The sequence below is a fragment of the Mustela nigripes genome, chromosome 13 (assembly GCF_022355385.1).
Source record: "Mustela nigripes isolate SB6536 chromosome 13, MUSNIG.SB6536, whole genome shotgun sequence".
NCBI classification, from domain to species: domain Eukaryota; kingdom Metazoa; phylum Chordata; class Mammalia; order Carnivora; family Mustelidae; genus Mustela; species Mustela nigripes.
Window position 1 is genome coordinate 46,153,704 of NC_081569.1, and position 141,129 is coordinate 46,294,832.

Consider the following 141,129-nt stretch of genomic DNA (forward strand, 5'->3'; position numbering starts at 1 on the left):
CTGATCTCTGTGCAGCTGCCTGCAGCCCTCTTAACAATCATGAGACGTGTAGCACTTCACTCATTCATGCCTTCATTCATTCATTCTGTACTTGCAGCACTTCACTCTCACTCATTCATTCATTCATTCATTCTGTATTTCTGAAAGCTGATAATGGGCAGGGCGCTGCCTTCTCTGCTGTGTCATCCACAATGAGTTGAGTGAGAATAGCAGCTCTAAATGCTTTGCATAATCTGGGTCAATACTCAGATTTGACCCTATGAGTTAGGTCCAGTTATCAAGGATGGGAAGCTGAAATAATAAGTAAGCATAGGCAAAGGGACCAAGGCCACTCTGTAAGGGACAGAAGCAGAGTTAGAACCCAAGAAGTCTGACCCCAGAGCCTGCCATCCTGCTTTTGTCACCACATCCGCTGTGCTATTGGGTTGAGACACCTTAAGCCATGGGAAGAGGGACAGGGAATCCCGGGAGTCAGAAAAGCCTTGGCCGGATCCCTGGCTCCCTGCAACTGGCTGTGTGATCTTGGGTAAGTAAGCCTCCTTCTCTGGTACTAGGTCATCTCTCCAGGCACCTCCATCCCTGCCCCCTTCTGCTCTGCGCTGGTGAAATGCTGCTTGGAGAGTGGTGGATTTGGTGCAGCCCAAGGGGTGTGATCTTTAGCACAGGAAAGGGATGATTCTCTGGGTTCCCTTAACACAGCCGGCCTTCTTTCTCCAGGTCATGTCTCACCATGGGCTGCTGAATCCTACTGTGTGGCACAACTTAACTCCTCTCACTCCCACCTCAGGCAGGTAGGTCCGCTTTATAGATGAGGAAACTGAGCCTCCGGGGCTAGTTTTAACCACTCTGTTTACCCAAGTTTGTCCTGGTAAAGACTGACTCCATGCTCATTTCACTAATCCCAGCTACCATCATTTACTGAGCACTTACTAGGTACCAGACCCCGTGCTAAGCATTTTAATCTTGAAAACAGTCTCCCAATATTTTTATTACTGGTTACGTCTCAGGCTCCCCACCTGGAATCTACCATCTGGGCATGAGCATAGCACCTAGTTAGAGGGGTAATCCTAGGAGGTAGAGGAAGTTGCCCAAGGCCACACAGCTAAGAGGTCGCTGAACAGGATCTGAACCCTGGTCTGTTGGGCTTGACAGAGCAATGGTAAGGGACCACCACTCTGTGCTTGGTTGCCTGGAGGGGCCAAGAGTAAATCCAGCATTCAGTGCATGGGGGCTATGGGAATGGGTCCCCTAATTTTAGACAGGAGCTAATTATAGGTAGGAAAAAGAAATCATCCTTTCTGCGAGAAAGTAGTAAAAAGGCAAGCAAATAAATAAGCAAAAAATCCTGTAAGTGGGTGATTAGCAACTGGCTGAATCAGCGTCCTCAGCATTGCATGGAGCTAGGTGGTCCCCAGGCTAATTCTAGATGATGCGCAAACATATTTTATGTATTTACTTTATTATTTTAAAAAAGATTTTATTTATTTATTTGACAGACAGAGATCATAAGTAGGCAGAGAGGCAGGCAGAGGGAGGGGAAAGCAGGCTCCCTGCTGAACAGAGAGCCTGATGTGCGGCTCCATCCCAGGATCCTGAGATCATGACTTGAGCCAAAGGCAGAGGCTTCATCCACTGAGCCACCCAGGTGCCCCTATATATTTACTTTAAAGTGATAAATATAACTAGCACATTGGGACACCATGGATATTATTGCTTACGACAAGGCTAAGTAAGAGTGAATTGATTTTAAAAAATTAAGCAAATAAGAGTCAATAACATGTGTTCACCATAGAGATGTTCTTTCACACTCAGATCTGTAACAGCAAATGATGCTGGCTCCGTCTTCAAATATGCCCAGGATCCAACCCAAGCCAGCGTGGTCTCTCCAGGGACAACCCCCCACCAAGTCCCTGCTGCCGGGTCTGTCCCCTTCACGCCAGTCTTCACATGGCCACTAGAGGGAGCCAGCTAAAACAAGGCAGAGCATGTCCCTCCCTTTCTCAGAACATCCAGGGGTGCTCTAGGTGCTCAGGGGACCAGCCAAAGACCCCACAATGGCCTGTGTTACCCTTCGATCTCTCCCCCAGTATTTCTCACCTATTATCACCTCTCTGATGGTCCTGGAACACATCAGGCACATTCCCACCTCCGGAACCTTGTACTTGCTGCTTTCTGTGTCTTGAACATTCTTTTGCCGGTAGTGTCGTAGTGGTTCCCCCACCACTATCAGGACTTTGTTCAAATGTTACCTTCCCAGGAAAGCATTTCCTGACCACTTTCTCTGAACCATGCCTACCCTCTCCAGGCATTCCTCTCTCCTCTTCTCTGCCTTATTTTTAACCTCGATCCCTTTACCTTCCCAAACACCATATACCTGATTGTTTTGTTTATGGTCTGTCCTCCCACTAGACTCCTTGAGCTTAGGAATTTTGTGTTTTGTTTATTGCATGATCCCTAGCCCTTTAAGCAGTCGCCTCTTCCCACCGCCAAGAAGCAAGTGCTGCCTTGTATGATTTCTGCTGTTTCATGCCGTGTGTCTTCCCAGCTAACATGGAAACTTCCCAAGGGCAAAGGACCATGTTTCCTTTTCCAGGACCACGTGTTAAGAAGATGTAGCTCCAGCATCCCTGGGTTCAGCTCTGAACCCAACTCTGCCACTTATGGGCTGGGTGACCAGGGACAAATTACTCAAGCTCTCTGTTTCCTTCTCTACAAAACAGGTCTAGTAAGAATGGTAACTTCTTCACTGTCTTATCTGGGGGGGGGGGGCTGATGAGATAGTGCATATAAATGTTTGGCACAGGATGTTACGCACAAAGCTTGGCAAAGTGAGAGATTTGAATTCAGCCATCTCCCAGATTCTTACTGAGTGCCTGCTATGTGCCAGGTGTTGGGCTAGGGACTGGAGAGAAGGAATGGGGCTGTCTTGCATGAATGACCTTTGTTGATCGCCTAGGGTGGTCTCAAATGACCTTTGTTGATGGCACAGGGTCTGACTCCCCTCCCTCAGTGCTGCTGCGGGTGGCTTCATAGTTTCACCGTCTCTCTCCACATGGGGCTTACGTTCCAGAAACAGAGAAGAATGGACACAGAATTGTGTGGTTATGAATTGTGCTTCACTGTAAAGAGAAGCACAGGGTGCTTCCGGAAAACACTGGAATAATGGACTCTGACGGGTTAGGATTCGTTCTTTGTGATGTGCTTTCTGAGAAATATGGCTGCAGAGACCTGAGGAGTGGCAGCTGGGACCCCCCTCTCCTCCCCTCCTACAACCCCAGGTAACTAGAGCTTGTGTTTCAGAGGGCGGTCTAGGACCGTGCCCTTAGGCCCTAGTTCATAGGCCCTGCCCTACCGGGCTCTCACACACCCTCTAGTGGTTATAGTGCAGGCGGCCGCTAGAGGGGATGGGCCCTGGGATTCCAAGGACGGTGGAACTGTCACTGCCCTTCCCTTCCTGATACTCTCTCCACTAACAAGCATCTTCCTGTCATGACTATGGGTCCTCATGTCATTTAATTTTGGCAGCAGCCTCAAACATGATTCTTGTTTCCATTTTTATAGATGAGGACCCAGAGGCTCATAAAGCTGAGGGAGGTTTAGGAAGGTCAGGACTAAACTCGGGCCTCCCAGACTCTGGTTTCAGTGCTCCTCACGTGGCATCCAACAGGTGCCTAATGCCACCCCACCCCTAATGTCACAGCTCTGCCTGAGCAAGAGCAGAAGCCAAACTTTGAGTTATTGCCCAGAGAAGAAGGTAGGATGGTAACCCATCTCCAGTCTGCTGCCCCATGACCATTGCTTCCCACATACCTGCAACCCGCCCCCCAACTGGTTGAGTTCAAATCCCCCCTCTGCAACTATCTAAAAGCTTGTGCCAGTTAAAACCTCTGTGCCTTAGTGTCCTTATCTGTAAAGTAATGGTAACAACTATCTCTATCCCCAAAGTGTAAAGTGGCCTGTGTCACCCCATCATACTTTGATTCAGCAGATCCAGTGGACCACATTTGGAAAGTCACTGCCCTGGAAGGGTGTGTTCTGGCAACACAGACCCACATACCACTTTCTAGCGGTTGAGAGTGAGCATACATACTGGTTTAGGCACTCTCAACACTATCTTCATGTCAGTGGCAAATTGAATGGCAAGTTCCTGCACCTCAGTTTCCTCATCTGTAAAATGGAAATAGTAATAAAACCTAGGAGGATTGTTGCGGGAATTCAATGACTGAATCCTTAGCATGCCTGAAACCATTGCCTTGCTGGTAGTAAGGAGTCATTAAGCACGAACGATTGTTACTGCAATCCACAGCCAAACCAGCAACTACCCCAATAAAAGGAAATATTTTACATTGCATTGAGTTTCTTTTTGTATCCACCCCCCCACCTCCCACCAGGGGTGAGAAATGACTGAAAGGGACCACGCACGAGAGGAGCTTCTAGGTGCTGGTTACGAAAGTGCTGTATTCACTTGGGAAATTTCATCTTGCTGTTCACTTGGCTTTGTGCGCTTAAAGTGCAGTATCTCCCAGGATCTTCACGGTCCTGCGAAGATCGTCATCTCCATTTTTCAAACAAGAAGCTGACAGCGATTTTGATTTGGTCAAAGCAGCAGGGGATGGGGGTGAGGAAGCTCCTTTCCAGAGAACCACCAACTCTCCCCGAGAGCACGGCGCCAGCAGTACCTGGCTCTAGGTAAAAGCAAATGGTTCTGAGTCGTTCCTGAATGTACTGCCCTTCCCCCAGCGCTCACGCAGGCTCGCAGCCCTGAAGGGTACTTGCAGATGCACACTCAAAGGGCCAGCCCCACACGTGGGCACCCCTGGGGGAGACCTGCGCGCGGGGACCCCGCGGGGGAATGGCGCCCAGCCCCGGGCCAATGAGAGTAGCGGAATTTCTTTCATTCAGTGCGGGGCCCGGCTCCCGCCCGGAAAGGGGCGGGGCGAAGTGCCGGGGGCCGGGCCGCCGCGCGCCGGGGAGGGGGCGGTGCCCGCCCCAAGGCCGGACCAATCGGCGCCGCGACCGGGGGGGGAGGGGGGAACCAGGCCTTTTTTCCCTCCGCGCGGGACCAATCCCGACTTTACAAGCTTGAACTTTTGCCACCCTCGGACGAGCTAGCGCGCCCGAGGAGGTACCCCGCCGCGCCGGCTCCAGGGGCAGGAGCGGCCTTAACCCTTCCCGCGCCGGGAGGCTCGCTGCTACCGCCGCGCCCCCCCCCCCCCCCAGCCAGCCCGGGGCCAGGCGGGGCGGGACCCTGCCCCCAACCCACCCCATTTCTTTGGGGAAAGCACGACCCCTACCCACATTCCTCTCGGTGGTGTACGGAGTCAGTTGGGGAAAGGGGAGGAGGAAGCACCCGGCCTCGAGGGGGCCCGGGACGCCTGGCGGTCCGCCTAGCTCCGAGAGAGGGCCGTGGCGACCGTGAAGAGCCGGAGAGGGGACACTCCCCGCCTCTACCCCATTCCCTGTAACTCCCTACCTCGCGCAAGCCTGGAGCCCCCATGCGCCAAGCGTCCCACGCCCTCCGTTTGGCCCAGCAGAGCGACCCCTGACTGCGCAGGGGATGTGGAGACCTTGAGCCATCGCGGAAGATCCCGCTACCCCAACAAATCAGCCGCTCCCCAGCTCCCAAGGGACTGGAGCCGGGAAGGCACACACGCACACCCATATTTATTAGCCTTCCCTGGGATGGGGGTTTGGACCAACTCGAAAGTGCAATGTGTGTTTGCAAGTTTGTGCACAAGCCAGGGAGAGGCAAAGCGCTCCATTTGCATACAAGTCTCAGTGGGTCCACAGAGTCCTCGCGCGCTCACCCCTGGTTTGTGTAACTCGCGCGCGTGTGTGTGTGCGCGCGCGTGTGCTCGCTCGCATCCGTGCCCGCGGCGCAACGCGGGCCAGAAAGCGGGCGGTGGGCGCTGTCAGGCTCGGGGCGGGGGTGCCGGGGCGAGCGTGGGGCGGGAGCCCGGACTCGGCCCGCCCCGGGAGCCGGCCCCTCGGAGCCTCGGGCCCTGCAATGGGACGTGTTCTCCTTTAAGAGTTAAGAAACTTGAAACCTTGTTTGCGCAACAATCAGCGCCGCGGAGCCGCCAAAGTGTCTAGACTGGCATATGATGGGAGGCAGCCAATGACTCCGCGGCGCTCCTCCGGGGGCCCTCAGTGTGCGTTTGAGGAGAACAAAAAAGAGAGAGAGCCGAGCTGGGGAGCGAGCGAGGGAGCCGAGCCGAGAGAAAGAGCCGCCGGGCGCTGCCTCGCCAGACCTCGCAGGGACCGTGGGGCCACCGGGAGGCACTTTTTGTGGAGGGGGGAGGGGGACGACCTCTGCAGCCGCGGCGCCCCGGGCGTCCGAGCGCAGCGTGGGGCGGGCTGCGACCTCTGCCTCGGTGGATTGCATTTTTAATTAAGGATTCCCAACAGCTCTTGGGATTTTTACAGTTTCCACTCAAGTATTGACACCCGCGTTCTGGAGAAACTTGCTCCAAGTGCATCTAGCGCCTGGGACCTGAGACGGAGTTGGCTTCTCGTGCATGCAATTCCAGGATTTTGGTTTTGTTTGGGGTTCTTTTTCTTTCTTTCCTTTTTTTTTTTTTTTTTCCTTTTTGCAGGGAGTAAGAAGGAAGCTGAGGGTATCAACAAGCCTGCCTTTCGGATCCTGCAGGAAAAGCCCATGTAGTTAAGCGCTTGGGTTTTAAAGGCAGGGCTGCCCCCGACACGTCTGGGGGGTTCGGCGCGAGCGCTTTGTGCTCATGGACCAAACGCGCAACTTTTGAAGGCTCGCCGGCCCATGCGGGGTCTTTCTGGCGCGGCGCCGCCTGCAGTCCCCCTCCAGCGCCGGGGCTGGAGTTGCTGAGTAGCCGGGCCGCCGGGGTCCATGTAGCCGCTGGCCCCGCGCGGACTGCGGCTCGGCGCGCGCCTGCTCCCCGCCGTCCCGGCCCGGCGAGCTCCCTCATGTTGCAGCCCCGCGGCGCCCCTTCGACGACAGGCTGTGCGCAATCTGCACGGCGCCCGGCGGCGGAGCTTCATGTGGGGCTGCGGCCCGCGCAGTCGGCGCCTCGCTGAGGGAACGGACCCCCGGTAACCGGAGACCGCCTCCCTCCCACCCCTGGCGCCAAAGGATATCGTATGTTCAGGTCCAAACGCTCGGGGCTGGTGCGGCGACTTTGGCGAAGTCGTGTGGTCCCCGACCGGGAGGAAGGCGGCGGCGGCGGCGACGACGAGGATGGGAGCTGGGGCAGCCGAGCTGAGCCGGCCCCGCGGGCACGAGAAGGCGGAGGCTGCGGCCGCTCCGAAGTCCGCCCGGTAGCCCCGCGGCGGCCACGGGACGCGGTGGGACAGCGAGGCGCCCAGGGCGCGGGGAGGCGCCGGCGCGCAGGGGGCCCCCCGAGGCCCATGTCGGAGCCGGGGGCCGGCGCTGGGGACTCCCCGCTGGACGTGGCGGAGCCGGGAGGCCCGGGCTGGCTGCCCGAAAGTGACTGCGAGACGGTGACTTGCTGTCTCTTCTCGGAGCGGGACGCCGCGGGCGCCCCGCGGGACGCCGGCGACCCCCTGGCCGGGGCGGCCCTGGAGGCGGCGGGCGGCGGGCGGAGTCGCGAAGCCCGCTCGCGGCTGCTGCTCCTCGAGCAGGAACTCAAGACGGTCACGTACTCGCTGCTGAAGCGGCTCAAGGAGCGCTCGCTGGACACGCTGCTGGAGGCGGTGGAGTCCCGCGGCGGCGTGCCGGGCGGCTGCGTGCTGGTGCCGCGCGCCGACCTCCGCCTGGGCGGCCAGCCCGCGCCGCCGCAGCTGCTGCTCGGCCGCCTCTTCCGCTGGCCCGACCTGCAGCATGCCGTGGAGCTGAAGCCCCTGTGCGGCTGCCACAGCTTCGCTGCCGCCGCCGACGGTCCCACCGTGTGCTGCAACCCCTACCACTTCAGCCGGCTCTGCGGGCCAGGTGAGCGCGCGCGCGCCGGTGGGGGCTGGGGGGTTCCCCATCCCGCCCCTTTCCGAGACCTTTTCGGGCCAGAACACCGCGGGCCGGCGGGCGGGTGGAGCTGCGGCTGCATCCGCGGGTGCCCCTGGAGCGTGGGAGCCCCGGGTGGAGGCGCCGTGCCGGGCAGGACAGCCCGGGAAGTGGCACACGTGTCAAATGGCACCTTTTTAAGACTTGGGCAAACTCGAAAGGGTGGCATTGGAGTTTCTCTGCAGCTTCAGGGACCTAATGTAGGCTGCAGCTTCATAGACGGTGAAAGAGGAGGGCAGGCCTAGGAGAAACCAAACGCAAGTGTCGTCCAGTCCCCCCCCCCCTCATTTTACCCTCAGTCCGTGCCCAGGCCTGTAGCGTTTGTGTGCATATGCTTATCCCTATGCTGCACTTCCCTATATCCAGGTAGACACAAGTTGTGAAATTGGGCGTAGGAAATTCATGTCTAGAGTCAGAAGTGTTCATAAATTGTCACATTGGTTCCTTTGTGCAATTTGAAGCAAAGCTGTCTCCAGGTGGAGATCACCTTCTTGCCCTGGTTGCTGGCAGCATCCCTTGGGTGTCAAATATCAGCCGCTTCCCTCCCCCCCCCCCCCCGTGGTGGTCATCACTGTCAGTTCTGTGTACAGTCTTTCTAGAGTTGAGGGTCCTGGAGGCGACTGCAGGTGGAGGAAGCAAGGAAGCCAGATAATTTATTTACCTCTGAGACCTGCCTCCCTTCTTTGTTCTCTTCCTGGGATTCCCCCCCCCCCCCCCCCCCCCCCCCCCCCCCCCCCCGCACACACCCCACCCCCAGCCCTGCTTACTGAGCAGGCCCTGGATTCTGGAGCAGAGGTGAGGACTGCCAGACGGCCCCCGCCCCACTCTGACCTCTGCAGTGCATGGCTCACACATTTCAGCCCATAGCATCTTAGGGGCGTGAGCATTTGGTGGCACTGGGGATTCGGTGGGGGTGGGACTTCTAGAAGATTGAAGGCTGTTGGGCCTGGGTAGGCTCTGAGCTCCTCCAGCCTATGTCCCCTTTGGAGAGTCAGCATCCAGCCTGGGGGCACATAGTGGGTCAGATCATAGATCTCGAGACTCCCAATGTGGAAGGGGACGGTGGGCCCAGGATTTGTCCCAGATGTCTTGTTCACATGTGGGGGTGGTGGCTGGGGGGAAAGGCAGGTGTAGCTGTCTTGGTGGTTCCTGAAGAGAGAGCACTGATTGGGGGGTGGGGGGAGGTTGGGGAGAAGCACCATGGATCTGGCTGCCCTGATCCCTGCATGGTCACTCCAGGCCCGACTCAAGGGCTTTTGGCAGTACCTGTGGCCCATGGGAGGCTTTCTGTGCTCCTTGTTCCTCTTTGGGACAGCTTCTCCTGGAAGTGTCTTCCTCTTGTATGGTACCCCGTCTCCTCCCTCACTCTGGGGCAAGGGTCCCTGTTGGTGGTTGCTCTGTCGCCGGTCATTTTTGGTGCATGGGAGGTAATTGGTGGGGCCCACTTTGTGCTTTCAGCAGGCCCTGGCAGCTTACTTTCTCTCTTACCAGGTCAGTGTGCCCACAAATACATGTTGAGCACTTACTGTGTGCCAGGCATGGTGCTGGGTGCTGTATAGCAGAGAGAGTAGAAATATGAGTAGGGTGCCCTCGAAAAACAGTCTACCCGTGGGAGATGGGTCAGAGATGGGGGAAGAAGGGCCAGGTCTTTAGGTCTGAACTATCTGAGTGCTGTGGGATGTGGAGGATAACAGGATCCCCTCCTGGAGCTCCATAGTTCTGTCTGGAGACAGCCTTGGAGGGTGGGTCAGGGAGGTGGGCCGTGGAAGTGGGCAGAGAGGAGGAGAAGAGGGCCCGCTGAGAGTCAAGGTGCCTGGTCTGCTCAGGTGTGTGAGAGCCAGAAGGGATGCACACCCCTCTCTCCCCAGCTTAGATGCCAACTTAGATGGTGGTTTGAGTTTGGCCAACTTGGGGATGGGGTACAAGTTGAGGGGTTGAGCTGTAGTGGAGCAGTTCTTCCCCATAACCCTGGTCCCAGGGTCTTTAGTAATTTAATAATTTTGACCTTGGATGAGTAACCTGCCCTCACAGTCTCCCTACTAGTTCTTGGGAGGCTCTAGGAAGATTCTCCATATCTGATTCTAGCCTGAGCACTGGCACTTGACTCCCTCCCTCCTCCCCAAAGGAGGCACTGTTACAGCCTGGTGTCCGTACCCTGCCTCTTTGCCAGCCCTCTCCCCTCTCCCCATTGAGGCCACCCTGGGGGTAGGTGGGAGGACAGATGGCCTGGGAAGAGTTTTCAGGAGGTGCCAGGTTGACCCTCTTGCTTCCTCCCCTGCCCGATGGTGTGGGCCGCTGGGACTGAGAACTGGGGAGCCCTTTGCTGCCCACTCCACCCCTGCTGCCTGGCCGCCAGCCTGGCTCCTAGAACTGGGCGGGTACATAGCTGGAGCTCAGCCGTGCGCATCCTGATAAGGAGACTGCTCCTTCCAGGGCTTGAGGGGGAAGAGGGCTGGGGCAGTGGGGTGGGCAGGCAGACAGACAAGACAGATGGACAGACAGACACGCTTGGGGAGAGGAGGCACCTAGCTGGAGAATATAGCAGCATACTCAGCAGGCCAACTGAGGGGCACCCACCAGTTGCCCCAGTGCCCACCTGACCCCCACAGGGAGCCCAGGTGGCCAGGAGGCCCCTTTCTGGGCAGTGCTGACTCCTGCTGCTCACAGCAAACCCTGATCCTATCCATCAGCTTGCTCTGGGACCCTGGGGCCAGTTCCCCTCTTTGGACCTCTTTTCACACGGTGTAAAATGAGATGGTGGGCAGAATCCTGGGGTCTGATGGGCAGATTCCAGGCAACCCAGGCCTTCTCCCCTGCCCTCTCCCCCATGCTTGTCTCAGAAAGTGGGGGTCCTCCCTCCTTTCGTGGCTCTGTCCTGCACCTCCGTCCCTGTGGAAGTCAGGCCCCAGCTGCCCTTCCCTCTTGTGTGTCTTTCTGTCCCGGGAAAAGCCAGTTCGCTGAGCTTGGTGCCTATGTGGACGGAAATGTGGAGAAATACTTTAATCACAGTTCTAACCTGTGTTTATATAGCTCCTTTCTCCTGAAAGTATCCATTAACTTTGGAATAAATCTCCTGCTCTTTGCTCCACCACTTTTTTTTTCTGTAATTATATTCAGTAAATTACTATTATCCAAATTGCGCCAGGGAAAGAGAGCGAGAGCGAACTTCTGAGCGACTGGAGGAGGCCGCCTAGGAAAACACAGGGCTCCCAGGCCAGGACTATAGGAATTAGAATGGGCTAAAAAGTTTTCCTTTTATTTGGCCTGGCATTATCCCTTTGAAATGAGATCAATTTCAAGTTGGGCTTCCAAGCCCCTGCCCCGCCCCTCTGGCGGCCCCTCGGCCTGCCCGCCCTGCTCCTCAGAGCTCCTCCTTGGAGGTGAGGAAGGGGTGATAATGTGCTGTTTGCCTCTTGCTGGCGCCAGCCGGCCGTGCTGTTTATCTGGCTGCCGGGGGAATCTGGGCAATTAGGCTCCGCCGGCCTTAAAGCGCCAGGAGCTCCTTTTTTTGAGGCTCCCATCCCCGGCTTGAGCTTGAGCCTTCAGGTTCTGGGGGTGCAGGGGACTGGTGCTTGGGAGGCCCCCTCCCCACCCACAGCCACCCCTGGGAGGGGGGCAACTGGGAGGCCCCTGGCGTCATGTGGATCCTTTCCTAAGGGAGATGTTGGGCTGCAGAGCAGGGGTGGAAGGCTTTGTCCCAAACTGAAACCTTACCAGGCTCTGGGAGAGGCTGGGAGCTCTTCTGGCTTTAGAATTAGGGTGTAGATCCCAAGAAGGCTAAGTACCCCCTGGGGGCTAACCAGAGGCCCGTCTGGTCTGGGCTGAGCTGAGCACTAACCTTCTGGTACCCTCGGCCCCTGGCTGACTGCTCTTCAACTTCTGAAGGAAGTTGGAGGAGATTCCTGAAGTTGATGCCTGAGGCTGGAGTGTCTGATCTCTCTCTCTCTCTCTCTCATCCAGTTCTTTCAGAGGGTCCCCAAGGGTTCTAGGCGCTCTCCCCTTCGAGTTTAGAGCATCTAAGTTATTACTGAAAAATTAGTATGGCTTTTGGAAGCCCTAAGGTAGCTCCTAAAAGGGGACTGGATGGAGGGCCTGGAGGCAGCCCACACTTGGCCTTCTGACCTTTTGTCTCTCACCTGAGTTAATGACCTGGGGCTTTGATGACCTGGCGATCCCTTTGCCCAGATCGCCCAGATCCCCCAGATCAGCGGGAATGGGAGGCGTGGGAGTGAAGTGAAGATGCCAGTTAAAGGTCCCCCAGGACTGTACACAGCAACATTATTCCTAATAGTCAAAAAATGGAGAAAGTCCAAATGTCCATTAGCTGAGGAATGGCTAACCAGACATGGTATATCCATACAGCAGAGTATCATTCAGCCATAAAAATGTTCCATTGATGCTGTTGCGCGTGTGAGCCTGGAAAGCATTGTGCCGAGGGAAAGAAGCCAGACACAAAGGGCCGCATAGTATGTGAACCTATTCGTGGGAATTGTCCAGGATAAGCACATCCATAGGGACTGAAAGTAGATTTATGGTGGCCTAGGGTTTGGGGTTTGAGGGGATAGGGACTGACGGCTAACGGGACAGGGCTTCTTTGGGATGAGGAAAATGTCCAGTAATTACATGGTGGTGTTGGTCTCACAACTCTCAGTATACTGAAAACCCCTGAATTATACACTTTAAGAATTTTTTTTCAAAGTTTTATTTATTTATTTTTTATTTGACAGAGAGAGAGATCACAAGTAGGCAGAGAGGCAGGCAGAGAGAGAGAGGGGGAAGCAGGCTCCCCACTGAGCAGAGACCCCAATGCGGGGCTTGATCCCAGGACCCTGAGATCATGACCCGAGCCGAAGGCAGTGGTTTAACCCACTGAGCCACCCAGGCGCCCCCTGAATTATACACTTTAAAAGAGTGAACCTCAGTATGTGAATGAGAACTCAGTTGTTTGAGAAAAGGTAATTCAGAATCAGTCCCCACCTGGCCTCCTGCTTTGTTTCAGAGAAATAAAATAATGTCTCCTGCCTTTGGATGTAGCCTTGGACGGGTCCTGTACCTGGCTGGACCTCAGCTGGCCCAACCAGTTAAAAGGAGCAGTTGAGCTGGGTGAACACGTGACTGTTATAAATCCCTGGGTCTTGGGGTGGAGTTTGTAGGCCTTCCTACTTTTTGCCCAGGATGGAATTTAGCGCTCAGCTCTCAGCCTCTGAAGTTGTTGAGCAGCTCTGTGCAAACCATTTTGTTGGAGCAAACGGGGGCCTGGTCAAGTCCCTCCTAAAAGCTTTGCAGTTCTCACGAGCTGGTGTGAGGGACATTTCTAATTTACAGATTTGCTTTCTGCTTCACTCACATTAGGAGACACCCAGACCGGGAGGGGCCATGGGTGGCAGGAATCTCGGAAGCAACCTCCTCTATAGCCTTTCTTCCCCTCCACGTTTTGGGTCTCAGATAAACAGATCCTGGGAGAAATGGTGGGGTTGATGACAATGGCTTGACTCCAGCCACCACTGCCCATTGCTGCCAAGTTTCACTCTGGGGGGACAGATCCGGGAGGGCAGTTGTCCAGAGTGCCCCACCGTGTGTGGCCTGAGCCTCAGCCAATCAGATTTTTGCAAAAGGAACCCTAACACAAGAATTACAGGCCTTCCAGTAAGTGAGTGGGGGCGTGGACAGGGCCTGAGACCAGGGATCAGGAGACCTAGCTTCTGGCTGAGGCTTTGGCTCTACTGTCAGTTTGCTGTGTGGCCCTGGGCAGGAGCGGGGGTGGGAGGGGCTCACCTCCTCCTGTCAGGCCTCTGTGATCACTGTATGGGTAGGAGCGCCTGCCTCAATTCTCTTTCCCTGTGGAGCTTTAGGCCTCCTTGCATTTTGCCTCTTGTCCTGAAAGGCTGGTCCTCACTCAGGTCTTGTTTCTAGTCCCTGCACAGCTTGAGGACCCGTGGGTCAAGTAAGTGGCTGCTACTGAAGGCAAATTGTTGCCTTCCTAGAGCCTTGTTGGGGGCTCCTTTGGGTCACCCTTTTCAGCCTCTAGGTCCTCATTCTCCGCACCTGTGTCTGCAGAGGCCCCAACTTCTCCATTATCCTGATTACCATTGTCTTTGTCTGCACATCATGTTGACCAAGCACTTTGGGTGCACGTGATGGCCTGATGCCTGGGGTGAACGAGTATAATACGGGGGTGCCTCTTGTTCCCTGTGTCCTTGGGATGTAGAGTCGAGTCAGGGCCTAGGTCCAGATTCCAGTTTCATCATGATTGGCTGGAGGGGACCCTGGGCAAGTCCGTCTTCTCATCTGTAAAATGGGAATGACAACGGCCATCTTAATTTATTTTTGAGAAAAACGAGTAGGCACCCAGAGTGTGATTAACCACACTGTACCTAAGATCCAAAAGAATGATATTACTTACAATAAATGAAGTTGAAAATGCCCGGCATGGAGAAAGACACAGGGTGGGCATTCAGCAAATGTTTGCCTCGGTCCCAGTGGCGCTTCCATGATTCACTTTTCCTTCTCCTAAACTCTGGTCCACAAAAGAGTCCCTGTTTCTAGACCTCAGAGCCTTGACTTTGTTGAAGTAATTTCAGGATGGAAAAGCTGGGTGGGGAAGAAGGGAAGCTGCACTGGGTGTACGGAGCAAACCAAATGCTCCTACAACTAATTGTGCCTTATTATAATTGCGAAAAACACTTATTACCCCTTGTGTCATTACTGATACCTGCCTAATAATAGTTATTACTGCTTTACTACCACTGAGAGTTTGTTTTAGTTTGCGATTTGATGGTGTTTAGTTTCATTTAGGGAAAATGAAGGGTCATTTCATTCATGCAAATTGTTACTTAGTTTAGCAAATTGTTACTTCCCCTAAAGCAAGAGGCTAAGGAATTCTTCTGAAGACAAAATATATGTTTTTAAGGAGGAGTATTTTAGGCAAATGAAAGGAGACCAAAAGAAAAATACCGTAGACAATAAGGAATCACAGAGGGTCTGAGCTGGGAGGCCACGGAGAGCTTGGGGTCCACCCCTTCTCTTTACAAAGGGGGAGACTGAGGCCGAGAGCTAGCTGGAAGTGACTGGCTTAAGGTCTCCCATCTGGGGAGCTGGGTTTCCTTCCTGGCTTCTAGCCTGTCTTGCCCTTCTGTCTGCCCCAAAGAATGTCAGTTGTAATGCAGCTTATTTGGGAAGGAGCTTCTGTGTCTCTCATGCTCAGTTCTGATTAGAGTTGCCAAATTTAGCAATAAAAGGACAGAATGCCTAGCTGAATTTGAATTTCTGATAAAAAAAAAAAGAACCCACAACAAAACACAGCACATAATTTTTCAGCATATGTATGCCCCTAATAGTGCAAGGGACATACGTATACTAAAGATGATGCCGCATATATCCCGTGTTTTCTTAGGCAACCCCAGCTCTGACTTTCCCTGCACCCATGTGTCACGTGTTATCATGACAGCAGTGTTTGTACAGGTACTTTTCCAGAAGACCAAGAGCTGTTTTACATATATTATCTGTGTTTGCCCTCCTAGCGAACCTGGCAGGTCTTTATGATTATTAACCCTATTTTAGAGCTGAGGAGACAGGCTCCCAGAGGTGAAGGAACTTGCTTGAGGTCATACAGCCAAAGGGGCCAAAGGGAGCCAATGAGGGCTTGAATCCGGGTCTGTACCCCAAGCCTACAAGCCTCACCTGTTGAGTAAGAGACGTGCTGGGAGATGAGAGTTTCCTGGGGGCTGGGTTGAGTATTTGAGGACACCAATAATCAAAAGCAGGTCAAACCCCCACGTGTGACCTCCCCTGCCCCAGCCTTGACGTGTTGTGTCTCCTGTCTTCCAGAATCACCACCACCCCCCTATTCTCGGCTGTCTCCCCGCGACGAGTACAAGCCACTGGGTAAGTGTGTGCTCCTTCCCACCCAGCTCCCTTCCAGTCTGGGGGCGCCCAGCCTCAGTGCGTACGGGCTGGAGGGGAGGGCTGGGAAAGCAGGCCTGGCTGCCTTTGCGACGGGACGATGGGATGAAGTTTTTACAAACACACCTACAGTTGGGCCAGAGGAGACTCGGGGTCTATAGCGGACTATTTACATCTCGAAATTCCTCTGCTCATCATTAACCTCTCTGTGACCTTTAAACATGGGCCTGTGGGAGATGAATGGGTTTTGGCTTAAGTACCTCACTGGAGATGGGTTGGGTTTTCTTCCTTTTCCTCTCCCCCCTCCCCCAGCCCTTGGTTGCTCTCCTTTGAGCCTGTGGTAATTAGCACTAGGACAGATAGGAGAGCAGGAAGTCACCTGAAGGGGAGTGGTGTGCCCCCCCACCTCGCCCCCGGTTAAGCCAAGAAGTTCTCCTGGGCAGAAACAAGAGTTGGACCGTGGAGAAACCTGTGTGCAGTCCTGTCCGTGTGCTCAGTGGAGATGGTCATCCATCCTTTTAGGCGGGTCCCATTCGGGGGCAGAATGGGTTTTCTGGAAAACCTTGGGGCTAGATGGGCAGCTCAGATCCTGGAGTAGAGGCATGTGGTTTTGAAAGCAATGGCTTGTTTTCTGGCCCTGCTGTACCCTCCCCGGAGGATCCCAGGGGTGGGGCCCATGAATTTGGCTTTACCAGTATCAGGAGAGGGACTCTGTGACCCAGGCCGTTCCCATGGGATTCAGGCTCTTGAACTCAGCTAGCTCGGCAGGGATGCTCATACATTCCACCAAGTGACCACAAGAAGTGGGTTTGGTTTTGTTTTGGGTAAAGACCTCTTCCCAGTAGCCTGTGTCAGCATCGTCCGGGAGGTCACTTCGAAGTGTCCCAGACTCTCAGGCATCTGGGCCAGTTTGCTTTCCAGGCCCCCCTGGAAAGTCAGAGGTGCCCACCAGGTCCATTCAGGAGTTTGACCTCTTCTGTCGAGAGGGATAGAGGCTATCCCATGACGGTGTGTGAGTCAGTGGTTTAATGATGGCAGCTTCCTCATTGTTTCTCTCCACGTCTGGTCATCCCATGGAGGGAGGAGCTTTATTTAGTTCTCCAGGGACCTGAAGAGGTCATCTGGTGGGACCCTGTCACTTCGCAGATGAGGAATCTGGCTGAGGGATGGAGAGGGCCCCCCAGCTAATGAGCAGCAGGGCTGTGGCGGAAACCCACTAGCAGCCCCCTGTTTGGGTTTGGCCGTTCCCCATCCCTCCCTCACGGGCCTGTCTCAGCATTTCCCAAGTCAACATAATTGCACTAGTCGCTTAGAAGATCCCTAGTTCCATTAGAGGAAGGAAAAAAAAAAAAACCACCCAAATGTTCTCAGTAAATGTAGCCTCTCTGTTTGAAAGTCAAGGATCATTGCCCTGAGGAATTGCGGGTCAGCCTGTGATAAAGCAGCAGAAATCAGGACAGTGCCTGGCCCTGCCGAGCAGCCATTTGGAAATCAACAGGTGTCTCGGTTATTTTACAAATGAGACAACTGAGGCCTAGAAAGAGGAAGTGACACTCGCTGGTAGTCACACAGCTCAGGAGTCTGCAGACTGTGGCCCGCCATCTGTTTTTGTATGGCTCGTGAGCTAAGGATGGTTTGCACTTTTTTAGATGCTTAAAAAAAGTCAAAAGAATACTATTTCCTTGTGTGTGAAGATGATAGGAAATTCAAAGTCTAGCATCCGTACTAATAGGCCTGTGGGAACATGGCCGTGTTCCCCTGTTCCCACATCGTTTCTGGCTGCTTCTGACCACACGGTTGAGTCGCTGTAACAGAGATCCTATGGCTTGCAAGGCTGAAAGTTCTATTTACGATGGGGGTCCTTTGCAGAAAAAGTTGATGAGCCCTGATTTTTACGACTGGTGATGGAGGTGGGACTCAAACCTGTGCCCCCAGCTTCTAGGCAGGGTCTCTCCGTGCTGTGATCAAGGTTGGAAGTGTTCTTCAAGGTCATAAGAAGCAGTAGACTGGAGGCTTTGGAAGAATGCACACAATAGGGCCGTCCCACTTCTGGGACCCTCACTCACAAAACTGGCCATGTGGGCTTTCTAGCGGCTCCCTTGGAAGTAAGGTTCAGCCCTTCAGACAGGAAGAGGCAGCAGGACTCAGGGTGCTGGGGCGCCTGGGTGGCTCAGTGAATTAAGCCGCTGCCTTCAGCTCAGGTCATGATCCCAGGGTTCTGGGATCAAGCCCCGAATTGGGGTCTCTGCTCTGTGGGAAGCCTGCTTCCTCCTCTCTCTCTGGCTGCCTCTCGCCAACTTCTGATCTCTGTCTGTCAAATAAATAAATAAAATAAATCTTTAAAAAAAAAAAAAAGACTCAGGGTGCTGAACACTTTGGGACCGTTAGCTATGAAAAGCAAAACCCTCTTTAAGAACCTCCCACTTGGGCATTGTGGGTATTATTTTTATTTTAAAGAGGTTTTCCATCTGTCCTATTTCCCTCCTAACACGTTTTACTAGCAGATAACTTTCTCGTGCCCTGATAAACAGTCTGAGCTATTTTTTTGTATTATTTTCTTTCCCTTGCATTGTTGCTTTTTCATAAACAAAAAGTCAGTTCACTTCTAAGCCTCTGTGATCACGTGAGACAAAAAAAACAAAAAAAAAAAACCCAAAGAAACAAACAAACAAAAAACCCACCCCAAATAAAACCCAGAACACCCTCAGCATCTGGCAAGTGGGGATACAAACAAAAAAAAAACACCAAAAACAAAACAAAAACCCCAATTGGTTAATGTTTCATCTTCCCGTTCCTCAAACCTTGTGGTAAAAGGAGAAAAAAGAAAAAAGTCCTACAGGATTGAATGGAATTCTAGCTCGCCAGGGCCTTGGCTAACGGTTTCTGTGCCAGGAATCTCCAGCTTGGAGTGGTTCTCCTGAGCGAGGTGGGACCAGCTGAGCCAGACCTGGGTCGAGCTGGGTAAGAAGGTGACGAGCTGTCAGCCTTCCAGAACATGCCTTATGACTCCTTCACACGGGCAACACCTCATGGCTGGGAAAATGTTGCGAGTCTGCCTGCCCAAAAAGGCATGGGCTTGTCTGGGTAGCAGCTCAGTATTCCAGAGAAAATGTGCAAAAGATTTTCCTTTCCCCATCTCACTCACTGCACAGACAGGGGAAAACAAATAACACAAGCCATATGAAGTACTTGAAATTACTTTAAAAAAAAAAAAAAAAAAAGGCAAAAAACCAGTCCAGGCATTGCAAGTTGCTCTGTGAGCAGGTCTGGATGTTAAGAAGTGGAGGAGGGAAGAGGGAAAAAAAAGTTAATCTGGGAGCAAATGCTTGAGCCATTAATTAGAGGGGTACAAGTGGGGCAGAGTGAGGGTGGCTAGTAACTTGTTAAAACAGAGCTTCCCCAGCTCCAGCGAGGAAGGAAGGAAGGAAGGAAGGAAGCAAGAAGGAACAACTTTAAGAATTTTAATGGTGGTAATTAAGTGCAGCAACTATGAATTGTTTAGGGGCTTAATTTAACCTTACCCACAGAGGCTCCAAGTTGATACTTGCTTAGTCCCCTGAACTTGGGTTATTTCTGTGGTCAGAGTAGTTGAGACTTTTCAGGTGCCAAGGCTATAAGAGTCAGCATTTTCCAGAGGAGTTCCAGGGCTGGCTGGCCTGGTCTCGTGTGATCATGGGACGAGGTTACAGAGTGGCATCCGAAAGCTGGGAGGGACACAGTGCCCTTTGCAAGCACTTACTTGTGAACACGCATGCATGTGCGCTTGCCCACATACGCGCGCGCGCGGGCACAGAAGAAAAGAGAGGACTGCCCCCACAGCCAACTAAGTTGTCTTTCTCTTTCCTCCGTAGATCTATCTGATTCCACATTGTCTTACACTGAAACGGAGGCCACCAACTCCCTCATCACCGCCCCGGGTGAATTCTCAGGTTGGCATTTCTGTCCTTGCACGGTGCTGTTGTGTTGAACTTCACGGAAGGGGACAGGTTGGGGGGGGGTTTGATGGAGACCTTTATGATTTCTTCCCTCCTTTTCTTTTCCCCTGTTCTCCACCTCTTGGATAGGAAGGCTCAACGGTCTTCGTCCCCAGCATCCATGGGGTTAAGAACCATCTGTATGAATGAGATCTAAAGATGGTCACTTTGAAAGTGCCTTTTGGGCCACACGCTCACCAGTTGTCTCCACCTTGTCTCTCGTGGGACTGGTGAAAGCCTAGCACGGCTCTCCATCCCTCAGTTTAGCAGGGAGAAGCCTCTTTTCCCAGCTGCTGAGAGGCTACAAAATGCATGTATTTGTATACACTTATACAAATACATGTGGCTTTCTTCTCCTGTCCGCCCTCTGGGGAAGGACTGACGTGGAGGGTCAAGAGAAGGGGGAATGGAGTGTGGATGGAACTAGCTTCCGGGGAGGGTCTGGCAAGCGAGGAGTTGGCCAAAGGCTGGTGGTATCCATGTCTCTCTCTGAGCAGTGGATGCTGGGCTAGGAAGCAGAGATAACCCCAGTTTGGAGTTCCCCAGGCCCCTGCAATGAAGAGTTGGCCACAGGGATCCTCCCGTTCCTGGGAGTAGCTAAACCAGGCTTGCCTTAAGAAATGAGAGGCTGGCGGTGACCTGGAGACATCGCGGGGCCAGGAGGGATTCTGGTGCCGAGGTCTGTGGGACCCTTTGGGAGCATGGTGGATGGGTGTTCTGGAAAGACAGCTGGGGCTTGTGGCATTGGTGTGCACTGTGTGGCGTGATAGCCACTGGGTCCTAAGTGGACATGGCTGGCTGTCTGGGTGAGCACTTCTGTTTGTGTGCATCCAAGCTGTCCTTCCCCTGCCCCATGCCCATGGCAATAGCAGTGACCATAGCTATTGATGGAGTGTTTCCTTTTGGCCATGTTGTCTGCTCTGGCGTTGTACGTGCATCATCTCAGAATAGCAGTAAAGTACTCGCCCTGGGTCACATAGTAACAGAGCCATTTGCCACCATGCTACTGTGTTCCTGACTGCTGTCCCGTCCCCCTTTTCTGCAAGGGCTGAATGTACCTCCAAAGCCTGCATTCCCCATATGAAGTTCTGGCTGTCATTCTTGCCATCCCCTCCCCATGACTCTAAGAGGGACGCGATGCTGGCTGCCTGTGGCTGCCTGGCCATTACCCAGGTCCTAGCCCTTCCGCATTCATTCAGTATTCCATCACAACTGTGGGAGATCCCACGAGGGTGCCCATTTCTGTGATAGGAAAACAAGAAGCTAGAGCAGGAAGTGACTTGCCAGGGTCCCGTAGTGGGGCTCATGGCTCAGGTACTGGTGTCCCAGTCTTCAGGGTCCCCCTTACCTTCTGGTCTTTGGTGGCCCAGACTGGTTGGGAGTTTATTCTATGCCTGTGGGCCCCTACTTGGTGATAACGCCTGAAAGACCTTATCAGATGAGCACAAGAAGTTAATACTTTAATCCATTCTTTTTCTTCTGTGCGTACGTCGATGAAAGCCACATATAATTTTAAAGCAAGAGGCTTAACAGTGTTTCTGAATGCCTGATTCTGTGCCCCTGCCAGCCCTCAGAATGTATTTAATTTAGGTGAGTACATTGGCATGGGTTGTCTAATGGATGAGTAGTGTTTCGACATTCTCTGCTCCCCCTCCCTCTGTTAATGGTGGAAACTCCCATTTGCAGAAATGCTTCAGAGGGCCGTGGTTTGGGTCTGTTTACGGATATAGTCTCTTTGGATCTCTCTCTGTCCTCCCAGAGTGGCCTGGGTGTGTGGCTCAGGCAGGATCGGAGCAGACCCCAGAGTCCCTGCTAGAACCAGGAGAGAGCACCCTCTGGAGGGACATGTCCGGAGACCCTGGGGGCTGTTAGGTTTGGCCCCGGGCCCCAGAGTCTGGGATTACCACCCAGTCATCCCCGAGTGGTGTGTGGTACGGCCAGTGAGCAGACACCCCTGGTGCTCTTTCCTGTGGGTAAGGCCCGCATGAAAATCTGGCATCCAGTGGAATTCTGAGGAACTGGGGAGGCAGTTTGGGGTTTCCGAAGTGGGGGTGGAGGGATCGAGTGGGGTCTGCTGGGCTTTGGTCTGAGTTCGAGGTTGTCTCAGGAGGTGAGCATTCCCCATGTAGTCACCCAGGCACCTTCTGGGGACGTCATGCATCTCCTCCCACTCTGGGGGCTCTGGGGGCTCGCTGGCCAGCTTTTCCAGCTTCCTTGAGCTGTGGGATTCAGAGGACCGGTGGGTCGGCACTGCCCTCGCCTCCTGGGAGCTCCTAGGCTCGGGGCTGTCGTAGCTGTCATCCTGGAGGACAGGCTCCGGGAGGGAGGCCCTGCCGGGTGATGGGAAGCCCTGGAGAGGTGACAGGTCTCCTCCCTGGATGGAAGCAGGATTCATCCCTGAGGTAGAATGCGGGGCTTGCCCAAGGGCAGGACGGGAGGTGAGGTCAGAAAGCTGAAGGGCCAGGCCAGGATGTTTGATGTTCAAGGACAGATAACGCCCCTGCTGACAACAGTTGACACTTACTGACACTCCCTGCTTAGCTCTTTGCTAAGAGCTGGTCATTCTCCACTTCCTGGACTCCTTACCGCACCCCAGGGAGACAGGTGTGAGTCCCCCTGTCTTCCAGGGAAACTGAGGCTCTCTGCTGGGCCAGCTGCCCAAATTCCTGAATTGTAAGTGGCAGGCTCCAGCTGGGAGCCTGAGCGGTGTGACTGCCCAGCCCTCCTGCCTGAGGGTCCTGCCTGGCATTCCAGCTAGGGCTCCCAGCCCCCTGGGGAGACACACCCTGGTGGGGGATGGGGCAAGGGAGAAGGATCGAAAGAATCTGGGGACAGCCTGGCCCTGTTTAGGAACTGGGGATGGGGTGCAGGGATGGTGAGAGGCCTAGAGCTCAGCACCCATCCTTGCCACCACGCAGGAGGGTGCAGACTACCCCGAAGCCATGCCGGCCGGCTGCCCCGGCCCCTTCTGACTCCCTGAGTCCCCAAGAGCCCGGCCCCTCTCTGGAGCAGAGTGTCTGTAGCCCCGAGACGGAGCCTACTCCTGTTTGCCTTGCACTATTTTTATCCAGCTCCAAAGTCTCCGCTTCACTTTCCTGTACTGTTGTTGAGGCCACGTCGGGGATGGTGGGCATTTTGAGGTGCTGTCATTGCCAGGGCAGGCAAGGACACGTGGGTGGCAGGGTAGGAGAGGGACTGGTTACCGCTCTCTGCAGAGTGGTTGACAGGACACTCGTCCGACCTGTTAAGGATCTCCTTGGTTCATGATCTCTGCTGAACGGAAGCCGGAAGCTGGGAGGAGACAGATGACTCTACCAAGATTGCTCCGTGAAGGGTAGAACCCAGGGCTTCTATGAGATTGAAAAACCTAGAAGTCCCCCTTTTGGGGTGCCTTCAGAAGCTCAACACTCTGGATTCCTGGCCTAACTCAGGGCCTAGGATGCTGCCCTTGACTAGCTAAAGTCTCCCCTCAGGCTGTCCTTATGAGCCCTCCCTGTGGCAATACCTCTGTCTTTCTCCTTCTGTGTTTTGGGTTTCAGTCTAGGTTGGGGAGGACAATGAGGTTAGCTGGTTAAATTCATACTAAGGTGTGAGTGGCTGGGAGACAGCCCTTCTTGGCAGTATGAAGGTAGACTAGGCCATAATTCAAGGAATTGCGGGAGGAAGGGCCAGCCACATAGACATGGCCATTCTGAGGAGGGTTGAGGAAGGGGATTAGGGTTCTCTCGGCTCTCGGGGGCTCTAGGCTAGAACAGGATGTGCACTGCACAAGGAGCATTAGGCCCTTTGAGGGGCAGCCAGATGAGGCCCTGTGCTGGGTGCTGAGTGAGCGTTGGGCTGTTGAATGAGAGCCTGAGGTGCTGTGTTGCTTTGAAAGCCAGACTTGCTTCATCTGGGGGCTGCAGCGCTGGGCTGGCGTCTTCAGGAACCGGTGACTCCTCTCTGGTATCCTAGTGCCTAATGGATAACTGTTTGACGGCTTTATTAAGCACCCACTGTGTGCAAGGTGCGTTGTCAGCTGCCAGTCATCGGGACTGAGCTGTCCCTTTCGCTGACCTTGGACGTGTTTGCTGGTCTCTCAGTTGTCAGAGCATGCTGTTTCTTTAGAGCTGCGCCAGTGAGGGTGAGCCCCTCATTTTTAGGGGAAAGAGTCCATCAAAGGAAGGGAGCTGCGGAGGATCACGTGGTTGGGAGCTCAGCTGCACGTGAGTGTCTTTCCTCTACCAACCAGACTTAAGCTTCTCGAGGGCACAGTCCATTCTCCAGGATTCTTACATTCTGTACACGGGCAGAGTTGGGGAACAGAGGCTCAGAGAGATTAGGAGAGCAGCTCAAACGCCTGCCTCCTTTCACCTCTGTGGTTTCTGAAGAGGAACCCTTTAGGGTTGGTGCTATCTGGTGTTCATTGTCAGTGTCTACAGAAGCATGGAGAGGAGTATTGGTGGGCAGCACTGTTTCCCGCTGCTTCCTCCTTCTAGGACCCAAGTTGCTCTCCTCAGATGCTCCCATCTCACAGACCCTAGAGCTCCCTGTTCTTCAAGTTCAGTTCATTCAGCCGGTGCTGAGGCTCTTCAGCAAAATCAGCTGAAGGGTGTGGGCTGCACACCACGAGGCCCTGAGTTCAAGTCCCAGCTGTGCCCTTTCCTGGCTGTGGGACTTTGGGGCAGGCGCTTAACCACCATGAGATGGTGCCTGTGAATCAGCCACAGCTTGGCACATAGCATGTGGTGGATGTGGGCACGACAACGTGGCAGCCGCTGTGCTTACAGCTGGGAGCTCAGAGACACACAAAGTACATGATCTCTAACCTTGTGTGAAGACACAGTGATAATGAGAAGTAGTAGAAGATGCAGTCTAGAGGAAGAGATTAATGATTGACTCTTGGTGTGGTGTGGAGGCAGCCCAAGAAGACTTCCTGGAAGCAGTTATATGCCAATTGGGTTTTATGGGATAAATAGGAGCTTATAGAAGAGACAAGGTTTGGGGCTGGGTTGATGTGTTCCAGGTAGAAGAAATAGCAGGTGCCAGGGTCTGGAGGTGTGAAAACAGCTGAAGGCTGAGAAAAGCAAAGGAATTTAGGAGGTCAAAAAGCAAAGCACCAGGTGTTGGTGGGAGTTGAGGCAAGGGGAGGCCAGGGCCTGGGTAATATTTTTTTAAAAACTTTATTATACCATAGAGTGTACAGTATGTGTCCAGCTCAGTTTTTACAAACTGATCCCACCTGGTGACAGAGTCCGGATAATGTCACTGTCACATGAAAGTGCTCAGGACCTGTAGATCTGGGGTGCTAAGCTCATGGTTTAGGAGGGAGGGCGGGGAGTGGGGGAGTTTTTGCTGCAAGGGGGTTTCACTTGGTTTTGGAGAGTGGGAAAGAAGTCTTATTCTGGGGTTCAAGGCAGATGGTAGCCTGGCACAATTAGGCTTGAACCCAGATGCATCCCCATGGACTCAGAGCTGGCTTTTGGGTATGGCCCATACTTGCTCTGCCTACCTACCAAGTCAGGCTCCGGCCTGGAGGTGGTGGGCCAGGACTGACGCTGGGCTCCCGGGTCAGGACCAGGTTGCCATGTCCAATTCAGAAATGGCCCCAGACTCCTTGCCCTCTCTCAGGGCAGGGGAGTGGCGAGAAGGACCATTCACCTCTGGTTCCAACATGGCCAGCATTTGGAACTTGCACCAAGCCTCTCCTGTGTGTTTTGGTTTTTTTTTACCTTTTGACCAAAGGGAGGGAAAAATGCCTCTCCTTAAAAACTCCAGGGCAGGTCACCCAAAGACCCATTCTTCCCAGGCTGGTTGTTTGAGGCTGGAGAGGTGGCAGGGGTGAAGAGCAGCAGAGACAAAGGTGATTCTAGCAGTCCCAGGGGACCAGGCAGTTGTGGGGCAGGTCGGGGGAGGGGGTCTGGCCAACCTGGTTTGCCAGGAAGCAGGATTGGATGGCGAGCAGCATGCTGGAGTGGCTTCCAGGCCTGGCTTGGAGATTTCCCCAGGGACGTGACTTCAGGCAAGCACCTCCCCTCTTTGATCTCAGTTTGCTCAGCTGTATATTGGGCCACTGATCTCAAGGAGCTCCTTGGTAATGCTGTGTTCCAGGGAGGGTACCAGTTCCTGGGCCTCGGGGTTATGCTGGGAGCTGGGGCTTCTAGCCTGCCGTATCCGAGCTTCCCCTCATTGTCCCAAAGCAAAACCACACCTGGGACAGGGCCATGCAGGGGGAGGGGCTTCGTGTCCTGCACCCCACCCCCAACCCCAGAGCAGTAAAGCTTGGGGACTGGAGTAGGGGTACACTTGACTGATGAAGAATCCAAGGCCCAGAGGGGGCAACTGACATGCCTAAGATCACACAGCCTTATACCCTCTGGGGTCCCTGACAGAGGAACTTAGGGCTGGTGTGTTTCCTGATGGTTGGCTTTGAGATAAGGAGTCAATGTTTTGGTCATTTATTAAGAACCTACTGCATGCCAGTGGCAGGTGATATAAAGTGAAGAAAGCCCATACCTTTCCTTTTAACAGCTAATGATCTAGCAGGAAAGGTAGGCAGCAAGCCGAGACTGGTGAATGATTGCTTGTGCCAAGTGCTGTGGAGATAGGTGCAAGACTCAGCACCAGCACAGAAGCAGGAGCAGGGGATGCTTGCTGTTGGGATGGGAATGGGATGTTCAGGGAGAACATCAAGGAGAAAGTGATTCTGGGTTGGGTTTTATAGGATGCCTAGGAGTTCATCAAGAAGACAACAGGGTAGAGAGATAGCCTGTCGGATAGAAGGAACCTCTTGTGCAAAAGCAGAGAGGTGTGCAGTAGCCCTGTGTTCTGAATTGGTTTGTGGCTCGAAGGTTAATATTTGAGAGATGGGGGAACGGGGAAATATGAATCCAGAGAGATTGTCCTGAATCCACCATTTGGGTGACCTGCCCTGGAGTTTTTAAGGAAAGACGGCTTTTTTTCCTCCCTTTGGTTGGTCAGAACTTAAAAACACACACAGGAGAAGCTTGATGCAAGTTCCAAATGCTGGAGGAATGGACTGGAATAGAGAGACTGTGGTCACTGGGGCCAGAGAAACTCCCGGATATACTTGGCTCTGGACCTTGTCTGGCATCCAGCACAGGACTTAGCCCATAGACAGAGATCACTATAGAATAAATGAACGAAAGAATAAATGACCTTTTTTTTTTTTTTTTTTTTTTTTGCCTGGGACAAAGGGATCCAGAGTGAGAGAGAACACATAAGATGATGACACTTATTTGAGAATCACAGTTAATGCAGAGCTCTGTGCCAGGTTCTCTCCGAGTGCCATGCCTTTATTCATTCATGGAATCCTCCCAACCGCTCTGTGAGGTCGCTCCTTTTAGTAGCCAAATTAAAGGAGAAGTAACTGAGGCTCAGAGAGGGGGAATAACGTACCCAAGGTCATCCTACTAGAAAACGGTAGAAGTGGGATCAGAACTCAGGCTGTCTGGCCTCTGTGGGATCCCCCGTGTCTGGCACGGTACCCTCTCTGCTCTCCCCGGAACCATGCAGGACCGACACGGTTCCTGCTCCCTGTGGCACATCTGTTCCCCCCGGGAACCTGAGATCTGGCATGAACAACTCTCACCAGGTCCCGGAGCAGCTCTGCTCATCTGATGGTTGCTGGCTGAACACACCAATGACCAGTGGCATGCAGGTGGGGGTAGGGAGCAGGTGTCCGAGAGGGGTGAGGGTTGGGCCTGTTCCTGTCCCGGGTGGTTGGCTTGAGCTAGAGGCAGCCAGCGCCTACCCTACCCCCCACTCCACCTCGGGCAGCCTGTATCTCTGGGAGAACCAGCAGGTTTTTGGAGGAGACCTGAAATTCCAGAAAATGCACTTGGTTGCATCTAGCCTAATCACAACCATCTGTCTGCCAGGCTCTGTGGCTCGGCCTCCTCCTGTCCCCCCTGGCATGCTCTCCCCGGGCGTCTGTAACAATCGGGAGCCGCGCTCGAAAGTTTCCTTGTCAGGGTAGAGTGGCTGTTGCCAAGAGCCTTCTTTGATGCAGAAAATATATCCTGAAGGTACTTTGTCAGATGTTTTTATATTAAACATTCTCCCTCCATGGCCCTTGGCTGCCAAGGGAAGCGGAGATGCATCGCTTTCCCAGCTGCCCTTTGTGGAAAGAATTCCTGGTGTTTTATGGGCCCTTTCCCCACACCACCCCTGTCAGGGCCTGGCACCCTCAGCTGGAGAGGGGAAGGCCTTGCGGGTGGCACCCCTGCAAAGCAGGGGCTGCCCTGGCCCGAGGGAGCGACGCTACCCTCACCCGGTGGTAGAAGCTTCTGGGTTTGGAAAAACAGAGGTCTCATGTCTGGAGCAGACATCAAAGCCACTGCCCCAGACTGCAAGGTGAACCATTGCCAGGACTTCAACTGATCTTTAAAAGGAGAGGTAGGAGCTCAGAGATAGGAGCCTGGAAACCATTTCAGTCTCTCGGAGTCGTCCAGAGTTGTGCCCACACAGGACAGAGCTGGGAGCCACTAGGCTGGTGGGCCTTCTGTGGCAGGTGCGGGGAGAAGGTGGGGAGGTGGGTAACTGTGGGCAGCAGGGAGTGTCAGGAGCGAGGCAGGGGCCGAGTACACCTGTTCTCCCTCTGGCTCTGGCCTCTTAGGCTGAACGGGCTGAAATGGGGGCACCCAGAGGCACCCTTGTAGACAGGCTGTCCGCAGCAGCCCATCAGGATGTATGTATCCCAGCGAGTCCCGGACTGTGTCTCTCCCCACCCCTCCGCCTGTCTCTACTCACCTTCTTCGGTCCTCTGGTCTGCCGCCATCCAGTGCGGAGGCAAGAGGCTCCCGGGTCGCCGTGTGGGGTCCCAGCCTTACACTCAGTGGCTGTGTGGGCTTCTGCAAAGCTCAGATCGGCTCTGGGCCTCAGGCTCTGCCCTGCTGGGCCGAGGGATGGGGAGGGTCACTCCAACTCACCCCTAGGAGGAGAGGGGGCGCTTTACAAAACACGGACTCCAGGCCGCTCTCAGGGGGCAGAGGTTGGGAGTGAGGTTTGAGAATCAGGGCCTGGGTCTTCTCTACCTCTTGCCCAGCTCAGGGCCTGGTATGTAGTAGATACTGGGATTGTGTCTGTGATTTACAGAAACCCTCCAGCCCCCCACCCCAGAGGGTTTAAAACAGAGTAGATTTCATGGGGATGCCTGTGGCTTCTCCACACCCCTAGAATCTCTTATGTTGTCTGTCTCGGACTCAAGGAAACCCTGATTTGGGTTCAAGGAAACCCTGATTTAGGTTCAAGGAAACCCAGAAGTCCTGCCTCTGGGGCACTCACTGCTCTTAGATCTGAGAGAGGAGCTGAGGATGGCAGAGAGGGCCCAGCGCCTCCTACCAGGCTGCCCAGCTCTTGTCTTAGCTGCCTGCCCTGTTCCGCACAGGGCAAAGGCTGGGGAGAACCCCAGGGGTTTCCTCTTGAGTTTAATAGTAGTGCTGTACCTGGCTTGGGGGGCCGGGAAACCCAGCTCCCGGTCCTGGCTCTGTCCCGCATCTCTAGGTGGTCTCAGGCTGCTTCTGTTTGGCTTCTCCATCTGTAAAATGAGTCCATTGGTCTGACTCATTGGTTCTCAATCCTCTTTGCACATTAGAGTGCCCTAAAGAGTTTCTAAAAGGCTCAGACCCATTCTGGAGTGGTTGTGGAGAGACCTACCATCAGGATTTAAAAAAACATTCCTCAGGTGACTCTGATATGCTGCCAGAGCTAAGAACCCAGGTCCAGAGGGACTTAGAGCGTCCAGGCCTCTTCCCCTCAAGGCAGGAGCCTGTTCCATAGCTGGGCCCCTAGCCTGTACTCCATCACTTCTGGGGATGGGTGCTTAAGGCGTCTTAAAACAGGTGGTATAACTCCCAGTTTTCGAGTAAGAAAACTGAGTGTGGGAGGTGGTGAAAATGATTTGCTCCAAGTCAGTCAGCTAGAGGCGAGCAGATGTCTGACGAGCTCCTCCTCCACGAGGCGGGTGTAACTTCCAGCTTCTGCAGTAAGGCGCCTTCTCCAGCAGCTGGAGGCAGCCCCACCTGAGCCCTACCCTCATTGCGGGGACGCCTCCCTTGGTGTGAGTAAAAAGGAACACGTTCCACTCAGCTCTGCCCAGGCCTGCTTCTGGACCTGGAGGTCAGGTGTGGAGTCAGGTGTATGGGTGATGGGCTACTCGGGGACCCTGCTGGGCGGGGGTGGAAAGCCCAGCCTTGGGGGCCAGACTGCTGTGTACATCACTTAGCCTCCCTTTTGCAGCCTTACTCCACTTCTCACAAGCAGGCCTGGCAACACCTCACAGACCCCACGGAGGCCCCCTGTGTAGGGTGTCTGGTGCGCATTTGATTTTCTGTAAATGGTCATGAGGTGACTTGGTAACCGAGTCTCAGCATGCAGGATAGGATTGCATGAAGGACAAGGTCCCCAAGGTAGCGCCTTCTCAGGAAACTTAGAATTTAATTGGAAGGATGGGGGCTGGGGGAGAATATCACTTCCTAGCGAGGCAGTTACGGTGAATGCTACTTCCTAAGGGAGCAGTGCAGGCTGGGAGACAGCAACTTCCCAGGGCGGCCGCAGGGGATGCTGGGAATGGAGCTGGGGCTAAGGTCAGACAGAGGGTTTCACCAGGCCACAGGGGAAAGGGCATCCCAGGTCTCAGGGCTGCTGGGCAAAGGCAAGGCCGTGTGAAGATGCTTCTCTGGGAATGGGAGTGACCCTGGCAGGGCGGTAAGAGGTGAAGCCCATGGCAAGGCCTCGAATGCCAATTCAGGGATGGCCAGACTTTTCTCTGGGGTGAGCCACGGCTGGGTGCCCCAGGAATACTTCTGACAGATGGGTGGATTTGACTGTATGTTTCGAGGATGGGTTTGTATGGCCCAAGAGTATACAGTTTTATTTGTTTAATGTAAACTTTTTATTGATGTATATATGTGCAGAAAACCACATATATCACAAGGGAACAGGTTTTCCAGACTGAATGTGTTTGTGTTACTATCGCCCAGATCAAGAAGCATAATGTGACCTCAAAAGCCCCCTTTTATGTGCCTTTCCAGTCATTTCCCACTACCCCACCCCTTCTGCGTGGGTTCTGTTCTGACTTGAAATACCACAGGCTCATCTTCCTCTTTCTGAAGCTGGTACAGATGGAAACCTATACTCTGGGCTCTTCTTTTTTTTTCCTGTTTAATTGAGGTATAATTGATGTCTGCCATTGTATTCGTTTGAGGTATACAGCATGACTTGGTATATGGTTATATTATGAAACGATTAGTGCATAAATTTAGCCAACATTCATAAACACTTAGTGACAATTTTTTTTTCTTGCGATGAGAACTTTTGAGGTCTACTCCCTTCACGACTCTGAAGTACACAATCCAGGAACATTAACAGTGTTGCACATTTTATCCCCCCCGGGATAGTTATCTTCTGACCGGAATCTTGTACCTTTTGAGCACCGTCCTCTAACCCCTTGCTTCTGGTAGGCACCCACCCACAGAACCTGTGGGCTCTTTAACGTGACAGAATGTTCTCGAAGCTCTCTATATTGCTGTGAATGCCTGCGGTCCATCATTCATTGCTGGATAGTATCCCATGGGCCCATGCCTCGGCTCTCCTAGGCTGATGGAGCCATCTGACTACCGATAGGCACCTGGGCAGTTCCCAGTTTGGGGGCTCCTACCCATGAGGTGACAATAAGGATTCTCGGACAAGCCTTTCTGGGGACATGAGGACATCTAGCTGGGAGTGGGATCACTGGGCTGTGCATTACACGAGGTCAGCTTTATTCCATTTGCTGCCTGGCTGTTGTACCCTTCTAGGATGAACACTAGTTCATCCTACCCATTTTACAGATGAGATCGGAGAGGGGTGGTGTCTGACCTTGGCCGGCACAGCTCCCAGTCGATTCAGGGCCCCATACCCTACCTCCCCTCTTCACCCCTAGGGTAGGATTTTTAGCTCCCTGCCCTTCCCGAAGGGCCTGGGTGGTGCACGCTGGGAAAAACAAAAAGGAGAAAAGAGTGAAAGGAAACCAAACATTGGAAAAGAAGTGTGTTTCCAATAAACTGGGCCTTTCACCGGTAGCCAAACTATTACATTCCTGGGCCCTGGGAGCCGCCGGCTGGGTTTGCTCCTCTGGGCTGTAAATCTTGCCGGGCGTCGGGCTAGGACTCTAGCAGCATCCCTGGGACACACAGACAGGCAGTGTCCTTTGGGGACTCAGCTCCTGGGGCGTCGGGGTGACCTGTCGTTGTTTGGGTGGGCTGGCTCTGTCCCAGGGGCGGCCTCTGACAACAGAGCAGCCGAGCCCTTCTGAGGGAGCAGTGTGTGAGTTACCGTAAGAGATTTTCTTTGCCCGCCCACCCCCTCCCTTTCTTGGGTGCTTTGATGGGTTTGAGGTGTTTATAGGCTTGATTCATGACTGAGTTACCAGGGTTTTCCACGGAAATAACTTATTAAAGGGGCCGTGCACACAGCGACATTGATGTCTGCAGAGGGGTGCGCATCAAAGGCGGCCCTCCTTCTGGAGCCAGGCAGTTTCACTGGCCGCTGCTCAGCCACGGTCCAGGAGGGGCAGGAGGGGGTGGGCCTTAGCTGCAGGAAAAACACTTGGGCTTAAGAAAACACTCCCCAGACAAACCCAAATTCAGGTCCATGGAGAAAAGAAACAAAAAAGGAGAGGGGAAAGTGAAAGCCCAACATTCCGGGCCAACCCTCCGTTGGACCCTTCTGCCCAGATGTGGGGACGCATGTGGGTACCCGGCTGACGCATGGTGCCTGGACCTTCTGCTGTCATGCCTGCACCTCCCCTTGGCCCCAGGCTGTTGCTTGGAAGGCAGTGCCAAGGCTGCGGGCTGCTTGCTGCTTTTTGCCAGGGATTGGGTGGGGGAGATGTAAGGGCTGGAGGGATCTTTTGGTTCTCCCCTTCCTGAGAGCTCCTTTCCTTTGACTTAATCACATCTGATTTGCCCTTTGAGGCTGACCAAAAGCCTTCCTTTTCCAGGAAGCCTTCAGGGATTGGGCAGCCCATAGCGGCTGCTTTTTTTTTTTTTTTCTTTATTCTCAACATTCAGTGGTTTTCACCTCCATACTGTTCCCTTGCCAGGATTCAACTTGGCTTTGAGTTTATCCCTTGTCCTGGAGCAGACTGTGTGAATGCCTTCTAGACAGGACCTGGGTCTACCTCTGTCCCTCGGGTGTGACCAGGAAACTAGTAGCCCTGGTCCCTGGCCTAGCCCATCTCATGTAGGAAGACATGGTTTGGAGACATCCCCTGAAATTCAGTCCTGGCTCTTTCACAGAAATAACAATTGTCAAAGAAATAGTAATAATAATGGCCAAAATTCGAGGGTAGAACATGTGGCATACACAGTACGTGTTTCTTGAGTTCCTTATGACCTTTTAGTAAGGTAGGTTGTATGACTTCGTATCCCATTTTATAGATGAGCAGACTGAGGCTCACAGGGGCAAAGTCATTTGCCCCAGGGGGACGTCAGGCTAATTAGTGGTAGAAGTGGGCTTTGAACCCAGATCTGGCTGATGTCAGAGCTTGTGTCCTTGGACAAGTCGCTACCCTTCTCTGGGTGGAACCACCCCCTCATTTTGTCCATGAGTTCACAGACTGGTTGCAGAAACAAGACAAGCCCTCATGGGGCTGCACAGGGTTTAGTGTTTGTTTTGGTTTATGAAGATATAATCTGTATACAGTAAAACTTTTGAAAGTGTACTGTTCTAGGAATTTTGATAGTTAATGTAACCGCTGCCACACAGTTAAGATACAGAACATTTCCATCATCCCCAGAAAGTTCCTTGGTGTCCTTTTGTGGTCAGCCCTTAACCCCAGCCCCCAGCTGCTGGAAACCCCTGATCTGATTTCTCTGGAGTTTTGCCTTTTTCAGAATGTCCTACGAATTTAATCATACAACAGGTAGCCTTTTGTACTTTTTTTCTTTAACTCAGAAAAATGCTTTGAGATTCAGTCATGTTGTTTCGTGGATGGGCATTTGGGTTATTTCCAGTATTTTTGTCTATAAACATGTGTGGTCAGGTTTCTTTGTGAAACGTTCATTTTCACTTCACGTGGGTAAATACCTAAGAGTAGGATTGCTGGGTGTTTAGTATAAAAGAAGATTTAACTTTATAAAAAACTGCTCAACTGTTTCCCCGAGTGGTAGTACCATTTTGCAATCTCACCAGCTGCGCCAGGAGAGTTCCAGTTACTACTCTGTGTCCTCACCAGTGCTTGGTGGGGTCAGTTGATTTTTGTTTGTTATCCTGATAGATGTGTAGTGGTATCTCACTGTGGTATTAATTCACACTTTTCTAATGAGTAATGATATTGAACATCTTTTCATATGCTTGTTTGCAATCTGTATATCTTTGGTGATGTGTCTGTTCAGATCTTTGCATCTTTTTTTCTATTGGGTTGATTGCTTTCTTATTGAATTTTGAGAGTTCTTTATATATTCTGGTTCTCTGTCCTTTAAAAGATATGTGTTTTGTCAATACTTTCTCCTAGTCTGTGGCTTGTCTTTTCACTTTCATAATGGGATATTTTGAAGAACAGAAGTTTTTAATTGTGCTGATGTCCAGTTTATTAATTGTTTCTTCTCATGCTTTTGTGTTCATAAAGAACTCTGCCAAACCCATGGTCATAAAGATTTTCTCCTATGTTTTTTCCAAACATTTTGTAGCCTTAGGTTTATATTTAGGTTTATAATCCATGATAAGTGAATTTTTGTGTCAGGTGTGAGATAAGGGCCTGGGTTGTGTGTGTGTGTGTGTGTGTGTGTAAGTCCACTTATTCTAGTACCATTTGTTGAAAAGACTGCCCTTTCTCTTTTGAGTCTTCTGAGTCATGTTGGCCCCTTTGTCAAAAAATCAGTTGATCTTTTATGCACATTCTCCTTCTGGACTCTACTGTGTTTCATTTTCTATCTGTCTTTCCTTTTACCAGTACCACCCTGTCTTGATTACTGTGGCTCCATACTAAATTTTTAAAGTGGTTAGCATGAATCCCCTGACTGGTTTTTTTCCAGAGTTTTGGCTATTCTAAGCATTTGCATTTTTCTGTTAATTGTACCATCAGTTGTTGATTTCTACAAAAAGGCCCGCTGGGATTTTGATTGGGATTGTATTGAATCTATATATCAGTTGGGCAGGACTGACATCTTGACAAAATTGAGTCTTCCCATCAATGAATATGGTATACCTCTACATATATTTAGGTCTTTGATTTCTCTCATCAGAGAATACAGATCTTGCACATCGTTGTTAAATTTTGCCAAAGTAGTTTACATTTCTTGGTAGTTTTATAAATTGTAAATAATTTTCCAATTATTACTAATATATAGAAACACAGTTTTTAAATATTGACTTTATATAAAGCACAGGATTTTAATGGCTTGGGTGCTTGGTATTGGGTACCATGTTTCGGAGGGAGAGTTGCAAAATGGAGATTTTTTTTGTTCTCCTGGGCTCTCAGGAATGTCACCTCTGTCCTATGACATTTTCTAAGATGGTCAAGTGTGAATTTTTCCTACTAAGACATGTGGCATCTTGGGTGAGTTGCCACAGCCTCCGTCTGTGAAATGGAAAGCGTTAGAGAGAACTGGATCAGATGACCCGATGAGATCCTTTCCAGCTCTGAGCTAGATGTTCACACTAACTATGGGGTGGGAGCTTTGGAAGGGAGCTGAGTCCTGATCTGAGGGAACCCTCTCTTTATTGCACAGAACTGGGAGGGGAGGATATGTGCCTGGGGTCCAACAGGGGCTGACCCTGACCAGGGGATGGATCTCCTGTTCTCAAATCCAGTCCCTTACCACCCCCCACCCCGATTCGGATGGGGAAAGACAGTGCAGCAAGACAGCCCAGCGGGAGATGACTCCACAGCTGGGAGGGAGGGAGAGGCTGGGGAGGCGGCCATTAGTGCTGGCAAGCCATGAAGCTGCCAGGCGCTATGACCCTCAGAAGTGGCCAGTTCACGTTTGGCTGTTTTCAAAGTATAAAAGCACCATGCTTGGAAATGCGGGTTTTGGCTGACCTCACCCCAAGTGTGGAGTTTAAAGGCCTTTGTAACTCTTTGGTTTGGAACCGGGTCTGGGCATGGCTGAGGAAAGCACTGGAACCCATTAGTGCTCGTTCCAGTTGCTCTGCCTTGAGGAGAGGGAAGCAGCCTCCTCTCCCCTTAGCACTGCAGACAGCCCAGGAACCTGAAGGGTACAAGCAGTGGGGAGAAGGGAAGGGAGAGGTGGCAGGTCCATCAGTTATCGAGGACCTAGCCTGGCCTTGGTTGGATTGTGCCAGGAGCAGCTCAGCTTTTAATGCCTGTTTGCTTTGATATTCCTGGTACCTCTCTGAGTTCTCCCATTCTACAGATGAAGAAACTGAGACTCAGAGAGGTTTCATTTCTCCACCAGAGTACATGTGGAGCCAGTGAAGGAGCTGTGAGTCAGACCCAAGTTTTGTCTGAGCTCAATAGCTGTTGGACCAGGGCTGCTGATGGGCACAGGTTTTCTGTTGGGGTGAGGAAAATGGCCAGGGACTCGATAGTGGTGATGGCTGAAGAACGTGGTGAGTGTACTCAGTGCCACTGAACTGTAAGTTGAACAATGGTTAAATGGTGGTTAATTTCATGTTAATGTGTATTTTACAACCATGAAGGAAAAAAAGCGCTGTGTGTCCTTTTCATCCATGCTGCCTCTCTCCACAGCAGGCTCCTTGGCCTGGGCGAGTGTGGGCCGTCACACCTGTGCCTCCTGGTCGGTGGGAGTGTCTGGGCTCCAGGCAGAAGGGCAGGCAGGGGCTTTGGCCAGTGGAGAGCCGCAGCTGGGTTGGCTGTTGATGCCATCCTCTCCTTTAAGGATAGAAACTTAGACCCTGGCAGGATCCCCAAGAGGATGCTGGGACACTGTCCCAGAGCTCTTGATCCACACAAAAGAGGTGGGACCTGGGGTGACCATGGCTTGCTGGCCACCAAAGCTGTGCCATAGTCCAGGGCTGGGCTGGGGCCAGAGCGGCTGCCCTGGTGCCCGCCCGGTTGGCCTCTGGTCCCTGTCCCTTGGCACTGCTGACACTTAAAGCTCTTTCCCCCACAGGGCCTTCCCCTTTGGGAGGGAAGTCAGGGAGGGAAGTCAAAACCAGACTGCCCCCATTTTTTTGGAGATGCATAATGAAGGACGTAGGGGAAATGATATGAGGTACTTCAGCCAAAACAAACAAGCAAATAACTAAATAAAAGGGGCTCAACGAAGCCATATTGGTAATTGTTGAATCTGAGTGAGTCAGCTTAGGTTGGGTTCTTAGAAGCAGAACCTGCGAGGGGGTTGTGCACACACATGGCTTATGGGGAGGCATGTTCTCAGGAGAAGGGCATGAGGGAAGCAGGACGGGGCAGCAAGGATGTGGCCTCAACTGGAGGCCAGCCTCGGGCTCCCCCATAGGGAGCTCTGGAGTTGGCACTGTACTGCGAGCCAAGGAGTCAGCCTTCTGTTCCCACATCGGTCGTTGGCCATCAACACACGCATGTGTGTGAACATATACGCACACATACCCCCGTGTTGGGGGGGGGGGCTCTAAACGGCTGACCAGGACACTGTTCCCATAAGGGGAATCTGGGAGCCATTATTGGCCCCGACCTCCCTGTAGCCGGGGATTAAAGGAGCCCCGGGTGGGATAAGCAACAGCACCCACTACTTGGATATAGATGGGAGTCTCTAGTCTCTCTACTTTGGGGGTATGGTTGAAAATTTTCAAAATGGGAAAAAAGAAATCTCTGCTGAAACAAGCTTTTGAGAAGGAAGGAAGAAAAAAGGGGACTCGTGAGGTGCCTGGGTGGCTCAGTGGGTTAAAGCCTCTGCCTGAGCCTTCGGCTCAGGTCATGATCTCAGGGTCCTGAGATCGAGCCCTGCATCGGGCTCTCTGCTCTGCGGGGAGTCTGCTTCCCTTCCTCTCTCTGCCTGCCTCTCTGCCTACTTGTGATCTCTGTCTGTCAAATAAATAAATATTTTTTTAAAAAGGGGGGGGGGTCGTGCCCGCTTGTGCTGGCTTTATGCCAAGCACCCCACTGCCTTCCTCCGCCTGGGTGATTTCCCTGATCCGAATGGAGTAGTCGAGACTCAGAAACTGAGTAGCCCTGAGTCTAGGGGTTGCCAGATTGAGCAAATAAAAATACAGGCTATCCAGTTACAGCTGAATTTCAGATCAACAGCAGCAACAAGTTTTGTGGAAGCATGTCCCAGGTTGTGTTTGGGGAAAGTTGTCTGTTGTGTACCTGAAATTCAAATTCTAAGGGGCATGTTGCGTTTTGCCTGATGGCGCTGCCCAGGTCACGCATCTATAAGGTGGGGAGCTAAGAATTACAGTCAAGTGAGGCTGATGCTAAAGGCTTATGTTTTTCAACCTTGAGGAGTACAGCACTCACAAAAGATGTTTGGAGGCAGCGTCTTGCCGGGGCCTCATAAGGGTGCTGTTAAGAGCAGAGCCCGTTAGGATCATGTGGTGGGCTCTGGAAAATTCTGATGCCTCGGTCCTGCTCCAGACGAACGTAGTCAGAGTCTCTCTTGCACCCCTCCACCTTTTTGAAAGCACCCCAGGTGAATGGAAGGTTCATTGGCCTGGGCCCCCAGCTCCCCATGTGCACGGACCTGGAAAGGCATATACTGGAGACCAAGAGGAACGTACCCCACAGCCCCTGCCCTGTGTTGGGCCCAGGAATGTGTTTTCGAGAGGCAGGGAGCCTGGCCCCGTTGGCCACCTTCCCCACTTCAGCATCCTCCCACAGGCTCCCTGTCACCTGCCAGCGGAAGTTCGGCCTGGCACACAGGCCCTGCCTCGGCCTGCTGCGTGCCAGGCTCTTTGACAGCTCCCTCGCCGTGCCATTCCCTCCGCTGGGAACGCCCCACCGGGCTGTCTTTGTCCACCTGGCCAACTCCTCCTGTTCCTTCCCAAGGTCCAGCTCACATGCCACCCCATATCGGGAGCTTGCCTTGCCCCCCACAGCAGAGCCTGTCACCCCATCCTCCAGCACCTTGTGGCAAAGACTCAGCGATAGTGGTTCACGTCTGCATAGGAACAAGCGAGGGGTCTGCGGGGCCATCTCACCACTAGCTTGGTACTTGTCCGCGTCTGATGGGTGGTGCTTGGCACGGCGAGGCACTTAGTAAATGGGTATTGAATTGGAGGGAGAAGGAAAGATTTTGTTGAGGGAATGGAGCCCCATCTTTCCCCATAAGGGTCCCCTCTTTCCTTCTGCTCCTCTCCTTGGCTGACACTTAAGATCATTTGCCTGGAGCCTAGGCCCTGTGCAGCCCAAAGGTAAACAGGTTTATAATGACTTGAGGGGAAAAAAAAGCAAGTGAGCCAGGAAGTTGGCCAGTGCCAGCTATGGGCCTGGGTAGGTGGAAAAAGGCCCCTGTGGCAGGCCCTGAGCCTTGGAGCTGGGCCCCAGTGGCCTGGGCTGAGCCTCTGCTTCCCAGAACTCCTCTGGATAAACACGGAAGGAAGTGAGGGGGGCAGCCTCCCCCTTTCTGAAACAGGTCATGGCCCAGAAGGAGGCTGAGTGGTTGGGGAGGCGGGGGCCAAGACCCCACTTCGGAGAGGCCTAGGGCGCTTGTGCTTTTGGTATTAAAAGAATTTTTTCTTTTTTTGAATCGTGGTAAAATACACATAACAAAAAACTTACCGTTGTAACCATTCTTAATTGTCTAGTTCACTGGCCTCAAGTACATTCAGGTTGTGATGTAGCCACGAGCACCGTCCGTCCGCAGAACTCTCTTCGTCTTGCAGAAGGAGGGCGGCTCTTTGAAGCCTGTTCCATTCTGTTGAAAAATGTAACTGAGAAACAATGTTTTCCACTACCGGCTAGGGCTGAGGCCCCGGGTAAATACAACAGCCCCTGCCCTCCAGGAGCTCTCATTCTTGGGGGTGTGGGGGGGGTGGGCAGAGAGGACCATGGCGCCAGGGGAGGTCATGCAGGAGAGGTTGGCGAAGACACAGCTGGACGTGTGCGGCAGGGGGACGAGGCCGGCCTCGGGCTCTGAGTGCGGATCGTGTGACCCCCGTGAACATCGGTGGGGGGGAGCGTGAAGCAAGTGTCCCAGCCATCCCACAAGTTCAGAAGGAAAACAACACAGCCACCTTGCTCAGCTCCCTCTCTGCCCAGGTCTCCTGCTGCGTGTGTGTGTTCATTATGACGCCGTGCCATGGAAGATGACGTTTTCTTTGCCACCTTCCTCAAGGCCTTTTGGATTAGTATCACTCTCCCGCGTGGCACCCCTCCGCCTACCAAAGTTTCCCGGCCTCCCTGCTTTCCCAGGGAGCAGTTCTGTGCGGGGCTTTGGCTGCCTGTGGGTGCAGAGGACATATTCCCAAGCCAGGCCGGAATGTGGAGGGAGCAAGTCTCCTCGTTTGGAGCAAGGTCACGGACAGTGGCTGTGGGTATACTTATGTGGCGCCTTCGAAGCCGTGCAGGTGCTCCTATGGGGACTGGAGGCCCTCACTTGGCAGCAGACGGGACCCAGGTGTGCGTCACTCAACCTGGAAGACTTGAGGACACTAGAGGTGGCCAGTGAGTGTCTGGCATCATGTGTCCATCGTCCTGGGGCCCCAGATGGCCACTGATAGGACCTCCTGCATAGAGAGCCAGGGGTGTGGGTCCCAGTTTGGCTCCCTGGTCTTTCTCCTGGAGACAGAGGCAGGTGGCACTGTTCTGGGACGCGGCTGTGCAGGGTGGAGGGTTCTTGGTGAGGGAGAGGTTTGGGAAGGGCTGCCGGCAGCATCATTTTGGTTAGCCTGCATGACCTCTCCTGGCTTTCGTTTTCCAGAGAAACGTGTGCCTTATTTATGGACAATTTGGAAAGCGTAGAAAAATGGGAAGAGACGCAAGGAAGGGGCCATAATCCTACCCTCCAGACATAATCACTGTTAATATTTGGCCTATTCTGTTTAAATTTTCTTTTCTGTTAACAAAATATTTTTTATCCTGCCTTTCCCCCACAGCATTATATAAATATTTTCCCGTGTCATTAACACTCTTCATAAACATTGTTTTTCACGGCTGCATTCTATTCCAGCCTGGGGATCTATTAGCACTGACTTAGCAGCTGGTAAGTCAGACACCTGGCCCCCCCAAGGTGGGAAGATGAACCCCAGCTGTGAGGAGAGCCCTGCCCACGGGGTGTGCTGTGGCTCTGAACTCCTTGGGTTCTCTTTGGCCCCTCCTCTGGGCTGCAGTGCCCCCGTCCAGCCGGGGTGGCATGACTCACTGCCTCCTTCAAGCTTCAGAGCCCTGGGCATGAATGGAGGGGCTCATCCAGGAAGCCTTCCCTGGTCACCCCAGCCTGGGGTGGCAAGTGGATGTTTGCTCTCCTCTTTGAAAGCCCCGTAAGGGGGAGCCTTCGCACACCCTGCTCAGATGGTGTGTTTGTGGGGTGAGCGTCATCCTCGCTGTGCCTGGCCTTTTTGCTTCATGGATTATTGGCTTTAGAGGAGGGCCTTGCCATTCACTAGCTGTGTGACTTTAGACACGTACCATAACCTCTCTGAGTCTTGGTTTCTTTGTCTCTAAAATCAGTGATAATGCCCTGTTTTTCCTGGTTCATTGGGCAAATGAAAAGAGAGAATCTATCCCCGGTGCCTACTCTTGTCCTAGGGAACAATGGGGGATGCTTGGTAAGTGGTAAGGGTTGTTCTGAGCATCAGCTATGAGACCGTACTGGCCTCTCGTTTCCCCTTTCAGCCGCAGGAACGAGCGGCCCTGCAGGGAACGGTTGACCCGAACTGCCGTTGACCCAGCTACAGTTGAATGAACTATCTTTGCTCCCTTTTCTTCTGCCCACACTTGGGTCGGGGAAACTGAGGCCACCCTGAAGTTCTGCCTACACTCCTTGACTCTTGGCAGATCCCTGGAGGGTGGCTTAGGGAACGTCTTTAGGGATTCAGGAACACACTGGATACATCAGTTGGTGAGCCAGGGAAATTAGCAGAAACGAGCTCATTTCGATAGCAATGAGCTGAGTCTCCCTCCAGCTGCCAGACATTTATGAGGCTGGCTGGGTGCCGGCGGCCCGAGGCCTCCAACGGCCCCCATCCTTCTGCCTTCCGGCTGGAAATAATTCGTATTTAAAAAATAACAATAATAAAAAAAAGAAAAATCTCCGTCTCCTCTGGCTTTCTGATTCCTTCAGGCCCAGGTGGGGAGACGGTGGATGCCTTTGCTCTGTGAACTCTGTGCAGGGCAGTCAGACAGGAAGGGTCCCCAGTCGCCCCTCCCATATCTGCTAAAAGGTGGGGACACTCCACCTACCTGAGCAGAACCGCCAAGGGACTTTGCCTCTCAGTGACCCTCCCTGTAGCAAACCCTGTTCTTAGGGAGGGAGGGATTGTTAGAATTCCAGTAGGATCCTGCAAGGGCTTTGGGTCTTTTCCCTGCTTTGCGCCTCAGTTTCTGCATCTGTAAAATGAAGAAGAGATTGACGGGAGGATGTGTGACTTTCAGGCCTAGCATTATATGGACACCGGGGTCCCAGGGTTGAGTGTTTCCAGTCCTTTCTGAGAACCATAATTACCTAGGGCATGTGTCCCGTGCAGGTTGTCTGGCCTACTAAGTCACACTCTCTGGGGTAGGGCCCAGCACGGTACATTTCTGGGATAAATTTTTTTTTTTTATTTTTTAAAAGATTTTATTTATTTATTTGAGAGAGAGACAGTGAGAGAGAGCATGAGAGGGGAGAGGGTCAGAGAGCGCAGACTCCACATGGAGCAGGGAGCCTTATGCAGGACTAGATCCCAGGACCCTGAGATCATGACCTGAGCTGAAGGCAGTGGCTTAACCAACTGAGCCACCCAGGCACCCCTGGGGTAATTTTAAAATTGATACTAAATTAACCTAATATACAACTCACCACGGTAACCAGTTCGTTGGTTCTTGGGATGTTTTCCGGGTTATGCAATATCACCCCTATGGAATTCCAGAAGGAATGTGCATCTTGAATAAGGGCCTCCAAGAGATTCCCCCAATCCCTCGGGGGGCCTCTGCGAGCCAGTGTCCCTGAGGGCTTGAGTTGGACCCTTGGGTGCCAGGCAGTGAAGGCCACTCTCTGCCAAGAGAAGCAGGTGTTCGGGACCTCCATGAGCTAAGGTACGAGGTCCCTTAGAGGAGGAGGCCAGGGTGGGGGAGGGGGGCCGTGTTCCCCACCCCCAGCTTCTGAGGGGAGCAGGGGCTCTAACCCCATCTCTGTCCAGTGCATGTCATACCTTGCAAGCCGGTGAACCCTCCCTTACTCAGTTCTGGTGACCCTTTAACTCTCAGCTTGGGATTCTGAGAATGGCTGGAGCTGCTTTGGGCTCACAGCCAGGACCCTTGCACAGTTATGGCCCACGGGGCTACTCCCACCCCAGGGACCCCCCTTCTGTTCTTTCTCAGCCCACCCCTGTGGCTGTCAGTGCCCCCTCACTGCCCTGCTCGTGCACCCCTGTTCCAGACACTGTGACCCACCCATGCCACCCCCACCCTCTGTGAATTCCCCTCCAAGCAACTCGGGGCCCCTGAGAACTTTACCCCTTAGTGGACAGGATTTCGACACAGTGGTCACGGAGTCTGAGGGGTAGGGGCGGGGTACTGTAGTTTGCACCTCTTCAGTGAAGGGGCCAAGCTCTTTTCCTGGGTGCCCCGCCCTGACCGAGGTTGTGTCTGGTGGTCTCTGGTGGCCCACTCTCCTTCAGGCAGGGAGCTCCTGCACAAGGTTCTTGGTGGCCCTCGAGGCTCTGTGGGGTGTCCAGCTAGCCCCTCGGACAGAATGGGACTCTGCCCCTAGTGCTCTTGCTGGGTGACCCTGCCCCTGGCGTGCCCAGGGTGCCCCCTCCCTGATGCACCTTATGGCTCTCAGGGTCATCATGGCTGTCTGACCTGTCCACAGTCAGCGCCTCTTCCTAGGCCCCCAGCCTGACTTAAGGAAGCCCTGGGGATCAGTAGACGTGGCCTTGGGTGGTTTTACTGAGTGCTTGTCTATATCATCTGCTCTGAAATTCTTTCCTTGGTGCTCTAGCAGGTCTGGCAGTCCCTTGTGGCTACCCTTCCATGGTTCACATATGGTGGGCCACACTCCTGCGTGACCTTTCTCTCCATGGGCCTCAGTTTCTACATAGGACACCACTGTTCCTTTCTAGCCCTGCCCTTGCATGAGTCACCCCTGCCCTGGATGTGGCAGCTCCCAAAGGAAGGCTGAGCAGCTGGATGGACACACCTGCAGGGTCTTATTCCCGTGGGATTCCCAGAGCCCCCTGCAGTTTGCAGGGAGAAAGGTTGGGGGCTCTGGGAAGGGCAGTTTTCTGCCAGGGTCCCACCCAAACCCCCACTCCCAGCCAATCCCACAAGGTTGACTGGAGTGGCATTCTCTTGGGGTGGCTGCTGGTAGAGCTTGGATGGTGCACAGAAGCGTCTGAGCCGGCATGGAGTCAGTTTCTGCCATCTGGAAAATGGGTCTCTACCTGAAAGGGCTTTTGTGAGTGGGAAATGAGATGATGCATGGGAAGACCCGAGCGGATACTGTCTTCTTGGCCGTAAACATCCCTGATATCCTTCTTACACAGACGAGTAAGGGCAGCTCCCAAAGTCACCCTGTGGCTTGTTCACACAGCCCGTTAGTGAAGGAGCCAGACCCCAGTTCTGCCCGTTGCGACAGTACTTCCTCCTCCTTGCCTTTTTTTCTTTTTTAAAGTAACACGTGATCGGTGCAGAACATTTGGAAAACAAGCATGAGGGAAACCCAGGTTATCCTTAATTCTACCACCCAGAAAGGAAATCATTATTATTTTTTATTTGACAGAGAGAGATCACAGGTAGGCAGAGAGAGAGGGGGAAGCAGGCTCCCTGCTGAGCAGAGAGCCCGATGCAGGGCTTGATCCTAGGACCCTGGGATCATGACCCAAGCCCAAGGCAGAGGCTTTAACCCACTGAGCCACCCAGGCACCCCGGAATATTGTTTTTCTTGTTCTCTTTCTTAGCAAAAGACGGGCAGCAGAAATCTGCTGTATACCCATCTGCTGCCAAATGAAAAGAAGGTAGCCACACGCACAGTGCAAGTAGCTGGGTGCTTGGCAACATCGAGAATGTTTCCTTAACTAGGCACATATTCTGTGTGACTTTTAACGGGTGCTTAGTATTCCAGCTCACAGCTGTGAAGCATTTACTCACCGGTCCCCGGGCCTGGACATGGAGGTTGTCACAGCGATTTTGTTTTTCATTTTTTAACGATCATAAATGCTGTGGCGGCGAGCATCCTTGTGCCAATGTCTGTGTGCATCGCCGGCTGCTTCCTTAGGGTAAGTTCCTAGAAGCGGGACTGCTAGGTCAAAGGCTATGCACGTTTAAGGTCAGAGTGCCCTCCGGAAAGGCCGTATCCGTTTTCTCCCTCAGCAGCCGTGGAAGAGAGAGGTCCCGGATCTTGTAACTCACAACCCTTGCTATTTCCAAACCGTGAGCCCAAAAAGAGTTGGGAAAAAAAAAAAAAAAAGAGAGAGAGAGAGAAGAAAACCACCGAGCTGGGAGCGACTTCCTGCCAGAGGAAGGGAGGCATTTGGTAAATAGACCACTCCCAGTTTTTGAGTAGATGCTCTGAGGCCTGCCTTCGGGCCAAGCCACTTGGGAACATGCAGAAAAGCCGAGAGCTGGTCCGTGGTCCCATCCACTGGGACAGGGAAGGCGGTGAACACCTGAAAGGCCATGGGAGCGTCAGCCCCGGGCAGGGGACAAGTTCAGGCTGAGGGCAGGGCTCCCGCCGGCCGCCAGAGGCCACCTCCATCCCTGGCATCTGGTTCAGTGCTTGGAAGGACGAGAGGGGTGGTGAATATTTGTGGAATAACAAAAAGCAGCTTGTTACTGACCAAAGCCGGCGTGAGCTCTTTGAAGTAGGGTTTGAGTCTTGTTGGCAGCTGGCTCTAACTTGAGCCTAGAACGAGCCTAGAATGGTGCCTGTTCTCTATAAATACTGTCTGGGTGAACCAAGGCTTCACGGGGCAGATGAGTCCAAGAAGGTGGTGAAGGCGCCGTCCAGCTTTTGTCACTGGGCTGCTGCTGCTCCATTCCCCAGCCCTCCCGTCAGTGCTGGAAAGCATGGGTTGGGGATCTGGGTGCCTCCACTTCTGTGTGAGTGGGCTATTTGCTCCCCTTCACCCCCTTCTGAGCTCGACTTTCTCAGTGGCCTGGACTTTGTTCTCAGGGTCCCTTCTGGCTCTCCAGATGAGACTCTCGGTGTCTGTGGACAGGATGGAGGCAGGGAAGAGTGTCACATCCAGTAAGATGGGGGCTCCTACTGGTGAGCTCGACTCAGCCCTGGTCCTGCCCCAGCCCTCAGCAGGGCCCTCTCAGGTGGCTGGTGGCACTGCCCTGAGGAGAGGATCTGGAAATAAGGTGATCCAGCCCTTCTCCAGCAGTGTCCTCCTGTTTCGAATAAGGTGGTGGATTGTTTGTTTGAGAGAGGAGAGGCCCCGGCTAAACATCCTGGTTTTAGAGTCCTAATTGCCAGCCCCTCCACTCCTCACCCCTGCCCTCCATCCCTGCCCCCCGTGGCTTCTTGGGCAAGCCCAGGGCTCTGCCCCTCAGCTTGACTCCCCCACAGCTACCCTACCCTGTTCCCCTCCTGAGCCCCACAGTAAAACTGCTCCTGGTGGCTCCCTTCTCCCTTCTGGCCTCTTCCCCTCCACTTGATAACCCACTCTGCCCCTCTGCTGTGAGGCTAAGAAAAGCTCTTCCTACTGGAGGAATGCATTTTGCCACCTTGGACTTGTAGCCTCAAGATCTGCGCCCTGACCCCATTTCATCAGTGAGGACACTAAGCACCAGAAAATCGAAGCTTCTTGTTCAGAGCCCCTGGTGCAGCAGCGGCCTGGCACAGCACGGAGAATCAGCCTGGGGAAGCCGGGGTCCCAGCCCAGCCTCTGCCTCCCGCCTGCAGTGGGACTGTGGACAAGTCCCCTTTCCTCTCTGGGCCTCAGTTTGCTCATCCACGGAGTGAGTGGGTGCGTGGTCGATGAGCTCCGGAGCTCCTTTCCGCCTCTGCTGCTCTGTCTCTAGGTGAGGATTACACAGCATCCGGCACAGGGGGCGGGGGGAGGTTCTGGCAGTGCCTCCAGGGCCTCGTGGCACCCCCACCCCTCCCTTGCGCCCCACTTCCTGCAGCCAGTTTGGAGCCAGAGACAAAGGCCTGCTCTGGGTAGAAGGTGCGGCCCGTGGGGATGTGCGCCGGTGCCTGGCTGGCGGGCCCTGATAAGAGCCGAGGCTCCCTGTGAATCAGCGGGAGGTGCTGGTAGGGGGGAAGATAGGGTGCACTGGCGCCTGTCTCACCAGCCTCTGCCCATTGCCCCCTGCCCCAGGACCTCCCCAAGCCCCCTCATACAGTGAGAGGTTTTGTGGAAACATTGGACCTGCAGACAGCAAGGGACACAGCAGCTGTGTGACTTTGGTGACTCTTGTCCTATCACCTGTCTTCAAGGCTGGGAGTTCTCCGGCCCCCGCAAACCTGGCATTCAGAAGGCCACAGGACTCTGGGGTTCTGTCCTGGCATGTGGGACGATGTGTAGGGTGGGATGTGTGTGGTTTCTGGGAGTTAAAGGCAAGCTGTTTGTTCCACATCCTCGAGGACCCTGACTTCACCCTATTGTTTGTGATGCTGGACAGAGAGGCTCTGAGCTCCTCTCTGGGTTTGCCCTGGGGTGGGGGGTTCCTGCGGTTGGCAGTAGGGACCAGGAGTTGGGACTGATATATACCTGCTAATGAAGAGGCATCCACTCATTTGCTCACTGAGGGAGGATGTCATTTTGGGACAACCTCTTACTCCATGGCGGTTAAGATATAACTGCACGGGCTTTTGTATCTTAAGTTTTGTCCAGCCGAGGCTTGGCCATTTCTGCCTACAGCCGACTTCATGCCCTTCCTGGGCATGGTGATTAAACTGTCCCATCAGCGATGGACTTCAGTCTGACAGCAGCTAAGGGAGTAAGAGCAGGCGGGCCTGGCCTCCAGACGTGAACTGTGATGGTGACTCTCTAGTGAATCCAGTGTCTCCCCACGAGACAGTTGTGTCAGAGTTAAGTGTGAAGAATTGAATTCCCCAGAGTTGGGGGGCGGGTGGTGGTGACCCTCAGAATTCGAAGGCCCTGGCTCTGGAGGGTTCTTCTTGTTTTAAAGCATAAATAAGAGAAGGTTATATGCAGGCTACTTTCTGGGAGATGCAGAAGCATGTGGATGTTTTGTATGTCAGTTACTGGTGTGACAACAATAATAATGCAAAATTCCTCTGGCCCGGTTTTCAGTTTACAAAGAACAATTCAAGGATCCCATTGATCTTCTGTGAGAGGCTCTGGCCAGGAAGACAAAATTCTTAGCTCCACTGGGCAAGTGGAGAGACTGAGGCTTAGCAGAGGGCTCACGGTTTGCTGGGGTTTGCTGGGGTCGTGCAGCCAGCCAGTGGGGTGTATGTAGATAGATGCGTCTTGCGCCTTCTGGCTTCCAAGGCCTGACCCCTTGCTCTCCCTGCCCCCAGGGCCTCATCTGCCCCTCCACCCCCGCTCCGCATCCTGATCCTCAGCCCCCTTGGTGAGCAGGAAGCTCTGACCAGACTTCGTCAGCAACCCCGGGGACAGCAGCAGGTCTGTGAGGTTCCCTGGCCGTGTCCCCCAGTGGTTGGTGGACCTCATGGCGGGGCCACCGGCACCCTCCTGCCCACCTGCTAGCTTTGCTTCTTCACCTGGAGATGACTCACAGTAGGCTCTTCTTTCCAGGTTTGTTTTTTCCTTCACCAGGTTTTCCCTCTTAGTCAGGTAGACATTAAAAAGTTGCAGAGTGAGTAGAGTGAATTTGATAGAGGTTGAACAGAACACCCCCCCCCCTTGGAATGCAGGGCAAACGCAGGTGACTTGGGGAGGTTTTCTGGTGGTCACTTCTGCTCAAGCCACCATTTCCCTCAGAGGGTTGACTGTCCTGCATGGGAGCCACTTGCCTGCCCTTCTCATCCCTGCAGATGTGGCAGAAAGTATTCCCCAGGAGCCTTTTGGGTCCTCCCCCTCCCCTCTGCCCCAGCTCTGGACCTTTTTTGGAGGGCACACACAGCTACCCCCAGACCCTAAATTGCCCCCCCTGAATCCAGACCTCTCCCCAAATCATGAATCCCGCCCGGGCTCCATAAATCACCCTAAGAGTGCATTCCTTGGGGGATTTGTAAAATAATCAAAATATTTGGGGAAAAGACCTTAAGATTACTTATGGCTATTAGTGGGATCCATATATTTTGGCACCAAGCATGGCTTAATTGAAAAAATATGTGTGCTTGGTGATTTCTTTCTTTCCTTTTTTTTTTTTCTTCTTCTTCTTTTTTTTTTTTTTTTTTAAGGAGTAATCCCAGAGAGAAGGGTGGTTAGGGGAAAAAAAACAGGGAGGAATTGAATATCAAAAGGGTTTGTGTGGCTGAGCTGTTTACAGAATTGTGGAAAATATAATGCTAAATGGAAAGTAAGCCCTGCCTATATAGTCCGGGATTATTAATAGAACTGAATTACCACGCACATAATGAACCTTTTAAGAGACCTGGGACAGCTTTCCCCGTTGCAAAACTAGTTTCCTTCGAATAGCACCATTCACGCTGCTAAGGGCATTGGGTTACAACAATAAATAAAAATGAACAGTGCCCTGAGAAATTCAAGGAATGCACAAACGTTTCAGTGATTTAGTATGAGAAAACACTACTTAAACATTTAATTGAATCGCGTACTTTCATCTTTAAAATGTGAGCGTTTGAACTGCCACCTGAACCTTTCTCTTCACTTCATTAGCTTGCCAGCCTCCTGGGGGGAGGGGTCACGCTCCCACCCTTCCCGGGGCTTTTCCCCTTCCCTGCAGCATCCCAGCTCTCTTTGGCCCGAGATCATCAGGAAAAGGAGACTGGACCAGGAGTTGCCTTGCAAAGCTGTAAAGAGAGCTGTAGAGATGAGGTGGGCTTTTCCAAATGCCCCGGCTTGGTGTTGGCTTGGGGAGCCTGCATCAGTCACTGCCCCGTCCTGAGACTCAGTTTCTCCTCTGTTGAAAGAGAGACTCAGATCAGATAGGGGCTCTGGATCTTTGTTCTAGGACACGTGCCTGGTGCCCAGGTACCCCAGGTGCTAATGTGATGCCTCCTGGTTAAAAATGATTGAGGTAGGAGCTCCTGAAGGCCCTCCGGGGGTTGGGGTCGGGTGAGGTGAGGCAACAGGAGGTCACGGACACAGCGACCACAGGGCACTTCCTGGGGCAGGGCTGTGTGCTTAGTGCTTGCTACAAAGTTGCCTCATTGAATCCCCCTGGATTAGGGACTTTATGACTCTAATCCCGGGAGGTGGGTCTGGACTGATACCTGTGGAAGGAGGCCTGGCCCCACGCCGCGTGCCGGGCGTTGAGTCTGTGTGTGTGCATAGTGGTTCCAAGTTTCCGGGACAGTGGATCCGGCGAGGGCCTGCTGACACTTTGGGCTCAGCGTCAGAGAGCCGGGGAAGATCACGGGTCTGCAGCACACGTGCCACACTTGGCCAGGTGCTGTGCTTCGAGGTTAATGTGTACAAATGAGAAGCACACGTAGGCAAGCCCTTGAACGTTTGCTGCAGGTGGGGCTGTGGGTTGCTCCTCGGAGGTTAACCGATGGCCCTTCCCGGGTGCCTGGCCAGCCCCGGGCTTGCTCTGAGCTGCTGTGGAGGACGCAAAGAGGCTCTGCTCAACCCTGCCCTTGAGGGGCTCCTTCTAATCTGTTTTTACAAGGCAGAGGAGCCATGTGACCTTGGCTAAGTCATCTGTCGGGAAGACTCATAACCTTTTTCTAGATGCCTGGGAAACCCCCCTGGCACCAAATATCTCTTTTTTGGTGAGAACCTTCATGAACTATTTCATGCCTCACCTCCCAGCTAGAGTGGGGGCTCCTTGGGACAAGGACAGGTGTACCATGTGGCCAGTCTACTCAGAGAATGGGTACTTATGGGCACCTCTCAGGAGCTTGGCCTGTGCCTGGCACGGGGGTGCAAAGCCGAGCAGACCCAGCCCCTGATCTGTGGCACTTCCTGCCTGTCCAGGAGCTTGGGCTGGGGAATAGCTCCTGCAGGCTGCGATACGTGTGGTTCCTGGCCAATGTCTTCTTAGCTTGACTGTTCCCAGAAGCAGACCCTGAGACAACAATTCAAGTGCACAGTTCATTGTGGGGGCGGGGGGGGTGTGAGGGCTGGACTCAGGAAGCAGCCGTAAGAGAGTGGGGAGGGGCAGTGCGGGGAGCACGAGGAAGCCAGGTGCCTCTGTGAGCACTTGGAGCTGAACCCGGCTGTGAACTTGGGAAAACAGTATCCAGCTCTCCTCAGGGTTATCCCGCCTGAGGGGTGAGGGAGCTGGGGCATTCATCCTCCAGGCCTGGGGTGTCCATTTCTAGCCCTTGGCGGTCATCGGGCAAAACAAGGTGGCCAGGGCGTGGGCTTCAGATAGAAGCAGGTGGGGGGGGGCTCCTCGGTGGCTCAGTGGGTGAAGGCCTCTGCCTTCAGCTTAGGTCATGATCCCAGGGTCCTGGGATGGAGCCCCGCATTGGGCTCTCTGCTCCTCGGGGAGCCTGCTTCCTCCTCTCTGCCTGCCTCTCTGCCTACTTGTGATCTCTGTCTGTCAAATAAATAAATAAAATCTTAAAAAAAAAAGAAGAAGAAGAAGAAGCAGGTGTTGGCATGAGGAAGCCAGGCCGTGCACCAGCTCCTTGAGGGCAGAGGGGCAGTGGGCAGAGCACCAACAGAAGCCCATCTCCTTCAGCCAGCATTTCCTGAGTATGGGCCATGTGGTGGCAGGGGGGATGGGTTCTGTCGCTGCCTCTAGGACACCGGGGTTCGTAGAAACTAAGACTGAAAGCCAGGTCTCCCGCATGCCAGGGCCACACTGCCTTCCTGACAGGACCGTTTTGTGTCCAGGTCAGAGCGGATTGGGAAGCTGGCCTGGAGGCTGCAGGGGGGTGGGGTGTGGGGAGGTGCCTCCCGGGGTGGAGAGGAACTGGTAGGCTCTCTGGCTGTGGCACCCATATGTCCCGTGCAGGTTGTTGCATCAAGATACGTAGCTTGCTGGGGGCCTTACACACTGAGCTCGAGCTCTTGGTTTGTGCAGTCTGTATCTTCAGTGCCTGAACCAAACTGGCCATGGAGCACGATAGCCATGCCGGAGGGGCTTTGGCTGTCAGCCAGCCCAAAGCTTTGTTTTGTTGAGAAGAGGAAACGGTCCCAGAGACACCAGTGACTTCCCCGAGTCACACAGTGACTTCCCCGAGTCACACAGTGACTTATTGACAACTAGAAGTTCAGCCAGGCCCGGGATGGCCAGCTTGCTTTTCTTCCTACTCCTTCCGTAGGAAGCTGCTATGTAAAATATGTTTTATTGTAGTTGATTATAAACAATAAAAACCTCTTGTGTTTAATGGTGCCTTTTTCTTCTTCTTCTTCTTCTTCTTTTTTTTTTTTTTGGATGGGGCCTTTTGTTAAAAAGCAGTTTACAACCTAGCATTTCATTGGCTCCTTAGGAAAACTTGAGGGGAAACTGGCATCGCCCATTTTCAGGCTGGGGTAACTGAGGCCCAGGAAGCTCGCCTGGATCGTGGGAGGCCATGGGCCAGTGCTCAGAAGACAGGTTCAAGGCTCCTGCTGGCCCTGGCTTCTAGTGTCTCTGCTGGGCGACACATCACCTCTGTGCTCTGAGTTCTTTGCTTCGGCTAGATGGTCTCCTACCACTCCCCTCTCCCCGCCACAGCTCTGGCCTCTTCTCTCCAAAGGTTCACAGTTAATGGAAGCAGATACCTAATTGAAGATTATGCCCAGCAGTGTGTCATAAGGGTTGACAATGGATTGCTGTGGGATCCCAGCAGGGCTTGCCTAGGTGAGCGTGGGGAGGCTTCATGGAGGAGGTGACATTTCACTCTGGGTAGGGGGCACGTAAGGGACACTCCAGGGAGAAGGTGTCAGGGGATAACAGTAGCATTTGCCAGACATGTAGCACAATGCACCATACTTTATGCATGTTGTCTTACAGAATTCTTACAACAGACAAGCCCGGAAAGGTGGTTTAATTATTACCATTTTGCAGATAGGGACATTGGGCCCCTGAGAGGGGAGATAGCTTGTTTAGGATCTCAGGTTTGGGATTTAAAGCCCCTTGGCTCCCTTCCACCTCTCCCCAGCCTCTTGTGCCACTGCCACAAAGGCCCTGAGGCCTGATCAGACCTTCTGGGCTCTTTGAGGGTCTGAGATCTACAAGAGGTGGTGAGGCTGTGAGGGATGTTGGAATAGGGCATGCCCGGGGTGGAAGGGCACTGAGACAGTGCCCCCATTGGTACCAGCCACCTTGTCCCCTCATCCTAGCTGTGGGATCTGGACAGAGTTGGGCCTTCTGTGAGTTGGGACATCTCTAAGGAGCCCCAGAACCCTTAACACTTACCTCCCCTTGGGCACCATCTTTTCACCTGCCTACTCCTCCTGCCTTGGCTCCCCGGGGAGCCTCAGACATACTCCAGGGGCAAGCAGGTATGGCCAGCGTGGCCTCAGCATGCCTACTCCTTCCCTCAGTCCCTGGGCAGCCTTTTCTAAGGGTCCTGCTTCATGGGCCTGAGATGCCTTGAGCTGATGGCGCCTGACGTCAGCCCACAGACAGGGTACTTGAGGCTCTAAGAAGGGAAGTGACTTGCTCAAAGTCTCACTATACTGGGGACTGCGCTGGAACTACTGGGGATCCCTGGCCAGGAGCGACTGGGGTGGACCTCTAGCCCGTCACCATGGTGGGATGGTTAATGGGGTCTAGTACTTGGCGCCTTATACAGCTCACGCACCCCCGTTCCAAAGGTCGTCACAGACTCGAGGTGGAAACTTCCAAAATGTTTCTCTCCTCTTCCTGCAAGGGCTTCCTTCCTCTTTTGGAGATTTGTGGGGACAGGGTTTTGCTGAGGGAAAGAGCCCCAGCTGGGTGATGCTGGACTTCCATGTCCTCGCACCGCTTCCTGGCCCTGCCCACCTTCATCATCATCAGGGGTCCCAAAAGTCAGCAGGTGGGGATGTTTGGGAGCTTGTGCTTTGGAGTCACGTGTCAGGCTTGCTACGTACTCCCCATGGCTGGTCACAGGCTCATCTGTCCTATAAAAGTCTGGATAATGGTAGTGTGACCTCGCGGGAATGAGTTAACAACACATAGAATATAGTAAATGCTCCATAAACAGGCAGTCACCCCTTATCTCTCTCCATCTGCCTCTCGTGTTGTGCCGACTCTGTCACCAAGCGGGCGGGCCTCCTGCTTGTGCCTCCTGAAATCAAAGGCAGAGGATGAGCTCAAACTCCTACTTGCAAAAAGGTTGGTTTGCCTGGCTGCAGGGGACACTCCCTGGGTAGTGGGCGGCCTCTCGCTGCCCTGCAGGAGGGCCTGGCCACCCTTCTCAATAGATAGGGGTTCACACTTCGGTCTCCCCGACCGCCTTCAGCTTGCCCACAGACACACACAGTGCACCCCAATTCCTCACAGGAAGTACGACGGGTGGGACTTGGCAGGAGCTCAGTAAATGCAGGTGCCTGTTTTATTTTCTGTCCCTCGGTGGTGGTGTTCCTGGGCGGGTGCCCTCTTCACCAGGCATTTTGTAGGGCGGTGCAGGCTAGGTTGCCTACTGGCTGTTGAGCACGGTGTTGGGCATTTTATACAGAGTGTCTTCCTTAATCCTTACCACCGTGTATTGGGGGAGGGGTGTAGTTCATTCTAATCCCCATTTTACAGGTGAGTTCGCTGAAGTTCAGAGAAAAGACCCATGTCATTGCACACGTTAAAGGTCAGTTTGAGACAATAATGCAGAGGACAAGATGAGCCCTTACAGCTCCCTGCAGAGGCAACAGTGAGGATCTGGGGGTCAGGGGAGCCTCTTTGGTGTGGGGGTGCACCGAGGAGGTAAGACTTGGGGCTGGGGAAGGACTGCTTTGTTCTCATCCCTCATCCCTCCTCTGCCACTCCGGTGCTGTGTGACCTTAGGCAAGCCGCTTTCCCTTTCTGGGCCTCTAAGGATTATATACTCATTCCGCCCATCTTCTTGGATTTTCTGGAAGCTCCGGCAGCAGATCAGTTGTGTGCAAAAAGGAACTGTCTTATATTGGTTCCAGTACTGTCCTTATTCTTCAAAAGCTCCTTAAGGGTGTGGGGGTCATGGCCCAGCCCTGAGGGTCACTTTCCTGTGGAGCAGTCACCACCAGGCTGGGGATCCAACAGAAATTCCTGTTTGCTCACCGGAAAGTGCCTTGTAGGCCCTCGTGGACTCCCTGGTGCTCTCAGCATGCGTGCAGGGTTGTGCCCGCCCCGAAGCCTACAAACCACGGTCACTCTTGTGTTGCGAGGCCTCAGTTTCCTCGTTGGTCGCAGGAGAGGAGACACCTTGGATCTGTTGGTTTTTGAACTTTGGGGGGCACTGTTACACAGCATGAAGTGTGGAGGAGCTGTACTTGTAAAAGCACCTTCGAACCTGGGCTTCTCGGCAAGATTCTGTGCTGGGGAGCAGCAGCGGGCAGCGTTCTACCGCTAAATAGGAAAACACATTTGAGGAACCAAGTAGATGATCCCTTCCCGACCCAGCGTCTTTTGATGATGAGCATATTATTCTGCTAAGCTCATGCTTGGTTGACCCTCCAAGGAACCCCAGAGCAGGAGGCTGGGGCGCTGGTAGAGGATAGAGGGCAGGATCCCAGATTGCTTTCCAGTCTGTGAAATGGCCACAGCAGCTGTCTGCTCCCATGCACAAAGGGCCATCTGGGCTTTGTGGGTGCTCTCCACCGACCTCCCGGCACCCGCCTGGGCGAGCAGCCACCCTCTCCCCCGTTTTAGGGACGAGGGGCTGAGGCCCAGAGAAGGAGGAGCCCTGGCTCAGGTGAGGGGCCACGTGAGTGGCAGCACGAGGCGGTTAATCCCTCCTCCCTGGGTGCATGGGGCTTAGCCCCCACCTCTGTATGGGGCTTCAGGCCAGGGGAACCCACAGTGGGGTTAAACAGAAAGGCCTCCTGGAGGAAGGAAAAGATTCCCAGAGTTCTGTGCTTCAAGCCATTTTGGTAAAAAAAACCTAATTAGAGGTGACAATGGTGACTTTGTCTGTGTGCTCACTTTTTCCTCCCTCTTCCCCACACCTCCCCCTTCTCCTCTGTCCCTCATTTGTTACATCCATGGGAAAACTAGGTAACGTTATAATTACTGAAAATATTGTGGGTCTGTGGAAGCTAGGGGGAGGGGCATGCCTGGGAGTGCAGGAGGCCCTTTTCAAAAAAAAAAAAAAAAATTTTTTTTTTTTTTTTTTAGGTTTTATTTTATTTTTTTCCTTTTGTTTGGAAACGGAGCCCTTTGCAGTCATGCTGTCACAGTTAAAATAAGGTTTAAATTACAGGCCAGCCCGTGGCTTTTCCCCTTTCTTTCAGAATTTTTGCCAACTTGCAATTTACTTAATGAAATCCTGCTATTCCGTTTAACGGGGATATTTTTTGCAGATGTTGATTTAACTTAGCTTTGCAAAATATGTGAACTGTACCGTTTCTTTTCCTATTTTTAACGGTTTCAGGATTCTAGTTCAGCAACTCCACGGGCTTTGCCATGCCAACAGCGGTGTTTACTCCCATCCCTTGAAAATATTTGTTTTCCATTGCTCTGTCTGCCCTCCCCTCCATCCCACGTATCCACAGAGGGGAGGGGTCCCATACCACGGCAGAATCTTCCAGCGGGGGACTCCATCAGGTTTAGGAATGGGCGGAACGGGACTGATGGAGCTGGAAGGAATATCAAAGTTTCTTCTCGTCCGAACCCCTTGTTTTCAAGAAATGGACACTCAGAGTGGGGAAGCGACTTGCCTTAAGTCACACAGCAAATTAGGAGCAGAGTTGGTTTGAGGCATAAGCTGGCTTCCCTGGACAGAGGTGAGAGTGGGGGACCGGGGGTTCTCACCTCATGGCTGTTTCTGCTCCCTAGGAAGAAACTTTTCTCCTCCCAGGGAGCTTTGGGCTTGCCCCTCCCAAGTTGGGAGGGAAGTTCTGCTTCGGGTCTATCTGAGGCAGCTGTGCATAGTGGAAAAGTCCCTCACCAAGAGTCCTCAGCCTCTTGGGGTTTGGGGCAGAGCTTCTGCTGCCAACTAGCTTCTGTGACCTGGGAACCTTACTTAAATCTCTCCGAGTCTCAGTTTCCCCATCTTTACTGTGAGGGTGGTAGCCCTTGTCTCCCAGACTGTCGTGGATGAGCTCACGGAGGTGAGAGGACAGGAGACGGTCTGGCGGATAGCACAACAGGTGTCCAGGGAGTGCTTTTCTGCAATCCTCACCCATTTCCAACTCCGATTCCCAGAGCAGAACTTGGGGGGAGAGGTGTCTTTGGGCGTCCGGCAGCTATGTCAGAGATGGCAGGAAATGCCCCTTCCCGTTTCACTGGAGACCTCCTCCAGCCACCCTTTCCTTGAGGAGGAGTCACCCAGAATGACAGGGACTCACGTGGAGGCAGGAGACAGTGGACAAATTCTTTAGCACAGTGGGGCAGAGGCCCACAGCCTGAAGCCAGGGTGCCACCCCTGATGGCTCCTGACGGGGGAACCTCCCCCCCTCATAGGATGGGTCTGTCCCTATCCCCCAGGCCGAAGGGGGGTGTTGCTGAGGCATCTGGACTCTGACCCCTCTCGGGGCCTTGCACAGGGTCTCTTGGAGGTCTCTTGCTTCTGGAGGGAGCCGAAGGCCGCTCTGGGGGTGGGGCTGGCAGGAGAGCAGGGGCGGTAGTTCGGAGCTGGGGGTGCGGGGCCGGGCCTGCCCCGAGCACGCATTCCGCACACACGCCCTGGATGCCGGAATGTCCACGGAGCTGAAGGAAGTGCTGGCAAGACCACAGAGCCGCGGGGAAGGCAGTGGGCCGGGCGCTGGGGACTGAGCCCTCTGGAAACGTGGAGATGGCCTGGCTGGGACCAGGGTGGGAGGGACGGCTGCCGGGGCCACCGGTGACCTCAGGGAGCCATTGCCCAGTTTCTGGTCAGTCTGACAGGGCCGGGGGACCCTCCCTGAAGCAAACTGTGCATTATGTGAACTCCATTTATATAAAGTCGTTGTTGTCTTTGTGTCTGCGGGTGGAGGTGGTGGGAAGGAAAGTGTGACTGGAACTTTTGTTGACCGAAGAATTCATCATACTGACCCTTGTATGTTCACGACTCTTGGGTCTCTCAAACTCCTTTTGGCTGTTAAATCTAAAATCACATGTCATTGCATAAGTCATAGAGTTATGTTTTCTTTATATAAATTTCAATATATACTGATACAGCAGAAGTCTTCCTCGCCCTGCTCCTTTTCCTCCTGGGACTTAACCACTCTAAAGAACAAACCATGGTAGATTTAAAACAAAAAACAAACAAACAAACAAAAACGAATAACCATATGGCAAGTCTAGACACTAGTGCGAGTAAACGGGATAGACGCTTTCAGCTCTATGCTGGATTTCCAGAAGAGACGCACCTAAACAAAATTATGTAAGTGGGTCAAGATGACAGAAAATGGAAAAGGGAAGAGAAACACTAAAAGAAAGTAGGTACAACAGTATTAATGTGAGACAGTAGAATTCCAGGCAAAGAGCATTAAAAGGAATGAAGAGGCAAAATTTTACAGGGATGAAGGGTTGGCAGACTTCGGTGAAGGGCTCAATAAGAAACATTTTCAGCTTTGCAGGCTCTGCAGTCTCTGTTCCACTCTCCACTCAGCCTTTGTGGCATCCACAGACAATGCATGAAACAGTGAATGTATCCGTGTTCCCGTAAAACTTTATTTATAATAACAAGTGGTGGGCCACATTTGGCTTTTGCTAACCCCTGACTTATATCAAAGCTAAAATAACCAAGAACCTTTATACACCTAACAGCGTAACTTTGAAATCTCTAAATCAATGATAGACAAATAAAAAAGAGTCTGAGAAGCCCTCAGAAGGTTTAGGGCTTGATGACACGTTGCTTTCAGAAGTTGAAAGATCCAGTAGCCAGAGACACAGAGAATCATGAACAATACTGTAAGCTTGTTGATAAATATATATTTACAGATGCTTGTCTCATTGTACTATACCAGGTCTTTGCTCACACCTTGGTTTTTTTTAAACTAGTAGTCAAATGTGCTTGACTAATAAAGATCAGGAGCACTCAAAATGTGCTTGACTAATAAAGATCAGGAGAAAAAGCTCCTTATCTTCTGCGCTGAGTGCTTTGTATGGTCCTAGATTTCCCACTTGGAAAATCCACCTATCTTCTTGTATCAGTCATAGCCAATAGTAACCAGTGTTCTTGTCCTTAATGAGCGAGTGGTCTTTTGGGGTGTGCACCCATGAAACCGTGGGGAGCTGTCAGGGCCATGACCCTCCTTGCCTACCACCTTTCCATGGCTCCCTGTGTCCATACCACAACACGAGTGGTCAGCCCTAGTCCGATGGTGAAGGTCTTGCATGGTCTGGCCTTAGCCAACCTCTTAAGCTCTTTTTTCTCCGTGTTGCCCTTCCGTGTTGCGTGGTCCGGCCACAGGAAGCTGTTTTTGCCTTGTCTTCTCCTGGCTGAGTGCCTTGACCCAGGCCATTCCTCACCCCCCAGAGCATTGCTTTCTTTCCCCATCTCTTCCAGCCCCTCCCACTGAGCTGTCCTTCTCCCCTAGATGGATTTGGGGGTCTGGCCTTCTTGGCTTCACACCCCTCATTTATAAATGAATATAATGATGCTCTTTTGTAGTTGTGTCCTCTCTTCCTTAGGACTTGGAGCTCTAAGTCTGGTTTCCTGACACCCCAGGAGAACAGGGTTGTGCACAGTGTTAGTTCTAGAAGGTGCCTGTGGGAGGAAGGCAGCGTCTGTGGAGAGCCTTGCTGCCTGCTACACACCACTGGGAGTGAAGAGGTCAGGCTGAATGTTTATGAATCCAGGCACCACCTTGGATTGGCCAAGAGGCCTCAGTTCTCTCCTTCTCTGTAAAATGGGGCACTAAATAGCATTAGCTATTTAGTGGTGGGAACTAGCTGTGCCTGGTATATGGTCAGCTTGCCAGAGATGTCAGCTATTAGTATGGAAGTCTCCAACCAATGGTTCCTTGTCGTGGGTATTCTGGATCCCATTTCGCAGACGGGGAACCCGAGGCCCAGAGAGGCTAAGGCCATCTGTCTCAGACACACAGCTAGCTGGGATTTGAACCGAGGTCCTTGATTCCAAGTCTCACATGGAAGTGCACGCTGACCCGAGGCTCTGTCCTCACACACACCCAGACACACTGAGTCAGGGCCATCCACTGTGGCTCCAGAGTGTCGCCTTTCCTGCCGGTCTCCCGGCCTGGCGCTGGGACCGCCACATCTGTCTGATTCTAGGAAGTCCCTTTGGTTCGGTCTCCTTCCTGCCCCTGTCATTCCTCGCTCGAGAAAGCCAGGTCTCTCAACCACCATGCCAGGCTGTTGAACCCTCCACTCTTGGGATCATGACATATCAGCCAGAAAAGGGGCCTCTTAAATCTTGTTAAAAAGCGTAGGTTCCCGGGCTCCACCCAGGAGCCATGAATCAGAAACTCCAGAGGCGGGGCCTGGGAATCAGGACACCAGGGCCCAAAGTAGGAGGAACACAGGCTCTTTTAACCCTTTTAGTTTTCCAGGTGGGAAGCTGGGGCTCGGAATGGGGTCCATGTCGCGGCGAGGTCCAGTGAGCCTGGGAAACTGGAAAGCCCTCTGTGGACCCTTACATGGGCAGTGGCTGCTGCCCCTTCCCAGTCCTGTCCCCATGCCTCCTTCCCCACCCCCAGCCTTGACTCTGACTCTCGAGAAGCCCTGTACAATGGAAGTGGTTGCGAATGGGTGTGCAGAGACCTTTCTGGAAACGCAGGCTCTCTGCTCGCAGACTTCCTGTGTCTTACAATGTTATCTTCAGAATAGGAAACTTTGCCCCATTTTTGCAACGCACATCCTTTGCCTGAGAGTCTGTGGTGGTGCCGGCCAGCCAGGGCGGGTCACTTCTCAGGCGGGGGCGGGGGGTTGCTCTGACAGCCGTTCGAGGAAGGACTCTCTCCCTGTTACCCACAAGAACAAACAAACAGACCCTTTTGCAAAAATAATTCGTGTTGGCTGGCCTCCTCAGGATTATTTGTTCCTGGAGCCCCGTGGTATCGAGGACTGAGCCTTTCCTCAGAGACGGGGTGCCCTCGCTGTGGGGCCCGGCCCCGCTGCCTGACCTCTGGCAAGTGATTTCTGCTCTCTGAGCCTCAGTTTCCCCTTCTGGAAAGGGAGGGCGTTGGACCCGATGGTCTGTAGCCCTGAAGCTTAGCAAGTCTCTATGAATCCTTTGATTTCCCCCTCACTTCCTCCAAGTTTCTCTCTGAAATAAGCACGAGGTTGCTCTTAGACAGTATGTCCTGCCCCCCCCCCCCCACACACACACACCTGCCCCAGCACTCTGTAGTTTTTTAGAGTTTCCACCAATCCAGGAGTGGTGTGCCCCCCCGCGCCCCCCCACTGCCAGACTGTCGCAGACCTGTTAGGCAGGCAGGTGGCTTCCCCAGGTGACCGAGCCCATCCTGAGTTGGGAGCAGGGCTGTCGGGGGTGGGGCCTGTCCCGGGCTTGCCCTCAGCTCCAGGCCCAGGCCCCAGGCTCACTGCCTATAGGCCAGACGCAAAGAATGTTTATGCTGTTTCTTTTACTCCTCTCAGACTGGAAGTCTTAGGGAGGGCTATTTTGGTTTGAGGGAAGAAATATGTGTGTAGAGCCCGCTGAATAACTTGGAACTGACCAGAAGGAATGATGTTTACAAAAACAAAGAGTCTCTCTGATTTCCTTTGACATCTCCGTCATCTTGTCCTCGCTTCGGCCTCCAGCGCTTCCCTCGCCACGGAAGGACCCGTCTTCCAGGGAGCCTGTGCTGTTGCCCCCTTGCACACAGTAGGCGCTTAGTGAGCCCGAGGGAAGAGCCAGCCTCCTCAGCAAGGGCTCTTCTCACATCTCCGCGGTACTTCTGTTGGCTGGACCCCAAACCCACAATGAGTGGTTCCTGAAAACATCCGACCCACTCTTTCCCCTCAGGGAATTTGCTTCCAGGGTTTTGGGGTGGGGCTCCACATGTTGGGGGGGAGCGGGCCCCCTCTCCCCCCACCCTGGGGCAGGGCCGCTCTTGTGGCTGGGTGGGAGCGGTCGGGAGGGGGCGCTTTGAGAAGGTAGAGAGGCTCAGACTGGCAGGAATGACCTGCTGCTAGGTTGTGGTTCTTGGTGGGTCTCTGTAAGTAGGTGGGTCCATCTGCTGGTTTTACGGGAAAGGCCAAGAAGAGGGCAAGGGTTGAACCAAGTCATGCTCAGATTCCAAACGTCTGGGTGAAGTTCCTTCATCTGTGGGTTAGTGGCAGAATGTCTGTCCCATTTCTGGTCGCACGCACTTACAAGCCCCTGCCTCAGTGTTTTTGCTGGTCTGAACTGATAGCAAGTTTTGAAGCCCAAGAGGGAGGTGCAGAGGAGTTGGGGCAGCAGAGAAAAAGCGCCCAACAGGATGCCTGGCTTCCCTGTCCCATAAGCTGTCCCTGTCTCCCCAAGGGACATAGCAGAGAGAGAGGCCCCTGCTAGCCTCGGGAGCCCGTCTTTGGCTGGTTCCATCACCCAGCGTCTGCTCTCAGGGTCTTGGTGATCCAGAAGACCACTGAAATGCTCACAAGGCCAGTAGCCGTAGACTCCATGTGGGCAGTGGTCTCAGGGGAGCTCTATGGAGCCCTTCCAGAACTTGGAGGCAGAAGGTAGAGGCAGAAGAAAAATTTTTCTGGCCCGGAGACTGTGCCTGACTCCTGGCCCAAGGTCAGTGCCACTTGCAGGGGCTCTGCATTCCTCAGGGGTCCTTTGGCTGGCGGGCTGCAGGGTAGCGCCAGGACAGAGGCACCCCAGGGAGACTGGCGGCTCTGGGTCTCCCTGGCACGGCTCAAGTCCCCACGTGCCTGGAGACACAGGCAGTTGCTCCTGACTCGGTGGCCTTGGGGACCCGCCCGGCCGGAACCTGCCATTCCCCCATCAGTGCCGCCTCCCCGACTTGGCAGGGCCGCCTGCTGGAGCTGGAGCGGCCCTCGGTATTTCCAGCTTGGCCCTCTGCCCGCTTCTCTGGGGCCTTGCAGTCTGTCCCTCGCGGGCCAGGACCAACACACCCTCTCAGCTTGACTGCTTCCCAGCCTTACCCAGGGCCTCTTCCTGCCACCCTGTACTCCTGGGACTCTCACCTTGCCTGCTCCCTAGAAGACAGTATTGATGCCCCAGAGTTGAAAATGCAGCTGCCTCTCAGGAAGAAGGCACGGAACCTGGCTTGTGTGTAAATCACCAAGGCCATGACCGACCTTGGTTCCCCACCTGCCGTGGGCACCCGAGGTGTTTTGACACCAGCTGGGGCCCCTCCCCACCTGCCCTCACGTGCACTTGCTCCAGTTGGCTGGATCCCCGGGCCTAATGCCCTAGGAGACACTGCTGCTTTAAGATGGGCATGGAGATAACTAGGGGGCGAGCTGGTGGGCTGGAGCCAAGGGCCACCACTCCTCCCTCAGGCAGCCGCTCTGAGAGGCCCTGGGGGTGCCAGGGGCTCAGCTATCCAAGTGGCTTCCCTTTCAGATACCTAGAAAGGCAACAGCGTCAACTTGGGGACTCCTCACCAGGGCAGCAGATGGGATGGTGGGCGACAGACTGGAAAGACTGCTGTCTAAGAAACCATGTTTGGTGATTTTCAACCAGGGCAGACTGGAAAGCTCATGGATAATGTTTCCTGTTGGCGGTCATTTGGAGATGTGCTTGAGTGGGCAGATAAGAGCGATCTGTAATTGGTATGTCAGTTGTTTATACAGCCCTCGTAGGATAAACAGTTCTCCTGAACCTTATTTATGTTTTGCATTTGTTTATCAAAACTTCTTTTTTAACTTCAACCCAAGCTGCTTTCGGAATTATTACAAACTCTGGATTTGCAAGTCCTAATTAATGGTGCTTTCTTGCACGTGCACAATAGTTTATCTCGGGAGCATGCATGCTTTGTCCAAGAGCCTCAGCGCTTAGGGTAAGGGAAGCCCGAAGTGTCCTTTCCTCCTCAGTGTCAACATTATGTGAAGACTCCAGGGACAAATCATATGTCTTTATCAGATCAAAAGCAGACATGTTACAGAGTAGATGAAGCATGAGATCTTTCCTAGACCATGCCCACTGGTATTGTCCCCGGAGCTTGTCTGGCCTGTGGACACTCCGGGTGAAGCTGGCATATGATGGGGTGTGTATGGGGCCAGTGGAAGGAGGAGAAAAGGAGAAAGATGACAGACCAAGGGATACCTGATGGTACTTTCCAGCGACAACAGATGTTCTTTCTTGTTTTGTGACCTGATGTTTTCCCTCTACTGCTTTTATCCTTCCCTGGTCTCGTGGCTCACTGTCGACATTCTGCCAGCCAGCACTGGCGTGAGCCTTTCCACATTACTGCTGATCAGCAATGAAAGATCCTGCTTGGTCTAAGGATGCGGCCCTGATCCTAGGAGACCCAGGCTCTCATTTCATAGCTGGTTCTCACTACCCCCCAAGGTTGGTCACTTTGTTCTGTGGATTCCTGGATTTCTTGGGGTGTTTACCCATGCAAAGGCCTCCCAGAGACTTGACCCAGATAAAGACGGGCCCATATTCCCATCCTCTTCCTCATTGTCTTTGCAGATACCCGAATGACTTGAATAAAACTGAGCATAACCGTAGGGTCCCCTGCCTTGTGTCACCCACCTGCCTGTCATTCTTCTTCCAATGAGGTTAGAGCAAGAGAATAGAGGGAATGAATGAGAAGCAGCATCTTCCCCAGCCCAGCCTCTGATGGCCTCTGGGCTTCACATCTTGGGGTCCTCCTTTCTGGCTAGTGAGAATTATCAGGGGATAATTCGGTGCACACACTGACAGCAGCCTTGCATGTCAGGGAGGGAAGAGCTTCACCCCATGGCATAGACGAGAAACTGAGGCATGTCACAGTTTTATGGTGATGGGTGATGGTGGCACGCAGCTTGGGATGGAGCCAGAGAAGGAGACTTCTGGACGTTTGGGTTTGGTGCTGTTATTTTTCACTTTGGTTTAAAGTGTCTTTTCTGGCAGCGATGGCCAAAAGATAGGGCTGGGACGTTGTGGGAGGCGTGATGCCGCTCAGTGGGCCTGGCCTGCGAGCCCCGGCTGACCGGAGGAAGTGGTTAGGCGGCCAGGAATGCAACCTGCGCCTCCCAGATTAATTAATAATTGAGAGCTGGCCCCCAGCCAGGCAGAGCTGCGAGAGAGATAGAGTGAACAAAGAGTGGTTAACTCCAGTGCGGGAAGGAGAAGTTCAACTTTGCCTGTGGCTAAGAGGGAAATTCACAATGGCCATGATTTATGGGCTGAATTATTTGGGATCCTCCTTAGTGGGCCCGATGTGGGCATGTGCTCCAGGAATGTAGATGCTGGCGGCCTGCACGGCCCTTCGTGCCCACTGGAAGGGAGGAGGAAAGGGTGGGGGGCTGTGGGGCCGGTGCCAGCCTTGGTGGAGGAGGCGTGAGGCACACCCGTGGGAGACAGCAGGGAGAGGGACTTGGCCCTGGGCACCTGGCCCAGCTGGGTCTAGGCTGGAAGTTGAGTGCCCGCTGGGACACACTCTTCTGAGAGGAGGCATGGAGGGAGCGGTGGGTGTGGAGGTTTGGCTGCCTGGAATTGCAGTTGCACACTTTCGCCCGTGTGACCTTGGGCAGGGGGCTTAACCTCCCTGAGCCTCAATTTCCTTCCTTGTAAGATTATGCCTGGATTGTTCTCAGGGTTAAATGAAATGCTCAGGAGCAACTGGATTCCCAGGGAATGACTGGAGATGAGGCCTCAGTGACAGCCCGGTGATGGCAGAGGATGCCTATGGCACCTGTAGGCAGGGTCGTCACTTTGCAGAGCTCTGCTCGTGTTTGCCGGGCTCACGCGCAACCGTACAGACACGATTATTCACCCTCCTTCTCTAGGAGTCCCTTCGCGCCTGCCCAGGTCTCAGCAAAGATACTCCTTTCTCCCGCTAGCACTTGGGTCCCTGTGACTGCAAACAGCCCTCCACAGGGGGAGGCAGCTCTAGAAGGCACTGGGCATTGCCATGAGTTGGGTTCAGCCCAGATGTCTCCCTGGGCTTCTTGTCAAGGATTATGAACTTGGTCATGGCACACAAGCCCCATGCCCCTCTGAGCTGAAAAGTGAGCCCTGGCAGGGGCGCCTGGGTGGCTCAGTGGGTTAAAGCCTCTGCCTTGGGCTTGGGTCATGATCCCAGGGTCCTGGGATCGAGCCCCGAATTGGGCTTTCTGCTCAGTGGGGAGCCTGCTTCCTCCTCTCTCTCTCTGCCTGCCTCTCTGCCTACTTGTGATCTATCTGTCAAATGAATAAATAAAAGTCTTTAAAAAAAAAAAAAAAAAGTGAGCCGTGGCAGACCAGTTAGAAGCACAGTTGACAGGACCATTGCTCTCGTGACTTGAGTCCTGCCATGTGAGGCCATGGGTGCACAGACACAGGCCGAAGGATTACTTTGAGAAATACATAACTGTTCCAGAGGTGATGGCTCACCTTCCTGAGGAGCCTGGCAGGAGGCAGTGATGGTAGAAGGAGCCTCAAAAGATGCAGACAAGCCCTGCCCTGCTTCCTTGTTAACCCGTGAGGACCAGGGGGCAGTCAGCCCACCCACCCCTCTGAGTTTTAGATTTCATAACCTAAAATAGGGTCACTTATGAATGATGGGCTTGGAGGATCAGAAAGCCCTCCACATTTCAAAATAGCATCCCATCACCACTCATGGGGGAGAGCCACCTTTCTTGGCCTGGGCTCTCGGGGCTGTGGGAACCAAGCTTGGCCTCCTGAGGCTGTGGAAACCAGTACTGGACTTGAGGTTGGAGTGTGGGGCCAGGGCTCTGGGACTGTGTCCACCTGCTAGCCTGACATGATGGACTGACTGGCTCCTTCCCTCCCCTGCACCTCCTGCCCCAGACCTGACAAGCCAGCCCGTGACAGGCAGCTCGGAGCCTGGGCCGAGACGGCTTCAAGCCGCACACGGTAGCACAGCCACAGATGGGAGACCTGGTCACAGGCGTGAGCCACTGCCAAACCTGCGGGTCCTTTTGCAACATTTCTACAGGGAACATTTAAATCTCCTGTTACTGTGTTCTTTACGGCAAATACTAGTATTTAATTGTGGCTTAATGATCTCTCCAGTCAATATTAGTTTTTTGCTTATTACAAAGCCCTCCTGTTTGTTCTAGAAATATGCAAGAGTGATCCAGGCAACCCTCGCTTTAAGAAAATCCACCAGGTTGGACTCTGCGTTCACTGAAGAGGTGTGGTTTATGCACCTTTGTGTCGCAAAAGGATATCTTAGAAAAGAGGATTTAACACGAGGATTATTTTTTGAATCGAATGCCCCTGCCTCTGGTACTTTATTTTGGGGTTGCTTATGGCAACCTGCGCCTGTAGTGTAAAGTCAAGGCAGGTGTGTTTGGCAGAGGTCACATGACACTGTCTTGTTGGTAAATAACAACAGGCTGGTGTTAGATGAAGTGTATTTTTTTTTAAGGTTTTATTTATTTATTTGACAGGGATCACAAGTAGGCAGAGAGGCAGGCAGAGAGAGAGGAGGAAGCAGGCTCCCTGCTGAGCAGAGAGCCCAATGCACGGCTTGATCCCAGGACCCTGGGATCATGACCCAAGCGTAAGGCAGAGGCTTTAACCCACTGAGCCACGCAGGCACCCCAAGATGAAGCGTATTTTTGAGAGCTATGCAGAGAAGACAACCAGCCTCCCACCCTGTTCTTTGGCTCTTCCATTCAGAGCCATCCCTTCTGTTCCCTTCACCCTCATGGACTTAGCAAGTCAGCGAAGTGACTTGCTAGATAGATGACTGTAGGCTGTAGGCGATTTGGGCGGGGGGTACCGAAACAAGCCTTGTGCACAGTGAGCTGGTCTGGGATTCCATTGGCCGGGCTGCTTCATGAGGATCCTCAAGTAGAAATGAAGCCTCGCCCTCCTTGCCTCGGTGTCTGGGCCTCTGAGCATCCATGTTGTCATCTGTCAACTGGGAACAGGTGTGGCTGCTCACCTTTTTCAGACCCAGGGAAGACCCAGGGATGACCCAGGGATTTCCCAATGGCTCCCCGAGCTCCCAGCTGTAAAAGCCGTTTGGCACCCCACTGTGGAGAGCACCCTGTCAGGCTCGTGGTGCCGGAGCCCAGGGGAGGAGAAGCAGAGCCGAGGGCAGCCTCATCCCGGGCCAGTCCTCTCGCGGGTGAATGGGTTGGACCCACGTGCCCTCCTAATGGCAGCATCAGACAGGATGTGGTCACACCCAGGGTTGGAGGAAGGCTTTTCCAGGGGAGTGACGACGGGATCCTGAGTGAGCAGGAGTCTGACAAATGTTGGGGATTAGGGGAGGAAACTGTCGTGAGGACCTTCGCTAACTCCCCTGGAGTGAGGTACTCTGCAAGGGAAACCAGTGATCCCTAAGACTCCCTTCTTGGTGTGCATCTTGGCGTGCCTCACTCCAGACCCGTGCTCAGGTGGGGCCTCTGCTCCATCCACTGCACAAACACACACACACACACACCCGCCTTCACCACTGAAATTCTAAATCCTTTTTTGAAGAAGGCTCCTCACCCAATGCAGAGCCCAACGTGGGGCTTGAACTCCCAGACCCTGAGATCAAGACCTGAGCTGAGATCCAGTTGGACGCTTAAGCGACTGAACCACCCAGGCGGCCCCAGAATAATTTTTGAACAAGGAACCCTACGTTTTCATTTTCATATTGACCCCCAAAAGTACATAGCCGGTCCTGGCTCTCAGAGATGGAGGGACCTGCCCACAGACCAGTTTTGCAAATGGGTAGTCTCAGGAGCCTGCCAGATCAGAGGAGAGTAGGATGGACAAAGTACACAAGAGGAGGGTGTTAAGGCACAGGGAGTTAAGGGACCCCAATGGCAGGAGGTGACAGAGCCAGGGATATGAGGGGTCCAGGCTGTGCGGGGCCTCACCTGGTTATCCCTCGGGCCATTTCTTTTTTTTTTTTTTTTTTTAAGATTTTATTTATTTATTTGAGAGAGATTTATTGAGAGAGATCACAAGCAGGCAGAGAGGAGGAAGCAGGCTCCCTGCTGAGCAGAGAGCCCGATGCGGGGCTCGATCCCAGGACTCCGAGTTCACGACCTGAGCCTAAGGCAGCGGCTTAACCTGCTGAGCCACCCAGGTGCCCCCCTCGGGCCATCTCTATACCAGCTTTAGGTTCCTGCCCCTGAGGGCTGAGACAGGCTGATGGAGGGCGATTTTGAGGTACTTTGCTTTTATGGCGTTATGTTGGGTCCAAGCAGAAGTCCGGGGCAGGAGGTTTTCCAGTAAAATTGTATTTGGGAAAGGAAAGGAAAGCAAAGGGGTCCCACGTTCTCCCGGACCCTGGAGCTCCCCACCACCTGCCATAGACTGCACCCCTGCACCTCTCCCACATGCCCAGGCTGTCCCCATCTGAACCCCCCCAAAGGTCGATTTTGTTCTCTGTGGTCTCGGATCCAACAGGGAAGTCAGGTTGGGTTGAATCCGCCAATGTTGGCACCTAAAGCTTGAAGATGGAAACCCAGCTCATGGGGTGCCTGGTTGGCTCAGTTGAAGTGTTTACCTTTGGGTCAGGTCATAGTCCCGGCGTCCTGGGATTGAGCCCTGCATCCTGTGCACGCGCTCCCTCTCACACAAAGAAATAAATAAAATATTAAAAAAAGAAGAAGAAGAAGAAGAAAAAATAGAACACCCAGCTCCGGGGACCGAGAACCCTGGAGACCTGGGAGGGGCCCGGTTTGTGTGTGAATTCGGGAGTTGGGCCATGAGCAGGGCCCACCTGCAGGCAGGGAGGACTGGGGTGCCTCATAACTGCCGCCTCTTTCCTGGGGACCCAGGTGGTGCGCAGCTTCATGATCTTGCACAAATAGTGTTATTTCAGAATCTTTCCAGGCACAATATGAAAAGCAAGGCTTTCCCACCCCAGTAGGTCTCTGCGTAAGAAAACAAATAAACAGATTCAGAGTCGACTTTGTGATAAGACAAAAGAGGACTTGGAATGGGAGCAAAGTTCAGAGGCTTTTGTTGCAGAAACTGGTTCCTTCTTGAAAATGGGGGCTGATTTTCTAAGCTTCTTATCGCTGTCTCTCCTCTCGGCAGACCTGTCTCCTGTACTTCGCTCGCAGGGCCCAGGGAACCAGAATTCTCCCCGACTCTGGACTGGGTCCCAGGCCTGCCTCCTTGGGGGTCTTCTTCCGCCTCTGGCTTAGGTGACTGGGTTTCCTTTAGGAGGGCCAGGCTGGTCCAGGCAAGTGCACGGTGTTTCTGGTGTCGTCTGGTCCTCCAGGCTCATGGCAGCCTCCGGGGTGGCCGTGGGAGGCTGTAGCCTCCCGCAGAGTGTTGTAAGAAGGGAGCTTGGACCATAGGGCACAGAGACACAGGGAGAGAAGCCTTGGTACAGGGAGCCTGAAACAATCTCACCGGGGCAGCAGAGCGAGATGGACGCTGATGGCAGCAGGGCCCCAGTGTTGCCCCCCTGGTGGGTCTCCCTGAAGCAGTAGGTCCTGGAGAAAGTGGGGTGGGGTTGCAGGGGGACACGGAGCAGGCATGTGTGTTAGGGCCCGGCTGGGAACTTGTTTTCTGTCAAGGGTGCCCCAGGAGTTTGCTTTTCAGAACTTGTTTGAATACAGCACAGGAAAAAGGAGTGGAAACCTTCCCCACCGCGGCCCAGGCTGCCACTTTGTTCCACCAGAGATGCGAGGTCAAGCAGGCCAGGGACAGGGCGCGGAGGCTGGAAGAAAGGCCTTCCTGCAGGGCCCCACAGGCCTTTCCCTAGAGAAGGCCGGTTATGGCCTGTGTCTGCCACAGACTATCCTAGCACACCGCCCCCAACCCCATCCAGGGTGGAGGCTCTGCGGACCACCCTGAAGAGCAGAAGGAGCCGATGAGGCAGCATGAAGGACCCAGCAGAGGGTGTGAGGCCACCCCTCAGGACTCCCACCCCGCATTGCCCTGTGGCCCCACCAACCCGGGTTCTGTCCTTGGAGAAGGGGATGATTCCATCTCTTGGATGGAATTGGCAGCTTCTAGAGAGAGCATGGATAAAGAGCCTGCATGCCTGCCCCCCACCCCCACCCCAGGACTCCGCTGGGGTTAGTATCCCTTCCCCAAAACCACTGTTCTGCACTGTAGCATCTAGAAAACGCTCATCGGGTTTTCGAAGGGTAGAGGGGGTGTGTGAAAACTGAAACACTAAGAAAGTATGTATGTTTGCGGGACTCTGTAGGGGGCCGTTGGTAGCCGTTGTGCCGTATGCTGTATGCTCTCCGAAAACCGCACTGCCCTCCTGGTAATGGTAAGGTGGGCAGCACGTGGTGGGGTGGTAGCCCACCACAGTGCCACATCCAAGGATTCCCCCCTTTTTTAAAAAGATTTTATTTAGGGGCACCTGGGTGGCTCAGTGGGTTAAGCCACTGCCTTCGGCTCAGGTCATGATCTCAGGGTCCTGGGATCGAGTCCCGCATTGGGTTCTCTGCTCAGCAGGGAGCCTGCTTCTCTCTCTCTCTCTGCCTGCCTCTCCATCTACTTGTGATCTCTCTCTCTCTGTCAAATAAATAAATAAAATATAAAAAAAAAAAAAAAGATTTTATTTATTAGAGAGAGGAGGAGAGTGCACATGACTAGTGGGGGAGTGGCAGGCAGAGGGAGAGGGAGAGGGACATGCAGACTCCCCACTGAGCAGGGAGCCATGACCTGAGTTGAAGTCCAACGCTTCCCTGACTGAACCATCCAGGCACCCCCAAGGACCCCTTTTTAGGTCGAGTCTTTATAGAACCTTCCCCTGCCAGCTCGGAGTGGACCTGGCTGGGTGGTCCCTGATAGTGGCATTACCCTGCTCTCCTCCAGGTTGCAACCACCGGGGTAGCGCAGAGTCCCCTGTCTCAAAGCCCAGGTAGTCGAGCTCAGATGTTGCAGCTTCCTAGCTGGGGGCTGTGGACACGTTACCTGACCTTCGGGCCTCGGTTCCTTCATCTTAAAATGGGAGTGACTGAGAGGGCTGGTGGAAGTGTAAAAGTGACTCGCCAGATGTTGAGATAGTGCATTTAAAGTGCTTCGTATTCTGCCTGGCATCTGGCAACGGTTCATTAAATGGTGGCTGATATATAGTATTATTAGTATTATTGGCTGGTTTATTTTATTACTACTGCTGTTTCCCCTTACTTCTCAACTCCATTGGCATGTCTTATCTCTGTAGATATTATTACCTAATGCGAAAACCTTTATGAACCAAAGAGCCGACTCAGTCTGTTAAATAATGTATACAAATAATATAGAAAGATAAGATTGACAGTGGTTAATAATGTTAGTAAGAATAGGGACAGCTGTTACTTACGGAGTGCCTGTTGCGAACCAGGCATTAATTTGGTGCCCTTGAAGTGAATCCCAGCAGCCTGACTGAGGTAAGCGATGATTGCATCCCCATTTCACAGATTAGGAAACTGAGGTCCGGGGAGGTGAAGTCGTGTACCCAAGATGTCACAGCTGGTGAGTGGCAGAACTGAAATTCACATGCAGGAAGCACTCATTGCTCCTGAAACCACGTTCTTAAGTCTAGCCCTGCGCAGGAGACCCCCAGTGGGTCCTGGCCTAGTGGTGAATTTCCAATGTGCCTTGGCAAGTCGCTTTACGTCTTCTGGCCTTAGTTTTATCCTCTGCAAAGTGGTCCTTTTGGGCCACACGGCCTGTGTGATTCCTGGCCTCCCTCCTCTCCTGCTGTCATTCCTCCTTGGCATTCCCATCTCATCCCTGTCTTGGGGGTGGGCGGGGGGAATCCCCAAGCAGAGCAGCTGGCTGGCCTACTGGCTGCAGGGGGTGGGGGGGGGTGCGGGGGTAGCCAGCGCCGTCCTCGGCCCCGGAGATTGAGAGAGCCCCTGAGGTGGACCCTGGGCAGGCAGCAGCGGTGGCCAGACCGCCCGTGATGTAATGACCGATTAGGAACTTCCTCTTGGAAGCCTGGCTTCCTCTAGGAGCCAAAGGTGCTGGAGCTGAGGTGGGGGGTGGGGAGGGGCGAGTGGGAGCGAATAAGAGGAAACTCCTGTCAGCTGGGCCCTGCTTTTGGAAAGAGTTCAGCGGAGAGACTCGTTCTGAGCTGTTGACCATTAACATGACATGGCCCCGTGCGCATTCCTTCTCTGCTTTTACTGCCAGAGCCCAATGGATAAAGGAATGGTCTCCCCCTCCCTTAACAAAGGAAAAAAAAAAGAAGTAGAAAAAGAGCCTCTAATGAATGCTGCATCTCTGAACTTGCTGCAAAACCCAAAGCCATTTCTGCAGCTTAAAATGACAAAGGAAGGTTAAGTGGAAACTCCTTTTCCCCCCTTACGTTTGATTACAAAAACTACTTATCTAATGGGCAAACAGGGCTTTTAAAGGGGTGTTAGGTTAACCAGATCCAGGGCCACATAATTACTCCCAGGCCTGGGAGCCGCAGATGAAAAAGCTGCCGGCTGGAAGGGAACTTGAAGCCACAGGCATGACAAGGGACAGAAGAAAGGAGCTTTCCCGGAGGGCAGGAGGCCCCAGTGCGGCCTGTGAAAAGGGGACTGGAAAAGCCAGCCCTCTGGGGGCTCCTCTCCAGGCTCTGCTGCCAGCTTTCTGGGTGACCTTGGGCATGTCACTTCACCTCTCTGGGCCTCTGAGTCTCCCTTCCCAGCCCTCGGTGGGGTCGGGGTCTGTCTGCCCTAGCTCTCTCTGCTCATGTGAAGTGTGGCTGTGTCATCTCTTTCTGTCCAACCCCTGGGAGTTGTGGCCCCAGACGGCTGGGAGGCAGCAGCAAACGCTTTGAACACTGAGGCGTATGGGCTAACCCGCCAAGCCCCTGGAGACCAGGAGGACTCAGGGTTCCAGCCTGCCAATGCTCTGAGCCTTCCCATCTCACTCTCTTAGAGCCTGAGGAAACAGAGACTTGAACCTGGGTACATCCGTTCACAGGATGGCCGGGTCCGAGGCAGTTTGGCCAAACTGAAAGGGGGGTGATCACGAGGAAAACAAGCTGCATTGCGTATGCTCAGACTTTTGGAGCGTGCAGCCCACGGGGGAGCCCGCAGGAACGTTCCTGCCCCTTGTTTTGACAGAAAACTGCTGATTCGAAGAAGCTAAAGGCTTTTCTTGGGATTTGAGCTCTTCCCGCCTCCCCCAGGCTGCAGTCAGCTCCCTTGGTGCCCACCCCCCCGCCCCAATTACATGGGAGGCGGAGAGGAAGGAATGCCAGCCATCAGAGGGGTTGGCTTGGGCACAGGGGAGAGTGCCTCTTGTGGGCCAGTCTCCTCCTGCCCACCACAGGTGTCCACCACCCTCTGGTGGCAGGAATGTGGGCACCACGGGGAGGTTGGGTCACCGGTGCCTTGTCTGGAAACACAGGGGCTGTCCCCTGGGCCACCGCAGAGCCCTGCTGAGGCCATTCCAGGGCAGCCATAGGGAGCTGCCCTAGCAGCACATACTCCTGCTTTCAAGGCATCATAGCTACACTTAAATGCACCACTCTTCCGAGTATAGGTGGTGCCTGTGGATGTACATGTACGTGTACACCCCAGTTGCCATGGTACCAATCCAGATGTCAAACATGACCATCATTCCAGAACGTTCTTTCACACCCCCTCCCAGTCATTCCCGCTCCCCAGAGGTAATCCCTGTTCTGATTTCCATCACCGTAGGTTCGTTTTGTCTGCTCAAGAATGTTATATAAATAGAAACCAACAGCCTATCTTCTGTATCTGGCTTCTTTCACTTAGCACAACATATTGGAGATTCACCCGCGTTGTTGTGGGTTTCACTAGTTCGTGCCTTTTTATTGGTGAGTTGGATTCCGTCCTATGGATGTCCCTTAGTTCTGTGTTTCCATGATCTTAGTCTGTTTGGGCTGCTGTAACAACAATGCTGTAGCCTGGGTGGCTTAAAAAACACTTATTTATTTCTTACCATTCCTGAGGCTGGGGAGTCCAAGATCAAGGTGCTGACAAGTGTTGGTGTCTAGTGAGGGCCCAACTCCTGGTTCATAGGTGGCCGTGTTCTCGCTGTATCCTCAGGAGGGCAGAAGGGGTGAGGGAACTCTTCTGGGTCTCTCTTCTAAGAGCATTAATCCCATTCAGGAGGGTTCTACCCTCATGACCAAATCACCCTCCAAAGGCCCTGCCTTCAAAGGCAATCACACTGGGGCTTAGGATTTCAGTATCTGAATTTCGGGGGTTCACAAATACTCAGTCCCTAATATCCATTCTCCCGTTGATGGACATCTGAGCTGTCTGCCAAGTTCAGGTGATTCCAAGTAGAGCTGCTGTGAACATTCACTAAATCGCAGAAATCTTGAGCCCATTATTCAGATGGGAAGCCAGAGGCCAGGGAAAGGAAGAGGGACTGCCCGGTGCAGGCCCCGAGGCAGGATTCCTGACCCCCCAGCCTGGGGCCGCTCTGCCAGGTCCACCCCATACACAGCGCCAGACCGCGCCTCTTCTCTCCTCCCACCCCCAGCCCAGAGCCCTCCCAGCCACAGGACCCAGAGTCTGGCTGGGAACTAGGCCAGGCCCCGAGCAGGGGGTAGTGAGCAGGAGTTTCGGTCAGAGCGCGGTCATCTTTGATGTTGTTCACTCGGCTCTGACTCCCTGGTATTTATTTGCAATTAAGGAGCTGGTTCCTAATTAGGTTGATGGCGGGACCACAGCCTTGAAGCCACAAGGAGAAAAAGATCTTCTGCAGAAGACTGTCCCCTTGCGCCCGAGCGGCAGCTGGGCCGAGGACGAAGAGCAGAGCCACAGAGTGGGGCTCTGCCACTGTGGGGAGGGCAGAATTTGGGGGGCTGGCCTTCTCACTCGCAGAGAGCTGGTCAGCTTTGTGTCCACCACAGTTCATGAGACCCGAATCCGTGTGTGTGTGTAAGTAAACAGCCACAGTGGCCCTTGACTTGGTTCTAGACATTCAGCCATGCCTTGCTCCATTCGTTATTCCTGTGCTAATGAGCCCCCCTCTTTAACCTCAGGCTCCAAGCTAGAAACTTACTCTTTCCATCAGTACAGTGCTGTACAGTTAGTGAGGGGCACTGCCATCCACTATCCTATCATAACCTCCCATGGTTGTGACCCTGGGTTGTGACCCCCGAAACCCCTAAGGGGCCCCAGCCTGTGAAGGGTTAGGGCCAGCACTGGAACCAGTAAAGAGACAGCTACTTCTTTCTGCACCTGATTGATCTGCTGCTGGAGTTTCCAGAAAACCCAAAGATTTCTGGGTCAGGAATAAGTCCGTTTTACAAATGGGCAGACTGAGGCTTAGGGACACTTCAGTGGCTGGTCCATGGCCTCACGTCCAGTCAGTGGCAAGAGCCTTAGGTCTGTTTCACTCTGAAACCCTTTGGCTCCTGTGACAGGCATTAAATTAGAGTTCTAGGGTCCCAAGTTCTGGTCCCAGTGCTGCTATCTGGCTCTTGTGTGTGCTTGGGTGAGTCCCACTGGACCCCTGGGGTGCCATCCGTGGGGCACAAGGACATTGGATTCAATTAGTGGTTCCCACAGGCCAGTCTCTGCACTGCATCTTCACTGGTTCACAGTGAAAGAGATGAGAACATTTCTTATATCTAATCATGTTAACTTTTACATTTCTGATTTAGGTCCTACCTGTTTCATTAGTATCAAATTATACTTTCTTTTGTGCTAGTAGTAGTTGACAGTCTTGGGGTTTTCAAGAAGTCTGTACATGACAAAATAAAACAGTAGTAACCCAGTACATTCACAGTCCCTCTGTTGAACAATGTATTGGTTTGCAAAAGCCCAAAGTGTTGGGGCTCCCTGGACAAGATGACATCAGTGGGTCCCTTAACCTCTGGGGCCCCAAGACCCTAAAAGCTGGGTGGGGACAGGGAGACCCTCAGCATGGTGATGGGCTCACTTGCTGGTTTGTTTCTGGGAGACTTCAGACCTAAATCCTTGCCCACTGTCCCTCGGGGTCCGAGAGCCCCGGCCCTACCTGCTGGGCAGGATCCAATGGGAGCTGGGGGTGAGAGCACTGGGCTGATCCTTAGGATGAATTTTATTTCCTTCCTCCTTCCCTTTTAGCATGTTCTAAGAGCACCCTGGGGATACATGCAGTCTTGGGACAGAGGTAAAGAGGATTGAGGCACACCCCTTCCTCCTGGAAAGTCTAGACCAGCCAGGGGCACTGACCAACAGCACAGGCACCTGCTCAGGCATCAGGAGTGACTGCATTGAAGGCCGCAGGTGCATGGGAGGGGGAGATCAGAGAGGGCTTCTCAGAGGCAGCAGTCTATCTTCTGGAATTTGGAAGACTTGGCCAGGAGCCCAGGTGTGATGAAGTGTTACCCAGTCTGCTTAACCATAGAGGCTGCGGGAGGTGAGGCCTGGCCCAGGCAGTGTCTCTGAGCCAGACAGTTGGGGCAGGCTGGGCCCTAGAGGCCTAGGATAGCTCTGGGGTTCATCTTCCAAGCACAGGATCCAATTCCCATGAGGAATGCTGGAGCAAGGCTGGGACATGGGTACTGATGACGTGGAGGTAGATGATGAGGGGCATTTGGCTTGGCCTGGGTAGGAGGAGCTAAGAGGAGAGGGTCAGGAAGTATCCCCCTCAAAGGCCTTCAGTTCCATTACTCTCAACCCCCCTCCTCCCTTTCCTGCCCCTCCCCCAGATTGCCAAAGTGCTTCTTTGCCTTTTATGATGGAGGGACTCCACCCTGGGGCAGAGCTGCCACTTTATGACTGGGTGGCCCTCTGAGCCTTATCTGTAGAGCTGGGACAGTAGTAAGCCTCAGTGAAGCTGCAGTGCATTCTTGGGGAGCGAAGGCCTTTCTTTGCGGGTTGGGGGGGTATGACTCACCTGGTAGTGGGTGAGCACCTCTAGGATTCAGACCATGACAGCAGTCTGGTTACACACAGCAACACTGAGGCTTGGGGAAGGAGAGGATTTGCTCAGTGCGGGGGCTTCAGCGGGGAGTCTACCCAGAGTGTGGAGGAGAGCCCCCCACCACTCCAGAGTGTGGCCTGGCACTCCCTCGTGTATACCCTCCATCAGCTCATGGCACCTCCCTGGGCCTCAGTTTTCTCACCTGTGAAAGGGGCTGGTAACAGAAGTGATCCAAGGCTGTTGGGAGGAAGGGGACATACGTTGCTTCTCCTGTCCCCCAACATTCTCCAGGCACAGATGTTTGCTCCCCTACCTCTCTGTTTCTAGTGCACTAAAGGAACTCTCATGGCTCATGAGAAGACTGGTCCTGGGGTTTCACGGCCAGGCTGGGATGGCACTGCTTTGCTTCCTCTTGGAAACTTCCAGAGCTGTACCGGATGATGGATGGATGGAGAGAGGGGCCGTGGCTTGCAGCGTACCTGGCTGCCCACCTGCTGGCACTGGCCTAGTTGCCAGCAGCCTGGTCGCCCACCCCACGCCAAAGTTGTTTCTCTACCTGCTGGCCAAGGGCAAGTCAGCTGAGGGCAAGGACCTGGGTCTTTCCTCCCCTCCTCCATCCCCCCACTGGCCAGAACCAGGAGGAGCCTGGAGGGGACTATGAGGCAAAGTAACACATTCTCGGGGAGTGGCCTGGGGACCTGTGTCTGGGACCTCGACGCCGGGCCAAGGGTGAGGGGCACGCCCTTTGGGGCTCTGCCCAGTCCCAGGCCTCAGCAGAGCTGGCAGCCTACAGGAAGCCCTTCGAGGAGACAGTTTCCTGCTAGGTGGCTAGGCGGGCCTGCCAGGGCCTAGGAAGATCTGAGGGGCCCTGTCACCCCGCTGCTCTGGGGCTTCTTAGGCGGGGCTGGGCTGAAGGCAGACAGTTGACCTTGCCCAGGCTCCTGAATGAGATTGTTAGCTGTGTTTTCTTCCTGGGGTTTGGTTGGACTTCGATCTTGGAGAAGCTACACCATAGAGTGCCTTGCTGTGCTCCCATGATAGTCTCGGGGGAACCTCTCCCTCTGAGTATGAGCCCCATCCAAGGGCTGTATGGGAACATGTCCCCTCATGGGGTAGCCCACCTGCTTCTCAGAGCTGACCTCAAAGGAAGGGCCAGATATGTGAAAGCTTTAGAATCTGAGAAGCTGCCCACACAGGACAGACCTTCGGTCTGGTGTCAGAAAATTGTTCATCTGGACATGCACATGTGCCTCAAGCTGGAGGGGAAAGGGATTCCAGTCATCCGGGCCACCCCTTTGCTGTCCCTTTGCTGGGGAAACCGAGGGCCAGAGAGGGGCAGCACACACCTTTTGAGAGCTGGTGATCTCTGGAGCCCCGGCTTTAACAATGTAACAATCAAAGCAGTTGAACAATTGCTTTAACAAAAGCAACTTTGCTTTAACATTCAGAGACCCTCAGCTTTCCCATGTGGCGGAAGGGGCTGCAGTTGGGGTGAAAATCTGTACTTTGTGCCAAGAGAGACTGGGAAACTAGGCATCTTGCTCAAGTCTTGCTCAAAACTGGGAAGGGGTTCTGGGGGCCAACTCCCCCACCCTACCATGTCTTCCTGTGCCCGAGTCCCCTTTCGAGTGGTGATGTATGCCCCCCAATAACTTAATCCCATTCTGTTCAGGTTGAGGCTTGGGCAGGCAGGGCTCAGGCCCTGTGTGGCCTTTGGCAGGCTGCTGGTGGTGTCTGCCAGGTCTTGGATCCTCTTGTATAAAATGAGGAGAAGGTGGCCTCGACCCAGAGTGATGGGAGGACCCAGTGAGTCAGGTGTAGCCAGAAGTACAGTGTGCAGCCCTTCCTTTGGGCGTGTGTGTGGGGGGAAGGGGGGGCGGTTATCCCTCTCCTGCTAACTTGAGCTTGGAAAATTCTACGGGCAGGAGCCGGGTGCAGTTCCTGTCTGCGTACCCGGAGCCGGAGCACACAGCGGGTGACTTGCCTTCTCCGTGGGCTCCTAAACTCGGGTGCTCCCCTCGGTGGGTGTGTTAGGGGTCTGTTCTCCCACGAGTTACAGTTCAGGGCAGCGCTGCCCTCAGGTGTGCTGAGCGCTGGAAACCCCACCGTACTTTATATGGAAAAGCCAAGCCGCCTGGCCAGGGGAAAGGGAGCCCCTGTGCCCCCCCCCCCTGCCGCCCACTTACCCCCTCTCCCCCATGCCCTGTGCTTGCCCCGCAGACGCCAGCATGTCTCCGGATGCCGCCAAGCCGAGCCACTGGTGCAGCGTGGCCTACTGGGAGCACCGGACCCGCGTGGGCCGCCTCTACGCGGTGTACGAGCAGGCCGTGAGCATCTTCTACGACCTACCTCAGGGCAGCGGCTTCTGCCTGGGCCAGCTCAACCTGGAGCCGCGCAGCGAGTCGGTGCGGCGCACGCGCAGCAAGATTGGCTTCGGCATCCTGCTCAGCAAGGAGCCCGACGGCGTGTGGGCCTACAACCGCGCGGAGCACCCCATCTTCGTCAACTCGCCCACGCTCGACGCGCCCGGCGGCCGCGCCCTTGTCGTGCGCAAGGTGCCGCCCGGCTACTCCATCAAGGTGTTCGACTTCGAGCGCTCAGGCCTGCTCCAGCACGGGCCCGAGCCCGACGCCGCCGACGGGCCCTACGACCCCAACAGCGTCCGCATCAGCTTCGCGAAGGGCTGGGGGCCCTGCTACTCGCGGCAGTTCATCACCTCCTGTCCGTGCTGGCTCGAGGTCCTCCTCAACAGCCACAGATAGCGGCGGCCCGCGCCCCACCCCCACCCCGCGCCCCACCGCCCAGAGACACAGCCCCCCCGCCACGGACGACACCCCTCCCCCCCAAATATCATCTACCTAGATTTAATATAAAGTTTTATATATTATATGGAAATATATATTATACTTGTAATTATGGAGTCATTTTTACAATGTAATTATTTATGTATGGTGCAATGTGTGTATATGGACAAAACAAGAAAGACGCACTTTGGCTTCTAATTCTTTCAATACAAATATATTTTCTTTCTTCTCCTCCTTCCTCCTTTATTATTATTCTTTGGTTTTCGTTTTGTTGTGTGTTTGTGGTTTTGTTTCGTTTTGTTTTGTTTTTGTTTTTGTTTTTAAGAAAACGATACAGCAGAGCTAGGTGGAAAAGCCTGGGTTTGGTGTATGGTTTCTCCCAATATTAATGCCCAGACAAAAAGCTAATACCAGTCACTCATTGATAATAAAGTATTCGCATTATGATTTTTTTTTTTTTATGTCTTCTTTTTAACAAAGAGGGATGTGCCGGGCTCCTGTGGGTCTCTGACCCATCCAGCATCCTGAAACTTGATCTCAGTCTTTTACCAGAGAAAGAGTAGAGGGGATAAATTGAGAAGGGAGGAAGGGCATATGTTTACTGTTGAGGCCAGAGAAGGTTCTGGTGCTCCCTCCCGCCCATGGCTACATTGAATCCTCTGGATGGGGCGGGTGTATATGGCAGGAGAGGTTCTCCCAGTCTGATGGGGGAGGCACAGGTCCGTGTCTCCCATCTCTGCATTGTGCACAAGCTGGAAGAAGACGCTTATTTTCACCACTCTGGGGTAATGGCCCGAGGAAGAAAAAGATAATGGGCCTCAGGCCCACCTGCTGCCTTCAAAAACCCACCTGAGCCCCAGGGTGAGGGTCTTTTTAAGACCTAGACAAGCCACTCTCCCACCACTCACCAAAGAGCTCAGAACTAGGGCCATATGGGGTTGTATTTATGATTTATGCAAAGGCAGGTTGGTTGTTTCTACTCTATAAAAGGGAAAAGTGGAGATTCTGAAAGAGCAAAGGACTAGCTCGTAACAGATCAGGGTTAGAAGTCACATTTAATTGTAGGACCAGAGCCATATTAAATGAGTTTTCTCTCTTGAGAAAACTCAAAAAAAAAAAAAAAAAAAAAAAAAAAGAAGAAGAAGAAGGCTTCTTTGGCCAGATAACTAAGGGGAATGTTACATTGTATATCTTCTTTCTTGGAGATTTACATTAGCATATTAAGTGCTCAGAGAAGTCATGTGTATTATCTATTGCTGCGTAATAAATTATCTTAAATTGTAGCAGCCTGAAACTAACATTTCTTATCTCTCACAGTCTCTGTGTTCAGGAATGCAGGAGGCGCTCAGCTGGGCGGTTCTGGTCCAGGGTCTCGTGAGGCTGTAGTCAAGCTGTCCGCCAGGGCTGTAGTCATCTGAGGCTTGCCTGGAGCTGGACGACCCGCTTCCAAGCTCGCTCACGTGGCTGTTGGCTGGAGGCCTCAATCCCTCACCACACAGGCCTCTCCACCGGCCTACTCATGACATGGCTTCCCCCAGAGCAGACGACCCAAATGAGAGTGAAGCTGCCATCCTTTATCACCTTGGCTCGAAAGTGGCACGCATCCCTTCGCCACATTCTGTTACCGCTTGAACCGTTCTCGCGGACGATGAGGGAGGGACTGCCCGAGACTGTGACTGTTAGGAGGCGGGATCATGGCTACCACATCTTCTGTGCAACAGCTAGGAGGTGGGGACAAGTGTCTCCAGACACTCCTGCTCTGGAGCCAGGTTTAAATCCCGTGTTTGCCACTAGACCGACTCTGGAGAGTTCTCTACATGCCTCAGTGTTACCGTAAGGGGGTATAAGATGGGGATAAAACTGCTCCTGCCTGAGAAGTAGGTTTGAATTGGGAGAAATAAGGACATCGCACCGTTCCTGGTCCATCGTCAGCATATGTCAGCTGTTAGTAACACAGGGTCGGAGCCGGGAAGGGAAGCAGGCCCTTAGATGTCAGGATGAGGTGCTGGGTGACAGGTGCGGGGAGTGGGTGCCTGGTTTCTGAGTGGGCCAGGGAGGTGATCTGTGCGGGCCTTTGTGTTTTTTTTTTTAAGATTTTTATTTATTTATTTGTCAGCAAGAGAGCACAAGTAGGGGGAGCAGCAAGAGAGGGAGAAGCAGGCTCCCAGCTGAGCAAAAAGCCCAACGCAGGACTTGATGCCAGGACCTTAGGATCATGACCTGAGCTGAAGGCAGATGCTTAACTGACTGAGCCACCCAGGTGTCCTGTGAGGGCCTTTAGAAAGCTCTCTGTAGGGGCTTTCCAGCAGGAGGGCTGGGATGTGGGCAGGAATGAGTGGGCTGAGCCCAGCACCCACCCAAGCTCCCCCCTGTGCATAGGGCTCACCAACACCAGTCTCTTGAGAGGGATTCTTTGTTCTCAGAAGAAGCAGCCTGTCTGTCACCCCATGATGCCTGGATTACTTCCACAAGTAATGATCACAATCCGCCTTTATCGGGGAACAAGAGAGACAGGGATTGACACTTGCACCCATTTCATAGATGAGGAAACTGAGACCCAGAGCAGGGATGTGCTTACCTCAATCCCTTAATTGTGGAAGTTCGGATATGACCCCGATTGCCTGCTTCCCACCACAAGGTATACTCTGTGCAGACCATATAGTGCCTTCCTTTTGCCACGTTCCAGGTTCTCAGGGTGCCCATGCAGCCAGATGACATTGATTCTAGAATGATGCCTTAAGGACCATACTGTTCAAGGAAAACCACCTCCGGGTTCCCCTGCCAGGCCAGATTCTTTCACTCCCAGCTGCCACCCTCAGGCCTGTGCCTGAGGACACAGGCCCCATTCTGCTCTCCTATATTGTCAGGCCTTGGTCCTCCTTTCGGGCACTGAGCCGAACCGAGCTGTTCGATGTGAGGCTGGGCAAGGAGTCACTGGGTTTTTCTTCGTTTTCTTCTTCCTTTTCTTTCTTCTAGGCAATAACTAGTAATAGGCCTTGTTGGTGAGCCCTTTCTACACGCTAGGAACTGGTCTCCAGGAGCATCTCTGCCCGCATGGTCTCAGGCATGCCCCCTTTTCAGATGGAGAAACTGATGCTTACATGAATGCTGTCATTTCCCCCCTATCCCTGGGGGAAGGAACAAGTCCTCTGTGTCAGAGGCCAGCTTCAGGCCCCTCCTGGGTGCTGGTTATCCTCGGCTGGGCGGGAGCAGGCCTGTCCCTCAGGGACAGTCTACCAGAGGAGATTGCTGAGTTCCTGGGCCCCGGGCCATTGACCTCACAGCTCTTGTGCTCCCAGGCTTGCCCTGTCCCGAGGCTGAGGACCTCCCTGAGGTCCTTGGGCAGCCGTGAGTGTCGGGGCGGGGGGTGTGTCTGAGACTCCCCTTCCAGCCCCTGAGTTTACAGGTGGGGAGTCCCAGACACAAGAGACACAAGAAGCCTAGTGGCCGAGGTCACAGAGGGGCAGCAGGATCCGCCCCTCTCCCTGCTCTCCCAGTCATGGTAAGGTACTTGCAGTAACTCTGTGGTTTCCCCCAGACCACCCAGGGATCCAGTGACTCAGGCTCCAAAGGAGACACTTTCTAAACAAGGCCGGGTCTCTGGAGAGTGTGGTGGGAGCCTGGTCCCGGCAGGCCCTGGGAAGCGAGGTGGGTGGGGCTCAAACCCAAGCTCAGGCCTGGAAGAGGGGAGGGAGGGATTTCCTGCTATTCCTAGGCTTTTAGAGACCAGAGACTCCTTCCACTGCCCCCTCTCCAGTCCCTCCAGTCCCTCCGTTGCCTTACTGCCTGGGAGTGGGGGGTAGAAGAGGTTGATCTAGAAATGAAAGAAACAACTAGGAAAGGGGAGGGGTGGGCCTAGAGGTCTTGATTCATGCTTCAGGTGACAAAACCCAAGGCCCAGAGAAGGGTGTGTGCAATTAGCCTAAGGTCACACAGCAAGGTCAGGGCAGAAAGGAGCTGAAACCTCCGGTCTCTGGACTCCAGGTCAGGCTGCTTCCTGTGTGTGCGCGCGCAGATTCCTACAGTGCTCTGGAGGGTGTGCACAAGCCTCTGTTCCCCTCGGAGAACTCCCCTCCTGACCTCCTACCCCTGTCTTGGAAGCTCCCTGCCCCCACCCCCTACTCGCACAGTTCAGGGGGCTTAGTGCCCACCGCTGCCTTGTCCCAACCCTGATTCAGCTGCTTACCAGTTACCAGATCTGAGGTAAGTTACTTAAACGTTTTTGTGCCTCGGTTTCCCCATATGAATACTAATGAGACTGCGCACCTCCTAGCTGCCTGCTGGGAGGACAGATGAACCAATGCTTGTTACGCGCTCAGCACGGGCGTGTATTAAGGTCTCAGCAAGTACACTTACAAATTAGACTCATTAGAATCATCTGGAGCCCGGAAGGTAGTCCAGGTTGGTCCGGAAAGCTTGGCTGGGGACAGAGCAAGTATTAAGGACTCAAATCCAGGTGCCTTAACTTGCTGTTGGCATCGGGCAGCCACCCCATCCGTGTGAACTTCTGATTCCCCAGAGAGAAAGGACATCCGCGATCCACTGGGTAGTCTCTCGGGGGCGGGGGGACACCAGTGGTTCCCCCAGACACTGCTGCGGCCTCGTCACTGGGCCTCCTGCCCTTCTCCTGCCTCTTCCAACCTACTCTCCACACGGAGTGATGCTGCATTGCTAAATCTGGGGGTAACCTTCCTCCTCAGGATGGTAACGTCCCTATATTCTCGGGATGGAGAATCCCCTCCTAAAGTGGCCTGGAAGACCCTCACCCCAAGGGAATCTGGCCCCGCCCTATCCCTACCCGGCCAGCCCCTTTCAGACAGCCCACTCCAGACCTCTCTCCCTGGGCCTTTGCCCAAGCTGTGCCCAAGCCGTGCCCTCCTCCTGACCCGGACCCTGCCTGCCCAGTCTGAGCTCTGGCCACACTGCTGCCCCTTTTCTCTTTCCAGGGGATCTCCTGGATGCCAGAGAGCTCTCGTGTTCCATTTGTCAACATGGCCCTGGGTCAGCCCCGTGCCAGGCACAGAGGATGGACTCCCTGGATGTTTGTGGAATAAAAGAGTCACAGAGGTAATGGATGGGGCATGTTTGATAAATTCTAAAGGACCAAGTGGGCATCTAGAGGGGTGTGTGTTGTTTATTCTCCTGTGTTTCCACAACAACCCCAGCTGCCTGCTTATAGACCCCTGAGAACCGTCACTTATCCTCAGGTTCCAGGTTCTGGGGGCTCATGTCCTGCAGTCTTATTCTGCCCTCTCAGGGGTGTGGTAGCAAGAATTCCCAGTTTCGGGGGTATTCTTTTGATGCCTTAGAATACAGACTCAAAGAACGTCCAAGCTGGAAAGGCCCTGAGAGTGGCTCTGGTTCCATCACTGTCACAGAACTAAGGTCCAGAGATGGACAGTGTGCTAAACGGGGTCACACAGCCAAGACAGTGGCCAGTGGGGGCCAAGCCCTTGACTTGGAGCTCCTTCCAGACCTGGCCTCTTTGAGGTGCTGCAAAGGTTTCTGTAAAGCCAACATTGGCCTGAGCAAAGCAGTTGAGAGGCAAGAAGGGTAGAGGAACAGATCATTTTTGGTTCTGTTTGGTTTTATTTGTGGTAAAGTAGATACAGCATAAAATTGCCTAGTTAAACCATTCTTAAGTATCCAGTTCAGTGGCATTAAGTACATTTGCATTGTCGTACAGCGATCACCACCGTCCACTTCTAGAATGTTTTCATCTCCCCCATGCTTTTTTTTAAAAAATTTTTTTTAAGATTTATTTATTTATTTGACAGAGACAGCGAGAGAGGGAACACAAGCTGGGGGAGTGGGAGAGGGAGAAGCAGGCTTCTCGCCGAGCAGGGAGCCTGATGTGGGGCTCGATTCCAGGACCCTGGGATCACAACCCGAGCCGAAGGCAGACGCCTAATGACTGAACCCTCTAGGAGCACCCCCTGCCCCTGCTCATTTTTATGTTACTGTGGTAGAATGAGCAGAACATAAAATTTGCCACTTTAATCATGTGTTAAGTCTAAGTTCCAGAACACTGAGTGCCTGCTCATCGCTGCATTTCCTATGCTTTTTAATAAAAGGCCAATGAAGACTAAGTTTTTAAAATTCTGCACCCTGGGGGTGCCTGGGTGGCTCAGTGGGTTAAAGCCTCTGCCTTCAGCTCAGGTCATGATCCCAGGGTCCTGGGATCGAGCCCTGCGTCGGGCTCTCTGCTCGGCAGGGAGCCTGCTTCCTCCTCTCTCTCTGCCTGCCTCTCTGCCTACTTGTGATCTCTGTCTGTCAAATAAATAAATTAAAATCTTTAAAAAAAAATAAAATTCCACACCCTGAGATTTTGAGGCTTTGGCTGACTTCTGGCAGTTGTATGACCCAAAGGAAGCTGTGTGTCACCTTGGCCTGGTTGGGGGGGTCTGCTGCAGGTGCTGGGGAAGGGGCTATCCAGCCCAGGCTGACCACAGCCTTGCTGGCTGACTGTGTGCAAAGCAGCTCCCAGGGAGGCTGGTGGAATATAGATAAAATGCCTAGAATTCCCAGCTGTACAACAGGGAGCCTATGGGCCAAGCAGAGGTGGTAAATGGTTTTTAATGTGACCTCCCCAGACTGGGGGAGACCTGGCTGAGTGATGCTGTGAGGGGGCTTGTGTTCTCTTTGGGCCTCAGTTTCCCCTTGAAAACAAAAGGTCCAAACTAGATGGTTTCCTGCTGCACACCGCAAAATCTTAGGACTCAAGAGGGGCAGATGGAGCCGACTTTCAGACTGGACCTCCTGAGAGGTTCTGGAACAGTTGCTGGTAACAGAATATTTACTTTGTTTGGCAATAGGAATAATAATGTTATCATTTACTGAGGGATGTGCTCTGTACTACCCACTTTGCCATCATCTCATCTAATCCTTATCCCTGTTTTATAGATGAGGCTCAGAGAAGTTAAGTAAGTTGCCCAAGGTTAAACAGCTAGTAAGTTTCAGAGCTCCAATTCCTACTTTGATCTCTCTGGCTCCAAAGCTGGTGTTCCTACCCCCTAGCCCTGAGGGTAACAGAATGCAACTTGATTTTCCACAGCTGCTAAGAATGCAGGCTTTGAAGGTAACTCCCCAGGCTTCAGGCCCAGCTATGCCTCCCACTGAGCGACCTGGGGCAAGTCACTTAAAATCTCTGAGCCTCTGTTTCCTCCTTTGTTAGAATGGACATAAAAATAATACTCACCTCACAGGGTGGTTAGGAAGATTAAATTAAATTAGTTTCTATGTGTGAAGCAGTTAGAACAGGGCCTGACTGTAACAACTAGCATTTGTTGAATTCTTTGAGTATCTTTTTTTTTAAAGATTTTATTTATTTATTTGACAGAGAGAGAGAGATCACAAGAAGGTAGAGAAGCAGGCAGAGAGAGGGGGCTAAGCAGGCTCCCTGCTGAGCGGAGAGCCCGATGCAGGACTCTATCCCAGGACCCTGAGATCATGACCTGAGCGGAAGGCAGAGGCTTAACCCACTGAACCACCCAGGCACCCCAATATCATGTTTGTTGCCAGCTTTTTTTTTTTTTCCCCTCTTTTGGTCAGTTTTGTTTGAACCAGCAAATTGGAAATGTTTATTTTTAATAGTTTCGCTTTCTATTCCTCATCATCGAGCAATGAACAAAACGTAGCTGTAGGAATGTGAAAAAAAACACACACAAAGGACACTGCAGGCGCGCACGCAGCCCTAAAGGCATTTTCCTTACTGTTTTAACAAAAACATATTCATGTATGATCTTTTGTAGAGGAGAGAAAAAGTCTCTTCCGTAGGTCATTCAGTGTTGGCTGAGTTCCTTAAATTCTCTAAGATGAGGGGCACCTGGGTGGCTCAGGTGGTTAAGCATCTGACTCTTGGCTTTGGCTTAGGTCATGATCTGGAGGTGATGGGGTCCAGCCCCACAGCCACTCTGTGCTCAGGGCGGAATCCGCTTGAGTGCTGTCTCTCTGCCCTTCCCTGCGTGTACTCCCACTTTCTCTCTCTCAAATAAATAAATAAAATCTTTTTAAAAAATTGGTCTAAGATGGGCAGCATTTTGGTGTTTTCTTTTTTAATCTTTTATCTTCTTCTTTATTTGAGAGAGAGCCCACGCGCGCATGTGCGCTTGTGCAGGAATGGGGGAGGGGCAGAGGGGGAGGGAGGGACAAGCAGACTTCTTGCTGAGTGCAGCGCCAGAAGCAGGGGTCAGTCTCGTGACCCTGAGCTCAGGACCCTAAAGTTCAGGACCTGAGCCGAAATCAGGAGTTGGATGCCTAAATGACTGAGAGACCCAGGCACCCCATTTTGGAGTTTTCTGTATAGAAAGTAGACCCTTTGGAAATGGTGACCCCACCCACTGCTGGTTCCTAGCCTCCTCTACTGGAGGAGTAAGGATGGTTCCATTCTTGGCCCTGACGCAGCAATTTTGACTCTTTATGAATCCTCTGCTTTGTGCTGCCCCAAATATAATGTCAATGAATGTCAAAAACCACATCAGATCTCCAGAAAGCCAAGTGGCGCCGGGTCTGCCTTGGTGACAGGCCTCGGCTGGCTCCTGGGCTCTCCTGGCTCTGGGGCTCCAGGGGGCTGAGGTCTGACCCCCGGGGCCACTCGGCCTCATCTGGGACCACGGTCAGGATCTCTGCCACGTCCTCACCATGCTAAAGGGTGTCCCCGCCATGGTTTGCAGGGAAGAAGCAGCAGCTTGAGGGCTTTAAGTTGAGGGATTGTCAGTTCACATAGCTGGGATCCCATTCTGTCTGGGTCCAAGCCTGGAGAGTCCCAGAGGTGCTCTGCGAGGGGAGGGCTCTGGCTGGCCTGGCTCTCGCCCAAGCAGGCAGTGTCATTAGACATCTTCTGGGACAGTTTCTAGGCCTTGGGGGTGGGCTCCCAAGGGACCAGAAGAAGCCACAGGCCTTTGAAGTGTGTCTGCTCTTGAATTTGCCAGGGTTGGGGGGTGGAGAGGAGATTTTTGGGACCCTAAAATCCACAGAGCCACTGAAGACCATCTTTTTTTTTTTTTTTTTAAAGATTTTATTTATTTATTTGACAGACCGCGGATCACAAGTAGGCAGAGAGGCAGGCAGAGAGAGAGGAGGAAGCAGGCTCCCTGCTGAGCAGAGACCCCCGCCCCCCCGATGTGGGGCTTGATCCCATGACCCTGGGATCATGACTTGAGCTGAAGGCAGAGGCTTTAACCCACTGAGCCACCCAGGTGCCCCTGAAGACCATCTTTAAACACAGAAATTTTGCCACTTTTCTCCCCAAGCCTCATGCCAAAGCTGCTGCTGCTGTGGAGGATGGAGGACCAGCTTTGGAGAGGAGTGAAGGCCTGCGAACCAAGGTTTGACTCCTGCCTCCATCATTTCCCAGTCTCCGTGAACTTGGGCATTTCACGTGCCCAAGACGTGTATGTCTTCAGGCACTGGCCTTCTCATAGGTGAAATGGTGAGGATATCCTCTATCACGTCGGGACCAAATGAAAAAGCATGGAGTGTCGGGAGCCAGTTCTCCACGGGTCTCTCTGGAAATCTTTCAAGCAAAGGCACTGACTGCCTTTGTTCTAGATGATCTCTTCAAAGAGGCACTGCAGCCCACAGCCTTAGAAGGTGACCCTTTGTGCCGAGGGTGGGCATGTTGACTACCCACTGTTGTAAGAGTTTTGGGTTCCCGAAGCTCAGGGTTCCTCCCCTCTAAAGGACCCCACCAACTGTGCAGGGCTCACCTTCCCTCTTTGCACAAGGAAACCAAGGCAAGTGGCAGGCTCATGCTGCTAGCTGTGCTGTAATAGAGACCTGGAGTCTCCAACTCAGGAATCTGCAGTCCTCCACCAGCAAGCGGGAAAGGGGGCAAGCAGACTTGTTGTGTTGCAAATAGGGCAAAATCTGAGATCGTCGCAGTCCTTGACAGTGATGAGGATGGGGCGCTGGAAGAGGAAAGATGAGGGCATCCCAAGACAGTTAATGGGATTTTGGGAGGAGTCCATGAAAATCAGCACCAAATACGTTGCCTGAATTGTATGGCCAAGTGGGCAATCAGTGACCCTCTGTTTTGCTGCCTTTGGATGAGGAGAACCTGGGGAGGCGGTCGCAGGCTGAGCACTGGGAAGAGGTGGCCCAAATCGTGCCCTGGTTGTGGCTGACTCTCCTCTGGGTGGTGGGATCTCCTCACCAGTCTGTGCCCAGTCTCACTTTCTCCCCGTGCAAACAGCTACAACTAGGACCTCTGCTCCTTTAGGATAGCAGTTTCGGATGGGCACTCACACCAGGGGACAGGAGGGAAATTCATGACTGCTGCTGGCAGAAACCCAAGGTGTTCTTAGAACTTAGGCTGGTTCCCTTGAAGACAAGGGTGTGGGCTCATCACACCGTCTAAGAAGAAGGATGACCCGGCCCCTCTTGCAGTCCACTGTGCTAACTTCAGATCCAGTCAGAGACAAGGAAAGGTCCATCAGTGGGTCCTGCTGCTGTAAGGGAATGTTGACCTTCTTGGGAAAATTAGCCCAAGACAAATTCTGAGAGGAAACCCAAGGCTCAGAGGTCAGGTTTGTGCTGATGGTGCCCACTAACTGCTGTGGCTGTTTGACCTTGGTGCCAGCTCTCCAGAACCGGAAATGGGCACTGTCACCCTTCCCCAGGGACAGAAGTCAAGATGATTCTCACAGCTCCAGCCAACCCTCCATGAAGCTCCACGTCTTTTTCCTGTCCTTAGGGCAAGCCCATGACCTGGCTATTTCATCTACCACTTGGAAAACTAGAGGCTGGTAGATTGAAGACGCACCTCTGCAGGGTCACAGACTGGGAAGAGGTTGTTGACGCTGTTGATGGAACAGCGTGGGTCATTCCTGCAGACGCCCACGGGGAAGGGGCCTGTTTCTATTGAGACCGACTGCATGGCTGCCTTGGCCCAGACGGCCCCCCATGGCTACCTGAACCTCTCATCCTACCAGATGTGGTCAGACTTTTACCCTCAGAGACCCGTGCAAGTAAGGGACTCTGAGCATCTACGCTGTACACCATGCTTGTAACCCTGGCCAAAGGCTGACCTGGCTGTCTCGCCGTGGGTGTGGTCCCTGCCTGCTTCAGGCAGAGTCACTGCCCCGAAACTTTGACCCCGTCTTCTGACTATGGGCGGGTACCTCCTTGCTGTTAACCCTTTTCCAGGTAATGGTGGTGGCCTTCCAGTCTGCTCAACCAGCCAGTTTGAGCCTCAATATTATGGCTCTTGAAACGAATCGTGTCATGCTTTCAGCTCTCTGGGCCATGTGCAAGGTGACAATGGTGTGCCTTTTATCCCAGAAGGCACTCCACAGAAGCCTGACCGTCAAGGTGTACGGTGACCTTTCCGGCTCCCTCCCATTCCCAGGGATGGTCTTGGTGAGTCAAAGTTCCCCACTCCGTTTCCCTCACATTCCTCTTGGTCCAAACTCCTGATGAAGGCAGGTTGGTCACTGATTGTGGCTGTCCCCAGAAAGGGCTCCTCTGTGGGGCCATGTCCTGGGGAATGACCAGGGTGAGAAGGGTGTGGGGTTACAGAGACCCAGTTTGAGAAGGTGCCATCCTGCCCTAAGCATTCCTGGACACGCTGCTACTTACATCTCCCCAATAGCCAGCCTCCTTAACACCACCTATGCTTGGCAGTCTGGCCAAAGGAGGATTCAAACAGAATTCTGGTTAAATTTTATAAAAATGTCCCATCACTCTTGTACCTGGTCCTTCGGAGAGAAAGGTCTGGGTACAAATAGGTGTGCTTGGAAAAAAGGTGAAGTGCAGGGGCGCCTGGGTGGCTCAGTTAGTCAGGTATCTGACCCTTGGTTCTGACTCTTGGTATCCAACCCTCGATGTCAGGGTCATGAGATCAGGCCCCACGCTGGGCTCCATATTCAGTGAGGAGTCTGCTATATTTTCTCTCTCTCCCTCTGCCCCTCCTCCTCGCACTCGCTCAAGGTCTCTCTCTCACTCTCTCTCTCAAATAAATAAATAAATCTTAAAATAACACAAAAAAGGAAAGGTATGTAGGCACTCAAAAAGAAATACTGGCCGTGGAGGGAAGGGCACGAGCCCCAGCCCCTGGGAAGGGAGCGTCTTGTATGTTGGGATCCCCCAACCTAATGGACCGGGCCCCTGCAGCCCTCCCACACTCATGCTGGCACCTTCTGTTTCCTGACTGCTGGGTCAGCCATCCCCCAACAGTCAGCTCTGACTCTGACTTGATAGCAGAAGGTTTTCTGAACCTTCCTCCCCAACCACGATGTTAAGAGAAACAGTGTAAAAGAGTCCTAACTCTGGCACCCCAGATGTCTGCGCCAGCCCACCCACACCACGGTGCCAGCATCCGGTGGGGCTGGTGGATGCCACCTGCCACCTGGTGTTGACAGACAGGACACACAGGGCTGACTAGTCCTGGGAGGTAGTCTCCCTAAAATCAAGGTAATTTGTTACACAGCAATAAATAACGAATACACCATCCATGCTCCCCTTTCACACTCACCACAATGCTTCAGCATCTGTGGGATGATGCCTGCTTTACCGATGAGAAGCAAAAGCTCAGAGACGTGAAGCCGTTGCCGAGGGTCACACAGCCAAGTGGTAGTGCAGGTTGTAACCAGGTCTGCCTGCCTCTTGTGTCCATGTGTTCCAGGTTGCACCTTGCTAGTTTTCCCTCCTTCAAGGTGCTGGGGTTCTTCTTTGACTCGTGGACACTGGTCATAGAATTTCATGCCCCTCAGCCTGGCCCCTAGTTCTGGACACCATGGATGAGAGGCTTAGCAAGCTGGGGGAGCATGGAGTAGCTAGTGGGCTTCCTAATACCACCTCCCCATATGGGGAGGCTGGCCTCAGTTTCTTCATCTGTGAAATGGGTCTGAGACCCCAGACAGGTTGCAAAGAACCCATGAACTCAGGAGCTGAAAGTGCTTTGGAAAACTAGAGGTACAGGGGTGCACATTGATGTGGTCTGAGACATGGCTCAGGAGGAGAGAATGAAGGGCTTGGTGGAGGGCCTGGGATGGAAAGGAAGCAGAAGGGGCCAATCAGACATGGGGTCTGGGCCGGGATTCCCTTATGAGCTGTTGTCAGCTGTGATGCCACCTTCCTTCCTGTGCCTGAAATCCTGAGCAGTCCTCTGAGGTACATGGTGCCTTTTCTAGACTCTCCTTTTAAAACATCCCCCCTCCACCGCTGTAGAGCAGTGGGATTGTACTTACACAGCCCTGAGCCCCTCCCACGTATGGGAAGCTCACATACATTATCTAATGGGATACTCACACTGAACACGCACTAACCCTTTTAATGTATCTGTGTATCCCGTTTCACAGGTACGGACAGATGAGGCTCTGAGGAGTCATTTGCCTCAGGTCTCATGGGAGGTAAGGGACTGAGCCAGGGTTTGGAGTGAGACTGCCCTGGATTCAGAGTCTGGTTGCCTTTCGGCTCCTTGGTTTTTTATACGCTTGACAGACAGCCATGCTCTCTGAGATTGGGGTAGGGGCAGAGGGGGCCCACAGTCCTCCCTTGTGGGTGGGATTCCAGTTGCCCACAGGCTGGTTTTCTCTTCCAGGAGGGGCTGAGAAGGACAACCCCAGACCACATGGCTCTTGGCATCATAACCTTTCCGTGATGTTGCTTTAACCCCATAATGGGGCTCATAATGGGTCCATCTGGGAGTTCTTTTTGCTCCCCTCTAGGCCTCAGCCAGAGGGGTCTTCTTAGAAAGCAGCCCTGACCAAGTCCTTCCCCTGCATAAAGCTCTCTGTAGGCTGCCCATGGAAGTCCCAAGCTCCTTACAGCACATATAAGGCCCTCCTTGGCCTGCAGCCCCCCAGCCCCTCTCAGCGGAACCTGTTCCCTAAATAAGAAGGTGCCCTAAATGGCTGAAATGATTTGTGACTCCAAGCTTCTGCCTATGCTGTTCACTCTTCCCAGATGCCCTTCACCCACTTCCTTGCCTTGATTGTCAAACTCCTTTCTGTTCATTAAAAGAAGTAATCCTGGGGCTCCTGCGTGGCTCAGTCATTAGGCGTCTGCCTTCAGCTCGGGTCATGATCCCCGGGTGCTGGGATCGAGCCCCACATCGGGCTCTACATCGGGGAGCTGCTTGAGGGCGGTAACTGTGTCATGTTGATTTCTGGGCATCAGGCTCCACATCGGGCTCCCTGCTCGGCAGGAAGCCTGCTTCTCCCTCTCCCACTCCCCCGCCTGTGTTCCCTCTCTCTCTCTCTCTCTCTCTCTCTCTGTCAAATAAATAAATAAATAAACAATCTTTTAAAAAATAAGAATTAAAATAATAAAAGAAGTAATCCTTAGGCAGATTTCATGTATTTACCAGGAGACGTGCACGTGAAACAAAATGGCATATGGTGAGGATTGTCTCCTCCCCCTGCCCCACTCCGCCTCAGCCACTCAGACCCCTTTGGGTTACCTGTTTGTTGCCTGCCTTTGCATCCTCGAATGTTATGAATGTTATCACGATTGTCTTTTGCTGGGCTGGCTGGGGAGCTGCTTGAGGGCGGTAACTGTGTCATGTTGATTTCTGGGCAGAGAGCCTGGGGTACGGTGGTTGTAAGTGGAGGATATGGTGCAAACAAGTATCTTCTGATGGTGAAGGTGGAATGCCTGGGGCTGTTGCACTTCCCCAGGTCCCCTGGTGTTAGGGAAGGATGAGCAGTGCTAGGGGCTGGGGGAGATGGTGGGGGGAGGGGACACCAGCAAAGAGCTACATCTTCACCTCGAGCTATAGAGCAGAACAAATTCCAGATGGATGAGACTGCAAAATGTGAAAACAATGAAACCATGAAATAACTAGAATAAAATGTTAATGATTTTGATCTCTAGCTGGGAAGGGCCTCGCTAAGCACAGCGGTAATGGAAGAAATGATCCCGGGAAAGATGTATGTATCTGCTTGCTTAAAATTGGGAACTTCTGTGCATCCAAATACGCCCTAGAGGGAATTAAAATAAAAACAAATATGTAAAGAGCACTTGCAAATCAAAAAGAAAGTAACTCTAAAAACCTCAATAGAAAAAACATAGGCAGTGGACCTGAAAAGGATATTAACAAAAGGAAAAATGTAAGTGGCTTAGTTTAGGTTTATGTTTTAAAGTAAGTAAGAGTATGTGGAACCTCGTTAGAAAACACAAGATTCTGTTGAAATAGGGAGATGGTGTTTTTCACTTACTGCTTTACTCAACTATTTATATGTAGAAAAATAGTGCTCCATGGGGCTGAGATCAAGTGAGCTGAACAGGATAAATGTCTTTCTATAGGGGGCGATGTTCAGGAAATCAGTTTCTCAGTACAGCTCAAAGCCTTAAAGATGTTTATGCCCTTTGTCCCAACAATTCTGCCTCTGGGGTTCTTTCTGAGAAATAGTCTTTTTTTTTTTTTTTTTTTTTTTTTTAATAATAGCAAAAACTCCAAAATGGTCTAAATAGCCAATAACAGAGAATTACAGAAATGATGGTACACCTGTATGACAAAATATTACACAGCCTTTAAAACTCGTGCTTAAGCGGGGTTCCTGGGTGGCTCAGTCATTTGAGCATCTTAGTTTCAGCTCAGATCACAGTCTTCAGGGTCCTGGGCTCAAGCCCCAGGTCAGGCTCCCTGCTCAGCAGGGAACCTTGCTGATTCTTTCTCTCCTCCCCTAGTGCCCTTTCGAGGTCTCTCTCTCTCACATAAGTAAGTAAATAAGTCTTAAAACAAACAAACAAACAAACAAATAAAATTGTGCTTAAGTGTTAATGGCTTTTGCACCTGGGAGGCTGGGAGGGATACCAAGATGCAACTGGGTTTGTTTTCCTTGCACTTTGTCTTTTTCTGGACTATTTACCAGAAGTGTGTGTTTTTTTTCATGAAGAAAAATATCATGTTTTAGAATTATTTTTAATCACTCGGAAAAGTTATCATGTAATAAGACCAGATGGGAAAAAAAAGCAGGTGCTAAACCTACATACAGATAATATGATACTTAATTTACCTCTTTTTTTTTTTTTTAAGATTTTATTTATTTATTTGACACAGAGAGAAGGAGCACAAGCAGGGGGAGTGGAAGAGGGAGAAGCAGGAGCCTGGCTGAACAGGCAGCCGGATGTGGGGCTCGATCCCAGGACGGTGGGATCATGACCTGAGCTGAAGGCAGGCGCTTAACAGCTGAGCCACCCAGGCACCCCTACTTTCTCACATTTTTCAAATCTTCTGCAGTGAGCATGGATGAGCTTTATTAGATCATGTTAAACTTTATTACAAATTATATAATTATAAAAACAGAGTCTCCAGAATAAACGTGGCACCAAAAGGGATTGGGCATTGAATCTAAATAAAACATTTGTAACTGCCAGTGTTCTGCTTCATTGAAATCTGACTGTGTGAAAGGATAATGAGTGAAGCATCACATTTCTGTCATCCAGTAGTGCATTTACACGCTTGACTTAACCCTTAGCCTCCCTTAACCCTTGTGGCCCACCCTGCAAGGTACTGAGACTAAGGGAATTCTGCAAAACACAGTGGAAAAAATGGACACACATGTGTATACACACACACACACACACACACACACGTACGTCTGCTGGACCTTGAGCAAAGCCACAGTTCTGGAGGACTCCCATGCTGTGTAAGACCCTCGTCATGGCTTTTGATGACTGAGCCACAGCATGACTTTCTTTTTTTTTTTTTTTTTTTTTTTTTAAGATTTTATTTATTTATTTGACAGAGAGAAATCACAAGCAGGCAGAGAGGCAGGCAGAGAGAGAGAGAGGAGGAAGCAGGCTCCCTGCTGAGCAGAGAGCCCGATGCGGGACTCAATCCCAGGACCCTGAGATCATGACCTGAGCCGAAGGCAGCGGCTTAACCACTGAGCCACCCAGGCGCCCCACAGCATGACTTTCTAACGGGGCTTCCTGCCCTCCCTTGGCCCAGTAGGCCACGGTGGGGGTGGGCAGGGCAGGGGTGGGAGGGGAGGAGAGAAGGATGCCCCTTGTCCTTGGGAGGTGATGGGGTGCATCTCAGCTTCATTTGGCTCTCAGGGCTACACCCTGACTAGTGAGACCCCTAGTGAGACTTCCAGACTTCCAGATGGCCCGCAGACCCACCGGGGTCAGCCCAATAGCAGGCTTGGCAACAAGGTGACATGTTCCCGGAAGAACAGAAGACCACGTCCTCCTGATGCCTCCAGGTAACTGCTTTCCACTCGTTAAGTTGTAGGATTCACGTGTGATTTGTTTTGAGGGGCTCTTGGGATGCAGAGGATTCTCTGAGCCTCTGCACAGACACCCCAGATCACAGATAGACTAAGCCCTCCATGGGGGACTGCAGGGACAGCACATACAAGATGATGGGGCTGTGCTGTGTGGGACATACCGGTCGTACACACTGGAGGTCAGGCTACGGAAGAGCGTTTAAAAGAGAGAAATGATGATAAGAAATAATAAAGCAACTATCATTTATTGAGTACCTATTATGTGCCATGTATTATCCCATTAAATTATTCCACTGTCCTTGTGAAGGAGGTAGTGTTCTGCCCATTTTCTGGGTGATGAAACTGAGACTCAGGTGAAATGAGCTGTCTGGATACCAGGCAAGCAAACGGCAGCGTTAGGATTCAAATCCAGGGGCACCTGGGTGGCTCAGTGGGTTAAGCCTCTGCCTTTGGCTCAGGTCATGATCTCGGGGTCCTAGGATCGAGCCCCGCATCGGGCTCTTTGCTCAGCAGGGAGCCTGCTTCCCCCTCTCTCTGCCTGCCTCTCTGCCTACTTGTGATCTCTCTCTCCCTCTCTCTCTGTCAAATAAATAAAATATTTAAATAAAAAAAATTAAAGAAAAAAAGAATTCAAATCGAGACAGTTCTCTCTCCCCAACCTATGTTGAGAACACACCTGGCACATGTTGTTCTCCGAGCGAGTTGTTTGAAACAGGTGGACTTAGTGGATACCTACTGAATGCCAAGCCTGACGCTTTTATATGGTATCTGATTTAATTCCCAGGACGGCCTCTGTGCGGTACGTGTAATTATTGGCATTTTACAAATGAGAAAACTGGGGCTCAGAGGTGTGTCCAAGATCACATAGAGCCAAATAAAGGCCTTTTTAACAGAAGCTTTATGGGGAGAATGAGTCAGGAGCAACTGGGATCAGAGCCCCCAGAGCCGGAAGAGACTAGGGAAGGGGCGGGGTTCCTCGTGGGACTCTGTCTCCACCCACAGGAGGCCTTAGAAGGTCCAGGGGTAACTGATTTTGGACAAGCCCCACCCCAGCTACTAATACCTACTGAACAGGGTCATGAGGGTTAAATGAGATACGCAGGAGTGCCCTAGGCTCCCGGGAGACACTGGCAAAGGTGAGGTTCCGCTTCTCCTGCCCACTTTCTCTTCTACTGGCCTCCGTCAGTGGGTCCCCGCCCCTGGGGGGCTGGAAGCCCACCTTGCCTATCCCTATCCCTGACCCACACCTGTAGGTCCTAAGGATTCCTGGGATGAGAGCCAGCTTAGCGGCTTCCTGGCTCTTTGACGGCCTAAAGCTCACGTAGGCTCTCTGGGCATCAGTCTGGACAACCAGGTCGGGCTGGGGTCAGGGGGTGCTGACTAGATGCTTTCTGGGAGTCTCCCCAGACCCAAGTGGGCCCTCCAGCCCTGGCTCTTTCCCCCAGCCTCTGCTGCCATCATGCTGAGCTTGGGGACAGGCAGCTACCCGCAGAGGCTCTGGAGGCCAAGGCAGTCTCCGGACCATGGCCCCGGGAACTGTCCCTGAAGGCTTTCTCAGAGGGACGGCCCCCAAGCACATTCCAGGTGACATACCATTTTCCTTTCTCCCACAGCAACTGGTGGGGGCCCTCCCACTCCAGCAGGGGACAGGAAAGTGACTCAGCACCCCAGCCCCTTCCTCAGACTCTCACACTCACAGCCTTGCTTTGGAAAAAGGGTGGTTTTCATTTCTTTCCTCCCCCCCCCCCCCCAAACACTGGGCTCTTTTTCCCATGGGCCTCCCTGGTCTGGGCCAGGAGTCCGTGGGCAGGCCTCCTCCATCCTCTCCTGATGGAGGCTCCTGCCATCCGGGCGGGCTCTGTGGCCCTACTGTGCGTGGTGGGAAAGAGGCCGGACTCTGGAGGCCCCAGCTGGCCTCCTATTATATTGGCTTCTATTAAACTGAAACACATAGCACATCTATTACACAATAAACCACAGCTATTTCATGGATCAAATTAAGTTTTATTTGGGCAAATTACAACCTTTCCTACAGTCGTGCCTTTGTGAGGCCATTCCTTTTTAATAAAAGCAAGCATTTTGGGGCTGGCCTGGCTGGACCGAAGCTCCATGGTGGGGTGGGGGCTCAGGCCAGGGCTGGCAAGAGGGTGGGAGTGTGTGTGTGGGGGGGGGGATGGGAATTCTTGGGGCCCCCCCTCGGGAATGGATTTGTCCATCTTTTCCTGCTGTCTTCCCATCCCAAGTTTACCATGGAAGTCTGCAGAGAAGTTCTCATTTAATAAGAGAAAGGCGGCGGCAGCAGCAGCAGCAGCAGTGGGAAAGCATTTCCCGGAATCCAGGAGGAAGCGTGAGTCACGGGGCCTGCTAAGTGAGCCCTGCGTGGCCACTGCGGCCCCGGCCCAGGAGGCCTGGAGCACAGGGCTGCCCGCATAGACATGCCCACTGCCCAGGCTGACACAGGCTCCAGGAATGCAAACAAAGGTGGGTGGAGGGGCCTTCTGAGGGCGGGGGTGCTGGGCCAGACAGGAGGGGGCAGGCTTGGAGGAGAGGCCTGCTCAGGACCCTCGGGGCTCAGAAGAGCCCCTCGCTGGTATCCCTGGAGCCCAGGCAGGTGGGAAGGCTCCTGCCTCCTGGGGTGACACGGCCTTGCCTGCCATCTCCGGCTTCCAGGCTTCCTCATCAGGCAGGAGTTGTCCCAGGTCAGATGGGATCTTAACATGGGTCCCTGGACCAGCAGCAGCAGCATTCCCTAGGGGAACTGTTTGGAAATGCAGATTCCCGGGCCCCTCCACAGCCCTACTAAGTCAGAAGCTCCGGGGGTGCGGTTTTACCAAATCCTGCAGGTCATTCTGATGCACGGGCCGGCTTCTGGTCTACTGTGCTTCCTGATCTGTAAGTTACCTTCAAATCCACACCTGCCAGATATTCATTCAAAAAATTAAGAGGTACGGGCGCCTGGGTGGCTCAGTGGGTTAAGCCGCTGCCTTCAGCTCAGGTCATGATCTCAGGGTCCTGGGATCAAGTCCCACATCGGTCTCTCTGCTTGGTGGGGAGCCTGCTTCCCCTTCTCTCTCTCTGCCTACTTGTGATCTCTCTCTCTCTGTCAAATGAAATTTAAAAAAAAAAAAATTAAGAGGTAATGCTTACTGGGTGCCAGATCCCTGCCTAACTGCTTTGCACGTGTGAACCCATTTCATTCCCTGCCTGGTGAGGGCAGGTTCTGTGATCATTTCTCCAGTTTACAGGTGACCCCAGGGCTGCTTTGGAGCCAGAAGCCAGTGTTTGGGGATCTAGGGGTGATGGGAGGCGCTGGGCCTGATGCACGGACTTGGCCCGTGCTGGGTAACTGCTTTACACAGCAGACCTTTCCCTGTGTAGCTGGGTCGCTTTTCCTAAAGGCCCCTCAGAGGCTGCCCTGCCATCTCAGAGGTGGCTGTGGGGAGAGCTCACACTCCAGAATGAGGAATACAGAGGGAACCAGGCAGGTGGAGTGAGAGGAACGAGAAGGCCCAGGAGGAAAGTGTGCTGCGGAGAAGTGGGGCTTCCCAAAATCTTGTTCGCCATCCAAGGGTGGCCTCTCGACCAGCAGCAGCAACTTCCCCCAGGAGCCTGTTAGCCTTTCAGAGTCCTGAGCCCCAACCCAAACCCACTAAATCTGACTCTGCATTTTAACAAGCTGAGCGGGTCTTCTGCACATCTTCAAGCTTGGGAGAAGCCCCGGGTGAGGCGCAGAGGCATGTCCCCAAACCCCAGCCTGCCACAGAGGGGGACCGGAGGACAGGATCTGGGATCCACACCAGCCTCAGCCCAGCTCCTTTGGGGCCCCCTTAACACCAACATCCCTTCAGTAAACACTAGAGCCTGAGGGTGCTGTGGGGAGTCCTTAAAACCTGCAGCCCAACCAGGATAGTGGGAAGGACTCTGCCTCTGCCAAGTATCCTCCTCCCAAGGTCAGGGATCTTCACGTCCTCTACCCTTTCTTCCTGGGTTCAAACCTAGGCTCTGCCACTTACTGATGGCGAGTCTTGCTGTAGACTTCCTGGTGCCCCAACTTTCTTTTTCTATAAAATAAGAGTAACAATATTTCCTAGATGATACATTTAGTGTGTGTGCAGATTAAATCAGTAGATACACATAAAGGACTTAGAGCAGTGCTTGGGACACGACTGCATTAACACAGTGTCTTTGCTTTCAGCCTTCCTTTGTTCCCTGGTCTGCGTGGCCCTTGGGCTCGGGGGTGGGGTGGAAGAAAGGGTTTGCTGGTGGAGGCATACTCAGTGCCAAGGCAGGGTGCCTGGCTTGGATCCTGGAAGTGACAGGGGCTCGTGTGGGGACAGAAGGAAATGTGTGTGTAGGATACCTGTGATGTGCCAGGCTTGGTGCCAGGCGTTTCCCTCCTCGCCGCAGTTGGAAAGTCTTGTTCCTTTCTGAGCTCGCAGAGGCTGGAGACCCTAGAAGTGCAATGAGCAGCCCAAGGTCAGTCAGTGAAAGGTGGAGCTTGTACTTGGCGGTTCAGACCAGCCAGCCAGACCTGCCTCACACCTACTTCCCATGACCCCATCCTTCTACCTCCACTGCAGCCCCGTCTGGTCCCTCGAGGAGGTAAGGGGATCCAGAAGACTAGAACTGGCAGAGGAGTGGGAAGGCCGATGGGGCCAGGGGACATGGTTCATGGCTCTTACCCTGGGGCCTCAGTTTCCCCACGGTGGTGCCTCCTTGCGGAAGCAGGGCAAGTGTACTGAATGGCCCTGTAGTGGGTTGAGCTGCTCCTGGATTCACTCTGCCAGCACAGTCTGCCTGTCCCCTGTCCCATGATTGGATGGCAGGTGTTTGGCGGATGTATTAAATTGCCAGCAAGGGAGGGGAAGATACCTCTGGTTTCAGCTCTGATATATGAAGAGCTTGGAAATTGTCACTCTCATCCTCACAACAATGGAAAGCTGAATGAATTACAGGTCAAAAGCTTTGAGCTGCTTTAGAGAATGAGGATAAGTGGGCAAACTGCCCCTTGGAAACCTGGAGAGATGGGTTAACACGGAGAATCAACCACGATCAGCTTACCTGAAGCAGAAGCCACCAGAGCAGTTCTTAGGCACACTGAAGTGGTAAATTTTTTATCCTCCCTCGGCCAATGATAATTTTAAAAACACATTTTTGAGGTGTGATGGACATACAGAAAGCTGTACGTATTTAGTGTATATAATGAGTTTGCACCTGAGTATGCATCCATGAAACCATCAGCACCATTTATGCCATAAACATCCCCATCATCGCTGAAAGTTTCCTCCCATTCTCTTTACTTATGTGTTATTGTGTTGTTGCTATTAAATGGTAATTTGGATGACCTGCTGGCAGCTCTGTACGGACTGGGTTGAAAGTTACAAACTTGGCCCACTCCTAGGCACGCCTATACTTTCATGGGCTTTACCCCCAGGAGCCCTACCCAGTTCCCATGGTGAAGATCAGAGAAAAACCCCTTCTGTTTTGGGCAGAAGAAATAAACACTTTGAAATATGCCCAGAGGTTTTTCCATAACAAAGACCTACCCTTCAGAAGAAACTGCTTTCCCGGAGCCTTGTCTGATTGGGGGAAGGACAATTAGAAATCCCAGCCCTTTCTAGCCTTCCCTTGTCATTTAAGGGGAAGACAAAAGGGCTAAGATATGTTCTGAAGGTCAAGCCTAGGGACTCAGGCCAATTAAAAACAAAACAAAACAAAAAACCCCTGAGATTTAATGATAAAGAGTACAGAACACTTTGCCTCTCCAACATTTACCACCAACACAGCAAGTCCTCAGTGTACTAACAGTGAATTATAACAAAAAGAGCTGCAAGACCCAGATTCTCTTTCAGAAGAAGTTCTTAGGGAAACCTAAAGACAACAGGGCAGGAAGCAAACAAGAAAATTCTAGGACACTGGAACCTCTGATACCTAGGGCTACAGCAAACCTTAAACATAGCCCAGCTCCTAGTCAAATTAGCATAAAGCCTCATGCTAAAATCACCTCGGTTCCTATAACCTGATATACCATGTCTAGCTTTCCACAAAAAATTATAAGGTGTGCTAAAAGGCAAGGAAAATTACTCTGGAGAGTTGAAGGAAGTAATGGAATCAGACTCAGAGATCATAAAGATTTTTGGAATTAAACAGGAGGTTTAAAAGAACTATGATTAATATTCCAGTGGAAAAAGGAAATAACATACAAGAACACATGGGTAATGCAAGCAGAGAGATGGAAACTTTAAGAAAGAATCAAAAGGGAATGTGAAAATCAGAAACACTAACAGAAAGGAAGAATGTCTTTGATGGACCCATGAGCAGAGTGGACATGGCCAAGGAAAGAATCAGTGAGCATGAAGATATGTCAATAGAAACTTCCCAAATGGAAATGCAAAGAGAAAAAACAATGGGGAGGAAAAAAAAAGAAGAAAAGAAACAATATCTGAGGACCGGGGGACAATTATAACAGGTGTAACCTGTGCATCATAGGAATAACCTGTCACCAAAACTAAGGGGATCTGTCACCAGTAGGTCTGCCTTCCAAGCAATGTTAAAAGGATTCATTGGAGAGAAGGAAAATATGTAGGTCGAAAACTTGGATCTACACAGAGAATGGAGAGTATCAGAGAAGGGATAATGAAGATCAAATAAAATCTTTTATTTTTCTTATTCTTTTATTTTAAAGATTTTATTTATTTATTTATTTATTTAGAGAGAGTCGGGGTGAAGGGAGAGGCAGAGGTGGAGGGAGAGGGAGGAGAAGAGAGCCTTAAGCAGACTCCCCAGTAAGCACAGAGCTTGACTCAGGGCTCAGTCTCATGACCCCAAGATCATTATCTGAGCCAAAAACCAAGAGTCGAATGCTTAACCTACTGAGTCCCTTATTTTTCTTATTCTTTTATTTTTTTAATTTTAAGATTTTATTTATTTATTTGACAGAGAGAGAGCACAAGTAGGGGAGCAGCAGAGGGAGAGGGAGAAGCTGACTGCCCTCTGAGCAGGGAGCCTGATGTGGGGCTGGATCCCAGGACCCTGAGATCATGACCTGGTCCAAAAACCAAGAGTGGGATGCTTAACCTGCTGAGCCACCAAGGTGCCCCTCATTTTTCTTATTTTTAATGGATCTAATGGATAGCTGTTCAAAGCAAAAACAGTAGCAAAAAAAAATATATTGGGTGATTGTTTCCTTTGGATAAGTGAAATGAATTCCAGCAAAGTTACAAGGAATGGGAGGGAGGGACTGGAGCATATTGGTATTAGATACCGTGAAGCAGTATCATGCTATTAAAAGTAAATTTAGATTTATTATAAAGGTTGTAAAGGTATGTTGCAAACACTAGGGCAACAACTAAAAAAAGTTTTTAAAGAAATTTAATTGATATACTAGGAAGGGGGAGAAAACGAAATCACAGAAAACCAGAGAAAGCAGAAATGATACAGGGAGATTAAGAAAAGAAACAAGTGCGACAAACAAAATAGTTAGAAATGTGGTCGGTAATAATCCAACTACATTAGTGTCACCTTAAATATGAGTGGTTTAAATATACCAATTAAAAACAGAGGGACACCTGGGTGGCTCAGTTGGTTAAGCAGCTGCCTTCAGCTCAGGTCATGATCCCAGTGTCCTCGGATCGAGTCCCACATCGGGCTCCTTGCTCGGCAGGGAGCCTTCTTCTCCCTCTGTCTCTGCCTGCCATTCTGTCTGCCTGTGCTTGCTCTCTCTCCCTCCCTCTCTCTTTGACAAATAAATTTAAAAAATCTTAAAAAAAAACAAAAACAAAAACAGAGGGGTGCCTGGGTGGCTCAGTGGGTTAAAGCCTCTGCCTTCAGCTCAGGTCATGATCCTGGGGTCCTGAAATCGAGCCCCACATCAGGCTCTCTGCTCAGCGGGGAGCCTGCTTCCCTTCCTCTCTCTCTGCCTGCCTCTCTCCGTGCTTGTGATCTCTGTCAAATAAATAAGTAAAACCTTAAACAACAACAACAGACTATCAGAGGGATTTAAAAAAACAAAACTCAACTATCTGTTGTCTAGAGGAAGCCCACTTTATTATTTATTTATTAAAGATGATTTATTTGAGAGAGAGAGAGAGATTGAGAGCAAGTGAGCATGGGCAAGAGGCAGAGGGAGAGGGAGAGAGAGTTTCAAGCAGACTCCCCGCTGAGTGCAGAGCCCAACGCAGGTTTTGGGCTCATAATCTGAGCTGAAACCAAGAGTTGGACGAAGCCCACTTTAAAACTAGAGACACAGATACGTGAAAAGGAAAGCAGTGGTAGCTCCGCTAATCAGAGTTGGAGCAGCAGTGGTAATTTGACTAAGCCGACTTCAAGATAAGGAAATCGATCAGGGATAAAATGGGCAGTGCATCATGACAAAGGGATGGGAATTCTTTAAGGAGATAAAATAACCCTTAATGCACATGCACCTCAAAAGAGAACATCAAAGCACATGAGGCCAAGCACTGAGAGAACCGCCAGGAGAAATAGACAAGCCGCTGTTCTGTTTGGGGATTCACACGCCTCTGTCAGTAATGGACGCATCCCATGGGAAGACCATCAGTAAGGACATAGTTGGACGAAATAGCGCCATCAATCGACTGGATTCAGTTTATAGAAAACATCACCCAACAATGGCAGAATGCATATTCTTCTCAAGTTCACCTGGAACCTTCACCAAGGTAGACCACATACCGGACCACAGAACCAACCTTAACAAATGGAAAAGAGCAACATCTGGGTAACATCTGGGAGATAGGTTCCATTTCCTAAGAGACCAAGTTATTATTCAGGGAGCAGGGCCTCGGGAGGCCGACAGGGAGCCTGGGGTGTGATTCTGGCTCTTTCACGCACCCGCTGTGTGACCTTGGGCCAGGCACTTAATCTCTCTGAGCCCCAGGTTCTTCATCTGTAGAGTGGGGATGATCATAGTAACTACCTGATAGGTAGGATGTTATAAGGATGAAATAAGACATTCCATGGAAGGTGATGATTAAAGCCTTTCTCAGCTCAAGGTAAGGCCTCAATAAATACTCCCTGCTCATGCATGGTGTTAGTAAGACGGCAGGAACACGGTCCTGCTGTGTACCAGCTCCTGCTGGTCACTGGGAGACACAGACCTCAAACACAGGCTCCCCTCCCGGGCTCCTACCAGGAGATGCAACACACTTCCCACCTTGGGGAGCAGGTGTCCCCAGCTCCTGGCAGGGAGGGAGGCTCAGCTAAGTCCAGTGGTGCAGGGTGGGAAGGGTTTTTGACCCTGGACATTTGAGGTAGCCTCCAAAACATGGGCATCCTTTCTAAACTGAGAACACAGGTGGAGCAAGCAGAAGCAGGGTGGGTTCCAGAACCGGTGATAGCAGTCTGGTGGGGCTCATGGATCCCAGAAAGGGTCATGGCTGAAAAGGTCAGGGTGCAGAGGTTACTTGGCCCAGTCATCTTGTGAAGATGAGCAGACTGAGGCCCGGAGAGGGAGGAAGGGACCCCCCTCCCCACAACACTTGTCATACTACACGTTTCTATCTGGGACCTAGCCGAACTCAGAGAATGAGAGTTTGGATTAGGGAGGAGGATAATTTAGTGACGACTGATAGTGATGACAGATGAATATGTGTTTGGCAGTCCTGCAAGGGCTTTCCAGGACATACACATACACAGGACATACATTTTGTTCTCAAAAGTAACCCTTTGAGGCAGAAACTGTTACTTCCATTTTATAGTAGAGGAAACAGAGGCATCAGTGCTTTTGGGATTTTACTAGACACTGTAGATGCCTCTTCTGCACCCACTCCTGGAGGTCTGTCTCCCTTGATGGCAGAGCAGGAATGCTGTTCCTCTGTCTTCCATATCCCACAATTGGAGGTTCCCAGAGGAGGTGCTCATCTCAGCCCATCATAGAAATTGGGTGAGGGAGAGGATGGGATGTTCTGGTCCTCCTGTAAGTGGAGGGAAGCTAGGGGAATTCTTGAAGGAGTTCTTGATTGACTGAGAGAGGTGAGGTCTGGTGGGGGAGTGCCAAGGAGCACTGCTAGACACTGTGGTGTCTGCATGTGATGTTGGAACTAAGGAAGCCACCTTAGGTCCATGAGGAGACACATCTCAGAACACTGTGACACATGGAAGATGGCAGAGCAGAGGCGGGAATTAATGGGGTCCTGGAAGAGGTGTTTGAGCTGCTTGAATTATCTAAACCCAGATGCCATTCCTCTCATCTCCTGGACCCATGAGCTCTTACATCTCCTTTTTGCAACGCTGGTTGCATCAGGGTTTTCTGCCCCTGGACACTAAAAGCCTTCTTGTTGGTGTAAGGATAAACCCTAAACCTCTCCCCATGTCATCCAAGACTCAGACCTATGAGCTGTGTTTCTCATCAACATCTGATGTCTTAGCTAGAGTCAGGGACTTGCTAATCCCATGCTGGGCCATGGTCTTTGGGGCCTCTGGGCCTTTGCACATGCTGTTTTCTCTGCTTGAAGCACCCTCCCATGTGTCAGTTCTACACAATCACCCTCTTCCCTCTCTAGAGTCTCTCTCTGCATCACCTTCCTTGCGGAGTCCCACAGCACCCATCTGTGTGTCTGTCATCACCCGTGTTCTCACTTGCTGATGGGGATATCTGCTCCCTCTCCTGGACTGAGCTCTGGACTGAGGGCAAGACCTGTCACATTCATTTCTGTGCCCTTGTCACCTAGTGCACGGCCCGGCCTACAGCATACACTCTCTATGTGGCTGCAGAACGAACATGGGTATGGGGGCCCTCTGGGTGTCCTGGCTCTCGCAGGGGACCTGAGGGGGGTGATGCCCAGCTCAGTAGTCTTGGTACCAGCAGCCGTCATGGAGCTGCATGCTCCCTGGGGTCAGATGCCCCCCACACCCCCTCTCCTGTTCTCTTCATCATAGCCCCCCGTTGCCTGCTTTTTCAGATGAGAAAACAGGGCTGCGGAGGGCTGAGGTGACTTGCCCAGAGCGGGGATTTCAATGCAGGTCTATTGGTCTTTCGTGGAGTTAAAAAAGTGAATGTACTGAATTGTGTGTAAATATATGTGCGCGTGTGTGCGGGTGTTTGCAGTATGAGGGTAGGCATACTGGCACTTTAATTTTCCAATTTTCTCGATATTTCTAATTTTGCTTCAGAAGCATAATGGGGAAAAATAAAAAATATATAGCCCAAGGTTTAGAGAATTAATGTTAGACTGGGCTGTGTGTCCTGAGGATGTCACTTTCTTTCTTTTTTTTTTTTAAAGATTTTTTATTTTATTTATTTGACAGAGAGACATCACAAGTAGGCAGAAAGGCAGGCAGAGAGAGAGAGAGGAAGGGAAGCAGGCTCCCCGCTGAGCAGAGAGCCTGATGCAGGTCTTGATCCCAAGACCCTGAGATCATGACCTGAGCCAAAGGCAGAGGCTTAACTTACTGAGCCACCCAGGAGCCCTTCCTCTCTCTCTCTCTCACATTCTTTCTTTTTTGCCTGTCAGTGCAGATGAACAGAGAGCATTGTTTACCTTTTTTCCGGCATTATTTAAGCTTCTTGTTCTTAAACAAAGTCAGATCATTAGGCTGCTGGGGTGTGGTTGGGGAGGTGGGAACACACTGAGCTCCCCAAACACAGCCCTTTCTTGTTTCTATAAAACTTTGTTCTGAAGGCTTCTTCAGGGCCAAAGAACAAGCACATAAACAAGATTAGGTTGTGACCATTGTGCTGTCTGCCCCTTGCCCGGCGGACCCTGGGTGGAGCCCCAAGACGAAGAAGGTCTGGGAGCACCGGGGAGCAGAGCCAGCACATCCTGGGATGGTGACCCCACATGCCCTGGCTCAGGCTCAGAAGTAGAGAGAAACAATTGGAGGGACCAGCCAGACTCCCCCCATCCCAGTCTAGCATCCCCAGGGCTCAGAGAGGGGATCCCCTGGTTCCCTCCTCTATGAAATGAGGCCATTGTGAGAACCCACCAGGGCACACCCGGGCTTGGTGGGAGGGAGGACCAGGTCCGGCCAGGAGCTCAGGCAGTGTGGGTCCAACCGGCCTGTGAAGGTGGGCCTGGGGTGGGCAGGTCAAAAGGCACCTGTGTGGAGAAACCTTTGTTCTGTTGGTTGCTTGGGAGCCTCATGCCTTCTGTGAATCACTTCTTACAGCACGGGGGTTTTTCCCACCTCATGTTGAAGTCCTGTGAACCCCTAATGCCAGCTTCTGCTTCCTCCTGGGCGGGCCGCCAACAGCCGCCTGCCTCTCTAGGCCGTGGGAGCGACAGACGAGGAGGCTCAGGGTCCCCCTTCTGGGAGAGGGCCCTGCCCTGGATCTGCCAGACTTCGAGTGCCCCCTCAGCCTTCAGCTTTCACCCTAAGAAGTGGGACATCTGGCCTGAATGTCACGAAGGACCTACTGAGCTTTGGGGTTCCTCAGGCAAGGGCTGGGATGGCTGGGGGGAGGCTAGCGGGGAGCGGCGCTCTGTCCCGCCAGGTCCTCCCTCGTGGTCTCCCCACATCCGGCCCCGCTCCTCGACAGGGTTCGAGGCAGTGGCAGCTACTGGTTAACGCGGACCAGATGCAGCCCTTTCCCCGGACACGCTCAGCGGCCTTCCTCCTCGGAGGCCTGTGGGATATTTGAGACTCTGTGGAGTTTGGCTTTGGAGCCTGGAGTGGAAACCACAGCCCCATTACGCGGGCACATCTGATCTCCCTGGGAGGAGAGAGACGACTGGCCTCAGACAAGGAGAGACAAGCTGGAGGCCGCTGGCTCTGTGGGGAACAGTTTTGCCTCCCCATGGAGGACAGGGTCTGGGAGCCCCAGGGAGGGTGAACCCAGCATGCTTAGCCAGAATGGAGGCCTGATCTTGGAGGTGCTCGGCTCCCTAATCTCCGGGGTTGGCGGCAGAGGCCAGGGGCCTCCAGAGAGGAACTTGAGGTCCTGTGAGACCTGGACATCCACCGAGGAGCCATTCCAACTCTCGCCATCCCGGTCTTGAGAACGCATATACCGAAAGGTCTTATGTTTGCCAGACTCATCGTTAAAATAGAAAACTTCCATCGAAAGAGAACGACTGTCTCTCCCTCTTCCTCCCCAGGGCAGACCAAGCAAATGAGTTTGCACAAATGGGCAGGGAAGGATTCCAAAGTCACTGCCTTGTGAGACACCCCAGCTTCTATTACTTGCCCCCTTGGGTGACTTTGGGCCAATGACTTATTATCTCCAGCCTCAAATGGCCATTTTCCCAGTGAAAATAATGAGCCTCAGGGGCGCCTGGGTGGTACATTCCGTCAACTGACCGATTCTTGGTTCAGGCTTAGGGCATGATCTCAGGGTTGTGAGATCGAACCCTGCGACGGGCTGGGCACTCGGCACAGAGTCTGCTCGGGACTCTCTCTCCCTCTTATTCTGCCCCCCATTCCTCAGTGAGCCAGCTCATGCTCGCTCTCTCTTTCTCAAACAAATAAATAAATCTGAAGAAAAGAAATAATGAGCCTCACCTTGGGGATGGGGCCTCTCTGATGTGCATAGAGAGGCAAGTCAGTGTTACTCCCAAATGACATGGATTAAATCCTCCTTTCCTGTTTCTAAATAATCCAAGACCATTATAACTGCCCATCAGAACTGCGGTCGGCAGAAGTAAGCGAGACACCCCCGGGAGTGGCCATGGTCCTGGCCAAGTTGGTCAATTGGCTGGCTCTGTGAGCATCTCTGGGCTTGAGTGATGGCTTGGGCAGGGCGGGGGGGGTGCTGTCTTTGGAACTGCTTGTGCTCAGCCCTGTCATGACTCTCTGGGGCAGGAACCGGGGGCTGAGACCATCTGTGTCAGCCCTTCCGGTCTGAGCTGCTTTCTCTCCAGGAGTGAAGGCTCAGGCAGGGCAATGGTTCCCTAAGCTTCTGCTCAGCGCCCACTCGCCCGGGTACTTGGCTATTTCTGTAGGGTGTAGAACTGACTTGCTTGGTCACTCAACAACCTCAGTTTCCTCCTCTGTGAAATGGGGACACCAGTCCTGTTAGCTCCCTAAGTGGGGAGGAGTGTTATGGTGGGTAGGGAGAGTGATCTGGTTTGTTCATGTGATCCTTCCTACAGGTGTGGGGAGAGACCTCAGGCTCGGGGCATCAAGGGATGGGAATGCAGAGTGAGTTATTGCCCCCAAAGATCAACTCCTAGAAGAAGGGTATATATATATATATTTTTTTTTTTAAATATATTATTTATTTATTTATTTGACAGAGAGATAGATCACAAGTAGGCAGAGAAGCAGGCAGAGGAAGAAAGGGAAGCAGGCTCCCCGCTGAGCAGAGAGCTGGACGTGGGGCTCGATCCCAGGACCCTGAGATCATGACCTGAGCCGAAGGTAGAGGTTTAACCCACTGAGCCACCCAGGCGCCCCTGAAGGCTGTATTTCTAGGCGTGGGATCTAGAAGTGGGGAGGGCAGGTTCCCTATAAGTTTAAGATTTGTGGAAGGAGAGACATTGGGCTTGGTAGCAGATCTTGAAATAGACATAATAAAGCCTTCTCTAGTCTCGCCAAACCCTCCAATGGGTCTCCATCCAAGCCCCCCTTCACCCTCCCTCTCATTTGTCCATGTGTTCATGCGTCCAGTCATTCTGCAAATACCCCACGAGCACCCTCTCTGTGTCTGGCAATGGGGATGCTCATTAAGGCTTGTACCGATCTCATCGAGTTCCTACGAGGATTAAATGAGGTCATATATACAGACTTTTAAAATAATGCCTGAGTATAGAGCTGAGAATAGAGCTCTACAATTCTGAGTATACATGCTGAGTACAGAGAGCCTGCCCTCATGAAGCTTTTACTTTACATGAGGGACAAAGACTTTTGCCAGTGAGTTGCACACATCAGTACAAATGCACCTGCAACAGGCGCCAGGAAGGAAAGGGACGGGGTGGTGAGGGAGTGCCTAACAAGACCACCTCCTCCCAAAGGTCAGTACTTGCTGGGTATCTGGCAGTGACCTAAGTCCTTGATGTTGACTGACTGGCTCCTTGCTGTGTCCTGGAGGCCCTTGTCATCTCCATTTTACAGATGAGGAAACCGGGAGGAACCAAGATCTCAATTGTTCCCCCTTTTCTGTGCTGTAGGAGGGAGGCGGCTCCCCTTTCCCCCTTTTCTCAAATGAACCGAGACCTTAGTGAAAGGCAGATGTTTTTCTCAAGGTCATAGAGCTGGAATGGCTGAGTTTCCTAGTTCATCACCTCCAACCAACTCGGGACAGAGTTTTTAGTCCAGTGAAGATAAATCAGCCAGTTAGAGTTGGAAGATTGATTATACCTATAGCCCCAAAATTGTTCACCCACCCCACACCGTATCCCCGTGCTTTGCTCAGGAAATCTACAGTGCTCTCCTACCGGGGTAGAATGTTCTGTAGTCCTTGGCTCTGGACTCTGCCCTGTGATTTGCTGTGGCTGATGGGACTTTAGCCAAGCCCGTGCAAGTAAGGGCTTCGTGGAGCGCTCGCGTATTTCCCCTTTTGCCCATCTCCTCCGCCACGTGACTTTCCTTGAGGAAGAGAATATGGTAGAAGTGACTCTATGCCTATTCCAGGAGTAAGCTTAAATGGCCTAGGGCCTTCTGATTTCTCTCTCTTTTTTGGAAGTCGGCTGCCATGGGAAGAAACTCGGGCAGACAGGACAGGGACCAGGAACTGCGCGGAAGGAGAGCGGAGGAACTCCAGCCCAGGGGCATGAGGGAAGCCCCTTGGATAATGGGGGCCAGCCGAGCTCCTGGCTGAACGCAGCCACGCCGATCCCGCGTGGAGCCAGGACTCCACGCAGCCCACCTGCAGAACCGAGAGTGGGACTAGAGAGCGGTGCTGTCAAGCGCTTGAGTTGTGGGGTATTTTCGTTAGGCGGCAGAGGTGACTGAGATGGGTGGGCTGGCAGGTGCCTAGTTTCTGGGACTCTCTGGGACTTCTCACCTTTTTGAGAGCCCTGAGCTCTATTCCCATGGTTCCCAGTCAACTGGCAAGGGCTTTTCTCCTGTTGTATTCTTGCTAGGGAAGGGGAGGGAGGGGAGTCGTGTGGTTTCCTTGCATCCCATTTTGAAGGTGTTGCCTATGACAGGCTAATGAAGCTCCTATGACACGAATGACAGTCTATGAGGTTGAACTCTGGGGTCAGTCAGACTCCCAGGATTTAAGTCCCAGCTCTTCCCATTTCTAACTGTGAAACCTTGGGCAAGTTATGCAACCTCTCTGTGCCTCAGTCCACGTCTGTAAAATGAGTTTAATGTTTGTGCCGATCTCATCAAGTTCCTATGAGAATTAAATGAGGTGATATACACAGACTCCTCTGAAATAGTGCCTGACTCATTGTAAGCCCTCAAAAAATATTATCTATTTTTTTTAAAGGTTTTATTTATTTATTTGACAGAGATCACAAGTAGTTAGAGAGGCAGGCAGAGAGGGAGAGGGAAGCAGGCTCCCCACTGAGCTGAGAGCCCGATGTGGGACTCTATCTCAGGACCCTGAGATCATGACCTGAGCCGAAGGCAGTGGCTTAACCCACTGAGCCACTCAGGCGCCCCTATTATCTATTGTTTTATGATGACTATTACTGCCACCACTATTACTGCCACCCCCGCCGGGCAAATACACCCGTTCCCAGCTCTCCTGCTACTCCAGAGGCTCCCTCCCAGTGATGCTTCCTGGGAGAAACTAAGATGCCCTTAGGATCTCATGCACACTGAGGAGACGGAGCTGCTGAGTGGAGAGGCTGCAGAGAGAAGGGCCATAGCCCTCCCCAGGCCTCTGACCCAGGGCTGGACAGACAGAACAGATGGCCGAGAGGGCCCCCAGGCCAGGGGAAGGCTGTAAACAAAGGCTGAGAGGCAGCTGGGTGGGCACTTGGCGGGGGGGGGGGAGGGGTGTCATCGAGGAGAGCCGTCCTGCTGGTTCTGGGTGTCTGAGGCCTGAGGACGAGAGCCCTGGTCCCTACAGATGACATCACATATGCGGGTCTTAGCAGGTTGGTACCATGGAGTCGCTGCTCTTGGAGAAGAAGGAGTCACAGAGGACGGTGTCTTGGTGCGGGTGGGAGGAAGCACAGCCCAGGCTCGAGGCTCGGAGGCAGAAGAGCAAGAGACTCAGTGGCAAAAGGTGTAGGTGTGGAAACTCTGGTTCTGCCTTGGACAGGCTGGGCGACTTGAAACCTCAGTTTCCCCATCTGTCAAGCGGTGATCCACTTCTCAAGGGCATAATGAAGGTTCTGGATGGTGGATGGGAAAGGCCTTGGCAGGAACTCAGTGCTGTGCCCACACACACGTCCCGTGGAGTCTTCCACAGGGCTCCATCCCCGGCCTGCGCTGGCACCTGGGCTTCCCAGGCCTCTGCTCCTGGCCACCTGCGCACCCCTTCCTCACCTCCCAGCCTCTCCAGTCCCCTTGGTCAGAGTTCTGGATGCAGACTCAAGCCGGGCCCGGATTCCATGGGCCTGGGATATGGGCAGAGGTGGCTGGGCAAGCGGGACAGCCGAGGGTGAACACTCAGGTAGGACTCCTTACTGACCCGTGTGTGGGGAGTTGGCAGGCAAGCAGGGTGCGAAGGGGCTCAGGGTGGCAGCTTCCGGGCCTGCAGCCTATGCCCGGCTGGGACGCATGTACCCACCCGATTCAAACAGAGTGCTTTTATACCCTCTACTACAAAGCAGAATGACAACTTGGAGGCTTTGTGATCTGGATTCCCAGTCACAGTGTCTGCTCTGTGTTAGTTAGTGGGGAGGGAGGGTATGTGTCCCATAGACCGAGGGCATCGGCCAGCCTAGAGGAAGTGGCCCTCTGCTTTGCTTCTTTGATGGAAGGTGTGGTGGGAGGGTCAGGGTCTGACTTGGTGGGTAAAATCTGGAACATACAAGAGACATCTGATTTTTTTTTTTTTTGGCTTAGTGTGGTTCCTTTGCTGGAACTGCTCCACACCCTCATTAACCACACGTTTCCAGCAGAATTTGCCACATTGATTCTCCCCAGGTGGTGAGCACCTGACCCACGCTGAGCCAGTCGGTGCCTTCTACAGAGAATTTGGAATCAGAACCTAAAGACTTCAGGAACGGCCCACTGTCTTCACATCTGGAGGCCACGACAGGCTGGGAGCTGTTTTCCACTGCTGACCCGAGTTGCAGACAGAGCCAGCACCTGGTGGCAAGGTAGGAGGGAGGGGGCCTGGCTGGGCACCCATGGGACTCTGTGCCCTGATAGCACCCATTCCTGAGGCCCGCTGGGTCCTGCGCTGGGATTCTAAGAGATGTTGCTGGCTCCCATCAGGAACTTCCCGGCTCCTTCCCGCAACATTTTCTTTTTCTTGCTGTAGTTAGCGTAGGTGAGCGTAGCGTAGGTGAGTTTCTCTTGCAATGAAAATAATCCCACCTGATACAAGGAGGAGCACAGTGAAATCTATTTTATGCGACTGCCAGTCCCTGAGCCCGCGGCTTCACCTGCATGATTTTGTTAGCTCCTTATGAGGACTGTGAGGCAGGCCTTGTTTCCAGCAAGAGATGAGAATACTGAGGCCCAGAGAGGCTAGGTGACTTGCCTAGAGGCACACAGCTGACAGGAACTTGAGTCTGGGCTGGCTGATTCTAGAGGCCAGTAGACCTCTTCCTATGCACTTACCCCTCCCTGCTTTTGAACGTCACTCACTGGCCTGGGAGTTCTGCTAAGCCTCCCGCTCAGCCTGTGAATCTCTGGGTTTATCCGACTCTGATCTATTCAGTAAGATTGTGCATCTTGAGAAAGAGCCCACTGGTTGGGCTTTAAGTTTTCAGTACTGTGCTGGAGGTGGACTCCTGGGGGAGCCCAGGCAGAGCCCAGCCCAAACCAACCCCTAGACTGGGCTGGCTAGTAGAGGAGGCTGATACCATATTCTGTCACAGCTCTGAGGCCTGCCTGCGAGTCATGGGGCTGGACGGTCTGGGGCAGCAATGGTCCACCCCCAGACCCCAAGCCTAAGCCAGCCCCTCTGGGAGACCTTTCAGGACCCAGGTGGCCGTGACCTTTCCTCTGTTCTTCCCCACATTCACATTGCCATGGTCCCATCTTAGGACCCAGGAGTCCACTGAACGGCCATGAAGGACAAAGCTGACACCTGGGATAGGCTTGGCTCCCCTCCTCCCCAGAAATGGGCAGTTGACTTTAGAGGGTCAGATATAGAAAGAAGACCCAACACGGGCTGGGTCATGGGTAGATATGGGTCCCAAGAGAGATAGCAGGGGCCTTAGCATCTCCAGGAGGCTCTGGGAAGACTCTCAGGTCCAGGCCTAGCTGTGTGCAGACTGGTAGGCTCCCCAGAGACAGAGACAAGCTGTCCCGGCCCTTTGAAAATCTTCTAAAGTTCACTCATTTGAATTCTATGAATGTACAGTTTTCAGAAGAAATGGAGTCATACTGCATGACGTATACAATTTGTTTTTCCACTAAATAGATTGCGGATGTTCTTCCAAATGAACAGAGGTTTGAGTCATTCTTGTTAACAGTTGCCTAGCAGTCTACAGACTGGACAGCTTAAAGAAAACTTAAGACTGGTTTCATTGTGAATGTAGATATAAGAATTCTAAATAAAATATTAGCCAAAGCCTAATCTATCATGACAATAAATGAAAAGAATTCTTCATAATCCGATAGGAGCTTGTTTCAGGAATGCAAGGATGGCCAATATTGGGAATCCACCAACAGGGCCCATTATACTGACAGACAGTCCAGGGAAACCGTGTAATTCTCTCAATAGACAGTAGAAGAGGTTTGCATGCTGACGGGCAGCCCTTTCTGGTGAAGTCAGAAGGAATCCGAAAGATGGGTTGAATATGTCCCAAACACAACAGCAAACAGAGGGGGATATATACTAAAGACATTCTCGTTAAAGTCCAGAGCACCGTTGTCCCAACTAGAGGCCCAGGAGAGTGATCATTAGTCTGGCAGTGGGGGGGAGAAGCTGGTGCCCAGAGGCCTCTGGGGAAGGTCCACTCTCTGGAGACCCTCCTGCCGGAGGTAAATTTACCCGGAAGCTAAAGAAATCAGCCTCAGGGCTCCTTACTTCAAAGTCTCTGTAACCAAGTCTCCATTCATAATTTAGTATTCTTGGTCTTACAGTCCTTTAATTGTACGTGGCTCAGGCCCCCACACCCGGGCCCTTCTCTGACTCTAGTTCAGAATGCCCCTCCCCCTGATTTTCATCCTGGCACCACCTTGAATCCCCAGCAGCCAGCCTGGGCCTGGCCGGGTGTGCAGAGCAGACTGTGGACTGAATGAATGAGGAAAGCAGAGGAATTTGTCCACTCCCAGGTTGCTCTGTGATCACTGGCAGGGCCAAGACCAGAGCTTGGGTCTCTCCCTGCCTTGTGGGGGGTCCTGCCCACGTCACCAGGCAATTGCTTGGCTTTGTTTTGCCCCATGATGTCTAGGAGATGCTAAAAGCATAAAAAAGGTTGAGTTGCAAGCTTTGGTGATTGGAGGGACACCCATAGGAGGAGAGATACCCAGGCTGCCCTGTACGTGGGGCTGCCAGCCGTGGAGACAGAGAGGTGGTGGTCTTGGCACTGGTTCTGGACCTTCCACCTACAACCTCTTAGGGTCCCTGAAGTCAAGAGGCCTGGGAGCCACCTCCCGACACGCCCGCTTACCTCAGTCTTCTCCTTTGGAACTTTAAGAGCATGTTGAGTTTCTGACTCTGCTGGGGCAGGCTTGAGGCAGCAGGGACAGGGAGGACAGGGGACAAACATGGCCCTGTGCCTTCCTCTCTGAGGCTGTATTTTGTGTGTGTGTGTGTGTGTGTTTCAAGATTTTTATTTATTTATTTGACAGATCACAAGTAGGCAGAGAGAGAAGGGGGGGAAGCAGGCTCCCCGCAGAGCAGAGAGCCCGATGCGGGGCTCGATCCCAGGACCCTGGGACCATGAACTGAGCCGAAGGCAGAGGCTTTAACCCACTGAGCCACCCAGGCGCCCCGAGGCTGTATTGTGTTAAGTGAAAAGAGCAACTTGGACAACAAGGGGATCCCGTTTTTGTAAAAAATAAATATGTATTTATAGGTGTGTATTCACATGGGCAAACATCTAGAAAGATACTTACGGAAAAGTTAACAAAAGTGATATCCAGGTAATGGCATCCTAGTGGGTTTATTTTTTTTTTCCTTTCAGCTTTTCTGTGTTTTCTAATTTTTCTATAATGATTATGTATTACTGTGGAGGGGCAGCACAGAGCAGCGTTCAGGAGTCAGAATGGGGGGCGGGCGCCCGGATAGCTCAATCAGTTAAGCATCCGACTCTTGGTGTCCACTCTGGTCATGATCTCCGGGTCCTGGGATCGAGCCCCACATCGGGCTCCCCTCTCAGCATGGAGTCAGCCTGATGATTCTCTTCCTCTGCCCCGCCTGCCAACTCACTTGTCCTCTTTCTCAAATAAATATATAATTCGTTTTGAAAAAGTAAAAAAAAAGTCAGAATGGGGTTAGCATCCTAGCCCTCCTTCATTCTAGCTATGCATGTGCACACATGTGCACAAGTGTGTGCCTGCACCCCTCTGAGCTTCAGGTTATTTATTTGCAAAAAGGAAGTGCAGGTGACCTTGACATGCTGCAGGCACTGCATGGGAAATCCTGCCTGGCCCCACCCAGGAATCAGATTTCATAGAACCTGTCATGGGGCGAATCCACTTGAGAAGCATTGGATTCTGGGTGGGACAGGGAAGCTATAATGAACATTATTGAGACAATGGGGCACATTTGCCTATGGACAGTACATCAGATAAAAGTATGAAAATGTTAAATGTCCTGAGTGTCATCACTCTGCAGGGATTGTGTAGGAAGATGGCCTCCTTCTTAAGAAATAGTTGCTGGGGGGCTCCTGAGAGGCTCAGTCGGTGAAGTGTCTGTCTTCGGCTCTGGTCATGATATGCAGGGTCCTGGGATCGAGCCCCGCGTTGGGCTCCCTGCTCACCTGGGAGCCTGCCTGTCCCTCTCTCTCTGATGCTCTCCCCACTCCTCACTTTCTCTCTCTCACTCTCTTAAATTGAATAAAATCTTAAAAAGAAATAGTTGCTGAAATACTTGGGGGAAAATACCATGACGTTGGCAACTTAATTCTCCGACGGCTCAGAGATAAAATAAATGTAGCAAAAATTAAAATAAATTAAGTTAAATGAACTAAAGTAAATGCACACGGCAGATCTTAATAATCACAAGCCACGGCTCCATCCAGCCTAGAACTGCCTCTGCCCTGCCTCCTCCCAAAAAGGCCCCTTTTCTTACCAATCTCTCCCCTGAGGCCCCTTTTCCAGAGGAGGTGACCCCAGAGAAGGATCTTCAAGGATAACAGGTCCGACCGTGGCCTTCTCCTAAAATTCAAGGCTTCCCCCAGACTCATGCTCTAAAAGGCCTCATCCCACCTCCATCCATAGGCCCTGGGTCCTCATTTGTCACACAGATATGCCACAGGCTGTCCTCTTTCTTGCAATTTGCTCCCACACTTCCCTTGGGATCCCTAGAATGCCATCCTTCCCTGTCTTACTACCTAAGTCCCGATTACCCTTCAAAGAAAGCCCAGGGATGTGTTCAGAGACCTCCCTCTCTCCCAGCTTAATGAAGAAGCACCCTTTCTCGGAATGACCGTTTTGCTGTTACTCTAGTCTGGGATGCCTCCGTCATCCTGTTGCCTCCGTGAGCCTGGGAGCTCCAATGTGCACGGATGGGGTATCCCTAGGACGTCTTGAGTGCCTGAGCCCTGAGACACTCTACACATGTTTGTTGACATGGATTTGCTACCATTTTGGAGACTAAATACATGTTGATATATAGATAGACTAGAATGCTGTGTAGGTGCCAGAAGAATGACATAGATCAGTATGGAACAATCTGAGACAGAACAGTACATGAAAGAAGCAAAGTGTATCACTGAATGTGGAAAGCTACTATTTGTGTAAGAACAAAAAAGTATAAAGAAGATACTAGCAAAGGCTGCCTCAGGGAGCGGGGCTGGGGAGACAGGGAGGGGGTATGAAGTTTCACATTTGTGACGTGTGTATGTGAACTTCTGAACAAATTTTACGATTTCTGATAGAGCTCCCACTCTTCAGGGGAGGTTGAGGAAGCCCCAGGAATTGGGTGCTAAGAGAAGAGGGGAGAAGCAGGGGAGCATCCTCTTAGGTGGAGAAGCCTGGGTGGCCTGCCTGTGGCTCTTGCTGAAGGTTCCTGACACTGAGCCCCTGGCAATGGAGGGGCGCAGCAGCTTCCCAGAATCCTCAGCGCCATGGGAGTCTCCCGCTTCCATGATGTCCCATCCTCTGAGCCTGCAGCAACTCATGCCACCCACTGGCGCACCTCTGCCAGACTTGCATCCTTGCGGGAGATGCCCTGCCTCCACTTCCACATGCTAAGTCCTGTTTGGCTTTCATGGTCCCCCTTAATTCTTACTCTGCCCCTGTGTTCTGTTGACCCCCTGTCAGAGGCCTCCCTCATGCCCTCTTGCTGCCTCGGCCCTCAGTGTTTGCCATGAAGTCCTTAGAGCTGAGTGGGCCCAACCATCAGAGTAGAAGGTGGGAAGGGCATCTAGAAAATTTTGGCTCTGCTGGCCTTTCTCAGACCCAAGGCCTCCTGCTGCCCAAGCCCTTTGCTTTCTCCTGGTGTTGGGACAAAGGACTGCCTACTTCAAGCCTACACTCTCCTTTCACTACCCAAGGAGCGGTGGGAATGCTGTGCCTCCTGGAACCCCTTTGCAAGGGGAAAGGACTAGAATATGTGTAACAAGAAGCACGTGTTAAAGAAAATTATTTTTGACACTGGCTGAAATGGTTAAAACAGTGCGTAAGGAAGATTATATTCAGAAATATTGAGATAGGTAAAGAGACCATCACAACAGGGAGAGAGTTTGGGCTCCACTCTGGACATAGCAAGGACAGCTGGGATTTCTGGCAACAAGTAGAATAAGGGGGCAGTGGCTGGAACATCACTAAGAGCTGACATCAAGGGTGTGGGGCTTCTTCCTAAACCAACTTACCAGGATTCTTGCTGAAGGCAGGAAAGGATGTTCAGATATCCAGGGTAGAGGGATTCTTGCTAACACTGGGCTGAGTGGGCCAAAGACAAGGCCCAAGGTGGAGGCCTAGTCGAGAAAGAGGCTCCGAGGAGCCTGTCTGAAGTTTGGTCAAGGAGACACTCTTTGTCACATGTTATAGGATCTTGGGAAAATCCCCCTTTTTACAGGGAAGGAAATGGAGGCTCAGAGAAGTAGCCCTTTGCCCAAGGCCTGCTTTAGTCCACCTTCCCCTCCAAAGGCTCAACCCCAAGGCTCCTGCTGCCTTTGCCCCTCGTCCACAAGCCACGGGGGAAAAAGGCTCTGGGCTCCAGGCCTGACGTTGCCACTGACTCATTGCCATGTGACCCTGTGCAAATCCAGCCCATCTCTGGGCCTTTCAGGATGACCCAAGAACAAAGCCACTAGAGTCTTCTGGCCAAGCCATGGGAGCTGGTGAGAGGGGAGCCGGGTGGTCCAGGCCTGGGACGGGCAAGGCAATAATTAGCTGAGCGCTCTTCTGGAATGTTAAGTACCCAGCCCTGGAATGCAACTCCTGCTGGCTACAAATACCACCCCCCTCCCCATCAGACAGGCCCTGCAGGGAAGATAAAAATCAGGGTGTGCAGACACTGGGGACCCTGTCTCAGGAATCCCTCAAGCAAGGCAGCTCAGCTCTCTGACCTCTCCCAGGATCGCCCTCCATTTGGAGCTCCCTCCCTCCGGAGGACTTTGCTGAGTGTGGCTCTGCCTCCTGGGGTCCAGGTCCTTGTGTCCTCCCCTCTCCATTGGTATGGGCTAGGCTTCGTGACTGCCTCCAGCAAACAGAATGCAGCAAAAGTGATGGAATGTCGCTGCTGATATTAGGTTACAAAAAAGACCATGGCTTTCATTCGGGGCATCCTTCTGCTCTCTCTGAATGAAGCCAGCTTCCACGTTGTGAGCTGCCCAGCAGAGAGGCCCAGAGGACAAGGACCTGAGCGGAAGGCCAGCAGCCCGAGAGGCCGGCAAAATCAGTGAAGGAGCAGGCTTTGCAGTCTGGCAACCCGTGAGGCACGAGATCCTGCCAACGAGCAAATACAGCGCACGTGAAGCCAGTGCTTGCAGCGTGCCTGGCCCATTCCCATCATCCTTTCCCCTGCACCCCTGGGGAACCAGCCCATTTCATAGACATGGGAAGTGAGACCCAGGAGGTTCTGTGACTTGCCCAAGGTCATATGGCTGGAGGATGTAGTCCAAGTCCAGCTTCTCCAGCCACGACCCCCTTGGAAAATAGGGGCATCCTACCTTGGACTTGACAAGGTATTTAAATGTCTCCTTCTTCTGGAGCTTCAAACTCAGGTAGATGTTATGACTCTAATGGCCAGATGAGGAAACTGAGGCCCGGGGGAGATTGACTTGTTTAAAGTCATACAGAATATTAGTTGCAAAGCTACAGTTGGAACCCAAGGTCCTGAGTTAGAGCTCGGGATCTTTTTTTTCTTTAATTTTTTTTTTTTTTTTTTTATTTTGACAGACAGAGATAACAAGAGGGCAGAGAGGCAGGCAGAGAGAGAGAGAGAGGAGGAAGCAGGCTCCCCGCAGAGCAGAGAGCCCGATGCAGGACTCGATCCCAGGACCCTGGGACCATGACCTGAGCCGAAGGCAGAGGGTTTAACCTACTGAGCCACCCAGGCGCCCCTTGGGATCTTTTTTTTAGAAGATTTTATTTATTTACTTGAGAGAGAGAGAGAGAGAGAGAGGGAGGATGAGCGGTGGGGAGGGGCAGAAGGAGAGAGAAGCAGACTCCCTGCTGAGCAGGGAGCCCGGCTCAGGCTCAATCTCAGGCCTGGAGATCACAACATGAGCTGAAGGCAGACACTTAACTGCCTGAGCTACCTAGGTACCCCAGGATCTTTCTATACCACACAGCAGGCTGCCTTTCTCCCCTCTCTCCACCAAGTCCTGTTCAGATAGAATCCCATGGAACTGGAATCAAAAGACAGACTTCAATGATTCTCAGCCTGATTTCCTCAGGACTCAGGGGTACATGTCCTTTAGGAGAGCACCTTTGCCATCTAAGTTTGGGGCCTGAGACCTTGAGCCTGGGTTCAGACCCTACAGAAGCTTGAATGATCTTGGGGTCAAGAGAGGGAGTTCATCCTCAGATCCTGCCGGGGGGCACGGTCTGACTGTTTTCAGATGTCCCACATGGAGAAGCCAGGACAAGATGGGCAAAGGTGCTCTCCCATGGGGTGGGACATGACAAATTTAGTGCCCCACTATCTCCACTCTAGTCAGGACCTGAGACTGCCAGATTTGGGGGGCTTGGACCATGGCAGAAAGATGGACAACAGAACATTCTAGAACACTCACCAGATTCAGATCCAAACTCAGAGGTGCCCTGAGAACCCCCATTCTGCTCCTCAGCTTATAGAGAGCCCGTGTATGGGCAAGACTGCATGGTGCCCCCGGGGGCCTTACTGAAGGCCAGGACACTCAGGGGAGACTATCATGACTCCACTTGCACTTCCTGTCACCAGAACGCTCTGCACTGAGAGCCTCTCCCTAAGAAGAAAGCTCCATTCCCTGCCTCAAGGCCCAGGCCCCACTCCCAGCAGTCAGCCTGGGGAGATCATGGACTGTCCTAGCTGGGAAGCACCTCAAGAACCATCCAGCTCACCTTGAGCTCCCAGGGCCAACCTTGCCCATTTACTCCTGAAGACTCAGAGGCCCGGAGGTGGGGGGCGAGACTTCACTTGCCTAAAGTCACAGAGCCTCATCTACTCTCTGTTCAGTATACGAGGCCCTCGGCTAGGCTTCTCAAACTTCAGCTTGTATCAGAATCTTCTGGAGGGCTTGTGAAAACACAGAGAGCTGGGCCCTCCCTCCAAGTTTCTGATTCTGTAGGCCTGGGTGGGGCCTGGGATTCTGTATTTCTGACAAGTTCCATGTGGTGCCAGTGTCGGTGGTGGAGGACCACACTTTGAGAACCAGTGTTCTAGACTGTCTGCCAAACTGCTCTCCAGATGGTGCCCCAGAGCTTGGACCCAGGGCCATTTGCAGAGTCCCCAAGTGCCTGTCTAGGCTCCATCTCCTCCGAGGGAGCGGGGTGTGGCTGAAAGGTGGCCTGTCTCGTTCATCTTTGGAACGATTCGCCAAGCAAGCTTCCGTCTTTGTTGATCCGTAAAACCCACAGGTAGAAATGACACACCCCAATGTATAAGAAAACATTTTTGAAAACAAGAATCCTTTTATTATAACCATATGAAAACTATTTTACATTGTCTAGGTAAATCGAGTATTATATGCAAGATTTGCATGTAATGCAAGGATGTCAATAGGAAACGAAATGGTTATCTTCATTGTGATGTTTTCTGTTTCTATGCTTCACCACTAGGGGTGGTTTTATCTTTCATTGTGCTTTGTCTTTTTTGGCACTAAAGCTTCTATCTGTAAGAGCTGATGCTTTCTGAAGTGGATATTGGCGGATCTATGGATATAGTTTTTTATGGGGATATGGATTTGGATACAGAGACAGCAGCAGGCGCCAGCAGAGATGCAGATGTAGAAGTGAGGTTCTTAAGGAGAAAGGGCGTGCTCCTTCCCTCCCTTTCCCCGTGCCCAGGATGTGGCTATAGTACCAGGAGCCAACCTGGACACATCAGGACAGCAGACAGCCAGGTAGGAGGGGCCTGGGGCCTGGGTACCTGGACACCCTCCCGGAGTAGGACCACTGTTCCTGTCCTGGACAATCTACTCCTGGGTCATCATGGGAGAGAGATGTAAACTGCACTCTGACACGGCTCTGACCCATACATCATGCTCCCATGTTCTCCAGCAGACAACAAGCTCCTTGAGGATCAGGACAAAGCCTCTGTCTTTCTCACCACAGCTCCCAGAACATAGTCTAGCAAGTTTCAGTTCTGGTTCTGCCCTCCACTGGCAGGCGGCCTGGGGCAAATGACCTCCCCGGCTATTTCCTCTTCTATAAAATAAGACTAAGAAACAGTTTCACCAGATTGTCATCAAGCTTAGTGAGATACTGTGTGTAAAACACTTCGTTAGCCCTATGCTGGCACATAACATAATGGGAGCAAATCAATAATGGTGGTTATTATCGGCTATTAATGTTCAGAAATCTGATCCTGTCCCCACCCACCCTGCTTTACACCATTGTTCCCCATTTCCCTTAAGATAAAGTCTAAATTCCCTACCATGACTCATAAGAACCCTCTATGCCCACCTCCCCAGTCTCATCACTCATGCTTGAGACAACACAGCGGGATAGGGTTGCTCTGACTCCCATCTTCCCCAGGGAGCTGTCCTAAGGTCAGAGGGAAAGGTAAGCAATGTGCTAAACCCAAATGACTGTTGAAAATCTTTTAACCTGCCCAAAGCTACAGTACCTAGACCTAGCACCTCTCAGGAAGTCCAAAATAATTTTCCTCCAGTGTAGAAACATGTGGCACTATCTTCAGTGGGGTACCAAAGTAGCTGCTTTGTGTCCAGGAGCCTCACTGGGCCAAAAATGCATGTCCGTGAAAGCACATTCAAAATGAAATGTTCATGTGATGCTTCTCTACTGTACATTCAGTCCCATAACATGCACCATCCTGCCTCTGAGCCTTTGCACATGCTGTTTGTTCCTTCCACCTCCAATACCTTTCCTGCCTCCCCCTCCACTTGTCCTGGCCAATCCTTACTCTTCTAACAGGGCTCTGTGCAGGTGCCACTTCCTGGAGGAGATGCTCCCTAAACTGCCCCCGGCGCCCCCCACCCCCAACATGTCTGGCAGGCACATTTCCCTAAAACTCATTTGTGCTATCCAGCAGGCCTCCCACTGTCTATCACTGTAGGCCGTTGGTTGGATTTTCCACCAAGTCCTTCCTTCTCTTATTCAGTGCTCAGACCCCAGCACCTGGAACAGAATTAGGTGCCCAGAGGTGCCCCAGTAAATGCCTCCCAAGAACCGACCCACGAGTGAACACTGGCAAAGGTCAGGAATGCCTTTACTTCCATCATCTGGCATCCTGGGGAGGGCAGGAAGGGGACAGGGGCCACTGTGGGGGCCTCTCTTTCCCCATCATCCTCCCAGACCCTTTCCCTGCCCAACAGGGCGCCACTGGCCTGTCCCACACCCTCTCTGCCGCCTGCCCAGTGACCTAATTATTGTTTTTTCTTCCAGCCCCGCGGAGGGGAAAACAGAAATTCCTGGTGGATGACACAGGCCCGGCGGCCGCCTGAGAGCCGAGCACGGGACCGGCTGGGCCGGCTTCGCCCGCCCTGAACCCGCCGCCCGCCCCGCCATTAGGGCCGCGGGAACCCGTCATCAGGCTAAGTACAGAGCGGGCGGCGGGGCGGGCGGCCGGGAAATTGCCGGTTCCCGCTGACCCGCGGGGCCTGCGGGCGCCCCGAGTCTGGGGGCTCGGGGCGGGCGGGCCGGGGGCTGGGGGCACCTCGGGGGTTCGGGGGGGGTGCCCACGAGCGACCGGTGGCCGGTTCTCCTGCCCTGCTAAGGGGCGAGTGGGGGTGGGGGTCGGAGTAGAGGGTGCGGGGGTGGGGGTGGGGGGCGGTGCCAGGCCGGGGCGGGGGCAGGGGCGGGGCGGGAGGAATTCGGAGCCGCTCGGCCCAGGGTGTGGCTTGCGAGGCTCGAGGCCAGAGCCTGGTGGCCGCGCAGCGACAGCCCCCTGTTAGGGCTCTGGGGGCCTTTGGCGTCTCTTTTCTGCCCCCCCCCCCCCGACTCTTAGAAAGAGCACTGGGCCTGGAGCCAGACCGCCAAGGGGTCGAAGGCCTTAATCCCAACGGACTGCTTCATGGGCCACTCACTCTCCATGGGTCTTTGATGCTGGAGGGAGCCCCAGTTCCTCCATCCATGAAATGGGTTAACAAAAGCTATGGAAGAAATGAGAGGTGCATGGGTCTGCCCTCTCCTCCTTGCCCAGCAGATAATAGATGCTCCATTTTCTTCCACTTATTGGGGAAAAAGGCACTCAGTCATGCATGCCTTCCATCAGCAAATATTGATGGCACAACTACTGTGTGCCAGGTACTGTGTGAGGCCTTGGGGTGATGGTGATAAATAAGACAGTAAAATCTTACACCGGACAAGAGTGCTTCAGAAGGTGATTGGTGTTAGGGTCTAAAGGGAAAAGGTATTGTGGGGGATGGGTTCTATTTTAGAATCAGTGGTCCTAGAAGAAAGGTCTGCAGGGAGAAATGCCCTTTGACATGAGACCTGAGTGAGGTGTGGCAGTGAGCAAGGCCATTTTCTAGGCATAGCCTTTTTGTTTTAAGCAAACAGGTGCAGAGGCCTGGCTCCCCCTCCCCATCCCTTGTCTGTGGAAATAGATTATCAGGCTCCTGGGCTCCTGGACACAAGATTGCTCCTTTCCTCCACCAGTCCACAGGAAGGAAGCCTGAAGACCCTCTCTCCAGTTCGACAGACCTGGGTTTCAAAGATTTTTAAAAAAAATTTATTTATTTGACAGAGATCACAAGTAGGCAGAGAGGCAGGCAGAGAGAGGGGGGGAAAGCAGGCCGCCCACCGAGCAGAGAGCCCTACGCAAGGCTTGATCCCAGGACCCAAGATCATGACTCAAGCCAAAGGCAGAGGCCCAACCCACTGAGCCACCCAGGTGCCTCCAGACATGGGTTTTAATTCTGACCCTGTTACCCACTGGCTGTGTGACCTTGCACGAGTCACCTGATCTTCCTGAGTGGTCATTGTTGCAATAATGGCATGTTCCTTATAGAGCTGTGTGAGGCTTCAATGAAGTGACACTTGACGTTTGTAAGCCCAGGATGCGTGGCCAAGTGAATGGTCTGTGGGATCCCTGGGAAGACCTCAGTTTCTTCATCTGAAAATTGGGTTCTCTTTGTGACTTGGAGTGAAAAGTGGACTTACCTTGGCCCCGTCTTGTGTAATGGGGAGACAAGTGATAGAGCAGTGAGCAGCTTGGACAAACTCTGGGAGATGGTTCCTAGGAAGCGGTCTGATGTAGGTAACCTTCTGGAACTCAGAGCCCTGTTTCGATAAAGGGAAGCAATAGAACACAGCTCCTCACCCACCTGCCTGGACTGTCCATGCCTCAGCCAGGCACTCAGTGAGGTCCAGAGAGGAAATATCCAGCAAGTGCAGGTCAGGGCAAAGCTGTAATCTTGGCCAAGTTCATAGGTCATATTTTCCTCTTCTTCCCTCAGTTCCATCTCTCTGCCTCCCTCCATGAACTTGCTCTTCCTGGGGAAAAGGACAGGAGCTCAGTCCCTTCGCTCATGCCTGAGCGGGGATTTCAGTCCCCAGAGATAGTTCTGCCACACTCCCTCATTTGACACATGGGGCATCTGAAGCCCAGAGAGGGCAGGACTTTGCCAAAGACACACAGCAGTCCCAGTACATGAGAATTCATGGCAGCAGACCTCTGATCCAGGGCTATTACTTCATTTACTTTATGGCCAACTTCCACCGATTTTGTAGTAGGAAGCAACCGAGGCCCAGAGCCATAATGTGAATTGGCAAAGGCTTCCCAGGCCAGCGGGTAGCAGTGGGGAATGAAGAATGTGTTCTAAGCAAGGGTAGGTAGGGATGGGGGAGCTGGGACCTTTCTGGATCCCACGTATTCCTCCCAGCCCCACCTGCTTTAAAGATCTCTGAGCCCTCAAGGAAAAAGGCATTTGGGGAAATCCGTGGCCATTATCTCCTCCTCCTCACTCAAGAATAGAAAAATTCCCCTTATGCTGACAGGGCAGCCTGGAAGGTGCCAGGATGCTTGTTGTGGCCCCTGTTTGTCTGGGTCCCATGAGAACCTGCTGTGATGGCTGAGCTGTGGCCGGGCCTGGAGGCCACCATGGTCAGACTTGCACTGCCTCACCCCACTCAAGGACTCTAGACCAATGCCCTGTTGGGAGCCTTATCTCAGAACTTGAACATCGGCCTCTGCGACTGCAAACACAATATCCTCTCCGCCTGCAATTTTTGCCAGTAGCTGCTCCAAGGGGCTGCTGTTCATTCATTCATTCATTCATTCACTCATTCATTTGCCCATTCGTTCACTCATTCATTCAACAAGTATTCCCACAGAGCCTCTCAGGCGCCAGGCCTGCTCTGCATGTTGAAGGTGGAGCAGAAAGCAAGGTGGTGAGGCCTGGCTCTCTGGAGCTCACATTCTGTGATGGAGGTTAGGCAAACAAAACAAAACAAAAAAAACCACGAAGATACACAGGATATTAGGTCAGACGGAGTGAAGACAGAGTTTGAAAAGTAAGGGGACAGCATGTGATGGCGGTGCTCTCCTCCAGTGGGTGATGGGCAGAGACCGCAACCAAGTGGGGTGGGGGCCGTGCCCTGTGGATGTCTGGAGCAAGAGGTGTTCTGACAGTGGGAGCTCCGGCAGAAAGGCTGAGAAGCAGGACTTGCTTGGCATTGTCAGGGAAGATAAGGAGGACAATGTGGCTGGAGGGATGGGGAGGGAGGAGGAGGAAATGAGCCTGGAGAGCCCAGGGGATGGACTGTGCATGCCTTTGTGGTTCCAGAGTTCCCCCCAACCCCACCCCGCCCCTTCTTCTGGGTCTCCTTGGAGTGGCACTGTGTCTTTCCGGGGCAGCCTAGACATCCCGTGGAGCCCATCGCAGAGCAGGCCATCAGAGTCACCCCTTTCCTTCCCTTTTTATTTGACTTCCTCCACCCTCACACCTGCTTTACCTGTTCTAGAAAGTAGGATGAAAGAGATCAGCAAGAAAGCTGACCTCTCCTGAAAAGAATCTGGAGTCAGGAAAATCTCTCTGGATTCCAGACCAGGCCTCACTACTTAGTAATTCCGTGAGCTTGGATAAGCTGCTTCAACTCTCTGAACCTCTATCTCTGTATCTGTAAAATGGGACCGCACTACTGACTATCTAAATAGCTGTGAGGGGAAGTGTTCGCCCACTCTCTGACCCAGCAGCCACACTCCTAGGTCCATAACCGAGGGAAACAAATGCTCATGGGTCCAAAAGGCACTAAGGATTCCTAGGGGTTGGTCACAGTAGTCCCAAAGGGGATCAATGCCAATGTCCCTCAGCAGAAGAGTGGCTGGACAAGGTATGGTATTGTTGTGGGATGGGATGAGTGAAAGAAGCCAGGCATAAAGGACAGGTACATGGTGTTCCATTCATAAGTTCAACCACGGCCAGAGCTAATTTGTGGTGTGTGTGTGTCGGGGGCCGTCCCCCAGGGGGGCTGCTGATTGCGAGGGGGCCTGAAGGAAACTTCCGGCATGTTGAAAATGTCTTCTGTCATGATCTGGTTGGTGTCACGCAGGCTTACATGTATGGAAAAGTTCATTGAACTTGAGTTCCATGAACAATTGAAGGTCGGTGTGTGTGGTGCTCTATGTTCTATTTCGGTATCGCTCAGAGAGCTGGCGAAGGGTGAACGAGAGGAAGAATGTAGCATGTCTGTCTCAGACCCTGGGGAACATTCCCTACTTCCCAGTGTTCTCTGAGGGACAAGGAACGCCATCTGTCCCCCAGGCCCCTGCCTTGTCTGTCCTGTCGTGGACCAGGCTTCCGTGGGGGGAACAACTGAAAGATGGAATGCAATTCCTTTTCTTTTCACGTTTTGCCTTTTTTTTTTCTTCTGGTACTTTGCTTCATGATGATAGCTTTTATAATCTTTATAGTCTTCATCATTATTGAATGTGGCAACTAGCTGTGGGTCTGCTTTCCAGGCTGGCAGCCTATGAGATAGTGTTAAGAACAAGCCCCTCCCTCTGAGGTGGGGGAGAGTGCCTGGCGAAGGGCCCCAGGACCTTGGGGATGGATATGGAGTGGCAAGCCCCAGCCCCCTGTAGCTCTCATTCACCCACATCCAAAAGCCCCCCAGGACCAACTGGCTGGAGACAACTCTACAACTTGCTCCCTGCTCCTAAGTTACAGTGCCAAGCCCAGAGAGGGCTGTGACTTCCCCAAGGTCACACAGGAAGTCTGCCGCGGAGCCAGGCAAGCAGAGGGAAGGATGGGAGGCTGAAGGCCTGGGCTGCCTGGGCCACCAGCCGAGCTCCCCCCTCACGCTCACGAGGCAGGGCCCCTCCTGAACAAAAGCCAGGATGTCTGTGTTGCCTCCTGCTCTGAAGAGGAAGGAAGCATATCTATAGCATTAACGGGGGAGTACTTTTATTATCAACTTGGCATGGAGAGTGGGCTTCTCTGCCAGGTGCTGTGAACCCCATCACCTCGGCCCCACCCAGCTCGGAGCCACAATCCAGGTCCCGCCTGCCTTGCCTTTGTGCCATTCCTCCTTCAGCTTTGCGCAGATACACCACAGCCTGTCCCTGTTCTCAGCCTGCGTCATCTTGGTTTGAGGCCTCCTGGGGGCTCCTGCGTGTGAGGTGGGGAGGCCTGAGGGAGAGGTGACTGTGTCCCAGCCCAGGACCGGCACTGGTACTGATCTGGTCTCCCTTCTCACCTGCCTTTAGGTGTCAGTGTCAATGTCACCGCCTCAGAAAGACCTCCCGTGGCCGGCCAGATGTCCCCCCTCTCTCAGAGCCTGTGCTGTCTCTTCACGCCCTTACTACTCACTTGCGGTTCTCTCTGCGTTGGCCTCATTGGGTACAGTCTGCCTTTGGCCACAGAGGGTGGGCTCCTTGAGGGCAGGAGGTCCGTCTGTCGTGCACCTCTGGGCCCTGGCGCCAGGTGCCCCCCGTAACAGTATTGCTCGAAGGTGGACGTCCTCTGGTAGGAGGCAAATGGCAGGCGAGAGTGCTGGGGAAGGAAGCGTCAATCCTGGGGACATGTCAGGAAGGAGCGCTGAGGCCGAGCCTGTGTGGTTGCTGAGGTTCCAAGGGAATTGGCTGGACAGCCAGGAAGGGTGGGAGGCCTCTCTTGACACCCCATGCCTGAGAACTCAAGCCCTTCCTTTATGAGCCAGAAGCCTATCTGGGAAATTGTGTGGGGTCCCCACTCTCCCCAGGACTCCAATCCCCCTCCTTGGGGAAGGAAGGCAGCCCAGGCCTTCTCCCTAGAGGCACAGTGGCTCTGAACTGGAACTCTCTCTTGGGGCTTCTGTCCCCAGGAGGCCCTCAGAGAGGGCCAGCACCTTGCCTTGGGTCATACAGCAGGGTGGCGGTAGAGGCCAGGGGTCTCTGGGTCCCACTGTCTGCCGAGCATAAGGGCCTTATTGAGGTGGGCCTTCAAATGGCAGGCAGCCCCAACCCTGCCTCCCACACTCTCCCGATGCTTCAGCTGGGAGCCCGGTGTCCCCATGTAGTTCTGGGGAGCAAGGCTGTCATTGTCCGGGGGGACATCTTTCCCAGCAGTACCCGAAGCCCACACTTGCTCGCCTGAGCTGCGCTCAGGACTTGTGAGGCCTGGCTTCTGAAATCCTATTTGATGGGCCTTGGCAAAGGTGTCTTCCAACTCCTCCAGCAGCCAGCCTGGAGCTTTCCCAGGCTGAGGCTTCCATCGGGCTAGAGACTTCGTGCTTATAGGTGCCTCGGTCTCAGTTCTCCAGCCCTCGGGCACTGACCCCAACACTCCCAAGGCTGGCTAGGTACTCCCTTATACACCTCCTGCTCCAGGCCCAGGTTAGGTCAGGGTGGGGTCAATCTTCCTGTCCCCTCTTTCTGGAAGCTCCTGTGGTCATGGACCATGTCTTTATTCCCGTGTCCCTCATCCCCGTCATAGAACCTATCACAGTCATCACATGAAAGAGATGACTCAGGATGTCATCTGAGGGGCTCCAAGAAGAGATTCCAGATCCCACAACTCCCATCCCCGCTAAATCCCCAGGAGCCATGGTCTGGAATTCCACTGAGAGAGTCACATTCCTTGACATTCTCTTCATGGGAATAAATCAGAGGAGTAGTTTATTCTACTCTTGGGCCCAGAAGCCTTAGGAACTTTGGAGAGTGGGAGTGAAGATATGAGTGGGGAGGGGTCTGCCAGCCTGTTCCTCAGCCTCTGGCAGGGAAGGCTGAGACCCCAGAGGGGTGCTGACCTCTGGAGACAGACTTGGGCTATAGGGGCCCTTGGGGCTGGCGGGAACAGCAGGGCCTGTCTGGGAGGAAGCCTCTGACAGACGCTTTATCAGGCCCTGTCGCCTGCGTTATCTGCGGCTTCTCAGCAAAGAAGGAGCCACAGTCCTCCGCTGTGCTCAGACCACTCCAGGCCTGGAACAAAGCAGCCGAGTCAGCCGGCGGCCCCATGGCTCTGCAGTCAGACCTGTGGGCTCCACAGCTCGGCAGCCCACGTGGGGTGTTCAAGGGGGTGGCTGGCCTAGCCTGGCGACAGCTCGTCTGCTGGGACTCCCCAGCTGAGTGCCTGCCTCAGAGGGACCACCTCCCTAGGGCCTGTCTACAGAATGAGGATGGGGCACAGGGTCACCCCAGCCCCTCCAGGGCCCAGCTGAAATGTCAGCCACAAAGGACGGGACACAGAGGGGCCTGTCCAGGAACAAGGGCCAAGTGTTGGCGTGGGACGATGGCCGGGGCTGGGCTGGTCAAATGTTTACTTGGAATGGTTCAAGTGGGCACCCTCAGGCCATGGGGGCAGCTGGCGCCTGGCATGGGGCCCCTCTACCCACCCCCACAGGGTACTGCAAGGATTCAGACCATCCCAGATGGGCCCAAAGCCAAAAGCACCCAGAGGGGGCTGCCAATCTAGGCTCTGGCATGGTCATTCCCTCCCAGTCCCTGCCCACTGCTGGTGAGAGGAAAAGCAGGCAGGGCGGGTTCAGCCTCTGTCATTCTGGAATCACCTGCTTCTTGGGCCTCAGGTGGGGGCGCCATGAATGGTTGGGCAGGTTGTGCACTACAGAAGGACACCTTACCACTGAAGCGAGTGGACCTGAAATCCTTGCATCTGGGCAAGGGGCTGCATCAGCCCAGAGGGTACTTTTTTTGTGACTGTCTGCTAGGAGGGGGTGCTTGGGCATTGAGGATGTTAAGAGCATGATACGGTTCTTTTGTAGGAGCTCATAGACTGTTAGGGATGGGGTTGCCAGATATCAAACAGGATGTCCAGTCCTTCAATTTCAGATAGACAACACATACACTGTATGAAGTACAATTCCGTCCCATGCAATATTATAATGTTTGAACTTAGCAGTGGTAGAGGTCTGGTCATATCAGACCTTCCCCCATTACTCCCAGCACATAGGGCCTTAAGGGTCATGGTGAAGACTGTGGGAGGCTGAGGAGAGGCCAGTGTGGCTGGAGAGGATCTCGGGAGTTAACATAGGTGAGATGGAGTGCGGATTTGGGGTACTCCGGAGTGAGATGGGGCCACACTGGAGGGTCTGAGCCATGAGACTTGGCATGGTGCGGCGGGCTCCCTCTGGCGGCCGTGTTGAGAATAGGCCAGAGGAACAGGGCTAAAGCAGGCTGACCTGTGGTGAGGTTGTCACTCACATCTGGGCCAGGGGACCAAGGCAGTGAGTGTCAAGTTGGAGAGAAAGAGCTGGTTCTGGACATAGAGACTTTTTGTTATGGAAATCATCAAATGTGTACAAAAGTAAAGAGAACAATGCAAGGAATGCCTGTGTCCCTTTCCCTATCTTCCACCATCATTAGCCCATGGCCACTTTGGTTTCATGGAAACCTTTTACCCCCTCCTGGCAAATGGATTATTACAAACCAAATCCAAGATATTACATTACTTCACCCATAAATATGTCAGTGCCACTGAAAGATATTTTGAAGCAGCAGCCGCCAGGAATTGGCCCAAAGACTTCAAGAAGCTCTTTTAAGAGAGAGGGGGTCCCTGACCCCACTGGGTACCCATTGCTAGCAGTTGGCTTCCCAAACTTAGGATGATTTCTCCTAAAGCATTCTAGTTTTTCCTCCCCTAGGTGGTGTCTTCTGAGGCTCCTTCTCTTTCACCCTCCTTTCTGCGTACTCTTCTTAGCAAGAAGTTCCTCAGGCTGGGGTCTTGGGACACTGGCATTGACCTTTCGTTGGAAGCGCCTGCCTTCTCCCCAGACCTTACAGCTGTCCAAAGCCTCCCCTCTTTCGGGTCCCTTAATGACAGGAGTGTCCAGTGTCTGGCATAAAGGCTCCCTAGGTCATTAAAGATACCACTCCCTGGGAACCCAGGAAATGTGGGTGCTCTGGCTGAAGATAAGGTAAAGTCACAGGATGAGGTACAAGGATACAGAATCAGACAGTGAAACCCTAGTAAGCACCTATGTTTGCTTTCCAGAATGCCACCTCCTCCAGGAAGCAGCCTGGCTCTGCTTCCAATTCACTAGGTGACTTTGGTTAGGTCCCTTCGCCTCCCTGGCCTGGAGAAAGGAACCCTCTCACTATACAGAGTTTCTACCTTTCTCCCTACTCTCAGATTCGGCACCCCCAAAGTCCCCGGAATGGGGGATCTGGGGGGCAAAGCTGGACTCAGGCAGAGGCTGTTGGGGACATGCTAACTTCTGACCCATCTCCACACACACATTGAGCCCTGTGAGGCTCGCATACTATCCCCCACATTACAGAAGAGTAAGGCCAGGTACAGAGAAGTAAAGACCCTTGACTAGTGTCCCCCAGTTTGTAGCTAAGCACAACCGGGCCTTGAGTCTAAGGTCAAATGTGCAGCGTTGGTGCTGGGGGGCCGCTATGGTTTTTGAACATCTCTTCCCCCCACATCCCTGCTGCCAGGGCTGAGGCCCAATTCTGCAGTCACCTTGCTGCCTCAGAGCCTCCTAAAGCCTGGAGCTCCTGGCAGCCTCCTCACCACGGAACCAGGAGGCCAGCTCACCTTCCTGTTCAGTATACTTTCTTTCACCCAGCCCTCCCATGGCCTTTGCTCAGTGGGCACCAGACACACCAACTAGTTTAATCTTCAGCAGCTGAGTGAGGTGCTTATGCCCATTTTGCGGATGTGAAAACCGTATACTCAGAGAGGTGTAGTGACCCACCCAAGGCCACACAGCTCTACGGTAGTGCAGACAGAATCGAAGCCAGAGTTCTGAGTCCAGGTGCTCTTTCTACTACATTGTAAGATCTGGCTTAGAACAGAAACAGGTCTCATGACCCAATACCATTTGGCTGTCCTGGCTTCAGGCATCTTTCTGCCCCTAACTCCTTTGTACCATTTCATCTGTGTGATCCCGCTTGATCTTTCTAATAACCACGAGAGGCAGGTGTGACTACCATTTGGCTTTCACAGATGAAATGCCATACGTGCCCCTGGGGAGACTTTCAGAACTTCTGGAATCTTCCCCAAGGCTTGAATTGCGCTGTTGCTCGGCCCACGGATGCTTACGTTCTTCTAGCGCCCCCTACAGCCTATCAATGACATTGACTCACCCCGCTGGGTCATGGGGAAAGTTTTCCTTCAGAAGTGTTTTTTCCCCTTTTTAACCCAAAACTTCCCTCAGTTGCCCCATCTGGGCCTTCCCCTCACAAGTCTGGACTCACCTTGGCTCTTCTTGCTCCACATACTTGGCAATCGTTAGAACAACAGATGCCTTCTGTGACTTCATCTTTACGAAATGCCGATGTTAGAGAGGACCCACAAACTGGGGGGGGGGGGGGGGCATGCTTAAGAACCACAAGAATGAGTCTGGGTTTCCACAACGGAGAGCTCTTTGGAGTAAGATTAGACTGAGGGTTCTCCAGGGAAGGGACTGTATCCCCTCCACGGTCCCTGCATGATGAGGTCCCTCAGAGCACTGTTCTCTGGCAGGGAGTGTGGGGAGGTTGTTGGGGGGAGTCTGCCCGGCACCTGCAGACACGCCTGACCTTGCTTCATTCCCCTCTCCTCAACAGTGACCAAACCATATCTGAAGCACATCACAGACACCTTATTTCTTTCACAAACATTCAATATTACTTAAGAGATAAGGATTCTTTTTTTTTTTTTTTTTTTAAAGCCACGAAACCCTATCACTCCTAACGCATGGGCCATTATCACAGTTAACAGCATCAAATATCTAATCAGTAGTGCGTGTTTGCATTGCCCTGACTGCCTCATGAATGCCTTTTTTTTTTTTTTTTTTTTCTTTTTAACAACTTGTTTGTTTGAGTCTGGATGCAATTAGGTCCACACATTGTGACTCTGTGTGTGTGTGTGTGTGTCTTTAAGTTACTTTGCTTGGAAGTCACCCAGAATAGGTCTTCTCTTTGTGATTCTGTCACTAAGTCCATGCATAGATCCCTTGGCTTCATTTTGCTCTCTGCTTTTATGAATTGATTTAAAATGTTTCCATCTTGGGGCACCTGGGTGGCTCAGTGGATTAAGCCTCTGCCTTCAGCTCAGGTCAAGGGATCAAGCCCCACATTGGGCTCTCTGCTCAGTAGGGAGTCTACTTCCTCCTCTCCCTCTCTCTGCCTGACTCTCCACCTCCTTATGATCTCTGTCTGTCAAATAAAAAAAATCTTTAAAAAATAAAATAAAATGTTTCCATCTTGTTTCTGGTTCCAAAGTCGGCCACACAACAAAGAATATCCAGAGGTCTAATTTTCATTTGTGTCCCCTTCACCCACTGCCCCCTCTGCCTAAGTATTAATTTAAAAAAAATTTTTTTTTAATTTTAAAATTCTAAAAAAATTTTTAAAAATTACATTGGTGTCCACGTGTGCCTCGTATATAATGCATGTGTATGTACATATATAATCCGGATCCCTCCCTCCTCATCTCGCAGGAATGCTAACACAAGAACACGCTGTCATGCTTACCTCCACCTTGCTTCGGTCATGGTCTATCTTGCCCTCAATCTCGCCCGCAGGTGTCTGTCTAGATCTTTCCTGTTCTTCCTCACGCCAGACTCCTCCACTGTGCTGATAAGCACAGCCCCCTACTGATGGACATTTTCCTCGTTTCCTGTCTTGGGCTGTCACAAACAGAATGGCAGTAAAAAGCCTTGTGCTTCCCTTCTTTTGGGACACCTGCCAGAGTTGGTTTATAGTCATGGGATTCCTGAGTCCCAGGTCAGATACGCGCATTTCTGCTGGCTTTGGCCACATGCCCCTGCAAAGGGATGACACCATGTCAAGTTGCTACCAGCGGTGGAGGAAGGTGACAGTTTCCCTCTCTGGCTCCCCAGCAGAACGAGTTGCCAGACTTCTGGATTTCTGCCAATCTGATAGGTGGGAAATGGTATCTCCAAGAGGAGTTTCCACTTGCATTTCTTTTATTTGAGCCTGTGGATCATCTTTCCTATGGTTCAGGGCCATTTGCATTTCTTTTCCTGTGAATTGCCTGGTAATATTTTTAGTCCATTTTTCTAGGCGGTTGTTGGTTTCCCTTTTCTACTTTTCCAAGTTTGTTACAAATAGGAGACGTTAATCCCTTGTCTGTGATAAAGGTTCAGGTATTCCACTGATTGCTCATTTGTCTTATTTGTTCATTCATTCGCTCCTCCCAAGCCACTGGATGCTGGAGATACTGCGGCGAAGAGGGTGGCCCCAAGGGGTCCCACCACTGTGTGCTGCCCAAGCAAGAACCTCATTCCTGTCCTGGATGCTGTCTACACCAATCCCTCCGGGGTTGTCCTTTCTGCCTCAGGGCCTCTGGCCCCCTGTCCTACTCAGGCCCTTAGCATCTTCCAGTCTGAGCTCAGCAAGGGCCAGAAATGAGCCCAATGTACTCTGTATCTCCCCACATGCCTAGCACCCGATGGATGAGGAAGTGAAGAGTGAGGGAATCAGTGAATGAATGAGTGAATAAATGAATCTTACAAGGATAAAACCGCCTTTGGCTCAGGAAACCAAGTCAGAGGGGAGCTTAGAAAAGCCCCTCCACAATCAAAGTTTCTTTATCCCTTGCTTTCTCTTCTAATTCAAATCAGAATGCTACTCTTTATTTATTTATTTATTTATTTTTAAGATTTTATGTATTTATTTGTCAGACAGAGAGAGTGTGCACAAGCAGGGGGAGTGGTGGGCAGAGGGAAAAGCAGACTCCTCGCTGAGCAGGGAGCCTGATGCAGGACTGGATCCCAGGACCCTGGGATCATGATCCCAGCCACACCCCACCAACTGAGCCACCCAGGCGTTCTCCTCCCCTTTTAAAAATTTTTTTATATTTTTATTTTTCAATTTTTATTTTATTTTTTTTTTAAGATTTTTATTTATTCATTTGACAGACAAAGATCACAAGTAGGCAGAGAGGCAGGCTGAGAGAGAGAAGAGGAAGCAGGCTCCCTGCCGAGCAGAGAGCCCGATGTGGGGCTCAATCCCAGGACCCTGAGATCATGACCTGAGCCGAAGGCAGAAGCTTAACCCACTGAGCTACCCAGGTGCCCCCCAAATTTTTTTATTTTTTAAAGATTTTATTTATTTATTTGACAGAGATCACAGGTAGGCAGAGAGGCAGGCAGAGAGAGGAAGGGAAGCAGGCTCCCTGCTGAGCAGAGAGAGCCCCAATGTGGGGCTCCACCCCAGGACTCTGGGATCAGGACCTGAGCTGAAGGCAGAGGCTTTAACCCACTAAGCCACTCAGGCATCCATAAAAAGAATTGCTACTCTTTAAATTGCTTGCAGACAATTTATTTTGTCTGTTTCATCTCATGATTTATTTATTTAAGATTTTATTTTTAAGCAACTTCTACACCCAATGTGGGGCTAGAACTCACGACTCTGAGACGAAGAGTCACAAGCTCTACTGACGGAGCCAGCCAGATGCCTCTCATTTCATGTTTAAAAGAACATCTGCTTATTGTCAAAAGTGGGGAAATTACAGGGAGGTACAAAGAAGAAGAAAATCGATATAACCCCTCGTCCAGCGTAAGCCACTATGAACACTGGTGTGTATTTCCATTCAACTTTCTTCTTCAGTTTACATTTTATTTTTGTCCCTCTGTTTTCAACGTATCTACATATGTATATATGCATACATGTACCCCCTTTAACATTCTCGCATACCTAATGACATTGAACTTCAGCACATCATCATAATTGTAAATGGTCATATAATATGCCAGGCCATGAATGTATCATATCCGAGCTAACCTCTTCCTCCATGTCCTCATCTGTAAAGTGGAGATAACTGTGTGTCTACTTTGTAAATTCCTCGTGAGGGTCCACTGTGGTCCCAGGCATGGCAAGCTCCCGGTGGCTGTTAGACACGGTCATCATTGTTATTACTCTATCCTAATTGTGGACATTTAAATTCTAACCTCATTCTACTGCAAATAACTCTGTAAGGAACCTCTCTCCAGCTCCGGGAAGTTTTGTGGGGGCCTCAGGCTGCTACATCCCACACACCTACTGAGCACAAGGGTAGACAGAGTGAACAAGGTGTGCTGGGGAGAACCAAAGTTAGGATGGCAAATTGGCCTGGGGAGAGGGATGTCTGCAAAGGCTCAGAAGCCTGAAAGCCCATGGGAATTCCCAGGAGCTTGGTGGAGCAGCAATGGTAGTCCCTTCTCTATCAAGAGGGCAGTTGTGACCCAGGAAAGGAGGGTAGCTTGTCTGATAACAGGGAT

General features: G+C 52.5%; 1 protein-coding gene across 2 annotated transcripts; it reads left to right on the forward strand.

Annotated features, from left to right (window-relative positions):
- The first annotated feature begins 6,127 nt into the window (after positions 1-6,127).
- On the forward strand, positions 6,128-81,052 carry SMAD6 (SMAD family member 6). Of its 2 annotated transcripts, XM_059372341.1 has the most exons (4): positions 6,131-7,921; positions 15,818-15,874; positions 19,744-19,821; positions 80,022-81,052. In XM_059372341.1, the coding sequence occupies exons 1-4, from the start codon at positions 7,114-7,116 to the stop codon at positions 80,561-80,563; spliced, it is 1,485 nt and encodes a 494-aa protein (XP_059228324.1). In that variant the 5' UTR covers positions 6,131-7,113; the 3' UTR covers positions 80,564-81,052. The 2 variants fall into 2 exon arrangements, with proteins under 2 accessions (XP_059228325.1, XP_059228324.1); XM_059372342.1 differs by lacking the exon at positions 19,744-19,821 and having other exon boundaries at positions 6,128-7,921.
- Positions 81,053-141,129: the final 60,077 nt, after the last annotated feature.

What these genes read in the sequence shown, in the direction of transcription:
- SMAD6 (XM_059372341.1), top strand. Translation starts at nt 7,114, where the DNA reads ATGTTCAGGTCCAAACGCTCGGGGCTGGTGCGGCGACTTTGGCGAAGT. An exon ending in CGACGAGTACAAGCCACTGG is followed by an intron (nt 15,875 to 19,743) that starts GTAAGTGTGTGC and finishes TTTCCTCCGTAG; the next exon opens with ATCTATCTGATTCCACATTG. An exon ending in CGCCCCGGGTGAATTCTCAG is followed by an intron (nt 19,822 to 80,021) that starts GTTGGCATTTCT and finishes CTTGCCCCGCAG; the next exon opens with ACGCCAGCATGTCTCCGGAT.